This window comes from Grus americana, chromosome 12 (genome assembly GCF_028858705.1).
Source record: "Grus americana isolate bGruAme1 chromosome 12, bGruAme1.mat, whole genome shotgun sequence".
Taxonomy (NCBI): domain Eukaryota; kingdom Metazoa; phylum Chordata; class Aves; order Gruiformes; family Gruidae; genus Grus; species Grus americana.
The window spans coordinates 2,533,492-2,677,670 of NC_072863.1; the positions used below are offsets into that span (position 1 = coordinate 2,533,492).

The window sequence follows — 144,179 nt, forward strand, 5'->3', positions numbered from 1 at the left end:
GATCCTTCTTTCCTTTCGTTTTCAGTGGTGGGCTTTGGTTTGGGGTTTTTGAGGGGTGGGTGGTGATGGATTTCTTTCATTAGTCATCCAGGTGTATTTAAGGGGTGATAAAACATCAGATTTGCAACGTCTTTACAACGGATAGTTATGATCTACGACGGCTGCGTGTGCCTATGGCAAACACCCTGCCCAGATCTAGCTGGCGTATTAACCGGGGTGTTTTTCAGGATTTTGCAGTGCCCTCAGTGGCTGGCATACAAAGGAGCAGGTGAGTCACGATGTATGTTAAACACGCTGTCTCTGAGCTGTTACTCACGTATAATCTAACACGCAGCGTTTCGGCAGAGCCCTGTAACTTCCACCACCAAAGCACAGACTCTGTGACAGAAGGAGAGGAACTGCTGAGGATTTTTTTCGCAGTTTGGACAGCCTCTTAATGTGTTAAGAGAGACGTCTTGTCAAGGATATTTTCGGTTTTGTCGTTTTCTTTATTCCAAGCTACGGGGTTGGCACATTTCGGAGCCATCCTAATGAATTAGCAAAAATATGGCCTTGGCTGTTATCCTTAACTCTGCTGTAAACCTGGCACAGGACGGTCCCTTTCTCCTGCTGTAAGTTGTCCTCTGTAAAAGGTGGATTATATCACTTTGAGAGATCTTTCAAGACCTCCCGACCCAGGTATTATGGTCATTTATAGATACGGAGTTAACTAAAGGAAAGAGACTTCCCGGCAATGAGTGCCCAGAGATGTGTTTCTCGAGTTCAGTGAGTAAATCAAAGCCGTATCTTGTACACTCATGCTTGAAACAAAGTCGGAGCACATACTGCACATATTAGCGGACTTTAGTACCCTCTGACATTTCCCATGGTGGTTCCTTTCTGTACCAAGAGATATCTGAAGTACAGTCTTGAGTATTTTTTACTGTGGGTTTGCTACTCAAGAGGCTGGCTATACAAAGGGAAATAAACCAGGTAATCAATAAACTGGGACCTTGATATATTAACAGGCATCCCCAATCATTAGCAGAGAATTACCCATTATCAGATTAATAAGCAAAGAACAACTGGAAAAAAAAATGTTATTGCTTGTAAGTTGGTGCTTTTTTCCCCTACAGCTTCATTCAAAATAAGGCAGCCGAATTTCAACATAAACTTAGAGGTCATTTCTTACAGAAAGCTTCTGCCTTTCATTAAATCAGCAGAGAGTCTCAAGAACCACCGCTACCAGAACCGCTCCGTTGGGTAACTGCTACAATTGCCCAACCAGCCTCTCCGCCGCTGGGTGTCTGACCGTCCGGCAAAGGGGGCTCTACAGCCCTAGCACCCAAAATTGCCACTTCGGCAACTGAAATTGAAATAATTCAATTATTTAACTGAAATAACCATATTTCAGGCAGTTGCTTGCCTGTGCTCAATGCAGATTCCCTTCTCCAAACCCTGCAAGAAAGGCCAGACCCGATGCCGATACAAAAACCTGCAACAACCGCAGCGGGTGCCAGGTCTGGTTCCGCGAAAACAGGCACTTCGTAAAACCTATGTCAACGTTTTCTTTCTCTTTCTGACCCCCCTTTCCTTTATTTCTTTAGATTATATGCCATCGGTCAAGTCTACCTGCACGGTTTTAGCTTTCATCAACGCACTTATAATGAAGAAGCAATCCAGAAATATTTGGGGGGCTCAGAACCGGTACTACTGCCGCGTACCCTGAGCCTCAGCACACGTCCTTAACGAGCGCCCAGTACCAGCGTGAGCAGCCTCGCCAAATACAGTTTTTACGTGAATTTTTCCAAAACGTTCTCCCTATCGAAATAAACAGAAACTTAAAAGTGAATCTTTTCTGCCTTTATTCCCAGTCTCCACAACTCCGAAAGCCCAGGGAGCGGGAAGGAAACGTTTCTTTCAGTGAGATACTTGTGTTTCCCCTCGCCTTTGAATTCTTAAAAGAAGAATATTGTTTCATACTCTTCCAAATCTGCTCTCCCTTCCCCGACTCTCACCTTACCTTCTCTTCCTCTCTTTTCTTGATGACTATTTTCTTTCTTCCTCACTGTTTTTCTTTCTTCTCGTCTTCTCCTAGCTCTGCTCCTCTTGTTTCACCATCTGGTTCTGTTCTCCTTATCGGTCTCCTTCCCTCTGCCACAACCCTCATTTTCCCCCCTGCTTACACCTTCCCCGTCTTTGTTTCTCCTCGCCTTTCCACTCTCTCCTTTCCTGTCCTATTTCCCCCAAGGTTTTCAAAGCGAAACGTAGCTAAGACCAGTTTTCCCTCCCTGCCTGCGATTAATTGAGCAGTTCATGAATTCTCACTTCTGGTGGTGGCTTTGCAACTTTCTAGCTTGGTGTTAAACAAGACGAGGACAGCACCAGACAAATGCACAACTGAAAAGCCAAACAGCCTCAACCAGAAAATTATCCTAGAGAACGAAAGTCGCAGTTCCCACCGGATTTTTTATTATTATTTTAACGCTTGCTTTTTAAAATTTCTTTGCCATTTTCTGTGCTTCTTGAAGGTGCCAGTTGGACTTTAATATACAGTTTAAAAAAAAAAATCTTATCGTGAACCTTTATACATATTCAATGCTGAAGCAACAAGTAACTAAATTGGTAGCCTTTTTGTTTTCTTATCGTGCGAATCTATTCCTGAATGCTAACAAGCAGGTCTTTATATACTTCGTCCACTTGATAATAGACTAATAATCTTATCATGATGTTTTCTTGAACTTGAACTAGGTGTACAAAGTTAAGGCTGGAAATATGGGAAATTACTAAATTATATAACGTTGCAGAGATATTACAAGGAATTTCTTATATTTCGCAGCGAAATATTGCCAATTATTGTAGCTGTCAATTTAACAATAGGCTTATTCACTATGGTGTTTGATTAATGTGAAATTATTCAGTTGGCTACCTTGTAGTTGGCCTATTTTTGTGTCCAATTAGTATGCTAATAATGGTAATTATGTTCTATACTGCATGTCTCATCACCTAGAGGGTTTTTAAAATGATAAAATAATGAGAATAAACAAGCTGATGCTGACATTCACTGGGCCATTCTAATTACTTACTGAGAGCACACTAGGGAATCAACACTCAACCAAAGAATATGATTCTTGCTTACTTTGTTAAAACTACTCTTTTCAAAGAGCATTAATAGTTTGCTGCTGTTTTCTTTATTACAAGGGACTGCACTATTTTCCCTCTTATTTGCCCTGTTAATATACAGTACCAGGAAAAAGAAAAAAAAAAGGTAATCAAATTATGGTTGACTGAAGTGATAACTGTTTGCAGGGGGTGTCAGAAAAAACAAATAACTGTAATTGCTGAATTATACACCTTTGTAATGGCTACCATTTATTTCTCCGCTGCGTGATAAACATACCATCACCTTTCTCACCAAGAGAACGTGGCATTTTTTTATTTATTTATTTTCCCCCCCCTGTGCTGCCATTGCCGTGTGATGGAAAACTGCCAGCGATATACCCTAGGGTGGGCTTCCCTCGCCGGCACTGCCAGCATCCACACCCGCAGCCAGTCTGCGGCGCTGGGGCTGCTCTTTCCCCACTTACAGACCCCTCAGGGTTTTTTGGTGGGGGTTGGTTTTTTTTTGGAGTGTCCAGTATTTGTAAAGATTATGCCCTACAACGCCTATTTTCTGGTGAAAGCTTTTGTGACGCGTAAGGGGCATTATCGTAATCGATAAATAATAGCGCATACACCTGTTTATACCAGCAGCCAGTTTTAAAACAATGCCTGGCATCTGCACATAAACATGCAGACACCAGAAATATGTACACAGGGTTTAAAAAGCCACATATTTCTTAATCCTCCCTTATTCAGCAGTAACAGTATGTCTACTCACTGGCTGCTTCAGAAAAGTTTGCCGACGACAGGACTCAGACATCTGTTGCGCTAACACCGGAATAAAGAGTCAGGATTTTCCAGTTTCAGCACAAAGAAAAACAGAGTCGGGTACAGAGGGTAAAACTGAGCAGAGCACATGGGAAATTTGAATCCTTTATATATCAATTCAGGATTTATGCACAGCTTCAAAAAAATTTTAAAAAAATAGCTTATAATAGAAAAAAAAAACATTTTATTTTAAAAATTACTGTTGTGGGTAGAAGGGAAGTTGTACAAAAACTTAGGGCAGTCAGAGGAACACAAGGAAGCTGCAGACCCGAGGCAGAGACCCGTTTGTCAGGTACGCCAACCCTCCAACAAACTGATTGTGCAGAAGATGGATGCTGAAATACCTCCCAGGTTTGGGATCCAGGCTGCCTTGGGAAGCCTATCTAAAACTATGAGCTGTGATTTAAAAGGTTGTTTGAATGTAAATCCCCACGAAGACAATCTAAAGCAAAAATAACAAACAACATTGTATGTTTATATTGATGCTAATATTTTACTCCACATACTAGTAATCTTTAGGACAATCCATCATAAAGCCGAGCTGGGGCGACGGTTGTAAGCGCTGTTTGCCGACATGGAGCAGGGGCTGGTTTTAATAAAGGATGTAATACGTGACATGTTAACAGGGAGTCATTTGTGCACCATAGATTGGTTACTCCTTTCCTGTCATTTTGAATTATGTCTCAATATATCTTACTTGTTAAAATAACTAACTACTGGCAAACAAAAAGTTACCATGATCTGGGAAAAATAACAAAAAAATTATCGAGAGATAAGGTGTTCCAAAATACATTTTCTTAGCAAGGTACCAGCTATATGTTACACTTAGAAATCCAGTTGCAGTGCTAAACAGAAAAACCTTTGGATGTGCCTGCTCTCCCTCCCCACCTCCTCCCACCGCTGGCAGGAAAATTATACCCTTGTTTCACTGAATATAAGCTTAATTTTTTTTTTTTTTTTGGGGTGAATAATCTCAAATGTTTATTTTCCACCCCACTGTACTGGTGTTTATGCAGAAAGGCTGCGTGCAGCCCAAAGTGCGTTTAAAGAGTTGCAGGAACATTTCTGAATTGCTGTTTGAATTCTGCAGCGTTCCTACAGATACGGGAAATCTTCCCGACAGTTGCTAATTATTTTGGACATGATTTTTTATTTCAGAATGGCAAGCTAACGAAGAAAAGGGAAACTCTGCAAATTTCTTTGAAATCGGTGGTTATTTGTGCCTTTTGTCCATTAGGGAGATCAGCAGCAGTATTTATGCCACAACTGCTGAAGAATTATCACTTTAATCAATTCTTGAGACACAAATTCAGAGCGACAGCTTCACTCTGAGGTACGTCGAAAGCGTCTCGCGCAGAGTTTGAGAGAGTCACCGATGCCCAAAACAAATGCAGCAGCCTCGGTGGCAAATATATTCCATAATCTTAAACTCTTTTTAAAACCAAGACTGAAGGAGCAAGAAGGTAATTTTAGCTGGTAGCCCAGGAGCTAATAATTAACTGCTGTCCAAAGGTGATCTGGATCAACTCATCTGTAAATCCTGTAACTTTTAGTAACAGAAGAGTTGTTATAAATGACAAATTATGCCAAGCTGCCTATACCTTCTACTTGACAATAACCTCAGCAATTAACATCTCACAGTAAATTCTAGGATGATATCTTTGATTTAGCGTGCAATTGAACGCAACATACATCATTAGCTTTGTGAGCTTTTGCCAAATTAATTAGCCATGAGGAAGCACAAATAAGTACATTCAAGTAATAATAAATATAAATATGGGCATTTGTATATAGTGCTTATAGATATGTATTATTTATACAAACGTTCTTACAGTATGTACATCTTTGAGGAATGGGGGGGAAGATCACAAAAAAAAGGAAAATCTTTCTCCTAACTCGTTAAAATCTCAAGGTTTCACTGAAAATGGGAACTCTTATTGATTCATAGGTATACTGAATTATACTGTTCGATACGTCATCCAAAGCCACAATGCTAGAAGTCTGGTTGCTTTTATAGATACAGTTGGGTTGGACTCTGATAAAACCCTGCAGGAAAAAAGGGAACTTAATGGTTCTGGTACTTCAGATCTCAGCAACTACAAACCCGAAAATTGATTTGCAAACTCCAGATTGCTATCTTGGCATTGGCTGCTGCTGTAAATTAGGGGGTTTCTAATACTAGCTAGCAAAAGTAATTGATATTTCTCACAGCTGCATTTCCGATCACTATTTATTGAAATTTTGCAGAAGGAAGAGGAAAACTGATGTTTTTTCTTGTTCCATGAGAGACTTAGGAAAAAAAAAAAACCCAAAACATTTTTCTCTTGCTGTTTTCTGAGCAGCGCCTGATGAATTACCTAGGAGGCATGTTTTCCTTTTGTTACCCAAGGGTGAGGTTTTGAATATTTTCTTTTTATTACTTATTTAAATTTTCAATGCTATTATCTGTTGAACTTCTGAGTACTTTTGCAACTAAGATAAGCACCTACATATCTTCCTGCAAGTTTGCTCCCTGTTAACAATTTTCCCCTAAGTAAAAACTTTGCAGGTTCCAGAGGGAAAGGAAAGAAAAAAAAAAAGAAAGAGTTCGGAAAACTACATAAAATCCAGATAGACTTTTTTTAGCAAGTCAGTCAACCTCCAGTTTCTTTGTAGGTGACCCAGCAATGCTTGGGAGAGGAGAGTTCACCTACAGATCGATACTGCGAGGCGCTTCCCCAACAACCGATTGCCGCGTTAAACGATGAAATAATTTAACTAATGCTTTCCAGACTAAGATGTCCTGAAGGTCAGAGAAACCTGACTTACGCGAACAGCCACCTGAGCTATGCTGAGCTCTTCCATCACTTCCTTGGGAAAGTCCCACTATCATGCATCCAGAAGTCCGTTCTCTTTAGGAGGACTATTTTGGGTTGAATTAACCTTTTTTGCTGGTAGTGAGCATCTCTGTAGGAGACATAGGAAAACACCTGAATTTGACACCCTCTCGGCTTCCCTAACTCGAACAGAGGTGTTACAACAGAGAGGTGAGGTCTATATAGCAAGTAGGAGACAATATTTCTTCTGGGTCTTCTGCTCACCCCCTGCACATACAGAGTCTACAAATAAAATGTCTTTTTTTTTTTTAATTTAAATCAGAATTTGGATGGAGCAGGACAATGAAGTACAGAAGAAGTGACGTGACCCTCATGCCCTATAACCACTATCAGAAACTGCAAGCAGTCATTTATATTTTATGCCATTTTAAGTCTGGCCTCTCATGTATTTTTGCACTCTAACATCTGATTTCCCAGCACATGACATCAGCAAGAAGTGGAATAGATAAGTATCTTCCACCAAAACATAGTTCAGTGACCTAAATTACATATTCAGCAATGGGAACGTTGCAAGTCCTAAATCTCCCAACCATCTCTCCGGGATCAAAGGCTGTTTCTGCTACGGCAGCACTTTTGGGATGAGGAGTGATTCCTTCCTGAACTCAGCCTCTCTCCTCCGCTTCCCGAGATCAGCCATAGCAGTGTAATCGAAAAGGCAGTACAGAAACAAATAAATTACACAGAAGCCATTAATTAACGTACGTTAAAAGCCAGCTTTGGATGTTTCCTTGTGCAAGAGTAATGCAAACATCAGGACGTTGCGTTCCTTCTCTGGATTGCTGCTTTTAGGAATGTAATTAAATCATAAAATATACTTTTGTATATGTATAAATTCATTCCTGATTTGTCTGCACCTATACCGCTCACTTCGAAACGTGCAGCATATTATTAGAGTTAATCACTTCATTATTAGCTAGCGTTGGGGTTTTCTCCTTTCAAGTCTGAAGAGGTAATGCATTAAAAGTAACATTTTCAATGAACATGAAAGACCTAAGCTCCCAGCCTCCATTGACATCTCTTTGTTGTTAAGCTACCAAATTTATCCAACAGGATTCACTTTAAACAGCTTGGACGTGATCCTTAGCCACTTCTGCAACAACCCAGTGATCAGGAAGGTTTGGACCCGTTTGGAGCTGCCACCAACCGAGTCACGTTGGGGTTTCTCACCGCTGCAGCTCACCAGCAGGATGGAAGCAGGCTCGGAGTCGTGTTGTTTAATTCCCCCCTCCCTGGTGACGGGGGTGGTGGATGCCCCAGGAGACAGGGCTCCAGGCTGACCAAGTGGCTGGTTTCAAACCCGGGTCTGCAGCCTCCTTGGGCCACCAGGTCGGTAAAACAGACCAAGGGACTTTGGTGTCTCCCAGCCGGAGGCTGTAGACTGGAACCCTGTACTGAAGTACTAGGCACAGCACACGCATTTTTCCTTCTGCACAGGCATGACAGACAGTTGCAGACGGCCGTTCCATCCCACCTCAGACAGCTTCCCTGTCCTTTGCTTGACCAAACACCTTGTGTGCACATTTACAGCTGTGTAAAGTCACTTCAAAAGTGGTAAAAGTTAAATACTGGAAGATTGACCATGTAACAACAAATGATCTACCCACAAGACTCAGGGTAAAAGCCTTGACAAGGAAACTTTTGTACAATCTAGGTTTTATTTTTATTTTCTTGAAGATTTTTTTTTTTAGGATCCTTCTGCTTCCTTGCATTTTCCATCTTGGTTTTATTTTGCAGGGAAACGTTTGCTCGATTAGGAAGTCTCCCATACTCCCTGAAACCCAAATACTCTCCCCTCTCCCCCTGCAAATCTGCAGTAATTAATTACATAGTTAAAACACAACTGCCACTCCTTTGCTGGAAACAATCAGCGATTTCTGCTACCCAGCGCTACTCGTATGCATTACTTCAATGCCAAAAGCTCAAACCTATTCTTGGCTGGGAATCGGCTTGCCAGGGGAAGCGGTGGTCCCTGCGGCATACCGTGCCTCCCTGCCAAAGTAATTGGGGCCAGGCAGGGAGTACCCAGGCACTCGGAAGCCTGGGTCTGCACATACCACTGGAAATAGAAAATAAAATGTTGCAGCCATTAGTGAGTTGTCATTAATTGTTCTCCTGGTGAATGAATGAATTAATATCTTTGAGGGAAGAATTCCCATCTTCTCCCAGTAATAATTATTTCTGCCTGTCTGACAAGACATCTCAAACAGGGAAATTCACACAGAAGGAAACAAATCCCTGTTTTATTTTGAATGTTGTTTAGGCTTGTATGGCACTTGAAGTATGTGCCATGGAAGTGGGTTAAATGAGAACTGCCAGCAGTTTTATTCCCTGGCAATTATTTCTTGTGCACAGCCCTTCTAGCACATGATAAGCACTTGGATAAAGCCTTTTCTCCGTAACAAGAAAAACATTCACAGCACTGACAGCCCTCAGACCCCCCCAAACACTCCCTGTCCAATCTAAAGCAATTTTAAACTGAACACGAGATCATACGGCAACACAAAAAAAAATAATCCCATACAGAGCAGTTTAACCTTAACAATTTTAATGACCAACCACAATTTTCCCCCTTTGGTTTTACATGGAAGGTATTTGTGACCTCTTCTCCCAAAGATAGGGCATTATTTAATTGTAGTTTATTAAATGGGAAAGTTCAGACTTCAGGTAGCTTTCTTGGAAAATGTTAATTAACAGAACGATACCCGTGGCCCCAGCAGACCTTGCACGCTGGTTATCCATGGACTATATTAGCACAGCAAGAAGATCTACACATTGCACCCTAGCTGGCTTTTTCCTCCAACAAACAGAACACACCAATCGCTAATAAATGCCAGAAATATAAAAGCTCCATGAAATATTGGCAAAAGACCCTCTCCTAAATATTTTACCCTAAAAAAACCCCAAAATAGTAGGTGAAACTTTATGGCTCGGAAGCGCCAAGTCTCACCTGTGACCATCTGCTTTAATAAACCCTGGGCTGGGGAAACCAGAAAGAAGTTGTCATCCTTGCTGGGATGCCATAAGCTGGTATTTCAGTGAGCTGCTGGCCAGGCCACGCGCAACGAAGGGCGTCTAGCATATGTCTGAAGGACGTACGCTTACAGCTATATTGAATATTGATCTATGCATACTCCACTGGCAATAAACTCCATAATATGTAGTTGAAAATTCCAACTCATACATCCTTTCCGTGAAGGCTCAAGGACGGGGGGAGGCCTGATTGCCTCTGTATATCTGAAATTTCTTCATGTGCAGTTCGGAGTTAAACAGGGCACAATATATGATCTGCCCGGAGGAGGGAAAAGCAAAGAAAAATTCTACACGTCATTAAAAGCTATAGTAGCAATTATTGTGTGTTGTGCTATGTATCCCCAAAATTTGAAGTGGATGTGCAAATATTTTTTAAATTAATCATTTATTCTGAAAAATGTTTTAAGAATTACTTCAAGAAAAAGTATTTTTTAAAAAATCATATGAGAAGCTAGCAAAAAGAAAGAAATATCAAATGTTTTGACTTGCAAGTTTACGAAGAGACCACCACAGTTGTGTGTTGATGTACAGGAAGCCTAAAGGAAATCGGAGACTCTTTTATACCAGTTATGCTGCTATAGTTCAGAAGTTACTGTACCACTAACTCTCCCCAGCTGCCATTTCTTTGCCCTGTGAATCAGCTCCGATAAGTGACAAGAAAAGGACTGAACAACTTCCATCTCTTATCCAAGCATAATGGATGTGGTGCCTCAGGTGTCACTTCGATGCTATTTTTCATCAAAAATAGTAAGTTATGTAAAATCCTGTAAATGTGCTGCTTACTGCAGGGGGGGTTTATACATGAAAAGGTTGAAGATCCTGAAGTCTTGAGAGCCCTTGCAAGTAAATTGAGACATTTGTTTCCATACTGACAAACTCTAATCATAATTTACATATTTTTCCAGTAAAAGGAAGGGAAAAAAAGGTCTTTATTTTCTTTCTAGTCCCCCCTGCAGCATCCCTTGTACCTTAATACCAATTGCACATCTGCAAAAGCCCAAAGCAGGACCCCAGGAATGAAACTAGCTAGAAAAAAAACCCTTGACTTTTCTTGAATTGCTTCTTTTTTTCTCTGCAAGTCTTGCAGGAAACAACATAGAGCACACCAAAAATACACACACACGAAGGGGACCCCTGCTGACTGGCATTTCAAATTCATACACTACCAACATAACCTCATCACCACTGAATCATCATTTAGTTGTCACTAAATTAGTTAAAATTACAATTTCCCAAAACCACTACATCCAGCACCTTTTGATTAATATAGTAGACTACATGTCCCTTCCTCAAAAAAGTTCCTATTCCCACTCAGTGATAACTTACACCTATGACTACGTTGTTCCCTAATTCATGACCTGCCCAAATAATTCTGCTTTTATGCATGAACTCCATTAGCTTTACAATTAATAGCAGAACCACCCAAATCAGACATGCCTCCCCAAATCCCCTTTGGCTTCTGACCCTGCACATCCACTTCCCTGAAGTATCACCATCCTCCTATTCCTTCCCTGTAACTCCACCACGAAACATCTCCACCCAGGCCAAGGCCCACCATCAGCAGCCCCTTCCCTGGCTTTTGCAGTTCAACAGCAGAGGGGATGGCACCACTAGAAGAACTTGGACCTTTGCCTCATCTTCCAGCTCTTGCAAAGGCAGCAGCGAGAGAGGCAACAGCTTTTCTTGTTTTGACAAGCTTGAGTAGGTCTGCCTTTTCTCAGCCTTGGAGTACAAGGCTGGCTAGAGGCTGAGGAGCAAAGGAGCCCCTCTCGTGGCTGTACACAGATGGAAACTTTACACAACGTCCACTTTCTCATACCAGCAGAGACCAGCTGGCCATTGCCGAGAAACCATGCTTCTGGTCAGAGATAATTTCTCCAGGAGACCACAAACAGGTGAGAAGAAAAAAAGGTGGTCTACACAAAAAGCTCCCAGAGGCAGCAGACTTGCCTGGAGAAGACAGCACTGATCCTTCCATCATCTACATCTCTTCTTGCAATTCTGTCCCAACTTCAGAGATGACACTGCTTTTCTTTGCTCTCTCCTCTGACAGTGCCCTGTCCTCTTCCCAACTGAATCCAACCCCTTGCTCAGCTCTTACTCCCCCATGCTACTCCTCTTCCTCTCCTCAAAGCCTGACCAGGTATCTACAGCACAGAATCAAGAGCTGAATGACTTTCCCAAGCTAACCAGCCACGTTTAGCCCATCAGCGTGAGATGTACAACCTCCAAGTCATATTTCCAATACTTTAGGTGAAACACTGGCTTTTGCACAAGAAAGGGAAAGAGGGAGAAGCCAACATGAATTCTGATACATCCAAACCAGAGTGCAAGTGAAGCCTACAGACTAATTAAACATTTCCTCCAACACCTCCACTGAATGCTGGAGCTAAAACACTATTGGAAGATTGCTTCATCTTTCTTGATCACCTCCCAGAGCGTTTCCCCTTGACAGAAGTTGAAAACAGGCTCTGCAGCCTCGTTGGTCTATGGAGCAGGACCTGGATGCTCCCAGCATTGCTCCGTAGCTGCAGGATGGGTGCAGCAGGGATGCAGCATGTGGGGTCTGCTTAAGCCCGCTGGCACTTTGGCCTGTGGGATCTGAACAAACAGGACTTAACATGCAGGCTAACACCCAAAATCCACATGAACTATAGTCGAATATATCAAAGAAAATTAATACTGTGGCAAACTTAGTTTAACAATACTGCAGATTTTATTTTCCCCTTCCTATATTAGGCTCTTTAGAGCCAGTCATGCGACCTGACATCCACTTTCTGGGCATGACAGCTGTACCCTGAGAGTTTATTTACTCTGTTTAAACCTAGGAGCACAGTTCTCCAGAACTGAAAACAAGCATATTATCACTCTACAAGAATAAAGTTACAGAATTATTGCAATTAGGTATACTGAAATCAAAACATAACTTAAATAACCTTATAAAATGAACATGAGCAAAATATGCAGAGCAAGTCCAATAACGAGCTTTTAATCTCACCACATATCCAGAAAATAGAAACAAAATTGCTTCTATAAGACTTAACATTTCTCTGAAATTATCACCCTAAAAATATTCCATCACCACCGCTCTGCTTTCTGACACACGATGAACAGACGTATTGAAAATATGTATTATGTACATGAACTTAAACATATGAAGGAAAAGGAAAAAGGAGCAGAAAAAAAACCACAAATAAAACAGAAGAGACTCAAACACTTTGATGTTTCGCGTTCAGCTGCAGTGAGCGATGGGTGATAGAGCAGGAAACCAGACACCCAGTTCTGTTACGTTAATATTAAACTTTTCTCCTAGAAAAAACACGCAACATGAAAACCCTTCATTTTAATTAGCTTTTATGACATTGCAAAAGGTTTAAACTCCAACAACGCCTTGGCGGTTCATCGTTTGTGGTCCACATCCTACGAGTCACAGAAATAGTTCAGCAAAGCAGGAGCTGGGGACCCATGAACCACCCCAGCCACTCTGTTCTTATGTTTATGGACAGCTCTCTGACAAATGCAATAATCCCTGCCTTTCCCGATTGTTTTACTTGCACATTTCCTCACGGCTTTTAACAGAGTTCACAAACGCTTCTTGATGTTTTGACTTTTGGACAGTCGGAGGATGAGACATGCCATGAGCTTGGCACAGCCACAGCAAAGTTTGAAGTTGTTGAAGCAGAACGTCAAAAATATGACTTTACAGGGAACAGAAGAAGTTCCGGGGAGGATATAAGCAACTAACCACCAAGTCACATCCTCCTGCTTTTTCTGAGAAACTATGAAAAAAAAGAGGAGAAAACAAATGCTAGGAAAAGCACACAGAAAAACAGGATGCCTAATTCTTCCCTTAAACCACCGTGTTTAGGTTCAGGTCAGCCTCCAATGGCAGTACACGATGATGGAACAAGTTGACCTTCTCTGGCATAGACATGATTTCTCAAGCAAATTAACCTTTTTCTCACCTACAGACAGAACAACAAAAACAAAACAAACAACCCATAAATCAACCAGTAAACCTGTTATTTTAGAAAAGACAGAGTAGTGAAGTAAATTCTTCCAATATGCCCTTACATCATTCATACAGACAGAAAAACAATTACAAAGCAAATCAGATCCTTTCTTTAATTGATTGCACTCAGAAGTTCTTTCCTCAAGAAGAAAAGTTGCCAAAAAAAAAATCAACCAGTATTTCAACTCCAGGCATCAGTGAAAACATAACTGCCTCTGGATCATTGTTTTTCTTTCCAGCAGCCTCTGCACTACATAAAAAAAAAAAAAATCTTAAAACCATCTTTGTTAATCCCTTCCAAAACAAAGCTTATAGATATTGCTTTAGATTATTACACACACATAAGGGATCATTAAAAATGTAACATGTCATTTTGGAAGGTTTTGGGGTTTGTTTGTTTTTTTTTTTAAAAATGTGCTTTTTTAGCAGAAAGAGGAAGACGCATGCAACCTGCAGTACGCTTCTCCACGCCAAGCAACAAATCTAGAGCAGCAGCAGAGCTCAACAGTGCAGGTAGGAAACCCACTGTGGGATTTGGAGTGAAGAGCTAGAAGAAAGCGGCAGGTTAAAAATCAAAACCCTCCCGTCACCTCCATGATCAGCCTTGGCCATGCCCTAGTAAGTGACACTGAGCTTCAGCAGGAGCTGGAGAGGACATCCTACCCCATAGTGATGATAGCTCTGAAACGCAGGTGGACACAGGCCAACTGAAGCAAAACCTGATTAAAACCACGGGAAACCTAGTTTTTCCACATTTAGCACAAAAAGTAAAGTCAACCCATGCTGCTGATGACTGTTGCACTCGTTCTGTTCTAACTGAAAGCTTTTACCCTTAAACTTTAGTTTGGTGAGTTCAGGTCCACCTTTCAGCATAGTCTTCCCCACTAAACAGCTGTCAGTCACTGTCCCAGCATCTCAGTCCTAACAGAATGGAAAATATCCTCACACACACTGACAAAGGCGGCTTTGATACACACGTGAACGTACACAGCACTCCTCTCAGCTCCTTCCTGCAGGTTTTCCTGGAGGAAACCCTCGCCCCTTAATGCAAACTCAACCTGTCACACCACCAACACTCCCATGTGCTGGAATGGCATTAAGATTGATTGCCCCACGTCAGCGCACGTAACACAGCAGTGCCACCATTGCCACCTTGCAGGACTGCTGCGGCTCAGCAAGTGTAAGGAAATTGGGAAGGGGGACAACAGGTTGAAGTAAAATTTCTTCATCATTTGAAGTTATTTGGGCATAAAAGTTACAGCAAAGTTGTATCCCTAATTCAGAGTGCTTCTTTGGGAAAAGGGTTGGAAACCACCCCACTGTGCTTCAGAGGCTGGGGAGATACAGCTCTAGTCTCCAGAAAAGCAACTGCTGAGAAAAATCTTTCCTGGTGGCCCTTCGCTGTAATTCAAAACAATTTCTTACCATGATCTGTCAAGTCTCTTCCCATAATTTGCTCAAGAACTTGTTTTCATTTGTTACTTCATCTTTTTTCCAGGTACAGCTTCTGTCCCCTTGTCTTGCACGCAACCTCTCCAATTCTCTCAGACTCAGCCTTGAACTGCTTGTTCTTATCTTCTAATTAAAAAGTTGCAGTGATCTGGATTGAAATCCTGTTGAATTACCTGACACAAAGTGGTCTCGTGGAAAGTACAGCCAAACACAGAATATTTTTTACTGTGTCAAATACTTGATTTCAGATCACAGCATACTTTGGCTAAGTTGACCATTGAACTAATGACTAAACCAAAACCCAGGCAAAAGCCACCAGAAAGTGCTAATCCTTCTACTGGAGAAAGTTTATCACATTGAGGTTAGGTTACAGCCATGGCAGAGATACCGTATAAATTTTTTTAAATTATATTCGACTAAATGATTATCCATTAAGTGAAAGAGGTATCTTTTGCACTAAAAGCTTTAGTACTCAATATAACTAATGATAAATTAAAGCTGGCCATGTAAATAAGCAAGATGTGGGTTGATCCAATTTTGCACTTTACTGGAAAAAGTGACAGATTAATCAATTCAAATACACTGCAGAAATATTTATCCTGAGAACCTACATTTACAATTAGAGCTTTTTCCCCTCTCCAAACAAATACTTACTTGTGAAGAATACTTTTTCAATTTGAACTGAAAGCATGCATTTTGATTGCAAATTTTCACTTGAGATTAAATGCCAAAGGGAAAAAAAAAAAGGAGGTTTAAGTTGCTTTCATTTAACACAAGAAATCTTCATTTTTTTTTTTTGTCTGCTGCCTTTCTGGGGGAAAAAGGCAGTAGGAGAAAGATAGAAAAGAAAAAGCAATGAAGGTAAAGATATGTTTTCATGTTGCACTTTATAAAAGATTAAATACACTCAGATACATCACTTATTGTGCTTGAAAGTGTTTCTTGAAAGCACTTGGCATTTCAATTTTATTTTCCAAAATGTATGTACTCAGAAATTATGATAAACAAATGAATGTAATCATTCAGTAGAGAGGAAAAGGAACATTGCATGAAAAAAACAAAACTTAATAAGCCATGACACTGATGAGGTCATTTAAAGTCAATATTTTATTAGATGTTTTAATTACATATGATAACACAAGGACAAATACGAGGCAAATACATTCAGAAAGTTTCAACCAAATAATCAATATGAAATTATATCAGTGTTAAAGGACTACATTTAATGGAGATAGCCATTGGGAGTTTTCAGGAACTAGTTTTACATGTCTGGAAAAGTCCAGGGCTCATCTGGAGTCTGCTTCAAGCCCTTTGTGTTGACTAACATGTAGACTTTATGCTTATCAATCCAAGTTGGCTCTTTTTTACACAGAACTTATGGAAGGGTTGTGACCGCAGTTGACATGCCCATACTTGTGGTGAGACCCATGTCCCACCGCCTCTGGCATGTGCTACCTTCCCCCCATCATGATGATCCTCTGGGACACCCATCATGGGTTCCTGTTGTGTTGCTGCTCACCGACTCCAGGGTCAGCACCACAGACACGGCTGACCAGCAGTGACTAACCCTCCACAAGCCACTGTCCTTTCCTGCCAGCCCACAGATGTCTGGTCCTCAGAAAAATGTGATATTTCTGGTAATTACTGCTGCTGGGCCAGAGCTGTTTTCACATGTCACCTGAAGGCACCTCATCCATGGCTTTAATAAAAGTCCCAGAAATGGACTGCTTGGCCACCCACCAAAAGACTTTGGGTTCAAGGAAGTCATGCAGTAGCCAGTTTCCCTTCCTTCACCAGCTGCTGCTCCTGCTCCTTTTTTCCAGGTACAGCTACATCTTATGGACATAAAATCCTCTTCATTCCTTGCACCACCACCTATCTCCAGGCAGTTTGTTTCTACTCCTGGTGTGGCTTCCTCATGGATCCTGATGACACATTTTCCATCATTCTGTGCCTGCTGCAGCCCTGAGCACAATCTGATGCAGGCACATTTCACCAGATACTTGTTATGGACATTGCCATGGCCGGGCTGGCTCTCCTCCCTGCTCAGAGGTATTTTTTAGACTACAGATACCTGCTGAAATCACTCTGCAGGAGACTGTCCTACCAATAAATCTGAAGTCATATGCAAAAGGTTGTTTTCTCAGGTCTGTAGGATACTCGTTTCTTCCCCTCTCTGCATTGAAGAAAAGCTGGACACTACATTCATTCTGCAGAGCATCACCGACTGAACACCCTGACCAGCAATCAGATGTCCCTTCTCTTTAGTACAAGTCTCACTGGACCCATCAGACTGTCGCTGCGTTTGCCAAGCCACAATGCCGAGACAACGTCAAAGTGAAAGGCTAAAATTTGGAGAGGCGAAGCAATTTGAGAAACAATTGTGAATGTTGTGAAAAAAATTATTTCCTTACTGTACACAGTCCTACAGTGGGTCCTGCCTGCAGGTATTGTTTTCATCATCTGAAGTATGGAAAGATGATAGCTTTTTGTAAGGAATAATTCTTGAGTAAGGCTTCTGTAACAGCAATTATTACTGGTGATGCAGGGGGGAATCAGGACTTCAATCTTTAAGGATTTCACTAGGATTAATGTTCGACTAAAACTTAGAAAACAAGTAGATTAGATTTTAGCAGAGCAAAGTTGAGAGACTAAGTGTAGGGTGCAATTCAGCATGATAAAGCTGGGGAGAGAAAGGACACGGAGGAAATAGAAAGTGTTCAAAGATAAATTAATGTATGCCCAAGGGTTACGCGTACCACCTCGCAGTAATTGCACAGGGAATGTTCAAGTTGTTTTTTCCTATTTTATTTTTAAAGCCAGTGTGAAGGAACAGAGAAATGTAGAAGTAATCAACAGTGGGGAAAAAAGGCAGACACGAGTTATAAAACATCAAATACAGAGCAGGATTGGAACAATTGCATAATGAAGTTGAGAGCATAAAAAGCGATAAGAAAAGCAAAGGCAGTGAATGAAAGGAAACTTTACAGGGAGGTAAAATAAAATTAGAACAGTTTTCAGGTACAGTGCAGAAACAAGAGGCTGGAAAAGCAGTCCAGGTATCTGCCAGAGCAAGGGCAAGATCTTAGCCAAAGATATAACCATTTTAAAAGACTGAATTATTGCTTTATAACTTAGAAAGTAACTAAGACTTGAACCTTCTCACAGAAGAAGTCAGCCTGGAAGAAAAAAGTCCCAATGTTTTTTCTGTACTGCTGTTAATTAATGTCTTAATGAACCTTCCAGGCAACACAATGGCTGCTGGGCAAATATCTGCAATGAGCTGACCTGGTCCCGTGGACAAGGTGACAGGCAAACATGACCCTTTGCCAAGAGGTCTCCTAACCGCAGCGAGCTCGGGCAGCCGCAACCATCCAGCAGGCACATACAGACCTGCCAGAATCAAGACTTCCCACGGCAAGTCCTTTCCTCAGGAAGACCTAACATGAAACAGGCTACACAGCAATAGCTTTTAGAAAAGGCAGAAGAGATATTGATAACTTTCACTGAAAGAAGCTGCAATTAGACTGCCTTGCTAATTCACAACCCCAGCTGGAAGGAATGGAATTCACATTTCACTCTGAAGTCGTTAAGTTTCTCCCTGATGGAAGACTTCCAAATTCATGGACTAATGCACATGACCCTACAGGTCAGGTAGACATTTCCTGTGTCCCAGGGGACACCATGCACGTAATAAGGTGCGCTACAGACGCTGGCCATATTTGCTTCCTTGGGCCTTCCCGAGCCAGAGCTCTTCACTCCCAGAACCCAGGTGGAACTTACCAAGAAGGCAGGCAAGCTTCCACACATGCTACCCCCAACCCGGCAAGCGACACCTCTGCTACCATCCCACATAAGACAAAGGTAACCTCCACCACCTGGTCTACTATCAGCTGCACCCCAGCCACAGGGGGATTGGGGGTGTCTTATTTGTTTTCTTTTGAAAACAGCTCACATCCTTTAGTCGAACGGTACTTTCGGCACTGTAGAGCTTGAAGGACACATTCTCCCTGAATTTCAGATGCTTCAACCTTTCCTTTCATTCACATAATCTCTTCTATTGAAGTAACACTTTACCGAAATACTCACAAGAAGCAGTGACTGAGTCATGGGGACTCAAATGCTGACAACAGAGATTCAGAAGCCGACCAGAGATCAATTGTTTCAGTCAGCTTCCCTCCACAGATCAAACTTTCTGCACAAGTCTAAACCAAGCATCAGTGGGTTTATGCTCTTCTCAGGTAGTAAAGGCATCAACAGGAGACGGAAAGCAGAAACAGAGCAGAAGTGGTAGATTTGGTTCACTGTGCTTACTATTTGACTTATAGGTGGTGGTCAGGTTCTTCTGCCTAGAGAGACAGTATGTTTTGCCCTGTTCTGCACAAGGGGTAATTAAATGATTGAGAACCCATGGGTTTACATTTTACATGGCAAACTAGCACGGTAGACTGAAATGCCATTCAAACACTCACTAAGGCAATTCTCCAAAGATCATCCATCCCTCCCCCTCTGTAGGCTACCCAGCGCTAGGCGTTATTTGCAGGGACAGATGCTGAGCGAGCTCCGACAGTTACTCCCAAATACAGCGTCTGCTCCATGGTTCTCCCAACAGGCGAGAAGATGACACCAAACTCATTAGCATTTGTCTTTATCAAGTTGCCTCAGTTGTACTTTGAGCCTCAAGGTAATTTTTAAAAATTAGAGAAACATCCTTGCTTTGCTATCTTAGTTTTACAAGTATTTCAACGACAAAGGAGAACCATGAAGTTGCAGATATTTCGTGCCATGTGAATCTTTGAAGTTGTAAACAAGCAGCAGGTCTTTTGCCTCATATGCTTTTTCTAAAAAAGTGAAGCTACCTGGTCTGAGAGCTCTGTATCTTCCCTTCCGCTGCCACTAGAGGGAGAAACCTATTCCTGGGATCTCACGGCTTCTGGGCTATTTTTGGACTATCTAATAGAAACATTTCTGTTATACGGAAAAACATTCGTCCGTTTGCGATAGGCATGGATAACGCAAATGCAGAGCCTCTAAAACTAAAGTGGGATAAACATTCCCTCCTCCCCCCCACCAATAAACACCAATTACAATACTCAAACCTTGTGAATTTAAACACTGCTGCAATTGTTTTTCTTTGCTGGGAATACAAATCCTTCTACTGTGTTTACTCCCATTGCATCCAGGGCAGGGGAGGCCAAACAGGAAGAAAGGAGAATACTGGGTTTCTATCAATACAGGAACAAAGGATGTTTTCTAGTGGCTTAAACTAATTCTGATTGAAAAGCCATAAAATTTTCTATTAGCTCTAAGGAACACTGGAAATTCATTCTGGACTGAAAAAATCCTAAAGTAGCATTTAAATAAACTAAAAGTTCTAGAATTCTGGATTTGGACACCCCACCCCTTCCTTTTCTTATCCTAATTCAACTGAAAGACTCCTATTGATGAATACTTCTTGTGTCACTATAAACACTTGAACTAATAATGATTGCTTTTGATATGTATTTATAGCAGTCACAAGGTCATTCCACTGGCATGGAAAATGTCTTTGCAAAACATTTTCAAACATGGGCACAAAAAGCTTTACCCAATGAAACCCACTCTCTCTCCCCAAGTATAAAGTGTCTCAGCCCCAGACATGCCGAGTAACCATTGAAACATGTTTTCAGTGAAATATGGGCTGCTGCTGGCCAGCAATGAGCAACCAGATCTGGCTTCATGACACAGAACATGACAGTCTTAGAGGGGGGAAAAAAAGGCCATTTTCCCAGACAACGGGGCAGTTTGCAGATTCAAGGCTTGACCACATTCTTTCTGGGATACTCATTGTCCTTTTTCTCTACAAAAAGGAGCAGCAACACTGACCCTTAAGGTCAAGAAGAATGAATCTTTGCAAATCTTAGACTTTGAACTGCAGGTGCAAACAATACCACATTCCCAGAGAAAAAAAAAACTTACCCAAAATTATTCCTTCCTGTCCTTTAAAGGCAGTTGCAAAGGGGCTTTCTGTTAACTAATCATGGAACAATTTTGTTTGGAAGGGGTTTCTGAAGGCTCTCTGGTTGGACTCCTTGTTGAAAACAGGGCCAGCTTCAAAGGCAGAGCCTCTTCCATTTAAGCTTTGAGTATTTACTTCTTCACTGCAAGGACACACTGGTGGTTCACCAGCTTTTCCACCAGGACTTTGCCCACAAAGCTGCTCCTCAGCCAGTCTCCAGCCTGTACATAATTCCTGCATGGCGTTACTCCAAACCAGGTGCAGGACTTTGCATTGTCTGTGATGACCTTCATGAGGGTGGTCAGATCATTTCTCCAGCCTGCCAAGACTGCGTTGGAGGGCAGTCCTGTCCTTCAACTTCTTGGCAACTCCCCCCAGTTTGGTGTCATCCCCACAACCATCTCGTGTCCACAGAGCCATAGATCTCTTAGGTACAATGCGAGGGCCAGAAGACTGGCTAAACCCACACAAATAGGAAAAGCTTTGCCTGGTTTATCCACCCCAATCTCCTACTGCAGTGGCCAAGGTTAGCAACTAATCCCTCCTACGTCCACTCAGTTTCATCCTAAAGAAATGTAAGCATCTTGCCTACACATTTTTGACTGGAAGATTACCACTCACCATTTCTTCTGTTGTCAGACTGTCCTAGAGTTTAGGTGTTGTTAGCTCAGATGTTGTTCTCCATCATTACACTCAACCTAAGCTCTGCCTCTCCTCACCAGGCACTAAACTAGTAAAACCTTGTTATTCTAATTCTCAAACAGATAATTTAAAAAACCTCAGATGAGCAAATGAACTGAAGACTTCCACCTGCAGAGGCTGGCACTGAGGCATGGACAGGGGAAGCACGTCCTCCCCCATCGGCCGCACACCTGGGGAGCCAAAGCATCAAGGAAAACAAGCTTTTCTTTTCCTGCTGCTTTACTTGATGCTTTTTCAGACCAGCTGCAATACCTCCCTCATTGAATGTGAGGTCACTTTAGCACTGTTTCTGTAAAAAAAGCTGGAAACTAAAATTGGTGTTAAAAGTTCTAACTCATCACCCATCATGTCTATAGTACTTTGTTGTTGTCATAGTTGTGAGGATGATGGGGTTTGGGATTTAAAAAACGCAGCTATATTTGTTTGATTCAAGTGATTTTCTTCTGTGATGATTTTATATCAGAAAGGTTAAGACAACATTCCAGACTTTTTCCCCCTTTTGTGTGCCTGTGTCTGCGGACATGCATACATATATATAAAAAATAGAAAATATTCCACGGTAAATTTTCCTTTCTGAAGAGATTTCCACCAGCCTCACAGAGTAACAGCATATGTAGTATGTATGTCACTCAAACATTTCCTTTAACTGCAAAGTTTGTGTCAAAATCTGTTCTGAAATAACTCTACAATGTGTGCTTCATCTAACCCTGAATTACAGGTTAGGCTACATTTTAAGTATGAAGTATTAAGTGAGATCATAATAGTTAAATCACTCCATTGTCATCCCAACACTAACTCAGGTTGGCAGAGCTCATGCTCAATGATGTCACCATTTATACCTTGCTGCAGTTGCGAGCAGAGCCCAGTTCGCATAAATTAGTTTCGATCGATGAAAAGTATAACATTTTTTATTTTTACCTTGGAGCGCACTTTGAATTATCAGTTGCTTTTTAGTGTTTTAAAAATGCATATGGGTGAGTTAAGTGGCAGGTTAAAATATACTGCAGTGACATAGCGCAGAAGCACGGTCAGCATGCTGGAAGCCAGAGGGACTGGAGACAACAAACACCCCTCGCAATCAGCTGCACCTTGACAACGTCCAAGAAGCACCATCCAATTCGCAGGTTGGAAGGACTATCAAAGCCCAGCCCTGAAATAGCAAGGACAGCTGTAGGATGGATTTCAACATCCTTGTACACATTAAACACCGTCCCACTTTGCATCAGCTCCCACTGAAATAAATAACTCAAGAACTACACAACATAAATAACAGCAGAATGGTTAGGGGGAAAAAAATCATCTCTCCATCTTCTAAAAATAGCTTCCTTTTGGCTAAGTTACTCCTTTATGTCTTTCCTTGAGAAAGCAGCAATGAACAGAATACTGATCAGGAATCACTAGCAGAGGCTGCCGCAGGAGCGTCATTAAGAGGCACATTTCTCCCAGAACCTCTTGTTTTTCAGATGGAGGAGAGGATATTTTCATCTCCTTTTTCTCAAGGTTGGAGCAGTGACTGCCTGCTCCTCTTCATCCATTCAGCTCTCAAGGCTTTCTCCACCCAAGACATGCCTCTGCTCACACAGAAAGCTCTGCTCAGTGCCTCTCTGGGGCTGGGAGGCTGGCTGAGCTTCTGAGCTCCCACGGGAAATCCAGCGCGGCCCCAGCACTTGCTCTGGTCTTGCAGGGAACTGCCAACAGGACCTACAGACACACGTGGGAGGGAAGCTGCACCTAACCGGTCTTCAACAGTCCTTCACTGGGTCATCTCTTGACTCCATGCTGTTAATTCTGACATTCACAAATGGAATGGCTACATCCTGATCGGGGTTAAGCTGAGGAACACCCATCCTCACTTTGTGGACCAAGTGAAGCTCTCCTCACATCAGCACATTTCAAGTCAGACACAGCCACACTGAGTTCACACAAATAAGTTCTACTGCACTGCTTTAAGAGATTTCCATGGGGGTTTTTTTTTCCCCAAAGCAGAAGAGGCTTTAAAGTCAGTTTATATCTTAAAAAAAATACCAAAATGAAAATGATTTCAAAGGCGTTTGGAGGGGAACATCGCCATCCTCTCCACCCGTGGGCTGGAGCCACTGAGATTTGCAGTGCTGTTGGGACTTCACCCAGAGGCCGCGAGGGGATGGAAGGTTTGCTTTTCCATGCAACATCCTGACCTCCTCTGCAGGAAAAGCTTGGGCAACCAAAACGCCTTAGAGCCCCACATCGCACCGTTTTCCAAATTCCCTGAAACCTACCGAAATGGAGGAAAAATATCCGTGCTGGTGGTGCTTGAGCTATATAGGCTGTATGGGAAGGGAGAGACAGGAGTCAAATGCTGCGCTAAGCATACGCTTATAGCCAAATAAATGGACAAAAGGTCAAATCAAAGACTATCCACATTGGAGGTTTATTTCAGGACCCCTTCTTCTATCACTACTAGGGGAGCCACAGCCCTTTCAGAAACAAGCTGTTCCTGCTATTGCTGGCTTTGGACAAAAAGCATACTGCTGCTAACCTCTTACATAAAGTGAGCAGACAAACAGCTGAATTGCTGACCCCTAATGGCCTTTTCCCTAGGATTTGTGGGTTTGCACAAAGAAGCCAACATTTTACATGCAGCCCTCGATGGAGTTTGGAATTGTGCAGAAACGCTGTTTGGAGTGCACACTCTTAACCCAATTGTTTGTGTACAATGTTCCTCCACTCTGATGCCAAACACTGTAGGTCTCTGGGTTATTTTTTTATTTTTTTTTATTTTCTAAGCTGCTTGGCCATACACAACTTTGAAACTCTGTATATATCTCCACTGCCATTAACACTGCGATATAAGTACAAGCCTGCAGTCAGGGACCTTCCTCTTTGTTACAGTCCATCCTCTTTTTTCAGCTGAGCACTCACTTCTCGGTAGGTGTGAGCTCCACAATTATTAAACACTTCTTGGCTCCGAACGTGCCAGTTTTCTGTGACTGAACACAAGGAGCAGGCAGCAATATACATCAGGTTTATTTCATGAGTGGGTGATATCTAGCAAGAGCAGTAGACTCAGTCGTAGTTTTGACTAAACAATTCTCTTCATCCTTACTTGCAAATTGATTAACAGATTTTGATAGACTTCTGCCAACTGGCAGCAGATGCAAGACATCCGTAAGGAAGCACCATTTCCCTTTGAATGGAGAACACGGGCAAATGTCAGGCACGAGGTGCCAACCTGCAGTAAAGCAGCACCTTTCCCTTAAACCACCCGCTACGCTGGCTTACCCTGCCCCATCAGAGCATTAAAACTACGCAAAGACGACGCTAAAAACAAGCGCTGCAGCAGAGTACTTCAAGGACCACACGCTACCTGTTACCAACGCCCCGGATGGTTTCGAGCATCCCTAAGTAACCAAGTCTTGCACCTCAGAGGATGAGAAGGCGCAAGCGATCCAACAGCCCAACTGGTGTCTTTACACGAGCGAAGGATGAAAGCACGAAACACTACAATACTCGAATTCAACAATAACAAAACAGCATTCAGGCATAACAGCAGGCACAAAAGTCACCATTGTACGTTCGGTTTCCAATCATTGGAGCTCTGAGCTGCTAAAAACTGCGGTATATACGATCCCGTGCTCTTCAGCTATACGAAATCCTACCTTCGTATTTTTGTTTTAATTCAAAGACATACTAATTGTTGTGAACACACAAAGTATTACCTGGAAAAACACTTCAAATGCAAATTAAGGGCTCTGTAAAATTATTGTAACGCAAGAGTACCATGGTTTATTAACAGCAGATTTGCAAGGTTAATTTTCAATTATGTATTTCTTATTAGTTTCCTAGCTGTCTTGCTATTATTAAATTTAAAGAGGAAGATACTTTCAATGTGTCCAGCTTCTGTGTCATTATTACTGATAATTATTCCTATTTTCCAATTTGTGTTACTCTCATGTCTTGCAAAATTTGTAATTAATGAGCAAATAATTATAGCAGCACTTACTAGAGCTGCTTTAGTTAAAGCTGTGTCAGCTTTTGCATTAGGATCCCCATTTTTCAAGGGTTTATAACTCAAGCATAAAAATTCACTCTGGGCAGAGCCTTGTCATAAGAGCTGTCTGCTGAGCATGATTTTTTGTTTTTAAATGTTTCTAAGCAGCATTATTTGGTTCCTTTTTTAAGTTACGGACATTAAAAAAAAAATCTTAAGCTTCCAAGGGCGTTAAGTTTACAGCTCTCCATTTTTCTATGCTCCACTGTCTCTGAAATAAAGACATTTTATTTTAAGATGAAGGCATTCACCTTTAAAAAATATGAAATAAGATGCCTCAGCATCTCCAAAGACCAGAACCAGGTTTTTAATGCCTGGTGGTCATTAGCTTTACAAAATAGACACAGAAGAGAGCTTGACATTCAGGGATGTTTATGCTGATCCCAGCCGGTTAAGTATTCATGCACATACTCAATTAAGGCACATGAGTGGTCCTTAGGAGTCAACAGGCCCGTCCACCCTCTCAGAGATGCACACGCATTCACTGCCCCGATTCAGCAGAACAAAGCATTTCTTTTGACGCAAGTTTTAGGCTGTCCCTATTCACTGCAAACCGTTGTCCACACGCTTGGGAAAACTGAGCATCACAGGGTTCAGTCCTTCGGGATGCTGAGGACCCAGTGGTCCTTAAACCCACGGGGCTTAGAAGGCTCAGCACCTTCCTGGGGAGATGCGCAGCATCGTGCAGTGTCCTGCCTGGTGCCAGGATAAAGCTTATCACAAAACCATTTGGTTTTGGTTTTTTTTTTTAATCTGGAAGAGGAAACCTAAAGGAGAAAAGCAGCAGATTCCAAAACACAAGGTTTGCTACACATCACATACGCTTTGCCACAAAACACAATTTGAGAGCGACAGCTCTAGAGCTAACAGATTCTGCAAAGTTTAGGCACTACAGGAGAGCTCATCGCAGCTGCTTCCTCTAAACATCCTACGTGGTCGGTCAGCCACAAAACACTGAACGCACCCCTTCATCGCTGCCTGGTCTTCCGCGTGCCTCCTCCTGCAAAGAGCCCTGGAGCAGTCACCTAGCTCCTGGGAAGCCACTCTTGGAGCTGCTTGACCCAAATATTGAGTTTAACTAAAGCAAGACCACTGTAATTCAGCAAGCAGGAAATAGCAACAAGCCAGCAATGCTACATGTATCGCCTTTATTCCATTCTATTTAAACTTTAAAGAGCAGTGCGGAGTAAGACATTTCCAGCAGCAAAACCACGCACCAAAACCCCCAGTGTTACTGGGTAACATAGCCAGACGTGAGACAAAAACAGAGAATGGGGACACCTACCTGCACCAGCCACAGAAAGCAAAGCCCGTCATCTTGAAAATCCAGACAACTTATCCCCCAAGCCTCCTCACCAGAAGAGGGGTGGGTGGACTCAGTGCACCTTTTATTTATTTTCCTTTGACTACTGTCAGCTGAGGCTCTTCACACCCTCGTTTTGTGTAATTATCTCCTCTTCTTTGAGTTAATTTCTAATGAGTGGAACCCAGTTCTTTATTAGTCAATCCAGAGCCACAGCACAATGACTAAAGGGATGCAAATATACCTTCTCACCGGTGCCATCCTCATGACCAGGCTGTATTTTATAAGCCCATACTATCGTTAGCAACACCCCCCCAATAATTTGCAAACCTCGCCATGTTACAGGAATGCTGATATCTTTATTTCTGCAAAGCACATATGCAGAGCCTGGCCCAACTACAGCTGATGGTTTTAATCTATAATAAACCCTTGCCATATAAACCAGCCGTTCCTCCTCATTCTAGGTGCCTGTCTGTCTTTCAGGTAAATATTTTTTCTTGCTGACCTAGTGTCATGAGCTTCCCTAGTTAAGATTAGTCTGCTAAATCTAGTCAGACAAATCCATACATGCTGATATTCCCTAGTTGCTGATGGCCTCGCATTTTGACTGTAACCATGGTGCTGCTGGATTTATCATGGCTGCATGGCACAATGTGTATCTCATTATTCTTTCCTGGCAGCTTTGTATAGCTTTTATTTAGCTGTAAAAATAATTTACATTTTTTGAGCATCTGAATTAAAGATAAAATAGAACTATGACATCAAGAGCTGGAGATTTTATGCAAATTTATTTATAAATATAAATCACATTTAGAATGCAAAATTACACAAATGTCTTCTACAAATCGCCCGTCTCTTAAAGAAATAAATTCTTTACTTTTTTAAGAATAACGCCATAACATATTATCCACATAGTTGCAACATGAATGGAAACTCGGTAGAAAATCCTGAGTGAAAATTGGGTACCCTGGGTTGCCGATGAGATCGGTTATCTGACAAGGAATTTTTTCACTTCTACGTCACTGACTTGAAATGGCTCCAGGTCCCCAGCCCGTGGCACTCTCCATCAGCTGCCTCTGGCCTGGGATGAAGTTCTGGCTCCAATGAAGTCACTGGCAAACTCTTGGTTGGCTTTACTGGGGCCACGGTGTTGAGCTGTGCTGAGTGACGTACAAGAAACGCAGTGACATCACGAGTCCACCTCATAGTGCTCACGTACCCACATCACACACACAACCCAAAAGTTGTGTTATTCAAATATTCCAGAATAACATTTCTGGGAAAACCCAGCTACTTGCATCTAATTCCAATACACCCAAGCATCATAAACCCAGCTGATTTTTATTGTCTTTTCAGAAAGGTATAGAACATACTTTTTAAAGTGGGATACAAGCGATGGGTTTTTTCTGACTATAAAGCTACTTTGAGCAAATAATCTAACAGTAGTTAGATTAGTTTTGATTTCAAAATGACCACATATTGTGAATAAAAAAATGGCTTCGTAAAATTTCTTTAAAACTTTTGACAGTTTCTCTCTGCTCTAACCTCAGGCTTTTCCTTTTAGCCGCTTCTGGTGCTCAGTTATTTTAACATTGTCTCCTCTTACACAAGGTCTCTGCTTTATATTTGTGGGGGAAAAAATCAGTAGTTGTTTTCTTGACTTTCCAATAAAATAATCCATAAGAGGTCTCGGTTTTGATGAACAATTTTAGTATAACAACCCTTATACTTGGTGGAAGCAGCATCCAAACCATCTCAGAAATCTCCATCCTTCCCATCCTTCTGCCATGCTGAATTCTCCACTCTGCAGTCCTATTCCCATTGTACTTTATCAAAAAAAAAAAAAAAAAAAAAAAAAAAGTGGAGAATTGTTTCCTAAGGGAAAAAAAGCATAAAGATATTAACTGCCAATGCCCTGCTCTTAGTTTAGCATTGCTTCCACGTTGAGGCCAAAGAGAACCTTTGAATCAAAAGCAACGCATAAAATTTCTTATCCTTTGGTCAGAAAGCAGTTCTGCAGGGTTTCTGCTACGCTGAACCTGTGCAATCCACACCACCCAAATGTTGTCCACCTGCATTTTGCTATGCCTCGCAGATCTCTTGTAGACAAAGTCAGCTATCATCTCAGACACGATAAAATAGTTATTTAAGCATTTCGTACCAACTGACGTGCGATTTAACTGTGCCTCTTGCTTGCCACACAACGCTGCGTGGCTTTCTGTGCCTGCCAGCTTGGGGGGAACCCAGGCAGCGGCAGCCTGCCTATGGAGCCCTTTGAGTTTCAAAAATAATTTTTAATTATAGATTTGGGCATTCAGCAGCCAACAAGCTGATCCGGACACCCACACCTCTAAGGACTTGGTAAGACTGAAAAACTCAGGTTCCCCCCATGACTATTATCACACGTGCCACTGCTTCAGGGGCATCCCTAACTGCTTGTAGAAATGGTACCTCGATACCGCAGTCAGCGACAGAGTTGGGAGCACAAGGAACAAGCTCAGGTAAATTTTGCCTTTCAATTTGTAATAAATAACACATGGTTTAAATTTGGGTTTTTTGAACTTTGACTGCTGAGAAATCGCACAGGGAAGAAACTCCAAGATTACAATAGAAAATATTCATAATCATTTACATGGTTAGAAACTTTCTGTAGATGGTTTTAACCGTCCCACAAAATTCCTTAAAAGAAATGTAATTTTTGGTTAAGTCTCATGGAACAACCTAAAGCACAAGTAAAATGGATACTCTGGTGCATTAACACTGAGCGCATACTTCTAATTTTATACATTTAGTTTATCAGAAGTACAATACCTTTTCCAGTCAATTATTGCATCATCAGCATGCTCAGAAGGTGCCACGGTACCACATTAATCTCGATATTTGCAGGGCAGCAACGTTTACTGTGAAAAGCAGGAGAGGGAAGGTACGGATGTTCAGCATCACCTCCTGGCTGGTACTGGACCAAATGCATTCATCAGGGCATCCGAACGACAGAGAAGAAATGAAGACATGAAAAAGAAAAGAAAAAAAAAAGGAAAGGTGTATGAATGAGAAATGTCATAATTAAGAAAAGCCCAGTTAACTGGAGACAGGTTTAACGAATATAAAATGGTTTTACATCTCAGGAGGGAGCAATACTCTTACAACCTCAGACAGGGCCCGAGGCCCCAGTCAGCGAGGAGTTCGAGTGCTTCGGTCCCATCGCAGGCGATTGGATTTAAGCACATGTTTAAGTACGTGGCTGAGCGGGGATGGTTTGCGAGATCTCTATAAAAGCACAACCTTCCATTCTCCCAAACCATATGGGTTTGACTTCCCATATGGAGTGACAAAATAAAAATATATTCTAAAAATAGTTCTCAAAAAAATGCACTGGCTGAAGGCTGCTTCCTGTGCTACAATTTGATTAGCCTCGTGTTTTATTTCTTCAGCAGCGATTTCAATTTATCTCTGATTTGGAGCATGAAAAGCTGCTTTTATAGTTGTAAGCAGAGGAGAAAAAGGCATCCGGGAAGCAAATATAGAGAGCTCTTCTGGCTTTATAGGAGCTGCAGGAACAAGTAAAATGATTTTAGAGCAGCAGAAAACAAAGTGATGTTGGGAGATGATCTATCTTTGCAATCTGTATTTAAGCTCCCTGTCAGCCCCTCCGCGAGTGCAGAACATTACAAATTCTGCGCAGCTCCAAAGTAACCTAAAGGAGCCAAAAATTGTCAGTGCAGAAATCCCCTCTGTGGAAGGGATCTCTGCCAGCACGGCTCCCGCCCGGCTCGATGCGGCGGCCGCACGCGGCTCCCTGACAGCTCCTTCTGTCCACCGCGATGCAAGGAGCCGGAGGAGCCGCTCCCTTGGTGTCTCGACGTTGATGGATGGTATCAAATGCAAACATTCCCATTTGGGCTCTGCTCTAAGGTGCCTTCTTAAAAATCATAAACTTTTTTTTTTTTAAAGGAAAAAAAATACTGGGAATTTTAAATTCCTTCCCACTTCAGCTGGGTCAGGGAGCAAACCACCAACTGAGTGCCTGGGGAGCTGCTGGTGGCATCTAAGACCTGAAACCGCTGGCTTTGGAGGAGGGGAAGGAGGAAAGATCAGTCTTAGCGGGAGTCTCCTACCATCAAGTTCTTACTTGGAGACTCAAGAAGTAAGTCTCACAGCTGGGATTAACAGGAACTACGTTCCCCCTTGGCGTTGGAAGACAGCTGGGGAATAGCACCACAACACAAACACGAGACATCAAGTGAGCATCCCTCAACAGCAGCTGGATCTTGACCAGACGAAGGGCTGAGGAGCCCTACGCTGGCCATGAGGTGTTTCTGTGCTGGGTCTGAGACTGATTCAACAAGGTGTCTCAACACAGATCCTTCCTTTGGAATCTGCTAAGAAGCTCCTGCGACTCCAGAAGTTCCCCACGGATGCCCGGGCTTTGCTGCTCCCTGGTTTAGGTTGCTGTCTTAGGCTGAAAACCGGGATTTAACACCCAGCCCTGCTCCGGTGGCAATGCAAGCATGTCAAACTGTCATTTATTTTTCTGGGCTATCCACGTCTACCCAAACCGTACGCATCCCTGTCACCTCTGAGAACCCAAGGCGAGGTAACTGCTCCGGTTAGAGACGTACCTTTCTCATCATTTATGTCTTTTGTCCAAATCAGTAAACAGATAGATAGACAGATAGATAGATAGCAGATAGACAGATAAGTAAGAACATTCACATTCAACTTTCCAGGATGATGGAGTAAGTCATGTCTTGCTTTTCCAGCATTTCAGTTTTTCCACATCCGCAAGTTTGCTTCTTTTTATGCAAATAATAGCTGTGGATTTCCTGCCGGCTTCTGACACTGCTTCAATAACGCACACTCTGGGAGAGCTTTCTGTCCCATTTCTGGGTTAAAATTTGTTGCTGTGGTTGCAAAAGCGAACTAAAACCAAGAAAAATTGTGTTTGCAAGAAAACCGTGCCCCTCTCCTGGGCACGGGAGGGGATAGCGAGCACCAGTGCGGTGGGACAGAGCGGGCAGAGCAGCTCCCGGCTCCTGTCCAGCCCAGAAGGAATGAACCACCGGTGAGGGACCAACCCCTCCACCAGCCATTTGCACCAGCCGGGTATCTGGAGCAAGAAAAAACACCCAGACCGATGGCCAGGACCCCTGCTCCGGGCACCAGTCAGGCGCTCGCATGCTCGTCTCCACGCCACAGCCCCAGAATCTGTGGCAGTTCAAAATAAAGTTAATTTGGGGTTTTTTTTCCTCTCTCTCTCTCTTCAATCTATTAAAGCTTTAGGAATGACTTTTCCAATCTGAGCGAAAGCTCTAGATTTACCCTTAAAAGAGACTTATATAATATCTAAGACATATTAAAACCAAAAGAGGGAAAATAAAAGATATCTAGAGTGGGAAGAAGCTGAGCTGTAAAAGCTTTGGAAGAGAAAGGATTAGAAGCCAGCTTTTCTCTAAAGAATTTATATAGAGAAAATTAAAAAACCCCCACACTTTGGAAACAATTATTTACAAAGTTCAAAGTATTTGGCACCCTTTGCTTTGGTAAGATAAGGGGCGACAAATAACATCCATAGTCACAAGAAGTTAGCCCAATTACTTCTGTCAGCAAAACTAATTTTACAAAAAAAAAAATATATTTCTTCTAGGAAGAATGCTTCTCTTGCTTCAAATTCATTTGTACATTGCTAATCAGTCTCTTAGCAGTAGATTATAAGTGCCTCTTAAGCCAGGAACCGGCGGATCGCCCTGGGTGCAGCCAGCGGTCTCTTCTCCAGAAAAAACCACGATTGAAGCAGAGGAGAATTTTGCCTGAGGAGGTTCACTGCAGGTGGTTGGTCCCATGTCTGTAACCTGCACCGTTACAGGAACCGTTAATAGACGTGATACACCACCAGTCTTCAGAAAGGTGATCTAGGACTATTCTGAGCTTTTTACCTCGCCATACATCTAGAAACGAGACGGCGTTTCCAGGGCTACATGCCCAGAGAGTAGGGAAGAGTCCACCTGCCTGACAGGTCCTATAACGCCCATGAACCCCAAAAATTTGCTCCAAATGATCCGAAAACTCTCTGAAACATCCTAAACCTGCCACCTGCTTAAACCCGTTAAGGCAATGTAAATTCAGAAGAATTTAACTTCAGGAAAAGCCTGCTCTGCTGCGCTTTGCACGGAAAAGCGTCAGAAACAACACGCCTCGGGAAGCTGCCTGGGAAATAAAGGCAGCATTTAATTCACACACAGAAATGCTCACGTGTGCAAAGAAAATATTTAGATGATTAAGAAAGAAGATCAGCTTCCAGCTTTGGATATTCCGGGCAATTCTCTGATTGATTTGTGCATAGGGATTCCACTGAAGAACAGAGATTAGAGGCGTCTATGGCCAGTCCGGACATTATAAGAAAGCATCTGACAAAGCTAGAAATCTAAATCCTGCACCCAGAAAAGGGGCTAAATTCTTTAAGTCAAGTTATTCCATTTTAATTCCTCGCTTTCCCCAATTTTTTTGTTCCAGAGGCTTTGTGGCAATTCATGTCAAAGAGGTAAGTAAATGTTTTCTTGCACCGTGTGGAAGATGATGTCAGGCAGTGATGGAAGTGAAATACTGACTTTGTATAACTGTTTGTACCTCAGATGGAATTGACTCATTTTGTGAGATTATAGAAAATGCATTCTGTGATTATATATGCCCCTAGAGGCCTCGTGGAGGTGAGATTATGCGTCTCACAATGTTATTTTACCAGAAAAAAAAAAAATGGACTAAGTAAATAAAAAATCTGCAGGATGTGACTTCATCATGCACTGTTGACATCTGCTTATATGATTTAAAGGATGTTACTATGAATATCATAGTTGCTAATGTAAATGATGAAGAAATCATAGGTCAATCATATAATAATAAATATTAGCATAGGTTTCCCAAGGCCAGAAACGGCTGAAATGGTAATTGGAATTATGATTTTTCTCTTGAATTATGTGACACTGAAAACACTTTGGTCGCTGCTGCTTTCCTGGAACTGCTCCATTAAAGCCAAGCAGATACACTCTCCAATCTTTCTCATTCCAAGAAATAATGTCACTTTTTCATGAGGTTTATTTTTCTTTCAGGTAGGCACCCACCTCACCCCGTACGCTGTATTAAGGTGCTGTGCTAGAGGGGTGCGTTCAGTTGCACGTACGTGGTCGCTGCTGCTCTGGCGTCACCTGCCTCGGGGTCAGGTAGAAGAAGACGTGCACCTTTACAAAGCCTCGTGACTGTGCTGCGGGCACAAAGTCAGCATCTAACCACGTCCTCAGCCACCAGCCTCTTCCCTCTTAAACACCAGAATGAAGTGCTCTCAAAATGCGTTAATGCAATAGTCGACATGTGCAGTTTGATGAAAGACTGGCCCAAACAATATGGTTTAAATTGACAAAATACCTGAAACTCATAGCACTACTTACGACACTGCCGAATCACCCTGGACACGCGGAAGACACAAAAAAAAACGTGGCTGCAGCTTTAGCGTAATTCGTTTAGGAGTTATCTGGCAACACCTTGTGCAGAAAAAAAAAAACAAAACCCGGTGCTGCAGAGCAAACGGTTCCTTCCAAAGGGCGAGGGGACCGACAGTCACTCTTGAGCACTAAGTGTCCTTCTTCACCTGCCTTCCCCAGCTCTGTACATCACTCCCCGTGATGAAGGCTGCGTGAATTTGTCCCAGAGCGGTCTGAAAGTCAGGAGCTGCCACATGAAAATATTTTAAGTAACAGGAGTTGCTGGGTGATTACTATATTACCTGGGGATTCCTGCCAACCGCTGCGTGCGGTGAGCTTTGGAAATGCTGCTAAATCATATTTTTACAGGGGGGAAAAAAAAAAGCCATGATATAATCCTGTAATGCTATCTGAATCTTGTCGGGCGGTTTTCCTTTAATGCTTGTAACTCCTTACTGATGGGAAGCTCATAGCTGAGCAGTCATGTTCTAGCTGGTGTCTAACGCTGGAACGCTCCGTATGAAGAAATTCGGATACGCCACGAGTATTTTAGCGTGGTTACACAAAAGTCTAAAATTAGGTCATAAATTATATAATCTTGCAAGGAAACAACAAATTTAATGACTATGCCAAACCAGAGATAAAAGCTGAGGAAGGAAATAGCATCTTTCTCATTAAATATTAAGGATCAGTTCCTTCAAACATTTCCCAGTGATGAACTCTGTGGGAGTTTGGCATCTGTATTTGTGTGTATTCTATAGAATATGCTTATACATCATAAACAAGCGCTGAATGTGATTTATGGAGCGCACACACATAGTAAGTATATTTATAATGCATAAATATATTCCATCAAGAGCGGAGAAGGTGATTAGTGACAGTTTCCGAAGAGGTTTAATCAGATATTGTGATGGCTTATTTCCAGTGCTGCCCCAAAAAGGGTTTTTCATTATAGGGCACTGAGAAATAGCGGGTAGAGGCATCTCTTTTTCACACTTACAGCGGCAGCAGATATCACAGACGTAGAGATCAGCTCTGTGCATCCTCGGTGGGATTGAAGAACCCTGTAAAAGAAGAAAGATTACCGAGTTATAACAACGGATTTGAAAATTCCCCGCAACCTTTGAATCTCTCCCCTTACGCTACCGTGCCCTAGTCTTTCCTCTAACCTCACACAAGACAAATCTGATGTGATCTATTCGAAATAACGCAGGGCTGAGGTCTTGGGCGCATTCCCTTAAAAGTTTGACACGATTCCCCGGGGACCGATGGCCGGTGCTGATGTCCTGAGTATGTTAATGAGAGGGAAGGAGAATCTCTGATGGAATAAGCCAGATAGCGCTCCCGTCCTTGCTGTCCTCAAAGCCTCTCTGATAACCATGTCCCCTTTTTTTTTTTTTCCCCAAAGATTTGAGTCATTTGTGGATTGACTATATAATCCTTGTGCTGAAGCCTGGGAAAACTGCTGTTGATCCCCTTGGCAAATTCTTATCCTAAAAAAGCATGAAAAAGAGTACCAAGTAATTTCAATTCCATAAAATATATTAAATGCAGCACACAGGTATGTAAATGGGAAACTCCATAACTGTAATTTGCCCATTTAGAGCCTGATCTAAAGGCTGTAAAAGTTAATTTGAACTCTTTTCATTGATTTTAATGGCCTTTAGATCAGGCCTGCGTATCATGTTTGTTTCAGTGCAATAGTACATTTATCTAAACCATGAATTATGTGGATTATTACACATACAGATCCATTGCTTGTTGTCCAAAGGCAAAGCTTGTGAAATTTATTGACTCCAGCAACACAAGTAAAATCTAAATATCAAAAGAAAGTCCCAAATAATGATTACACTTTTAAAAAGTGATATAAAAAATGAGGAGGCCTTCTTTTCATTATATACTAATACAGTCTAAATGTATTTTAAGCATCATGAAATCCAAATGGAATTTCTCACAATTCCTCATTTCTGACTGCAGCAGTTCAACAAAAAATTAGATGTAAATGATTCAAAACCTCTTGAAGAAACAACATTTTTTTCTAATTCGAGGAGAATAAAAAAAAAAAACCAAAAACGTTTCAACCCAAGCTCAGCAAGGGATAACAGTATTACAGTCGCTGCACAGAGAATTTAGCCACTCATAATTCTAAATCCTTCTCAAACGCTTTATTGCTATAAGGTGGCTAATACCAGCCTCTACACAACAGGGCTCCCATAGCATTAACCATGAGAGATAGGCTTCCAGAAAGAAACTATAGCAAAGTAATTGTAAATCTCTAATGATGCATAAAACCAAGCTGAATTGGTCCTGAATTCTCAGCATAAAAGAAATGAACCATCAGAAGAACCAATTCTGGTGGCAGTATAACATACCCCGGTGTGGAAACTGTTTATGGTGTTTGCTGCAGTGGAAATATTCCTACTAATATGCAAGCAACACGAAGTCATTAAAAATGTCCGAATGCTGCAACTTCTCATGATACCATGTGTGACATGAAAAACAAATCATTAGCCAAAAGAAAACCTCATCTGTACCAAAACTATTCACCGCTTTTCTCAGTCGTAGCCGGTTGTCCGGACGATGAATTCAGCGGGTTCTGCATGTTTTTAAACCCATCTCGCAAGACTTTCAGGATGATGCTGTGCTCCGTGGCAGGTTCTGCCCCACCGGGCTGGGCTGTGTTGGAGCTCTGCACGTCCCCAGGTGCTCAGCTGAACTTGGACTGACTATGTGGGCAGGAGACCAGCCTGAAGCCTCCTCCCCCTCCCCTGCTTTGCTTGAGAGAAGACCTGTGCTGCACCTCCAGCAGCGGCCTTCAAGGGTACAAGAGCACGGCCATATACCGGCGGGACAGGGCTGTCCCTGCCGGTGTGCCAACGTAAACCCAAAACCTCCCATTTTCTTAGAAAGTTTAGTCAATTCCCACTGGATAAGCATCCAATAAAATATTTAAATCCATAGTTAATGATACCATTTAATTAATTAATGATGCAGTCCACACACTCTAACAAGGAACCCGGCTCATTCCAGAAACCTCAATGCACAAACCTGGACCTTCACCCATTAATCCATCACCGTCCAGAGGCAACTTGCTCCGGAAGCAGATTAGATTGATTATCTGAGAGACCAGAAATCACTTACTCATGCACAAACGAGGCACAGCAGGCGCAGAGGTTACGCTCGGTTCCCCACGCAGCCTTACCCAGAAGCTTCAGCGTGGACACGAACACGATTTCTTTTGAGATGAGAAGCCAGTCTTACTTTTGCGTCCAGAAGATCTCTGGCTTTTTTTAGACACTGTCAAGAGGTATCGCAAGGGATGATGCTTTTCTAGTGCCGGGGCATCTGTCCACCGAGAACTAGATTGACAAGGCTGGAACTGTTGGGTTTGTTTGTTTTATCATTTCACAACTCTAAGAGCCAGACATCTGAAAGCTCGGATACATCGTTGCACGGTGTCAAAATCAACGAAGGCACAGATTTGAAATCTGCATACGTGGACAAAAATAGGGCGTATCTGAAATTAATTAAAATTTCTAGGCACTACCTAGAGAACAATATTTATCCGTAATAAGCATGCATCAATGTATATCACATTTAGCGCATGGGGTTTAGTGAAGTTGCAGTTTTCAAGTCTTGTATGTAGGACTCTAAGGCTTAGCCATGACTTTTCATTTTTAAAAAAAAGTATTTTAAAAAATTCTTTTATAAAAAAACAAGATGCAAATGTCACTGATTTAAAGACAAAGTAAAATGAAATGAAATGCAAGCGACCCACTGGGGCTTTCTATGCTTGCAGCTGCAACTATCTGCATCACATGCTACATGTGCAGTATACAACATACCATAACTATGTATAGGTGCTACAGCCTTATCTATAATCCCCGTGGAAATTATGGGACGAAAAGGTAAACAATTTTGTGAGGGATTTAAAAAAGAAGCAAACACCACATTGATTGGACTCTGTCCCTATTGCGGTTAACGACGTTTTTAACACTGACAGCAGTAGAAAAAGTTAGGATAAGGATAAAAGGTGAAGAAATTAAGTTTCCCTATTAAATATCCTCCTTGTACATATATATAACAATAAGGGAATGGAGAAACCGATGAAAGAGGGGAAAATCACTGCAGGCATGAGAGAAAAATGAAGTAATTCACACTGCTACAAAATTCATTCACATCGGTGAGGTGCTGGCACTGTGAGAATCTTTTTTATTTACTTGTGAGCGAGGGGTCTTACCCTGTAAGCAATTTTTATGGCTGTTCATTTTGCAAAACAGTCCAAACTACTTGACCCACTGCCCTGAGGATCTCACGGCAGTAAGCGCTATCCAAGATACTCCATCTGACACCTCTATATTCAAAGGTACCTCCATTTTTTCCAATCAAATCAGAACAACTCTAATTAAATTTAAACGAGAAGCTAAAGTGAGATGAATGGTTTATAGGTGCTTCATGCTTCCCTACATTGATTAATAGATAAAGAATTCATACCTCCACCAAATTAGTTGACAAACCCTGCTGTAATTTATTCCTGGTACACGATGATCTGTAAGCACGGTGCGCTCTAGTAGGGACTGAGCTCCAGCTCCCTCTAAATATATTTTGTGCTGGTTGGCTGCACCCACCAGGTATTTACATTCCACAAATCTTGTCTTCGTATTCGAAGTTTCTCAATATGGTTTTCATTTTAAATGAAAGTAGCAGTGGTTATCCTTGCATAGAATGCCATTAGTTGTGAATCAGGTTTGCAGTGCGGGCAGTCGCATCAGACCGTGCTATTTCTTGGTGCCCAAAGAACTGCTCTGCTGAGTTTTATTTTTCCTTTTGTTTTCCCTGATGTTGTCCTGCATATTACTCCGCTCTGCAAGTGAGCAGCAAATGCAATTTTCTTTCACATACGGATGAAATTTTGCTAGAGCTGTGCATTTGCCACTTCAAAATCAGGCTCTTTAACCCCAAAGCCGATCCAGAAGATGCCTGCCTACTTCTAAAGCAGAGCATTACAAGAAGAAGGCATGCCAGGGGCTGCACCAGAGACTGCCTGTCTGCCCTGGCCAGCAGCGAGCCCCGGCCACCATGGACCAGGCTGGAGCCATCCAGAGATGGGCTCCAACTTCCGGACACGACACCGACTGAGCTTATTTTAAAGGAGTTTACTTTTTAGACTAATGCAGTTCAGGTTAGGGTATGAACCAGCAGCTGGCAAGAGATGTATACAGGATTTAATCTGATTCACCAATTATTTTGCAGTTCAGATTTTACAAGGGGCATCCAGCCCTTGAGATGTATATCCCTGTGTTGGAAAAACAGAAATCAATAAATCTATTCAGAAAAACATAATTTCATTTTGCTTATGAACCAGAAATTGAGATACACATATTTCTCCCTCCCCACTCCTCCCTGACTTAAATATATCCTGTGTTATATAAGTAATTGTTTTGAACCCACTCTAGGACACAGTCAGAGACATGACTCCAATAACACATTATCAGTAAAACAAAGCAAAACAGTTTCACGTCCCTGCTGGGTTTGTATATACACTCTTAAATGAGCAGATTCTCTCGTTATTCACCCTGATCTGGTCATTGTATGCTTAGTCACAGCTGTCACAACAGGTGCCCGAGCGTCCTCCCCCTTCATGGCACTGTGTTTTCTCGCTAGAGTTTGTTGTCAAGTTCCTCTGCTGCCTTTCTCTGGTGACTTTGCTGTTCCCTCTCCAGCACCTCCCAGATTCAACTTCATAATTACTCCTGAAATCATCCAGGGCTGGCTGACTCTGGATGCGACGACCCTTCATCTTCAGCACCGGTTCTTCTTTACAAGTTGATGTTCTTCATCCCATCACGTGAAACCAGTGTATCCATCAACTTGGGCCGTGCTTTTCTTGCCTGGACCTTTCTCCATCTTTCTTGATCCCTCCGGTGACCAATTCTCTCAACTGCAATGCACCACAATGTATTTCAGAATATACTTTGGGACTATGCGGCATTTAGAGGCTGATTCCTCCACCAGAACAGATTATCTCCCCCTATGCCGAACGACAGCAGGAGTCTCCAGTGAGTTGAGGATTTCCAGATGGGGTCTCGCCTGACATTATATTTAACATGAAAATTCATTGAAATTAACATTTATGCCCCAAGATATCATCTCTTCGCTTTTGATTCTCTCTAACGTGCTTCAGCGGTGGTTTGGGGTTCCCAAAACTGAGTGCAGAACTGCTCCCCTCCTGTTCCACCCCTCTTGCAGCAGATTTATGTACTGCATTTTCCCACTGAGCTTAGCACTCATTGGGGATCTTTTACTGCTGAAAATCCTGTGAGTTCTTAAATTGTCAGCACTGTGCTACTGTGCACTAACAAAGTTTATCTGATACAACAGCATATCAAACATTTTTAGTTCCGTAACAAATGTTTTCTTAGCTGGAAGCAAGTCTCCTCTAATATTAAAGTACCTCCAAATAAAGAGACAATTTTATATGATTTTTTTTGCTATTGTCTTCAAGGAATATAGTGTAGGTTGAGGGCAAAATATACACAATTCAACCTCTTTTATGTTTTGTAGACATCAGAATTTAGGGCCTGATTTCCGAAGTGCTATAATCCATCAGTCCCACTGAACTGTAAAGGCTGGTGAGGGAGAAACTAGCCTGAAAGTCAGCTATGCCACCTAAATCAATCCTCCGAAGCACTGAAAAGATTGGGCCAAAACATAAAGGCAAAAGCTTTCTACAATTTTACTTCAATAAAATTACACAGGAGCAAGGAAAATACCCAGCTTTTGACTCACAGAACAGATAGATTCAGTACAGTACTAACACCATTTAGTTTGTTTTCTCCCTAAAACCCCATAGTTAGGGGTTAAGACACACATTTATATCTCAGGTTGCATCCATTTGGGATTGAAATCTTTTTTTTCCCCAAACTTACTTTTACACTACCACCTTCCCTGTCCTACAGCACGGTACAACATCCCCACAGCAGTTACAACTGCTTGCAGTTGAGAACAAGGTATTGCAAAAATCTTTAATGCATTACTACCATTTTTAAGGCAATTTATTAGCTGACAACCAAAAGTAGAGGCAGTGTCACATATTCATACACATTTCTGTTGGTCACCTACACTTCTTTAAAGAATTCATCCTCTCTATTACTACACTTTACAGCTATTTGGACATATTAATTAACATACTGCGCTAAATTGACTTAAATTCTTGCTGCCTTAAAACTGAATAGAGAATTCATTTCTCTCTTTCTTATTGTGCCTCTTTTCCCAGATTACTTTAAAAGTAAAGTAATTATTGTTGGGGTGTGTGGCTTGACCCTTCCCTGGATGGGAAATCTCCCAGGCTTGCATTCGATCACTTGCTAAACTGGAATGGGAGCAGCTCATCTGCTCTGCTGTGGTGCAGGTCTGCCTGAATGCAGGTACTTACTGCTCTTAAAGAAAACATAAATCTGCAATAAATTCAAGGAAATTAATAGAGGTGAACAGTGATTCAAGGAGGAACAAACCAGAACTGAAAGCTGGCGTACCGCGAAACCAGCAGTGCAAAGGAAGTCGAGGAAATGAGCTTAGCCATAGCTTTTTTTTTTTTCTTTCCCCCAACCTTGTTCTAATTGCTTTAATTTATGGCTTTATTTAACTTACTTTCTCCAAAAATCATCGTGCAGAATAAAAGAAACCTCGAGTGCTGTCTGCCGAGCTGCAGCTGACCGGCAAGCATCACTTCAGCAAAGGTAACAGGACGGAATCACTCCCGTGGGGCAGAAAGCAGGAGTTTCACACCGACTCTCAGTTTTACACAACATTTCTGTAGCTGCAAAAGCTCCATGTTCCATATTATTAACCTCTTTCTATTCAAGGATCCAGAAAAGGTGGCTGTGTCACCTACCCAACCTGAAGTTCAAGACCTTTGCGGGTGAGGCGACATTTTAGAGCGTGATAACTACACAAAACCCTTATCAAAGATCGTCAGAGAGTTGGGATTACCAGTGGTTATCAGTCAATAATTGTTAGAGTAACTGACGGGTAAGCGGTAACCCTTCACATGCAATTCTTCTGTGGGAATGAGAAAAGCAGCTGGAAGGATTTCGTAACAAGAACCTCGCAGAGCTCAGAGAAATGTGATGTATAAACAGATTATTATTTCCTGTGGATATTGATGATAAATGAACTGGATTTGGTATGTCTAGGAAATATCACCGTGTTCTAAGCCATCTGAACTCCCCGTGGCTCAAGGTAAAAACCTCTCCTGTAACTTATGAGAACTCGGCATAAAGAAAGCACTAAACATCTGGGTCACTGGAAATACAAAAGTTGAACATTCCTCTTGTGCACTTTTCATTTAATTAATCTTTCCCACAGGTTTTCAGGGTAATGAGTCATTGATTATCGCAAGGAGTGCTTTATAAGGTAAATTAATTCATATAAGAGAAACAATAAGAAGCGCTAAGTAGCCAGATGAATAAATAACATGTGAAGCGTGTTGGTCATCTGGTTGCAAGCCAGCCCCAGGGGACACCCGTATCTGCAAATCAGCTACTCAGTGAGTACTACCAATACCTGCACTCCTCTTTCCCCATCCTTACCTATACCTACAGCTTTATAAAATATGAAAAGTCCCCATAGAAAAAGCGAAAATAATCAAAACTTTATTCCTCTGTTGGAAATTAAATAACCTGTAACAAGATGATAGCTGATTACATGAGACAACATAATGCAAAAAAAAAAGGCTTTTCCATTTAATTTAGAGAAAAATCCTAGTCAGTGCATGGTCACTCAGTTCGGTGTAATAAACAGCATTTCTAAAAAGAAAACAAAGCAGGAAGAGTGGAATACCTACATTTATGGTTAAAAAGAGAAAAAGCTGATATTTGGAGAAGTTGGTTGTACCCATGAAATTAATTTTAAAATACTTTTATGGGCATGGGCCAGGTCTAAAGATATTACCTGGCTCTCTACAGTGCTTCCAAAAAGATTAAATTCTAGTGAAAAATACAGTGGAACAAGAAACACGCTCAATGCAAAGACAAAAATGAAGCCACCTTCCTCCTTCGCACATGTCTGGTTCTTCTTTAGCTTAAGTCACATCAGGTATATATCAATATATTTACACAGAACGTGGTTTACCAAGCCAGTCAGCAAAGAGTACGTTTGCAGCTGCCCTTCAAGAATGACACACGGGGAAAACTACACTGAAGAAACGATGTCATTCCCCATGACCTTACCTTGAGACTAGTCACACTGCAAACTAGCTTGGATCACAAAAGATTTCGGACCACCAAAAATATTCAGGAGATGGCAGAGTTATAGTTTATGAAGATCCCAAACTCCCTGCAGTGTTAAACTGTATAAATCCAGAGTAAATGTTGCCTCGGATTTTGACCGTACATGGAGCATATACCTTGATGGTTTTCAACACTGAGAAGGCTTCCCATCATGCTGTGAGGATATTTATTTGCATCAGTCTCATTTTATCTCTGCGAGACGTGCCCTTTGCTGTCCACAGCCTTGGAAACTGAAGTTTAGATTTTTTGCCAGAAACATGCTGTGAACATCCAAGCAAGGAAAGGTAACAACCACCTCGGTTTGCAAATATATATTTCTCCCATTCATACCACTAGAGAAAAAGAAAGAAAAAAAAAAAAAAAAAAAACCCTTTATGCAGGAAAATATTCATAGAAATCACAATGTGAGCAGGGGGGAATGCTAAATTCAAGAAATAAATTAGTCATTTATAATATGCGCTCAGATCTAGCCCGACATGTGCTATTAACTCATTTTACACTGCAAACCTCTAGGGGCGAGAGCCACATCTTCCACTACGGGACTCGTACAGTCAAATTTGAAGCACATTAATGGTACTCACCAAGCACTAACACGATGAGACGGCCCTACTGAGCAAACTCTGAGCCCACGGCACTGACGTTGGGTAGAATAACTTCCATTCATGTAAGATCCTTCTTACAGTAATGAACTGTTATCAGGCTAATTAGAAACCCCAATTTGAAATACGGTGTTTAAAAAGTAGCAAGGATTCCTTTCCCTGCCTGGAGATCGCGGGGTTTTCCAAACAGACGGATGGATTATAACGAGCCATTGTGCATTATTTTCTGTTTGTCAGTGACCTAGTTCCCAGGCTGGCTGTGATACTGAAATGGGAAACTAAAGCTTGGGGGGTAGATCTTCAGCTGGAGAAATTCAGCCCTGCTCGCTGTGTCAGGACACAGCAGGCGGAGAGCATCACCCAGTCAACACACAAACCCCAGAAAGTTTCATTTCTTGGCTTGAATGGAAGGAGAAAGATGCCTTTCCAACATCAACACGCAGGTGAGTAGGAACATATTTACAAACCTGAATTTGGGGGTGACTTCTATGACAGAAATTTGCGTGCCTGTCTGAGACAAACAGTATAGATTTTAATTTTTGACCCGGGACTGATTGCACGATGAAGTTCAAATGGCTGTTGACATAGGGCTTTTCTCCAGGTTTGTTTGATTATTACAATTAATATAAGCATGCGGTGAGAATACTCACAAAAAGAGCTGCATTCTGCCTTATTATTATCTTGGTAAAATATTTTTTATTTTCTTAAAATTGCTTATGTTGCACGCTGATGATCCTTGCAATGCCTTACAAATAATGCATTTATACATCATTTAAATCATACGTTATAATTTATAGGTTAGTTATTTTATTTTGGTGTCAATCAAAATCAGAAGCTGTATGAAAGAGCTTAGATTAGGAGAAAGAGATTTTTTCACGGAAAGCTTTAATAAACTAATGATGATATTATAAGAGCTATCAGAAAAACCTGCCATCTGGTAATAAGCTTCTTCCTGTTTATTTAAATGGTCCACCTTGTCCTTGTTTGTAAAAAGTTAATAATTACAGCGTAGTTAAACTTCTGCAAATAGGTGAGTCTGCACTGGATAGAACCTCCGACACTGAGCTGCAGCCTTACCTAATCAGGGAAGAGCAGATACTGAGATTTCAGCCTTTTTTACTGCCGCCTACAACGTCCTTCTGAAGAGGTATTTGATGTTTTGCCCAAATAACTCATGTAAGATGGGCAGGGTGAAGACGACCACCCAAGCCCCATCCCAGCACAGCCACAGGGTGGTTGCGAATCGGTGCTGTCTTTGTGGACACTTCAGTACTGATGCTGCTGGGTCAGCACAGACAACGGCACGTACAGCAGCCGAGCGGGAAGGCAGAAAATCACTGTAAAGTAATTTCCTCCTAGCTGTGCCTTGCCCTTACTCCACCAGGCTGGAAGCTCCTGGACGGTGTCCCGTGGGTTCCAGCGGTCCCCAGAATACACACATGAGATAGTGGTGGCCCTGCTAGGCAACTACCATTCAAAACTTCTTTAATTAAACATTTTTATTTACATTTCCTTTCCTGTATTTGTCACTGAGATCTTACCAAACCCCACCAGGTGAGAAATGAGCCATCTGACAATGTCGCCATGAACGTGGCTGTATCATCAACAAGGTTCTCCTCACACGCATGGCTTGCAGCACACACTGGACAGAGCTAGCCAGGTGCTAGCTGGCATTAGGTTGCCTTTGAATTGCTGTCAAGCAGCTACTGTGTGTCCCCATAAAAAGGTTCTTCTTGAAGAACCAACTGTCCCACCAGCATCCTAAAATCCAAAATGTAGCCATGTGCTCCAACCCCAGGGGAGCACGGTCATCCTGACTGCTCCTCTCAAAAGCCTCCCAGCAGAAACCGGGACAAACACGTCCCTGAGTCCTGGAGATTGCACAAACACGACAGCTACTCGCTGCTTGCTGCACGTGCCACGGTGGTTAAATGCTGACACTACTTACTGCCTCCCTCGTACCTGGCAGACCTCTGGCAGCTGTTGATAAATGTGATTTCAGGATGGGCTGTGTTAGATCACAGATATTCGTACTTGTAAAGCCACCTACTGCTGTGACGCAGCCAACCACGGCCATATGGACCGGTGGGAGCACCGCTGGTTACACGTGCAGGTGGCCCGTTGGTCAGATTTGGCAGCAGCACTACCCAGCAGCCCTCTGCGCTGCGTAGGGTCACCTCCATAAATTACACGCTACCCCTCATCTCTTCAGCCATCTGGAGGCCGTCCAGCTGGACCACGAGCACAGATCATCCACCCCTTGGCATCGCGGTGGTAGGCAACGGTAGCAACACAGTTTGGGCAGCACAGGATGCCAAATGCTCTCCGTGGTAAAGGGATGCTCTCGGAGCAATGCAGGACACCAGCTCAAATCATCTCAAGACCTAAACGAGCCCTGGTCTTTCCACCACCCTTAGAGGAAGCGTAAGGGAACGAGTCCACCTCAACTGACATCAGCCCTTCTGCGTAGAGAAATCTAGGTGCTTGGGAAGCAAACTTTGCTCTTACAAAGAAGAAAACACCTCTCACACCCATCTCTCCCAGCATTTTTGCTGCCTAGAGCAAATTATTGTTGCCGTTGTTGCTTTCCTGCAGAAAGGAGCAGGTTAGCTTATATGATTTAGAAATATCATTTGCCGCCTTCCCCACAGATGGCAAACTCTTTGGTTTCCGCCACCACTAAACATACAAATAAATCCAGATATGATCTGCTAACATATTCAAAATTATGTTTGGCCTGAATATTTTTTTTTAGCTTCAAACATCAATTTCATTTCGTAATGAATACATGCTTCATCTCATAACATTCCATTTTTCATACATTTAGCAAAACTGCTTAACTGATATATTTTTTTTTCCAAAACAGCTTTATTCCTGCCCTAAAACCATGCAAATCAAAGACTCTCACACTTATATAATGTGCAGAATTCCCTACTGTTGGTTCAATCGCTAAATTATAAAACATTCATAATATCTACATTTTCTTACAAAATGAATTCGGTATTCCGACTTTTTTATGAAAAATCACATTAAGATACACAGACAAAATTTTACAGGCCTCTCCGTGCAGCTATTTCCATTTTCATTTGCTCCCCTCTCCGAAGGACAACCTCCCCAGCTCCCACCCATGCGCTCTGCACGCCGGCAGCCTTATCGGCGACAGCGGCGAGGCACATCCAGCCCTCACTTCCTAAGCTTAAAGCCCTTTGCAATTCTTGTCTGAGCGGTTGTTCGCTGAAGACAAGAAGACTTATTCCTATTCATCCCCTGCCTAATCCACCTTATGAGTTTACACCTCACCTACCCGCACATTCAAGGACCCAGAAATACGAAATATTTCCTACCGTGTTTTAAACCCACATCCTCCCGGATACAAGATAAGAGCTTAATAGCTTTGACACTGCGCTGTTTTCATATTCATGCATAAGTTATGGATACAGCAACAGATCAGCACTTCTTTGTGCTTCTCATTGGCTCTGGTTCGCTGCCTTAAACTGTCTGAGTCAAGGCCACGTTTTAATGCCATAGACGCTCTATTCAAATACCAGTATGACCACATTTTAAAAGCCACCCTGTACCACTTCATTGCCGCAGATGTCCTTTACATCTGGCAAGGGCCGTTTCTCTGCATGTCAACAGTAATTCAGTTTAACAGCTGTCTCTTTTGACAAGCTTAGTGTCAGACTCTAAAATGACAGGGTGACAGTTTTCCTTTTCTTTAACAGAACATAGTGCAAATTAACCGTTTGAATGCGGGATCACTGAACGCCTCCCGAATACAGTTTTCAGAGTCAACTGAATAGGATTTAGGAATTGTTGGTCTTAACAAGCAAAGCTGAAAACCTGTAGGGTCTGACAAATCAAGGCACTTCTGTACCTGAAATCTAAGTGCTTGACGCCCAGAAAACCTTGAATTGAGTGGAAATAAATGTCAGAGGTAAACACTGGGAATGTGAAAACTGGCATGATCGGTACTTTTCCTGTGTTGCATAAATACACAGGAGAATTTTCTGTATATTTAGTTACAGTGCTGGTTAGTACAGCAGCTAATGGTATCGTGTGTATCAGCTTTCAAATGGCATGCCGTACACACGCATGTTCCGCAAATGCCAGACGAGCAAAAGCGCTTCTCGGCGTAATTTCTCTAGGACTAAAACTATGCCTGAGATAATACTGTACGTATTAATGATTGAAACCTTTAGCATGAAAACCAGCTTGTGGACAGTAACAAAGTGCCACCGTGATTTATGAACAACCAGTAAATGCTACAAAGACATCGCTTTAATCTGGTGCAAGAGTGAGCTTTATGAGGCTGGCTGTATTAGGCTCACATAAAAGTGAATTAAAAAAAATATAAACATTACGCTACACGTATTTAAACCACATATTGATGTAAGTTGTACGGTGAGCCACTTTGTTATGTTTGTGTTATTATACCATGGCTGCCACAATGCGGAGGAAGGATGCCTCCCTGATCTGGTTCTTTTCTATTGAAACCAATGGCAGATCTCAAAGTAACTGCAGTGGGACTAGTCTCCAGCTCACACAATTTATGTTAAAGAACTATGAAAGCCTTTCTGCTATTTGTTCCTGGGCAAGCAGTTACATCTAAAGCACCACAAAAAAAAAAAAAAAAAAAAAAAAACCCAACAAAACAAAACACCCAACCTGGGTTGAAAGGATGATACAGAGAGCGTAACATTTAAATGCCTTTAGTAATTGCTTTTGTTTGCTTATTTATATGTCGCCGTAAGTATTCGTATGTGCTACCCATTGCCATAACATCTGGGCATCTCATAACATTTAGAAAGATTCACACTCAAATGCCTATTACTGTCTCTAAAAGGCATGCCCATTTATATGAGCTGAAATGGAGATTTCTCATTTCTCTCTCATAACATGGCCAAGTTTCTCCTCTTTTATTCAGCTCTTTCTAGCACGTAATTGGTGCTAGACCTGCAGACCTGCAAAATAAGTCACTTATTCTCAACCAGTCTACAGCCAGGTCTCTCATACAGTAAAACTTGCGTGTCCCTGCTCTGCAGGAGCTGGGACAGAGATGCTGATGGTGCTGACCTCCCCACTGACTCTTTTCTTACCGACGTACGCCGTCTGTTCGTTTCCATAGCCCGGGAATTCATACTTTCATAGCCAGAGGTGCGCCTCTGTAAAGGGAACCTATCGCTAGCATTTTATTAATACATCATGAAGCTAAGTCAGCTGCAAACACATATTTTTAGCGCAACATCAGCCCCACGGGAGCGTGCAGGTTGCTGGGTTTGGAGGGGTAGGTTGCTATTAGTATTGCTCCCTTAGAGCTCAGCTACACAAAGCATATATAATCATTTAAAATACTTAACCTCCTAAAACCCATCATACTCCTGAAACGCTAATAATTCTATAACTTAAGCTAAACAGAGTACTATTCAGCTGCAAATTTTATGGCTACTATCTCCACCTCTTATGAAGTGTGAAAAGAGGCTTCATATCTGTCAGTCTTTTCTCAGAAATGACTTTCGCTGATTACTTAAACTTTCGTTAAATAAGCTTTCCACAAGCTGTAAAAACAGAACACAGTAGGGAAAAAAATGGCTCTCTTTTAAAAGTGCTGTAAAGTCTCTTTTTGAATGAGTAATTAGAAATGTGTAAACTCTTTTATGGATATGTGAGAAGCACACACAAAAAATTTGACATTCCATGCAAGTATTTCTGTGTGCTATCAAATTTCATTGTATTTCGCAGAGACCAAAACTATACAGACCCAAAATACACATACATTAGTGGACATGGGTTATTTGCCAAGAAGGAATTTACATACAGTACAAGTAAAACATCCTAATTTAAATCTACGACAATGGATACTCACATTCTTAAAGAGAAATCAGAGTTGTTTGTCTTTCCGCTCATATTTATACAGATTGCAAAGCTGTTGACAGAGCACGATTTGAACTGGGCCTTTCCAACTGCTTACTGTTATTTTTATTGCCATTGTCAGCTATCTTTTCCGTATCGAGAATCGAGCTTAGATGAAGGCGTTCTGCTTTCCCGAACCCACACACGAACACAAAGAGACGCCGTGCGACCCAGCGGTCAGGCAGGGAGCGGGCAGTGGGGAAACCCAGGTCCCACTGCTGGCGCCATCCCCTTGAAAACTCCCCAAAATCCTTAGTAAAACCAATGCACATTCCTGTCTTCATTTCCCCCTGCGCACACAAGCCGTCCATCCCCAAACCAGACTCCGCAGATGCTCCGTGACCCCTTTGTACCTTCATTGCTTTGGGTCCCCTTCCCTCCCCTTAAAAGTCATGTTATTTGTACTGAAAACTTGCTTTGGCTTTGAACCTCACGATCAGCTCCACGGCAGGGGAGGGGGGCAAGTATCTTCATCTAAAAATAAGTGAAAGAAACGTATAGACACAGGGAGATGGGTGCTACCCCTGTGTAATTTCCCACCTCCCTGGGAGAGGGGACAGGGCATCTCGGGGACACCGAGATGGAAAACCTCCCCCCCTCCAAACTGGTAGGATGTTTGCTTGAAAAGCCGGTGGATGTCACGCTGTGTACACGTACTGTGCACTATAAATAGTAATGTCTTCTATGCTCCTCTCCATGGAAAAATCTGCAGGAGGGGAAATAGTCTCAAATCTGTGTAGTTTTCAAGCCAAAGAGAGCCAGCCTCATTCTCTCCTCGGTGGGGAAGCCCTAGGTAGGGGGTATGACCCTCCAACCCCCCCCGAGTCAGAGGAGCCAGAGGAAAAAGCAGGTCCCAGCTAACGAATCTAGGGGTGAAGACCTGCCCCCCACCCGCTCCCCAACCTCCCCGTCCCCGGCGGGTCCCACAGCCGTTTGCCTCCCCCCGCAATGAGCAAACTCAGCCCCTCTCCGAGGAAGGTGCATCGTTACACGGGTGGCATTAACTGCCTCACGCCTCCCGGCTCCCCAAAGCATCCCTGGTTGAGAGGAGCGCACCCCGAAGAGCGGCTGCTGCCAGACGCTGCTCCCCCTCCGAACCCCGCGGATTTCCAGCACGGAAACGGTGCTGAGCACTCCCGAGGAGAGCAAAGAGCAGAGCACTGTGCTCCCCCTTCTCGCAGTAAAGATATTAGCGCCGTTATTTTTTTTTTTTTTTTAAACCCCAAGAGAGTGGTTGAGACCCCACCTGCAAAGCTCAGTAACGCTGTTGAGGGCAGAGCAATGCCACCAGCCCCGCTCCCCACCACGCCGCCCCGAGCGAGTTCCCTGGCGAAGCCTTCACAGGCGCAATCCGGTGCCAAGTCTGTTATAAAACCGACCACGGCGCGAATGTGTTTGAGTAGAAGAACAAAAGTATGAGAAAGGGGAAAGCTTCACACATCTTTAGTGTGGAGAATGTATTTGGTGCTTCCAGAAGGTATTAGATGGGGTGATACAGGCAATTTATTGTTTTGTCAATACCTTTTATTTTGATTTAACAACTTACAAAACCCACCGTCTATCTGTAGCACAGCCTCAACTTTCTTTACACAACCCTGCTTAACTTGCAAACACTTTAACTTTCAGGTCAAATCTCTGTCATATTGATAAATGGGTCTATTTAAATTTTTATCACTGAAGAATTCTCTCTGGTGTCTTTTTCACTATCAGATTTCATGCACAAAATAACGGGATACTTATTATTTTCTGTGATCCACCACACACGCAAAAGAAAGAGTCGCTACAGAACGCACAGACGTCGTGGTGAAACACCCGCAATTTGTCCGCGGTAGTATCATTCCTACAGACATTACATATGAGAGAGGCACGATATATTCAGAAATAACGTGGAAAAACACAGGGCAGAAAAAAACCTGCTATAGGATATATACACTATCTGCAGATTAGCCCTGTGTTAACAAGTAAACGAGTCAAAGTATTTTACACTCGCCCTCACGAGGCATTACTATGCACGATATAGAGGCCCCGGGTGCAGTTTAATCTTATTTGGCTATCTGACTATTGCTTCATTAAGCAAACCAAGAAAAAAAACATCTGCAAAGTCAACAAATTTTTAGATATTCTTGTAAATAATCACCTGGTTTTCCTGCCAATAATCAGGACCGAAAATATAATCCTTGTAGCCCTAAGTACGCTATATATGTTTAACCTTTACTTTAAAATGGTATTAAATGCTGAACGCTGTGGCTACTGTAAAGATAGTAAAAACAGATACTGTAGGAATATAACAGGGTTTAATGACAAGTTACAAAGAGTTCCACTGAAAGAAAAGCAAGAGCCAGAAAGGTTAAATAAACAGAAACCACAGTGCCGCCCATCTTTCTTACATTAACTTTAACTATAAAGTAAAATTTCTGCTATATACGAGTTGATTTCCCAGATCTGTGCATTAAATATTTACTTCTAACTATAAACTTATGTGAGACCCAAACAAAAACTAATTTGCATTATTAATGATGCAAGAAATGTAATGCTCGGTCCCTTAAGATTTGTAATAAAGAAGAAAATGTTAGAGATTTACTTTCTTTTTCATTTTAAAAGGCAAGTTAAAACGATAAAACTTATTTAATTAACAGAGACTCTATTTATGAATTAGTTGTTTCTGCCAGCAAGAATGTTTTTTAAAAAAAAAAAAAACCTGTCTGAAATGAGGCTGAGACTACAAAGAGTCCATTTTCAGCTTGGGAGTCTCAAGGGAAAAATCAAAGGGTTTCTTTCTTTCAACAGTTTGGGTGAGATGATATTTTGAGATGTTGACAGCTGCCAAACTGCAGAACCAGTGAAGAACTACCAAACTGAAAATGTTTTTATCTTTTTTTGAATTTTTCTCAATATCCAGCTCAACTTCCATTTACAGCTCACGACTGAAATTTCTACTCGGTTACAAGGTTTTTCCCCTCCTTCAATGCTCGCCTCTACTGCTTTGGGCCAAAAATGAACTCTCTCTCTCCTAAAATTAACCATAAATAACAGAGAACCATTATTAGTACCTATTAGTAGTGTCTCTATTATAGTAATGTATTAATTGTCATCCTTTTCTTCCTTCTTATATGCTCAGTGTGGAACCAAATTTCAATGGTTAATCACCTTAACCATCTCTGTCATGCTGAATGTTTGCACTCTGTTTACTTTACAAGGTATTAGTAAAAGAGAACTAACCATCTTTGCTCTAATAAATGAAATTGAAGTAAAAGCCAACATTCGAAATTTGTTCTCTATTTTTCTGACAGAAGCTATTTATTAGATTCAAAACAAGCCAGCCTTTAGTAAATAATAATAATAATAATAATAGTAATGATAATGATAACAGCAGCAGCAGCAACAACGCTTTCAGTACAGTTCATACTATTCTTCATACTCCATTTTCTTGCTAAATGCTGCTAAAGCCATCCCTCCTTTTCTAACTCCTTCATAGCTGTTTGTGCCACGACCAACCTCGTGGTAACTTCTTCAGACATCTGCCCCACGCTTCCTCCTAAAGTCTCTTCCCCTGCAGACAATCAGCCCGTGAGTTTCTTTCTTCGTCACATATTCATTAACCAAATCAAAATCGAACACGCCCTTTCATCTCATTGTTCAAGCTGTCAACCTCAGCAACAGCCTCTGCTTCGGCTTCTTCCACTCGCTCCTACCTTCTTCCCAGCCTTCCCGCACGTCTTCCCTCTTGCTGTCACAGCTGTGTATTGAAGAAGACCTCTTTAATCTTCCCCCAAGCAACCATTTCTTTCTAAATTTGTCCTTTAAGAGTCTGTCCCAGGCATCCCTCTGCCCCGTCCTCTGCTGACCCCCTGGGCACCCTCCCTTGCCTGTACTCTGGTAGTACCCGTCTCCTTTTGGTTCGCTCCCACCAAAACCAGCTCACGCAACACCAGACCGAAGAAAATCAAGAGTCATCCTCCAGGAGGGCAAGGACAGAGCCCTGCGGGGGGGTCAGTCTCCAGCGCTGCTCTCGCAGATCTGATTTCTGATGTATTTTGCTGTCACTGCTCTGAGCATGAACGAGCATCTTCTGAGCTTGTGACCCTCACCACTGTGATGGACCTTCTGGATTCCTGTAACAAGGCAGCTCCCTGCTTGGCTTTGTGAGATATGATGCAAATATTATTTGAAAATAATGACCCCTACCATTCTGTGATTCTGTGAAAATGGCAAGACTGACTTCTGCTGGCACAAACTCCTCAGAATTTGGGTTAACTGTACTTTGGGGCACTTTTTTATAAAAAAAAAACAAAACAAAACAACAACTTTGTGTTTAATTAAAAAATAATTCAAGAACAGAGGTTCAAATATTGGCCACTGCAGACATTGAATATCTTTAAAAAATACATTTTCTTATGAATTAGCATGAGAGCTTAATGCCCAGCAAAGATAGTGATGTGAGAGAGAGGATAATATCCCCAGCTACACTCACAGACCTCTTCCAATCAGTGATCCAAGGACTAACTCACACTTATATGATGAATTATAATAGATTTATATAAAATTATTATATTTTTTTAAGTTTGTTAGCGCAGAAGGCAGTACATAACTGTTTCAGGAGAGTTCTTGTCAACACTGAAAGAAAAACATTCTGCCCTTTCACGGAGACCTTCCCACCCCGTTATGTTCCTAAACTAGCAAGATACAATACACAAAGTGTTCCTTAACTCTGAAAATAAGACAGATATATATACACAAAGATTACTAATGCAATACTTTTAGGATTAATACAACACATGAAGACTCTCAAAATGATGCCTCTGATTCAGCAAACTCAGACCTAACTGGGCAACCCACACAAGCGAAGGGGGTGCCCAGAGGCACACAGCCTTGCCCTCTCCACTCATTGATTAATATTTTTAATATCCTCAGAGGATGACCCTCCTGCTAGCACAGGCTTGATGCAAAGCACACTGCCTGCATCCTCTCCCCGGGGCCAGCAGAAGCATTGCCATGGCCAGCAGCAGGGCAGATCATGGCCATTGGGTCCCCCAGGACCAACACTCAACGTCAACAGGAGTCAAACAAGAGTTGTGTTTGTCTCCTGTTGTTCCTCTGCTCTAGCTCTAGACATTTACATTTGAAAATAGTATCTGTCACTCCCACTAACCAGGTATTTTTTCTTTTCTGTTTGAACCTGAATGATAAAAATCCAAATCCCGGGGTGTCTGACATCAAAGTGTGGTAGAAGGCAACTATTGGGGTGGTGTTCTGGCATTAACGTGGCACTAGAAAGGAAGAGCAAATGGGCAGCGAGGAAGCAAATCCTGTTGAAATATGATTAAGCGACACTGAAGATAAGGAAAACCATGAAAACTAAAGGGCAAGTAAGGGGATTTTAAGTGCAATATAAAAGGGGATTTGTGGCACATGTAATTCCTCCTTAAAATGTTGATTAAACATAGTTATTTTGCCTCTCGATTACAGTTACAGACCATTTTGTTTCTGTCTATGTTCTGCACAAGCATCAGTGAAAGCTGAAGGTGCTTAGCACTTTTGTATCTACTGTATGTTTATGTTTTATTCTCGCTCACTAAGTACGTTTACAACTAAAGATGAAAACAGGAGGCATAAAGAGAAGAACGTGCCATAAAATATCTCCAGCATTCTGAGGAAAAAAAGCTCATGATTTTCTGGAAGATGATCATTTCATTGCAACCACGCTCCAAATCAAGCTTTATCAATCGCCATTTATGACTAGGCAAGCCTGGCTGCTGGTCATGTTGTTCCTTACATGTCATTTGCCAAAGTAGAAAGTCTGCTGTAAGTATTATGGGATGGAGGAACTTCATTTTATTTTTTTTAATTCTTTGTGCTAATGCAATCGGTTACATATCTCAATAAATCACTAATTGTGAGTGAATCATCATTCTTAGCATTAACAGAAACAGGTTTTATTCTCCCATTTCTGTACATGCCCACCTCCATCAAACGCAGCCCTTGGTACGCCACTTTTCTTTGAAGCTCATCCACAGACCTAAGCAGACTAGAGCAAACAGCCCTCCCGTTTCCCAGTGGGACAACCTGCCTAAGAGGTGGCCCTTCAAAGTGTTTCATCCCATCATTTCTATTATTCTCTCTACCCGTCCAGAGAAAAGGATTTAATTCAGTCTTTAAAATCAACAGGATCCTTGGTGGAGGGGGAAGACAGAGAAGGAGCAAGGAATGGATGAAGAAAGGGAGGAAATACCTCGTGTCTCTTTTTGGGCTAGTCCCATGCATTTTACTGAACGTTTCTGCAATCGTAATTCCAAAGGGTTCCTCAAACCCCTCTCCAAGCTGTGCTGCTCACTCTGCTCCAGCACGAACTCGGGATGGAGGGGGAGAAGGAAAGGCAGGTGTGTGCAGACAGGGCTGTTTGCCCCAGCACTCCAGAAGAGAAGACCTCTGTAACAAGCCTGCAAAATTAACATCATATCAAGATAAATAGGTACCATTCTCTGAATATCAAATCTGCATTTTGATTTTTACTGTTTGTATGGGAAATCCTGACTCATGCCTGTGGCTGAGATTGGGCATGTGTGATGTGTGCTCATCTAGTATTGCTTGTGGCCAGTTAGAAAAATCATATAATCCACCACAAGTTTAAAATATAATTTAAACCTGCCAAGTCTCATAACTTCCAAGAAGGCAAATTTACCATAAAGAGAATGGTTTCCACTTACTAGATTTTATATTCAGATCTCTGGCACACAGGCTTGCCACCAAAGAAGTCTTTTATGCAAGCACATAATCAGTGGAAGCCTTCATTTTCACCGCGGTTAGATTTAATGTGATAATGAATATTCCAGTGTCAGCTCTGGGTAAACGGATGGAGTTTCACCTCAGATTCCCTCCTTTAAATATCTCACGCCAGCACACGCTTGCTGAGTGGTAAATAATTCAGCAGCACCAGCAGAAGGACACCTGAGATGTGTTCAAAATGCAGGCGTACCTGCATCGCTCGTGTACTGCCCTGTGTTCCTGCTCTTGTAACAGCACCAGTAGCACGGCAAAGAGTGTAAAGGCTTTATTACCTATTTGTATTAGCCTCTTGCAGTGGAGAGCAAAGGGAAAAAAATGCACAGCTGCTTGTGGACACCCCCACCCAGGGTGCACCATGGTCACCCATGAAGGTCCCATTGGGCTCACCACTGCTCGGCTGGTTCCAGGTCCCTTCTGGGCAGGGAAGCCCAGTGGTGTTGTCCCAAACCAACGCCGGAGCCAGGAGGAATGCACGTTCCCTAATTAGCAGCATTTTTTTTTTTATATAATTTTCAGAACTACAGATGATATTTCGCATTCATTTGAGAGTCTATCTGCAGTTTGCAAACATTTACCCACCCGTATGAGGCGAATTCTCTGATGCTCAGTTTACGGATGTGGAACACGCCTGAATTAACATTGCTGTGAAACCCTTTGCTGCCAGATTTCCCTGCCTGTGTCACCATATTTTACCCTCAGTACCTAACTCGGTCTGCCTGGAAGAGCAGCTTTCCAACATAATTGTTAGGGATCTGCTATTTCTTTGGGCTTTTCACCTATTTTGCAGCTATTGGCTGATGGTTTTTTCCTCTCCTTTTTCTTTTTACCAGTTTCAAGTTTCCACTCTGACACCAAATGCTTTCCTCTTTTTCTACCGCTGTTAACACTAGGCAGATCAAACAAGCACAAAAGTGTTTTCTCAAAAAATAATCATTAAGCATATCGTGTAGTTTAGTTCAAGTGACAGCTGAATATTTGTTTCATTAATAAGTAATTTGCAATTAATTCATGGAGTCATTTCTAAAAGAACATTGTGATGTTTCTATGGTTTTAAAGTGGCAAAACACTAGTCATTTTTTGACAAAATTTCAGTACAAATTGCTCATATGCATCCACTGGAAAAATCCAACTTCTGCTGAGGAGTGTCCCCACGCTGTGGGAACACGGCTCCCATGGCAAGGCACCTACATACAATATGCAAATAATGCAGCATTTAGGACTTGAATTTCAGGTGCATGGGTGCTCACACTGCTCCATTCAAATTATTAGCAACAAAATCACTAAAGTTAAGGGTTTTTTCCACTTAAGGCTCATAAACAACTCTTCTCCGTGTTGGAGGAATAACAAAATCTCCAACACAAATTGTTCAAATGATTGATTTTCAATCAAAAGGCTGGACAAACGAATGATTGGTATCCTGCCATCTGAAACCAAAGATGCTCCAGCCCACAAAGGCTCCTGAGGCTCTAAAATCATGCCAAGAGTTATGGGTTACCCTTCCACTGACTGAGCACCTCTCCTTGGAGGTCCAAGGGGCTCCATCCTCAAGCCTACGAAGGTCACCTTCTGCCTGGGATGGAATAGGCACCATCTGCACTGACGTTTTATTAAAAATTAAATAGCACTTTACCATCTTTCACAATATTCTTTCTAACATTATGCACTGGCATGATTTGGGAATAAATAACACAGGAAAGCGTCTTTAATCCTGGACACCATTTCCACTCTAAACCCCAGGACCTAATACCTGGCCAGCAAAGACTAAGGACATTTCTAAGCTACAGAAACAATTACAATTGTTGCCATATCACCTTCTCAATAACCTTCCCCCAAAATTATAGGTTAGAGAGTTGTCTGTAATCATTAACTGCCTGAAGGAGAGAGAGGCATTACCAAAGCAACAAACCTCTAATCAACAGAGTGGGAGCAGTGCAGAAGAGAAAAATAACTCCTTAACAAGCAAGTTGCAATAGTTTAAAAAAAAATAATAATAATAATCTGACTTGGCACATATAGTTAGCATCCCGCCGTTGCAAAATTAAAATGTTGGAAAAAGTGAGCATTGTATATGGTGCCTACTTGGGAACGTAATTTGCTGGGATTACACTTTTAGATGGAAGTGCTTACAGCTTTTCATATTCAGCAGCACGAGGACCAATTATATCAAGGAACTGACACAGCTCTGAAGTGACACAACAGAGAGCTGGTAAAAAAAAAAAAGTATCAAATGTTTCTTTTTCAACTAAAAATGAAGAAAAAAATTTTTATAACTGAAAAACTGCCCAATTTCAAGCTATCCTAATTGAGATTAATAGACAGCTAACTTGGTGTCTGGAAAGCAAAGTTCTAGACCCTTTCCTAAAAATCATTAACTGGAAGGGTTTTTAATTTGTCAGAAAGATCAGGTTAAAAATAATATTTAAAAAATTGTCGCAATGCCATAACTTATGAGCTCACAAGTAATAAAGTTGGATAAGAGAATCTATAAATTATCTGGCAAGAAAATCTGGAAACAGTCAGCTATTTTGTATCTTCCATCAATACACCGTGCTTTGCTACACAATGATTTCCATGATAAGATGCAACTTTGCCTTGAATGCAATTTGCAACCTATTAGCTTGATCCAGTTTCCACCGAAGTAAATGAAAAGATTACCATTGACTTCAATGAAAGCTGGATTAGACTCTGTTTGCATTCACAGTGGAAAAAAAAAAGGAAAAAAAAAATCTTAATGATTATTTATGCCAGAAATTCCAGTGCAAAAAGCAAAATTGGTGCAAATGTGTTGAAGAATTTGAAGAGAAAAATGAGTACAGTGGATATAAAATATGATTCCACTAAAAATTATAAGATTACTAATTACTCTGAATAAGCTTATAGAAATGCTATAGATGTAATTAAATGGCACAAATATACTTCCAAATCCAATTATAGCAATGAAGCAATGATTATACAGTTGCATTAAGAGTTAAAATAAAACATGATACCAGATAAATGGGTATATTAGAAAGGCATTATTAGATTTTCTTGCATTTATCCACTACCAAGCGCCACCAACCCTTGAAGCTAAGGACAAATAGAAGAAAACAGAAGAGAAAGATTGAGCTCGCTTGCTAAATATAGCCAGTAACAACTGAGGTATTTCTGCTAGAAAAGATAAAAGGAGAGGTACCAGCTCCCAATACATGACTTGCACAACGAATCAAAACACTGAGATTTATTCAAAGTCCTACAGCTCCACCAGAATTAGAGACTTTTGAAAGGACTAGACCATAAAAGAAGTAAAACTTGAAAAGGATTTACTGCAGAAAGTTGAAACATCCCAGAGAAAACACAATATACCAATAAAGAGCCAATTATTGCAACCATCAATATTCGGCAGTGGATTATCCGAGGAAAAGATATGCAGATTCAATTAGGAAAAAATACAGTCATGTCTATCATTTGGCAGAAGAGCATTACTTACAGATAGGAAAAGGGACACTCGCTTTATTTGTATGTTTCAATAATAATTTGGTACTTTACCCATTATTGTCAAGAAATGAACATTTAGATTAGAGGAAACAAATATATGCACTGTGTCTCAGTGAGTCCCTTTCTGATTTAAAACTAAAATAAGTCACCCTTTGCTTCGCTCTCTCTTGTCCTTGAAATTCATATTGACTTTAAAAAAAAAAATATATATATCTATATAATGTATTGGGTTTGCCAACTTTTGAAACCCAAGGGAAATATTCACCAGTTGCCAGAAACTTGTAGGTCATGCTTAAATTGCTTACAACTTTACCTGTTTTTAAAATTCAAACATAAACCGACTTGCATGGGTTTTTTGTGAGAATTCCTCTCCGGTGGATTGGTAAATGCTTCTTTGGGAGGTTTCCCATTAATAAACACCTGCAGTTTATCCCTATTTTGCAGTCACAGGGAGAGGGCTAGTAAAGAGTTCAGTTTATAATGTCACACAGACTGCATCTGCCCCCCAGGTGCACGCTGGGCCATTAGCAGAATAAAAAGAAGGGGGGGGAAAAGAAGAAAAAAAACAACCCTAAAAATAGTATTTTATTCTGCTTTTGCTATAATACGATAAATACAAACAGAAACATCTACATGCTCGGCTATGCCTTGGCTAAGCAAATCTCATAAATGTCTGAATTTCCCATTATGGCCATGATTTCTAGAGGGAGATGAAATCTTTACCTCTCTCTAAATTGATGGGAGTCTCCCTCCTCCCTTCAGATGCCAGAATATAGAAGTAGAAGACTATCCCTCTGAAGGCTGTATTTTATAATACTCTGATGAGATGCCTTTTGATTTAGGGTTTGCATGAAGGAAGAAAAAAAAAATCCATGTAGTCTGCCAGCTCATCTAACCCAACTTTAATCACTTACTGTGTAGACAGCTATATCTGAGCTAGTCATCTAAAATCCCTTTAAAGTCAATGGTGAGAAATAGATGTTTTTAGGATGCAATTAATTGATTGGAAGGAAGAGAGATCTATCATATATCGAAAGGAATTGTGGCCCAGAGGATTCTGCTTTTCTCCATTTACTTTACAGGGGGTTCACATGTCTGCATTGTAGTAGTCATTCAAAATAGGTGAGAAGAATATCACCAATCTCTATTAACCAATCTCTCTCCCTTTTTTTAAATCTCTTTTACTGTTCCTCTTCCCTTCTGTTTCTACACCTAGTCTCTCCTGGGGCATCAATTCAATTTTTTACATTTTAAGCCCATTAACCCCTCAAGGAAATGGGTTCATTCATCTGATGGTAATGAAAACTTTTGGATCATACATGACCACTCACCTGGACCAGAAGAACTGATCCATTAGGTTTGAAAAAACACATTAATGGGATAGTTTCATGTCAATTGTCACAGAAATATTCAGAATTGCACAGATAAGAGAAAACTGCCTACCGTTTTACCACTCTCCCAAGGACCCATGGGCCCTTCAGTTCCCAGGACTCTTGGTCACATCCAAAATTACGATGGTTATACATAGCCTAAGGAGCTGGGCTGTGACGATTTTCGTGGAGACAGAGACAAATATTCCCCCTCAAGAGCACATGGCATATCTGTGGACTTGAAAATACAGCAAACTTCAGGAGAAAGAAAATATTAATAAATTTGTCTTCATCAAGTGAGATCCAATGAAGTCAACTTGAAATAAGTTTTGCCAGACTTGAACGTTGCGGAGACCACCAAATGCCTTTCTTTTGCCTGATCTACCACCCAATGGATAGCCCTGTGCAATTTTGTTCTGCTTTTACAAGCTGGCGAACCAGCCTATTTCCTCTCACCCACCAAAGAGCCACCATTGTACTGAAGATCTTTGAGAAATCTGCCGCACACTCTGACATAAGGGAGTAAGTTTTGTTTCATGTTTTCCTTATGCTAGGGCATTCATCTTCAAAGTGCCTTGCATGCAACCAGGGAGCCTTAGAAGCGTATCAGGGGCAATTCAAAGAGCTTTGCATGGAGCACGAGGGGGTTCCTGTTCAAAGCTGCAGCCTTGCATCTGCCAGAGAAGAGCAGATTCAAAACCGAAGAGGTCACTTCACCTACCTGTAGTGGGATCTCATATTCAGAAGACTCCGACTAAAAATAAGGGATATTTAGCAGTGTGATAACTGCAACCCTCTAGTCAATGCTCTTTCTCTCTCTCCCTCACACACAGACACATACAGAGCAACGTCTCCTTTAGAAAAAACCCCAAAACTGTAGGAGACGTAATGGCCTCCAGAAAACTTACTCACAGATTAGTTCCATCTATAGCATCCTCCTGGTTTGAGCACAGAAGTTTCCAATGAGACAGACCACCACAGACCTCTGTTCAAACCACCTGAAACAAGGAAACTAGAATAAGAAGTTGTTTAATACATGATAGAGTGGTAAAACCACTGATTTCCTTCAATTACCCAATTTAATGCCATATAGAGGAAATATTCTGCTTGGTTGAGAAAATACAATTACCTGTTTGGTGGATGGACCTGGAAGCCCCTGGATAACATAAGGGCTCTGCTACGATGGGCACTGTCTAAACACAGAGTAATACAGAGCTGCTTTCCCCAGAATTTATCATTTACATGGGAAATATAGAAAAATATGGAAGAAACTATTGTTCTCATTTTATACATGGAGAACTGAGACAAGGAGAGATGCAGGTCTATCCCTGATCCCACTGCCATCACACAGCTGGCGCTAGCCACCTCTCTTCGAACATTCACTGCTGCAGGTACAAACCCCATCTCTGCGTAGAGTTTCTACCAACCGTAATAGTTCTTCAGTACCTGATGTCTGCAAGGACTTCTTTTTTCTTTTTCTAAATATCTGGTTAAAATGCCCAGTATCCTACTTTCCAGCCTCTGTCCTCCTTTCTCAGACTCCTCTGATTTATGTTGTGGGCTCATTAAAATCTGTAAAGCCTTTGAGACTTTATCTGAATGGCACTTCACATATATAGTTACATTATTACCCATATCAGATTTATTATTTTTTTATTAGAAATACCTGGCTTTCTTTTCCTTTTAAACTGATTTTAAACATTGCCTCCGTTGCCACATGTGTCATTTTGCTGCAGTGCTGACTGCGGTATTTCAGATTCAGCGTGCTTACTCCAAGTTCGGTTTATAAACAGCAGGCCACGATCGATCATAAACTTTATGTCTGATTCCTCTTCTTATGTAACATTTGTGTGGGTTTGTTTTAAATTTTCCTACTTAACAAAAGTATTATTCCTTTAAAGCACCTGATCAAATATACTGGGATCTGGGAGATAATTCTAAAATGTAGTTTAGTTGTAAAAATATGCACTTACTACATATACTCACGTATAGCATAATTTGCTACGAGGCATCTCTCAAGAAGAGCTAACCATTTGGAGACCCTTTTATACCATAAGGCTGCTAGAACACACCCTATGCTGTACAACCTGCTTTCAGACAGTTTCAAAGCCTGTATTTGCAATGTGTTTCCTTTTTCCCTTATTTTATTCTCGCTTTCCTCGTTCTTGCAGTGACCTCACCTGGAGCAACGAGGCTGCAAGCCCTCCATAGGTCATCACAGAAAGACCAATTGGCTTATGCCCCATACGTTTCCCAGGTTGTAAAACAGCATAAAAGTATAAATGAAGAGCCTCATACTATTTTTCTTCCTGCTGTGTGCAATCAAGGCAGAAAGTATCCCTTACTCAGAAGGAACCTGCAAATTACCTCGGCGTCCCTGACCCACCAGCAGTAATACAACATTAGGACTATTTTTCCCCACTCACTCGCATCGTCATTGCGGCGCTGGCTCTTCTCCCGCTGAGCTCCTCGAGCAGGTCTGTAACGCTGCTGGTCTCCACAATGCCTGTTTTGAAAGAAAAATCCTGAACGTGAATGAAGCGCAAACCTTTGCCACCAAAATATATGAACTATTTCTAAAGAACTTTACATCACTTCACGTATTGCAGAATTGACCCCATATATCTGGGAAGTCTGAGACTGAAATAGATTTAGTTCAGCTAAGAAATAAAGCATTTTGGATTCAGCCAAGTATGAAGTAAGGCAGTCTATTTTCTTCAAAGCAAGCTGAGGCTACCTCTCATTACATTCAACTACATCAATTATACAGAGCTTTAATGGAAAAGGATTAAAAAGTACAAAGGTAAAACAAACAGCATTACTGCAATGTCCAGTAGGATGAAACGACTTCCTTCTGTGGTAGGTACAATTACAGAATTACTAAAAAAAGGAAGAAAGGAGGAATGGAAGGAGGGATTTCATGTACTTTGATCAGACTTGCTGCAACAGTGACATAAACCCGGGACACTGCAGCACATACAATTTGGAAATTAGCCCCCATGTCCCCATGCTGAACCTCACTGCCAGAGCTCAGAGCTGAACTCTCTATTTCTGTAGTTCCTCTTTGCTTCTAGCCAAAAAAGTGCATTATTTCATAAATGCAAAGTTTTAGATAACGTTCCCTTTTTTAAGTCTCTTCCAATCGTGCTTGTACTACCCCAGATCATTGCAAACTATTAAACTTCCCTCTCCTTTTATCCACATTTTCATTGGCAGGATACGTGCCATTCAGCTCTATATTCCTTAAAAGTTTGATATCAAGTTCTTCGTATGCCTAATTTGGGCTTAATTCGAGGTTGGGGTAAATCGTTACAACTCAGATGAAGTCAATAGGAGCACAGCGACTTACATCAGCTTTGTGTCAGTAAATACTGACAAGATTGATCTCAAACTTTTCAGAACAAAAGATTTTTGAAGATGGATTAAACAACATAAATGCTGATCTGTTTTGCTAGACTGGAAAAGGCATAACACATGCTTTGTGTGACATCTCTGAATTATCCCTTCGTGGTAATGTTGACATTACATGGTATTGACTCATGGAAGAAGCTTAAATACCCTTTTAAGTTTTCAAGACTCTTTGACAAAGCACTATTTCATTAACAAAATGTTAATGGAATCTAGGAAGCTTGAATATACAGTATAGCCTGCTGGTTTCAAGAAGCTCTGTTCACTGCCCGAGAGATGTGACTGCAGCAGAGCAATGTAATTCTTATTTTTAGGCCAACAGAAAAGGAAGCATCTCAAGCAGGATGCTCATTGGTTGGGAAAGGAGGACCCAAGGCTACTTCCACAATGCTCCACTAAAGGGCTACCACACCTTCTGCTGGAGAAGGTCAAAATAGCACAAACAAGAGAAAATACATCATGGAAGGTAAACTAGGAGAGACAGCAGGGCTGACATTGGCTTGGAGCTCAGCCTTCTTGCTTGTGTAAAAGAGGAAGACCCAGAGAGCACCAATATGAAGATTACATGGTCTGGGGTCATGTTTGGGAGAAGGGTAATTATGTGCCTACGGCTAAAATTGTTGGCTCTAAGTGTCCTGCTAATGACACAAATGGCTCTCAAATAAGTACAGGGGTTTATATTTGATGGGCTTACTGCTAGGAGCAGATCATGGTTTTCAGAGTCCTGATCCGACCCAGAGCAGGGACTTGATGGTGAGATTGGGGCAGTGCAGGCGGAGGAGGTGGCCTCACTAGATGTCTCGTGTCATTCACAAGGATGATGGGGGAGGACAATGACGCGGTGAGGCAGTGGCACATGAGGGATTGGTTTTCATCCCAGCCAGAAGCTTTCACCTGTGAAGAGCAGAGAGCAGGTCCCCTCCCGATGACGGGTGCTCACTGCCTGCTAGGAGGGATTTTCATCATGGCACAGAGCCCACAGCTGAGCAGGGAAGACCTGGTCACTGCTGAGCAACATCCTGCCACTGCAGATGAAATACAGTGTTGAATGCTGGAAAAGCAGACACCTTTTTATTAATCATGTGTTTTCTGAGGTCCAGTAGAGAAACAGGCTGTTTATGACCAACCAGCCACAACTGGGTTTATCAATAAACTTATAACTATTAATAATGCACGCTGCTCATGACTGTGACATGCTCCCAACACCTATCCAACACTGAACCCTGTGTAGATATCATTTGTAAGCTGAACCTTTGCATGAAAGGTAACAGAGCTTTTCAAAGGCAAAGTTTACTCACACACTGAAAAGTCAGCTTTTTAAAGCTAGACTTTTCTGCTGGTTTTCTAGACCTGCAATTGCTTTAAGTAATAAGGAGAGTTATTATTAACAGAAGAGATTGGCGGGGAAATACAAAATCTACGTCCGTTTACTTGCTTTCTACTTTTGATGGTACCTTGGGTACCACCAGCTTCCACATTTCCTCCTCCAGAGTCCATTTCATCTTTTATATGGACTCACATAAAGTAACAAGGGGAAGAAAGTAATATAAAAACAAAATGAGAAAATCGGTGCATAAATGCAAAACTTGACTGAGGCATTCAAGGGCCACCTTGCTGCCTAAAACTGCTCCTTTTCTTTTTTAATTGATTGTATTTCAAGTTGATAAAATCCACAGTAGTAAAGATAACTTTGCCTGACTGCCCAGTAGAAGGCATGGCAAGAAGTTGTTGGGGAAGGAGGGAAGGTCTCTGAGATACTTTTCTATGCATCCATGCAATATATTAAAAAAAAAAAAAAAAAATTAGAAGGACAGCAGTACAGCTGCAAACACAAACAACAGAACCAATCAAACATGGCAAAGCAGTGAAACACGTCCGCGCTCGGGTACCGATGACTGGATTAAAGGGTGAAGCAATCCAGGTGTTAATGAGACAGAGGTCAGGGAGCCTCGCAGGACCACGCTCCACGCCTGCCTTCACCGACACCATCGGCAGTTTTGCCTCCAGTGTTGATGGGATCAGGACTGAGGATTGTAAAGGAAGAGCGAGATTCTCAGCTGACACGTTTGACTGATGGACAAAGGGCTTTTTCACTGGCTGAAGAGAGGCATTTTTGTGCAATAGAAAAGCTTCATACGCATCTACCCAATTCCTACGTAGCCAAGTGTGAGGTGATGCTGATGGTCACTACTGTTGCCAGGTTAATGCTCTCCTTAACAGCATCTTACCCTCTTGGTTCTGTTTTTTTAATTCAAGTCAAATTACCTTGCCTCAAGAGGTGTACAACAACCACAGTATTAATTACAGTCCAATGCTGCAAAGAGAAGAAAAATCCTCCTGTAGAAAGGGTGGAGGATGAAAGATTTTGTGCCAGGCTGAAGGCAAAGTGCAGATAATTCATCTTTCCAAATACCTTGCTTGCTCTCAGAAGGAGCGGAGGAAAGCTGCATCGCCTGAAGAGTGCTTGGCTGCACTGCACCGATGCAAAGGAGCCCCGCAAATCCTCTGCTCAGGGGATTCCTTCCAGCACGAGGCAATTCCACCTTTCGATTCGCCACCAAAACACAAGAGAAATGCCCAGGGCGCAGTCGTGGCGGGCAAAGCAGCCTCCCCACTCTGTCCTCCAGACATGGCTGTTAGAGGGCACTCCGTCAGCTAAGAGAGTTTCCTCAAAATCTTCATGTAACTTAATTAAAAATAAAAGACTGAGGCTCTTCAAGAATAAGCAAATAAAGTCCTGAACGGTTGCTACAGCAATAATGGCCGTACCGGAATCAGCGGAGTTTAACCTCTGCGCACGATGAACATGGTCTGTGAGCAGAGGATCCAGGTGAGCTCTCAGGGCTCAGTATTCCTACTCCTATGGAAATGCAGTAACCTAACAAAAGAGAGAGGAAGAACGCAAGGAACGTTCCTCAAAGGTTTCATGGAGAATATCGTAGGTTTTGGTATAAAACAACTTAAAGGAATTACGGAACAATCGAGATGCAGGGGAATTAAAGGAAGAAAGACGTTTCAGTCTTGACTGCAAAGTATTGCACTCAGTCAAGGACACTGAACTTTATGATCTCGTTGCGGGTCGCGCATTTTCCACATGAATTAACAGACACCCATTGAGCTGCAGTGACCAAGCAGGATTTTCATCCTGGCTGAAGATCTGCCCCAGGATGTTCACATCCCATTGCCAGGAAAGCATCTCCAGATAGCATTGGTCAAAGCCCTCTGTGAATAACCACTTTATAATGTGAGATAGAAACTACGCAGTGGGTCACTGGTAGCAGGGTTGAAAAAGGGACATTCAGCTCTCAAATCACAAGCCTCTACAGTCAACACTGAAAAAATTTGCTCTGTCTCAAAGGCTCTTATAGACCCAGGAGGATCGACACGTTCAAAGAGCGATTGCTGCAGTGTGTTAGAAAAGGTTAGGGAAAGCCAAAAACCTTAAGGTCTTGCAAATCAATCTGTGTATTGCACAAAAGTTTCTCCTCTTCCAAACCCGAGACAAATGCAGATTGTATTTGTCATACTTTTAGAAAAACCTTTAATCAAAATCTCTCGCTCTCTTTTGAACAAGATTACAACACTCCAGAGATACAAAGACAACTGGAAGGCAGAAGTTCTGCAGAACGGGCATTTTACTTCTAAAACTCCACTTCCTCTCCCTTGCGATTACACAGATTTCTAATACCCTGTCAACTCAGTGTAGTTATACCCGTATTTTTCTTCAGCTGCCACATTTAGCCACAAGTGCTGTCACCATAAATTAAAAAACTTTTTTTTTTTTCTCAAATTTCCTCAACCACATCTGCAATTGCATTAACATAAAACTCACTAGATGCAACTGGCACAACATGGTAGGATTTTTCTTTCGCGTTCATAGGAAGGAGTTGAGTTGAGCTGAGCTTAGCTGAGCTGAACTGTAGCCCACCCTCCTGCCTGCCACTCAGACACCTCTCTCACCAACTGTTCCTCAAGGAGGGCATTCATTACTCCAGAAAAACACCTGTGTAGTATCAGACACTGCTGATTTTCTTGAGGTAAGGGGGTATTTACTATCTCTGTAGTACAAATATAGGAATCAGCCTCTTTTTTTTTCTTTTCCCTTATCTTTGGAAAGGTCTTTAAGTCAAAAGATTAAAGAACTGAGAAAAGGTATACAAAAACTGATAATCCCAACACAGAGACCTTCCAATCGTAAATACTTGTCAGTCTTAGCATAATATGCAACCTTCAATATACTGTTCTCTTTCAGGCACATTTAAGTACCCTATAGAAATTACTTTATGCTGCTGAAGAACTTCAGATGAGTTTGGATCCATCATCATTCATCATGTCAGCCACTCTACGGATAGTTACACACACTTTGTCTGCTCAGTTTTATCAAATAGCTAGCCCTAGGTTTTATTAATTTTCACTGGTTTGCAGAAATTACAGAGCTCCTATGCTTATTTATAAATTATATCCTAACTTCTATCCATTTTCCATGAAAACCACGCAGTGCTTTAGAGATACATTAGGTCTTCCGGTGCTGGTACTTCCGTAAGAAGAACTGCCCAAATCTTACCTTGGTGCTTGTAGCTTAAATTTCACTGTTGTTTCTGTTTGCTGGGATTTAAACTTGAGGAGAAGCATTTTGTTATTGTTGTTGTTGCTGATAACTGCATTCCCAAGGGCAAAAAATTGATTTGTATGGTGGGTCTTTCTCTTTTTGGATGTTCAGCAGCCTGAGTTGACTTCAAACCTTTTACTCTTCAAACAGTTTTACATCTGTGGGATTAGTAAGCACCCCTACATAAACAAAGATAGAGAAAAATCTGAACTTCCTTTGTCACGAGAGAGGAGGAGAGAAAACCAGTATTGCTATCACCATCCAGCGTGGGGTTTTGCTCCCTTTTCCATAAATCACATCATTTTTGGAAGAGCCAACAGAACTGGCTGTTACGGAAAGCAGCACGCTAAGCAAATCCGCTCAGCAGCCGCCTACCCAAACCCAGGCTGGAGGGTTGTTGGCGAGCAGAAAACACGATGCTCAGAGGAATTTCATTCCAAAACTTTTCCTGATGTGAGGTAGAGAAAATTACAGTATTTTAACAGGGCATCGTGGCAGCTCAACAAAGGTTTCACTGTCAACACGGACTGGATAGCTTTGTGCAGGCAAACTGGTATGCCGTAGGAAGGGCAGTGAAGGTCTCAGCAGACACATTAGAGCTCACGCACACGAGGCTTCTGAGAAGAACGGGCTAAAATTTTAGAGGGAGGAAGGAGCCGTGGGACATTTGATGTCAGCAAGACACTTCCCGACAGGAGTCGGCAAGCACGCCCCAACATGCATGTGGATGTGCATGCGGCGTAGCTTAAAACAGAGCAAGGATCCCCAAAATGGCAGCAGACATATTCCTCTTCTCAACCAGGGAGAAGTGCTTTTATCAGGGATATAATGGGGCTCTCCTGAGGGCATGTAACAACCTCCTAGCATCATCAAGACAATAGGCAGCACTAATTAACTGCTATCCACAACAGCTTTCCAAAATGCTCTCCCCTCCCATGAATTACGTTGTGTACTATTTATATACTTATATATTTATATGAAGGTATACAAAATATCCACTTATATATCTTATACATAAATCAAATTTTAAATATACACGTGCAAGTGCATCTATATGCTAATGTGATTTTAGGTTTTGTACTTTCAGTGGAAATCCCCCCACATTATGGTCAAAGCCACAATTGTTAATTGAACAGTTCTACTGCAAATAAAGAAAATGAGAACAAATACTTAGCGCATATATATACACACTCAAAATATCGTGTATGTTTCCTCTAGAATGTTACTTTATCAGATTATATATAGCACTTCTTTCTTCCTCACTGACTGTTTGCCCTGTAAAAGCAGTGTTAGAGGCACAGCGTAAATCAGAGCAAGCGCTGGTGCAGGGAGGAAAGGCTCCCGTCGCAGCCGGAGCCCTGGCCACACAGCACAGCCACCCCGAGGCCACGCAAGCCCCGCGTGACACCCACAGCGTCAGTCCCGCAAGCCCACGCTTCAAAGAAACAGCAAGATGGGGAAGCACCTGCTCAGGATGGGGACCTGCTCGGGATGGGGACCCCACTGGGGCGGGCTGGGGTCTGCAGCTTCTGCGAGCCTCCTGGCCACACGGCCACCCCTTGGCCCACCTTGGGCGTCCCTGGAGCTGGAGCTCCCCTCCGCCCCAGCAGCTTCATGGGTACGGGGAGTCCTGGAGGTGGTTCCATCTTCTAGCACTTCCCTACGGAGCACTTCAGCCACCTGTTCAGCGCAGTAAAATATCCAATCCGCTTAATGAGGCTTCCGGTAAAATAATTCCTTTGAAGTCCCTCAGACCATGACAGCAATTAACTCAAGACCTAGCTTCACTTCTGTTGTTTTACCTACTCTTATTCAAGATCAACAACATCACTGATGGTGCAAATTATTTCCCCGCATAAGCAGTAAGAGAATGTGTATCGCATCCAGCGGTTACAGTCAGCTGGCAAAGTGACCTGATTGCAATTACAGCCCCAACGTGCAGCTTCATCAACGTCCCTGGGCTCATCCTGATTTTTCCTAACAACAGCCTCCATTTTGCAGACGTTAAGACCATGAGGCAATTCTTTGCGCTTACTATGGGCAGCGTTTAGATGTGTAACCTACGGCACCTATAGACGAGGCAGGCAAGGATGGCGTCAGAGGAGAACGTTATACAGAAATCGGATCGGGAACTGTGGCTCCTCTTAATAAAACTGTTCCCAAGCACATCCCACTTTGGTATTACATATACATGCGTGTATTCAAAAACTTTTACCCAAATGTATGAAATGTGTATTATTTGCATTGCAAATTATTTGTAACAATGCACATAGAAAAGCAAATAGGGCATCAATGGAGTATAAATAAATATAATTTTTAAAAAGCCAAAAATTCTATGAAATATGAGTTTCTCCACACTAGAAAATGGGAAAAATAAGAAATGAGGGAGACAGCAAGCAATAGACACACAACCACAGATCGTTAGTCTAAAACTGCCCTTGGAAGAAACTTTTTCAAGGTTTTCTGTTTGTTTTATTTCTGTTCCTGTTTTTTTATTTGTTTTGGGTTTTGTTTTTAAAGTGAGCAAGAACGAGGATAAAAGGAAACGAATTCCCCACCAAAGGGCCTCCTACGGACCAAGCGGGACGGCCTGCTGACTCCAGCCACAAGGCTGTAACCTCTGCGAGGGGGACGGCATGTGAGCGCACACATCCCCTTGAACGCGGTTCAAGACAGCGATTCTCATGGGTGGCGATACCGACGTCACAGGGAAAACAAAAGAATACCCGAATCCTTCTCCTTGCATACGTCTGACGACGTCACCTGCACCCTATACGTTAATCGGTTGGCCAGGATTGCGTCTCCAGACCCCTGCGGACGCAACGACGCACCGCTCCAAAGTAAAAACAGAGAGGACAAATAGTCGCAACCTGGAATTTCTATTCTGTGAGGAATTCCAATATTTTCTCACGAGCGCGGGAGGGAAATGAAATCTTAAAAGATTCCGGCAAAATTGAAATTACGAAAACGTTTCATGCAAATGTTACATTTTAATAATACGCAGTTTTTGTCTGAAAATGTTAAAAGTATCCAAATGTAACAAAATATAAAACAGAGCATATAACAAACCTGAGAACTGCACTATAAATAAAAAAAAACCCACAAAACAAAACAACCCAGAAACCTGAACAAAGTAAAACATTCCAGCATCATCAAAATGAACCACTTCAACATTATACCAACAGAGATGAAAGTCGAATGATGCACTGGAACGCGTTTTCTCTCAAAACCGATTATAATCAATAAAATTCCTGTGGAAAATTTCATTTTTATTCAAACTGGATTTTGGATTCAAAGCCGTTCGAACGTGTTTTGACTACCTACACCCAAGAAAATTGCTGCCACCCTGACCTCCGCAGCAAAGGCGATGCAGGCGAATGGAAGAGTGTTACTCATTCGCACCAAAGGAAAGCCTAAGACCTATGTTTTCTATAAAATTGGTGCTCTCGGCTTATTTCTCAGCAAAAATGCTTTAAGGAGAGGGAAAGCAAAGCTATTGTTACTAAGACTTTCTTACTGTAAGAAACCATACTACAGTGCATTTACTGGTATGCTATGAAATACCATAAATCATTCTGACAACATGATACTTGTCAAAATAAAGGCATAAAATACATCTTGGAATAAAATATCCTCAATCTTATTTATTTGTTTGCTCACTCATGCCATTTGGCTTTTCTCTGTGGGTTTCCCAATCGTTAGGGTGAATTAGTGAGATTCTGCTGTAAAAACATAACCATGTGCATATTCACAGGCTTATGCACACTGAATATCTGCATATAGCACTGTACAGTCATTCAAGAGAACTAAAAATAAAGCTTTCAAAGGGCACTTCAGTTTTCCTGCAATATTTTTTTTCTCTTTTCCAGCATTTTTCTCCCTCCTCCTTCCCCCCCCCTCCGCCCTCCGCCAAATATTTCACTAATGCTCAACGGTGGCATGGTTTAAGGGAGTCCTGCATGGAAAGCTCCTTCAGCTGCTTAGCCCAACAGCATAAATTTGATCTCGTAATTAGTATTCAGCTCAGCATCTTGGATAGAAACCAATGTTACAGCCAAGAGGTGGTTTAAATCACATAAATCATAGATCAATGACAGAACTCTAAGCACTGGATAGATTACAAAAGTAAGCTTTAGTTAAAAATAGATTAACCATTTCCCTGCAGGAATTCCTTCCAAAAAGCCCTGAATATAAAACAAATAAAATTAAATCAGATAATTTTTTTTTTCTAATGTATGCCTATACTAGATGAATTGTTCTTTCCCTTGACAGTTACACACTGATTAAAGAAATGTGTTAACATGCTATTTCAATGGAAAATATTGTAAATTGTGGAGACTTTAATTTTTTTAATGAGCCTTTAATAGCCAGAAAGAACGTACCAGCAATGTTGTGTACGGCTAGGTCTATAGCAAATGTCACAGCAACTAACAGATATTTCTTTAGTTCCTGTTTTTATAAAAAGGGTAAAAATCCTTCCCAAGCCAAGAAAAACATTTCTGAGAAGTCTTTTTAAAGTATTTTGTGGTTTAAATTTTAGCTAATGGAGCGCCCAGTTTTAAGAAGCATCACAAGCCATCTGCTATCCTGATTTAAGCGCCCATGGGGGCACTCAGCATCATGAAGGATTGTGCCCAAGATCACCAAATTGTTAAAAGTTCGGTGGAAGAGGAAATACGGGGCTGAATCTCTTCCCCTTGACTAAGGAAGGAAGGAAGGAGACTTTGGCTCCTGCAATCAAATTCTCCGCCGGTGCAAACCAGCATTACACCAAATGGGGGTGTACCGATGGGTGCAGATCGTGTCAACCGGGAATCTGCCCTGCAAACTGAGAATGGCAGAATAAAAATTAAAAGTATGTGCTTGCTCCTGTATATTTTACTGTGTTTTCCTCCCGTGAGGTCAGACATTGTTCAAAAGAAAAAAGAAAAAAAATTAAAAAAACCACCACAACTTTTCAGCATCTGAAGGACAATTTGCATGTCTCTCTTCTCAGCTGCAGAATTGAAAGCGAGAAATGCCTTAGCAGCACCTCAGCCCTTCCTCAGGCTGCAGAATCACACAGTTCCAAACCATCGCGGCTGGAATAATGCACTCAAATTCCTCCCGTTGACTGGCAGGAGGAAGAAAGCCTTTTAAACACACACACAGTCCGAGGCAGTTCAGGCAACATCAAACAGATGAAAAGCATCGGGCACCCAGTCCTGCCACCTCGCACGCCCTTTTCAGACTCTCTAAATGCAGCTTAAAATTAGTGAGAAAACGATCAAACTGCGAGAAACCCAAAATTTCCTATCCCTGGACTAACAAATTTTCATCAGATGGAGAACTGAAAATACTGGAATTCACCCCAATAAAAAGTGGCACAATTCTTGAACTGGAAAATACCTGTTATAGCCACGACATAATGAACCCAAACTTCCTGCACACCAATACCCGGTTGTATATTTAACTTCCCATAGACCACAAAAAAGTTATTATAACTGTTGTTATCATATCTAGAATTTTAAAAATAAATAATACCGCTTTTATAGGCCTTTACATTTGTTTTCAAATACTCCAGCTCCATCAGGAAAAACATTTTTAAACTTTCAGTGCTTTATGGAAATTGCTGCTTTCAATTTCCAAGGACTTGTTTCACCACAAGAAGAAATAAAAAAAGCAAGCTGCTCGATAGCTACTTGAGGAACAACATTCAGATTTCAAAACTGGCACCCCGTGTGATAGAAGACCGCAATATATGCAATCAAGAGATAGATTCAAACAATAACAACTAGCACAGGCTCCAGGGCATAGCAGAATGTGTCATTTACTTCAGATCCGATTCTTTAAACATCCTACGAGTAGTTCAGCGGAAAATAGATGGGACTGCTCGTGTAAGTATAGACTACTCATACAAGGAAGTTTTCAAAGGCTCTACGTTGTCTAAGATGCTGAAACATGCATATCAAGTTTAGTAAAACTAAAAAAAAAAAAAAAATCTCCTGTAATAAGCCAAATTGTCAGAGAGATGTCAGGGTTAATTTTTAAAGGCACATTTCCCTCCAGCAACAATTCTCTTTAATTATTTCAATGTGAAACACATTATCAGACATGTTCGTTCCCTGTTCTCTGCTCGCAGCAGCTGACACAAGATAGATACAAGATGTTAAGACTTCTGCGCTGATGCTCACACACATCGGTGCTGGGCGCCCGGTGCTTGCCGGCTCGGGGTGGGAGGAGCGGGTGGGCAGCACCTGCGGCACCTACAGCCTCCAGCTCCCTGTGCCGAACTTCTGGGGCCACCACCTCTTAGTCACGACACCTAAACGGGGTTGGGAAAAAGCTGCAGGATTTCAGAGGATGGCCCCTGAACACCTAAACAGGCACCGAGCACAGCACCGAGCCCGCGGTCACGCTGGTTTAAGGGTTATCAGGTACCATAACACACACAGCAGCCTTCCAGCGTATTTGCACCGGAATTTCTCCAGATACAGATATTTTTTATATTTTTTGTATTTTTTTTACTTTGAGCTTTAATAGTCAGGTGGAATAGATAGCACAAATCGGGCAAAGTCCAGTGAGAAGCTGCTGGTACACTGCAGCACACGGAGCTGCTGCAGGACGCGGTCGCGTAGGATGCTTCTTCAGGAGTTTGAGAGAAACACTTTATTTTCCTCCCGAGTAGCGGGGGACACTCTTCAGAGACCCAAAATAAAACATCAGCTCAAAAATATGGCTGGCAGCGGCTTCAAATTTCACAATTGAGAAGAAACTTTGACCTAACAAATCAGTTCAGCGTCACAGAAAGCAGTACACGTGACCAAGTGTATCAGATGGGTTCTCTATTTTCTAACGTAATTTCAAACTTGAGAGACATGTATTTAAAGTTCTTAAATATGCCAGAACTCACACCGATCTATTCAATCCTAATTCTGGTGCAAGGAAAGTCTAATCCTTTTCCTGAGAAGGAAGGCTGGAAGGGAAGCGGCTTTGGACCAACTGTACCAGATCGGCTGCAATCTAATGGTCTTTTTTATACCACCTACAGTAAAACTCACTATATAGCTAGTCGTAAGATTAAAAGCTTTTCAAGTTGCTATCTTGGGAAATTTCTTTCAAGGAAATTACTACAAAGCCTTGTTTTAGTGCGTTCCCCTACTGTGCGTCCTACTGTGTTTTTTTAATAAGGAAAGCCATCCATCCAGAGAGGTGTATCCTGTTCTCCATGCTTGAGTGTCTAACAGCAGGCACATACAGTAGACGCTCTGATGTTTTGCCTCTTTAATTTTCACTCCATAATGTTGGTGCCTGGTTTTCCTGACTGCACCTTGAGAGCGGTTTAATTTTGGGCGTGCACAGAATTTTGCGAGGGGATTTTCAGCAACAAAATTCTGATGTTGTGAACAAGTTCAATAAATAAAGATATTCCGAATTACTTTTTTTACTGTAAAATACAATCCTGCTATGCAGTTATCACAGGATAGAAAGTGCGATAACATCACCAAGAGAAAAAAATACAAATACTTCATGACTAAAACAGAAAAGGGTATAGAGATGCTTCATTTAGTCTTTAAAAGATGCTTCATATAGATACAGAGATGTTTCATATAGATACAGAGATGCTTCATACATATATAGAGATGCTTCATTTTAGTCTTTAAAAAAGATGACTGTATGCTAAATATGAAAGCATGGCAGATACATCACCATGCTTTCAGGCAAACGGCACACACAGTCATAGCTTCTACACTCAAACTCCCAACCAAATGAAAACAGCTCATGGCACTGAATTTATTAGCCCAAGGATTTTACCACCGATTTTGATGAAATTTTTTAAATCACGTCAAGCAGCTCCCCGATAAAAGGTTACCGTACCACTCAAATATCGGACCTGAAACATTTTTTTCATAATAACGGGCCAGGTACCGGGTTATAAATGAGCACTGCTCCATTGACTTCAGACAGGGTATGAAAATTGATTCAATGGAGCACCATCAGCTCTCACCAGCTGAGTATCTGTCCCTCTAATCACAACTAAAAAGATTTTCTTAGTCAATTAAAGGCTTGAAGCCTTTACTCACTCACACAAAATCCCCGTTGAAGTCGGTGCTAACAATGCATTCATTTAAATCTTAACAAACTGCAGTGCATGCACTGCCTGGTGGCACAGTTAGTGTTATATATTGAAATACGCGCTCCCTCCATCCTAAGGCACTGACGGAGCAATACGTACGCTTCCATACTGTCTCACGTGGCCCAGAATAATACCTGACTACCCTCTGATTCTGACACGTTTCTTTAGTAGCTGACAAAAAAATTAGCACATTCATTATTTTTGCTAACAGGAGTATGAGCTATACGAAGAAAACATGTACCTATGCTGACAGAATGGGAGTACTTTAATTTCCAAATTACATACATAAATAAATCAAGCCATATAACCTGATAAATGAAAGATTATGAAAATAGTAATATCCTGCAAAATCTTGAAAGGCATCATAATTCCTCAAACAATTATCTTCTGTCATATTTGTGAGTAGCCCATGTAGTTCAAGAACAGAAAATACAAATGTGCTCCTTTAAAATTCATGAAACCACTCATTCTGTCATAAAAGCAGGCATCTTTCATGGCTACTTATTTCACACAGTCTCATAACTAATACTGACAGATACTTGGAATGCAAAAAAAAAAAAAAAATGAGCACTGGACAAAGAACACGAGCTGCTCAATTCTTACATTTTAATGCTTAAAACAGAAAATAAAATCATATATTATATACCCTTACAGAATTTCTGGTATAATTAAATTAAAATTTGTAGATAAAAATGAGATTGTACAAAGACTGGTGGTATACTGCTACCAGGATTGGGCTGTGCTGCATCCATGACAACAGGATGGAAGGTTGCTTTTAATACTATTATCTTACATACCCACAGCTGAATGCTAATGCAGCTATACTGAGGAAATCAAGTTTCAGATCTGTATCCACTGAACTTACATCCACTAGGCAGGGAGTTTAAAAGCCAGGCTAGCATACAAAGACTAATATTATAGCTCTGTCAACTCCCCAAAGGTCAGATATTTCAAAAGGTATACACAAATATTAATTGTCAGGTAGTTCTGTACTGAAGACCAGAACTGAGGCAAAAATCAGGTTTTGTGACCATAATTTTCTTCCAATTCTATTTTATAAAATGGAGGTGCAGAAGAAAACAAAGATTAAGTCAGATCGGTTTATGTTCTGAACACTGACACGTGATGACGATGCTCCTTATGAACATTGCCTCAGAAAAGATTTTACCTGTTTTCCTCAATGAAGGAAACGGAAAACGTGTGGGAAAGCAGCTGGGCAGCCTTGTTTTCCAGCGGATACCAACAGTTCAGTCGACCTGTCCTCATCCCGGCTGGGGGACGCAGCTCCAGATCCCAGCCTGCCCTTTGCCTGCACAAGGAACCTCTGCTCCATCCAGAGGAACGCCAAGCTCTCCCTCGGGTACCTCCGTATCTGCCCAGTCCCTTCTGCAGACATCATCTCCAACTTCTCAATTTATCTTGTTCTGGATTTAAAAATACATTTTGCTATAAAATCATTAAAAATAAACACCAAAAAAACCCCCCAAGTTACTATTTTGGGGGGCAATTAGCTTGGTATTTCCCAAATAAAAGAATTCTGAGCTGTCTTGTAAAATCAATGCATCTCTTCCTCGTTGGTGCCAACAACATCAAACCGGTTCACTAAGTCCCCAGGTGAAGGAGCCCTCTAAAGCCTTGTTCTCCCAGAAGTGATATCGTGTGCCTTGCAGCACTGACCCATCTTCCCAAAGGTGAAAACAGCCTCACAAACACTTTAGACTCTCCTTATGCACAGATAATTTTCAGACATCTTACGCTATCTATTTTTTCTTCTCCAACCCACTACACTTCCAGATGGAGAAGTATTGGAGCTGCTGACCACCTTCCTACAATAGGCTGTAACCCGTTGGTACCCAAATCCAACTCATTTATAAAACATTGGCTCATATGCTGTCATACCCTGAACAATTCATTTTTATGAGCAGTATAAGGTCGCTGCTGGAAACTCTTCCTCTGTCGTGCTCTGTCTCCTGTCGCAGTCAAGCGTGTGGGCATTCTGACAGGTAAAAATGCCCATTTTTTTGTAGAATGCATTCTCAGAGTTACTATACATTAAATAAATGCAAAATACAATAAATAAATAATATAAAAATAAATATAACAACACATATACAATAAAATAACCTGAGCCAACTGAACTAAAATAATGAGAAGAGGCACTTCTGGTGACAGCTTCTCAAGTCCATAAGGTGTACTTGCAGGAGACCAAGCCAGCTATCATGGAAGTGAGGGTTAACTAACAAAGGTGGTTTGTTGGGTTTTTTTCCCCCCTGTGCAGAGTACCCTTTCTCTTCAAAACCACGGCCTCAGTGGGGCAGCAAAAAGGTGCTTCATTTAAGGAAAAGTAAAAGGTGGCAACAACGGTCACAACGATGAAAGGGTTGGCCTCTAAGTGGTGGAATGACAAAAAGTTGTAGCGTTTTATGATATTGTAATTGAAAAAAGTATTAAGTTGTTAGTGGAAGTGTATTTAAGAAAAGCCCCACACGTGGATATAATGGAAAATTAATCCTCAGAGCCCAGCAAGTCCCTGAGGATGTAGAATCCATCATGAAGTTACCTCCTGTCCCAGATTTTCTTGTTGCTTGCCTCTGCTGACAACAGTTGTCTTTTCATTAGAGTATTTGATATCAATTTACGCAGACACCAGGGGCAAAAAAGGATTTCACTTCCTTCATCTGAAAGACACTGATCCACAGAATTAGTACTTTGAACAGATGCCAGGATAAAATAGTGACACATTTTCTAAACTAATAACCACAGGTGGCCACGGCAAATTGTCCAAAGCCTCTCAGGGCTGCCCAGGCAGCCACGACTCTCCTGAATTCCTCAGGATTCCGGTACAGACAACACCCCTGATTGCAAAGGTAGCTCCTCCCAACCAGCTCTTGCTGCGGTTCCTGTTTCTAAACTAACCCCATAAAGAAATGTCACCATTTTTAATACCCGTCCTTCTGCAGCAGAGAATGCGAGGGAGTAACGGCTCTAAGTGCATTTTCAGATTAAAATCTCTCAAAAGAGGTTAGCCTCCATTCTGGCATGTATTAAGCATTAAATTAACTTCACGTGCTACAACAAATAACCTCAGGAAGGGCGTCTACCTCACCTAACTTGACAAAAGAGTTGCCTACCTTCTGCTTCTGACTGTTTCTAGTGTTGCAAGAACCGACGGTGCAAAACGCCTGGAGAAGCCTCCATCTGCCCAGCAATGACCCCGGTTATCACACGGCTTATTCCCAGCTGGCTTGGCATCTGGTGAAACCTGTGGTTCACCCCAAAGACAGTGTAAAACTTTGCCCACTTAGAAATGTTTTCATGGACTTTTGGCTCATTTCTTTTTCAAACCTGATTTAGGTGCTCAGGTTAGAGACCAGCGTCCTGGTAGGAACTCTGGCAGGGAAAGAGCCTCAGCTGAGATGTCGCAGAGCTGCGCTCCTCGCTGTGCTTTCTGCGTACCCAGACTTAGTCTTGAGCAAGAACGTGACTCCGCAACCAAAGAAATGCTTCTGGACTTGCAGCAAGCAGAGCTTGTGCTTCGCTACAGCCAGAAGCAACCTCAATTGGATGTCTAAAATTAGACAGCATGATTTTCCTCCTAAACATCTCCGCATCTTGGTGGAAGAGTGGAAAATGAAGGTGGAAACCTGAGAGGACCAGAAACAACCTCCCCTGGTTATCAGCAGGACACCTACACCACAGGCACGCGAGCCTCTGGACTCAGTACCTCACCGACCCACGATGATCCCTCACACGCAGCAAAGGTCTGTCAGGGCTTGGACTCGACGAGGCTTCTAATGAGGTACAAAAAAATGTTATTTTTATCAGAAGACGTGGGGACCAAACTGAGGCAAGCAATTTATTCCAACAGAAACCGACATCAGCTGAGAATACTTGCACAGACAGTTTCTCTCCAAAAACAGAGCGTGAAAGGAAACGCCAAAACATCGGTTATTGCTGTTCCTCCATAATTTTTTTTAATCACGTTACTTTGATGCTCAAACGAGCTTCCTCGCTCTGAAACCCCCCTCTCAGGGCAGGTGCGCCGCTAATCTGGTACAAGATGTGAAAACCAGCCTGCAAAACCGCGAAACACCAAGCAGAGCTTCCCCTCTGATCTTCAGCTACTTCATCGCCTTCACTGCAGCGTCAGCAAAGATTGAACGCAAAACCCCACTTCATGCCCACAGGGGAAACCATAAATGCTCATATTTCATCCCGTAGTGATTTTACAACATGGACAACACCCAAAAACATTAATCCAGCTTCATTCAGGTGAAAAGCTCTCGTCCTCACAAGCAGCCCTGATCTGGGATGGGATGCATGGGCAGGAGAGGGAGCGATGATCCCAGTAGTCCTCCCACCCCACGGGCACGGGGTGCTCCCTGGGATGCTCAAACCAGAGGTACGGGGCTGAATCCATTCCCAGCCCCCATCGTTTTTACCGCCAGCCCAGGCGGGAAAAATGCGCAGCAATTAAATGTGTTCCGACACAGCATTTGGGAGATGGCATTTCAGCCTCAGTTTCTTCCACTGAACATTAAACTTGCTACTTTTTCCAGTCAACTCTGCTTTTTTGGAGGGAAAAAAAAGAAAGAAAGACTAAAGATATTCAGACACTTTTAAAAAGAAACCTTTAAAGAAAGTTACTAATTATGTTTTGGAAGCTGGTCTGAATGGTTGGAATAAAAATGCACAAACCAACTTCATACTTCCTGTATTTGAATAATTTGGGTACACAGGCATATAATGGTCTGAATATTTTTATTGGATGCTTTAAAAATAGATAAATGATTTGGCTACGATTCTTTAGCATTTACTTCAGAAAAATTCTGAGGTCATATTGTTGTTTATTTAAAAACAAGTCATATTCTCTCAGTCCAATAGCTTTCCAGTTGTCAGCAGATAATGCTGTCTTCAACTCAGGTATTCAGTTTTCATTTAAAATGATCTCGCTCACATTTTACTCTTCTTTTCCTTAAACAGATATTGCTGTTTTGTCAAAGACACACCAAAAATTATTTGTATTTCTACTCCTAATACAGAAGTTTTACAAGACAGGGGAGTTACGGGTGAGATAGTCAGCTGCTCGAGCTGCTGCTGAGCACCTTTGAAAAATGCCTTCCATAAACATAACATTGACATTGTTACAGCATCATAAAATCACGGAGTCAAATCCTGTAAACGTGAAAATACTCAAGTTACTCATCCATCTGTGTCTGCAAAGTCAGGCACTTGTTGCTGCGCAGTACTACCCTCCAGCCACCGGCGCTCAGCCTTCCCAGCCGCCTTTGGCTTCCCTTCCCCGAGGAGCCTTGGGGTTTGAGAGGTAAACTCAGCTCAACCTCCACCCAATGACTTCAGACACGTTTTTCCCATTTTTGACCAATTCTCTATTTTCGCCGATAATTGCCTGGCAGGCTTTTTCTCGGCGGCGTTTGCAGGGTGGAGCAGGGCTTTCCCTCCTCCTCTGCCTCGCTGGCGACCAGCCCATCTGGCATCCACGTGACAGCGTTTGCTACGTGGGATCTGGCAGAAAAGTGCCACATTACCAGTAGCAATCACGGCCATAAACAGCGCAACGACGCACAAAGAAATGACTTCCAGATCATTATTTTTTTTTCCTGACATGTGGAGAAAGCACATGTATAAAACATCGCTTTTTGTTGGGTTTTTTTGGTTTTTTTTTTAATGCAACTCGCAGTGGTGATAATATAGCACGGGTCTGCAGTAATATGTTTTCTTTAAGCCACCCACCCGTTCCTTTCCAAAGGCTTAACTCCGCAAGGTCTCGCCTAAGCTCAGCTCCCAGCTGCATCGCTGAAGGTACTCGATGCATAACGCTTGATCTAAAGAGCAAGGAGAATACATTTGCTATAGCCAAGTTACCCCAGCTGAGAGCTGTTTGGGTTTAATATATACCCTTTAGGATTCTCTGCATCACGGCGGGGGGGGGGGGGGGAGGGACCTATATAAACAGACTTGGGGAAAAAAAAAATAAAATGCATTGCTCACATTTTTTAAAAGTTGCCTCAGGCAGTTATAAGTTACATAAAGTTGCTCCTGTTCCTGCCGTGGTTATGCCAAAGTTATCTAAGGTGACTAGCATAAAGTGACAACTCCAAACTTGGAAAATAAAGGTTCTTAAGTGGGGCGTTTTCACATACACAAAATCAGAATATAACCAACAGCCCCCAAACTAAGACACGACTTCAAAATTTCATTGTAATCATGACGATTATTCTAAGATTTTTTTTTTTTTTTAAAAGATGCACAAAACATCTATATTAGAACCAGAGTAATTACTTGTAGATTAGCAGAGTCTGAAAGAAACTATTCTTGTTTCCGGTAGCTGCATTCGCGGACTTCATTTAGCCTGGCTCTTGTGTAATAATGTGAATATTTAGCTTTTCTGAGTATTTCTTCCCTACACCCATGACTTCTAGAAATCCTTCAAAATCTATCACATTAGAAGGAGAAGATAAAATGAGTGATATTCTGGGGAAAATTACTCCCTTTTCTTAACATTCTTCTTCCCCCCCCACACACACATTTTTGATTTCCCACGCACATTTTTAAGGCACTGCAATGCAAGTTTTCAGGAGCTAAATCTATGAGAAATATAAAATAAAGGATATTTTAAAATAATCGAGACAAAAATAAAAATCATCCCTAACTAAATACAGCGGTAAAAACTTGCACATCTTTTGTGCCTTTTATGAGAGAGAGAGGAATGATTAAAAATGTACCGAGAGCCATGAATGCCATTTTACTGTCATTTCCTTTGATTAACCTTCACCTGACCTCAATCCCTAAGGCAATTTCAGTTTCTTTTTGTTCTTCCATTTAAATTCTTCAGTACACCAGGTGAGTACATCTCCGTCACTACAGAACATTCACGCAGAGCAGATTGGTTCTGGGGAGGATTTCACAGAAAACGTTTGCTCTGGAAAAATCATTTGCAAAAAACTTAACACGGATAATAACAGGTCACATTTACTCTAAAACTGGGATTTTTACAATCCCTGTGGAATTATATCATGACTTTTTTCTAGGTATTAGCTAAAACATAATTGAGCAAACCACACCAGTTTACACCAGACCAGGACCTCAGTGCTACTGGTTGGTACAGACTCACCAACCCCATCACCAACATCTCCTCCCCGCATCCGTAAGGATGTCTGCTTCCACACACTGGAATAGGAAAAAAGCCAGTATGAATAAAAGCTTAAAAAATAGATTATAAACTCTTTGCAGAAGGAATGGATCCAGCGTTCAACATTTTCACAGAAATCTTATAGTGCAATTATTTCTTGTTTTAAAACTCACTGTTTTTCAATGAGTCTCATGAGCTTGGGGGTTGAGTAGAAATCATGAAATGTCGCATACTTAGACTCTGTTCTTCAAACTTTCAACTGTATAATAAAAAAGGAAAAAGTGGGAAAGGACAAAAAAATATCTGCAAACAACATATAAGGTCTGTAAAGCATGCCTGATGATGAAATGTTAAGGAAGTCTGAGCTATTTACTTCACCAGAGACTGACTTAAGGGATGAGTCAATCCTCATCCGTAAGAACTGATACGATGCTGAGGCTTCTGATTGATAGCACATTTTTAATCCATCAGGAAAAGATATGAGATTCAACAGTCAAATTAAGCCTAGAATCAAGGTGTGTAGTTTTAGCTCTTAGGAACCACCATGAGCCACTGTATCAGCTTACTTTGGGATGAAGAGATACTTCATCACACACGGCCTTTATTATCATTCCAAAAAATATTCTATTACGTAAGCAGAAGCTATGGATTCAATGCAGGCTTTGCTGCTCATTGCTGTCAGCCAAATGTGTGATTTGACTGGATTCATAATATCTCAGCTCCATATTATTCACGTTAGATTAATTTTGAGGATTTAAAATAGATAAATAAATAAATAAATTGTCCCAAGCTGTGACACAAAGCATCAACATTGCTGCTAAACTGCCATCCAAAAAAGTTCAGTTTGGATCGGCTGGAATTTATAAGCATGAATCATTTTGAAATGTTTTCTTTCTTCTGGCCTTTTTAATTTTCATTTTCTTGCTATCTGTAGATTAAAAAAATGGGATTAAACACACACCCATTGGGTTTCTAAATGCTAAAATCGACTACCGTGGCAATTTCCAAACTCTGCCGTTGTAAAGGAGGTGATTCATTAACTCTGATCCTCTCCTGTTAGCAATTTTATCCTCCACAAACTGGCACTTCCTGACAACATGAAGAAGTCGCAACAGAAAAGTCCTGTTGATCTCAGTCGTGGTTCTTTTTTTTTGATCTTAAATATTTAATAATATTCATAAAACAATTAACATACACTCTTGAAATTCAGCTACCTTCAATTGTTTCTATGCAAGCTCTGCTTCCTTTTCATTTCTAAAGGATACATCCAGCGAGCGATACCAGCTCCGCACGTTAGACTGGGTTGTCTCATCTGTGACAGATTCTGCACAGTTTTCCATCACAACGTCTCCACCGAGTTCTCTAGCAAAACGGCCAGCTCTCGAATGACAGATGTACTCACCTGATAGGGTGCAATACTTAAATGGAGGAAAAAAAGGATCTGAAACTGCCTTAGGGAGGGAGGTCAGGTGAAGGTTAATCAAAGGAAATGACAGTTAGATGGTATGCACAGCCCTTGAGATTACATACGTGTATTTTGTTGGGAAATATTTAACTGTTTTACCTCTATTTAGGAAGAAACCAAAATAAAGTGCATAGATGAAAAAAATGCAGAAGACTCCGTAGATGCCCCTTAGCCCAGTAGAACTTGCATTGGTGTGGTTCAAACTTGCCAGCTGAGGGGCAAAGAAAGCCGAAAGAGGACAACTCTGCATGTGGTTTCACTGTTATAAAAGGTTTCGCTGTCATAAAATACAACACAGCAGCTGGGGAGTTGGGGAAATTCAATAAAGCTCTCCTGTACCTTGCTCCCATATTTACTCCCAATGCCTAGTGGTCTTCTCTCAAAATGGGTGCTGGAGCCAAGGAGGGAAAACTCCAGCTGGAAAATACTGTAGAAGCCTACAGAAGCTCATTTCTGTCTTGTAACGAACTTGGTTTGGCCATATTCCGGCCTCATTTGCATTTCCTTTCCAACAATTTTCATACACGTGGATTTTTACTTTCAATAGTACTTTCAAACACTGGTTTTAAGCTTGCGTGCATGGTGAAAGGGATTTTTAAACACATACTCCTCAAACATTTAATCATGAAATGTACTCGCATATTTGCCCTCAGCTAATTGGGGAATTAAACCAATACCACATGACTTATCAATCGCAAATAAGTAGCACACCCTGAATTCTGCTTTCTAGTTTTGATTAAAAAAACCCAACTAGTCAATAGAACTCATAAAAAATTTTGACAACTATTTTTTTCATTCTTCCCACAGAATAAAAGGCAACATTCACTGAATGAATTATTAATTATGAGTTATTCATCCAGCTCTACTAAAAACTAATCTGTTTCTTTTTTTAAGCATCAAAAAGGTCTTTCAAATATAAGTTGCAATAATGAAATATGGCAGCAGATCTTGAAATGTGCCCTTACCCAGTCTGCAGATACGTAAAAGGTTACGGTACCAGAGTTATTAATCCCCCATCACTCTGACAATTGATTTTGAACGCAGTCTGTTGCAGTCTTTATAATGCAAGATCATAAATGTTCAAAACTAATTTATTGCTCTTTGTTCCACCTGGCAAAAATATACTGTCAAATTGAGTTGTGTTGACGCAAAGATGCAGATGAGTATTTAAGTCTTATTTTTATTCTCATTTGTAAATTTGTTTGCAATACCTGCGTGCGGTTAGAAACATTCACAAAGGAGCAGAAAGAAAAAGATATTATCTTGTCTTTAAACAACAGGAAATATTTGCACAAATAGCAATAGGTATTTATTTTGTAATTAGTGGGGAAGAGTCATTATTTTAATTTGTCAGATTTTATACTTTTGGTTTGTGCTCTGTTCTCTGGTATCTGTCAGATTTTCAAATATACGCATGTAAAAGCGCTTGCTCCATCTGCATATCGGCATCCGTACCAGGCGAGGATTCCCCACGCACCGATGAGGGATATGCACAACCTTTCATCCTACATCTCGGGTTTTACGAGTTAGTAATTTGGAAGCCCAAACCAATTCCATTCATACTGAAAATTCCTCAACTTGCCTTTTCTGCGTGCGGCAGTTGCCACCGCTCCTGCCCATGCCAGGGAAGTACAGACCTCCAAAGAGGGACAAACCAGCGAAGGAGGGGAGGAGGAGGGCAAAAAAAAAAAAAAAAAAAAAGGGAAGAAGAAGATCTACTTTACACTGACCTAACACATTCATTTGTAAAGATGAAGGGGTTTTTAAGGGTCAAAAAGAATATATGACAAGGAAGTTTATTTCAAGAATAAAATCCTGTCGCACGGACCAAGCATTCCATAATGAATGGGTTACAAGTTTTCTAAAGCCTACTACTGAAGCAGGGAACTGAAACGCGAAAACTAGAGACAGAGAAGAAAAACAGAAGAGCGTTCCAACATCAAAAATATGCCTATCCAGAAGTCTCAATTTCTCATGGTCCCTAAAGTATTTTTTCTCAGTAGGAGGATGAACCAGTAAAACTAGTGTTCTTCACGTAATACTTCTTTAATAACACTTTTCAATCATACATATTTTACAGTCCAATATTATGAACTTCGTCTTTCCGTTATCTGGGGGCAGAATCATTTAATTGTCCTGGCAAGTTTACTCCTTTCGAATTATTATTTTTACCACGATTATGGAGTAGGAGAGCTATCTGACTGCATGCTACAACTGCTGCATTCATGACTTGTAGACATCTGTATCATATTGAAATTAATTTCCAGTATAAAACAGTTAACAGAATAACCCTAGATAAAGGCAAGTACGATATTAATTTCATTCTTTTTGTTGGCAATGTTGTAAAGTCCATTGCTCAAGCAAGAGCACTTTTCTGAGCCAGATACAAATTAATTTTACCATTCTTCTTCAAATACGAATTTTAAAAGTCAACTAAAGGCTACAACAGCTTTGAAACATTTCAGTGATTGTTTTAATTACCTATCATACAGCTGTGAGACACTGCAAAAGGGAGGGCTGGAGAGAGAAGGGAGAACACCACCTGGTGTATTAGCAATTGTTTTTCTGACATAAAGGAGAAAAAATAGTTGCCAAGCACTCAGACCAACAAAAAGCTCAGCAAAGTCAACATAGATTTATTTGGGTTTTTGTCACTACATTAACGTGGTATTTTTATTCTGGACTACATGTTTTTATTCTGTCAATAACTACTTTCACTGTTAAATAAAACCACCAAATCTCCAAACATTAAATATATGAATTCCGACAGCTTTAAAACCTTGCTTTTCAACCCAAAGTTGATGCACGAGCTACAATAAGTTGCTAAAGGCACACACGGGGGCTTCTTTCTAGGGTCTCATTCTCTAGCAAAAAAGCTCCCGCACTTTTACACGCAACTACACAAAAAGGCTTATTTTTTGTCATTCCGACCCTTCGTAGAACTGGGATCTAGAGGCTGTTAGGACTTCTGCTGGCCTTTGACACCCTGGCTTCCAGCACCTCAGCAATCAGTCAGTGCTGGGGTAACAAAAGACCGCTCAAACGTACAGTTGTCATCCCCACGCTACATCTGTTGGCCACGCTGTTAGGAAGCGTTGACCCCATCATTTCACCGTAAGCGCTGCCGACAACAAAAACAGAAATGAAAAAAGGAAGCCGGATGTCAAAAGTCAGGTCAGCACGTTTTATTTGCACATGTGTCAGTAAAGATAGAAGGAATCACTGAATTAAATTAAATCAAAGCAAACCTGCTAATTAAAACAGCTAAAATTATGTTTGTGAAGATGTGTGACTGGTTTCCTGCTTATCTGCAAATAAGCCTCCCCATAATATAAACATGTTTCTATCTCCACTTCATTTATAATAAGTCTTCAGGCAGATTGTAATTAGTATTTTGAGTTTCTAATAGAAGATCTACTGTGTTACTGGAGAAATATTTTTCCTGACCATCAGAATACTTATTATTTCAGCTTCACTCCCAAGGGTTCTCACCTGTTCTTCTCATGCTGGTCAAAGCCTTGTAGCCAATTTGTCTGAATCAAACTGTTTGGGTATGTGGCTGAATACCATCATCTTCACCATGTATCGCTTGTAATTAACCGCAAATGCGGGCGTTGTATTCAAACTCCACCTACAAGCCAAACCAGAAACTATTACCAGTTTTACTTGGATTTGTTCTGTAGTTTGTTTTTCATTCAACGTTGAAAGAACGATCAAAATGATCGTGCTAGGGAGTAGACGAATGGGGTCAAGACAAAATGTTTTGCACAAAAATTATACTATTTTTTATTAAAAAATCCACTTTTTGTTTCTGTTTTACTTATTCCCAAGTTCACAATGCATAATTTTATACAAAACCAATTACATAGCTCAGTGATTTACTGGCAAAGCCGGCCAGAAGAAATTATCTGGCTTTAGCTAATGTGTATGCCTGTTTACAATCAAACCAAATCCATAGAAAATTGCAAAATGGCCACAAAGAAAAAAAAATCAAGTCAGAAAACAGTATGCAAGCCGAAAAAAGTTCACCTTGTATTGTGTTTTCACTGGATAACCGATAAACCATGGTTACGAGTACGGATTCAGCTTTTCAAGATCATGCACTATTTATTTATTCCAGCGTTTAACCACGCGCGGAGTTTCATCGGCTTGGAAAGCACGGCGTTTTCTTTTTTGCCCTGTTCGTAATTTTTTTTTTTTTTTTTTTTTTAAGGATTAGTTTGCACGGTTAACGGATGCACGGACTGACTTCAACAGAATGACTCAGATGTTTACAGTTACCCGTGGGTTCGAGCAGGTTTGAGATTCAGGGCTAGGAGGCATCAGGCCACGGAGCTGCATGGGCATCACATTAACAAATGGCTACGCAAATGGAGTGCGATCTGATACCGGTATCTGGAACGTGAAAATTGTAACCAGTAACACTGCAATAATGTCTGTGTATTACTTATGCTGACAAATATCTTTTTTGTTGCTGTCGTTAAAATATTTCTGAAATAATAAAGAATGCCTTGGGAGGAGCATAGGCGCTTTTTTATATAGTTTGTATAAACTGAACTTTCTAAGCCAAGAATATAAATGAAACATTTATGATTTTTTAATTGCACAACAAATAATTTCAGATTATTGTATATATTTTCCCTGAAATGACCACTGGGCACAAGTCTCAGTCAGAGATTTTGTTGGACACGGCCCAGAGTTCATTTACTCACTTACCTCAAAGCGACTGCCTCCTAAAAATACATCAAATTGCAAATATGCTAAACCCAAAATTTTGCCGTAATTGCATGTGCCAACACTAAGTCCTACATCAATAAGAAACCCCACTGATGTCAGCATGACTTGTGACAACACAAGATTTCCCTCCCCTCAGTACAGCTATAAAACTGGATCCTTGGTGAGTATATTTGAATTATGTGGATTATATATGATTAAAGAGATTTGGATTAAATCACAGCAATGGGCTGTCTTATCAAGAACATACTGTTGGGACCACGCTGATGTACAGTGATCAAGGTGACCTTACAGACTTATTACAACTCCGATCAACTTCAGTGGGTGAGGATTTTTCTAGCCTGCAAAGATCAGGCTGCAAGATGTAAGGAGTTAAAATGCTGCTTTCCTGATGAATAGTTTTCATGCCTTAAAATTATGATTCAGGCAACAAAGAGCAATTTTTCTTGCAGGGGAAGCCAATCTCAGCTAAACTCCTTGAGCTCTGTTTCATTCATCAGGATGGAAAATATGGCTAGCTCTGCCTTGTCCTAGCACGCAGGAAAATCTGAATAAAGGAGAACAACATCTGAATAAAGAAATCCACCACAATCCCACCCAATCCAAGTTTGCCCAGCATTATACCACTGCATCGTTTTGCCTAATTTTGAAAATATGCTCTGAATATTGCTACAAAACCTTACTTTTTGTTACTGCGGCTAGTCTCCGTTTAACCAACAAATCCTCGTACGGAAGTACAGTAGGATTAACCAGAAACGACAGAAACTAATTTCTTCCCTTGGCGGAGTAGCAAGGATACAGCTGAGAAAAGAATTTGGTGACACGATTCTACAATAACTTGCAGCTAACCAGAGCTAAACTGTTAAGTCCAAAAGCTGGAGACAATTTCAGGCCGCTGCTCCAGTAGAAGGGTTTTAACAGCTCAGGAGCGTGTGCCTCGAGGATGCTGATACACATCCTCATATTTAATACGGGTAACATTTGGCAACCATCACTGCAGAGGTCATTGCGAGGGTAGGGAGGAAAAAGACCTAACGGATATAAAAACGAGAAAAAAGACCCGGGCTGCCAAAGTCTGGGGGTTTGGCAAAGTAACAGAGATAAACTAATCGGCAGCGTAGCTTTCCTGCACCGAGGCTTTCAGATTTCCGCACAGAACCCTCTGCCTCTCTCCGCTGGATTAAGGAGCCCAGAAGTTCCTGATCCATAACTTTGAAGAGAAAAAGGCGGGGGGGGGAAGAAAGGAATGGTAGCAGGACTACTTCCCTGAAGTTTACTGAAAGGTGTACAGCAGCTTAAAGAGATTTTTAGCTCGAGATACCATGTAAAAATTTCAAAAGGCTTGCTGGGGGTGGAAAGCCGTTATATAATGCATTAACACTCTGTGCTGCGCTGTATGTCGTACGGACACGCGTAGGGAAGATTGTGCTCTGAACCTCTGGATTCACATCTGCACTGAAGGCCCTGTGTTACGCAGTCAAGCTGTGGTGAAGCCACAGGTCTGGAATCTTCCTCCCTTTTAACATCTATTCTCTAAACAAGTCCCCCCACCCCGTCCTCTCCTCCACCAAGGACATTTTTAGTAAGATTGCTGTGCAGCTAATTACATTACCATGGCATCCAAGTACCACACAGTCATGAGACCTACTTCTTTTAACAGCCCTTGGGTTTGTCGAGAGGAGTTAACAGGGAAAAACATCCTTATGTTTGGAGAGCCGAGGCACAAGGTCAAGTTGTTTGTCCCACATCACCACAGAAGATGCACTGGGCAGGAAATTGCTCGCTGCGGAGTAGCTGCCAGAATGGACGAGGTGCCAAAGCAGCTGCATGGCCACCTACTTAACCAGCCCCCGCGTCCTCAGAGCCGCCCTCAGGAGACAGTGCTGGGACTCCAGGAGGAAACCTTGCGAAAACAGAGCGAAGTACCTGCTCGCCACCTGCACTCTGCAGCCTCCAGCTACCCCATAGGCCCTCACAGTAGCACCAGGCTGAACTGATGGCCCCAGGGCCTTGCCCGCTTCCCAGAGACCTTCCTTGTGGAATCCTGGTGCCTTCTTCTGCAAAGGCAAAGGAGATGTTTGGGCAGCCTGTCCCCAGGCAGAGCTCGCCCCACAGACGGGAGCAGTGCAGATGCCCACGCCGAGCATCACAGACGGTGTGACCGTGCTCTGCAACAAACAAATTTCTGTGGCAAAGGTCAGGGAACCTGGATTTTTAACAGGGCCAACTTCACCGGTCCTCTTGGCCAGTCTTGGGGCTGGCATTGCACTGTGTGTTACCCAGATGATACTCCCTGACTATGAGCTTCCTGTAGACGATGGTCTGAAGTGAGCTACCACTTGCAGGGATTTCCCAAGTGTCCTAACTCCTTTGACCTAGCCTGAAACTTGACTTGTCCGAGACACATACTCTGCTCCCTTACAGCTCTTCCGGAGCAGAGCACTAACTTGACGGGCTATTTTCTCCATGCCATTCCTCCGCACAGAATTACTCTTTACTTGTAATTACTCTCACTGAGTTCTCTCATCTATTTCCATTTGCTCCCTCTAACAGACTCTTTAGTCACATCTGTGCTACTGGAAGAGTTTGGTCCTGATTTACTGCAACCTGGTTTTTATTTGCCTATTCCTGCTATTCAGTCAGTTTAAACCTTGAAGAGTTGTGCGTTATCTTTGGTGTTGCCGTCTCTCACTGCTCTGATGCTAAAATGTCTCTTCCTCTATACCCGCACAGCATTTTCACCAGACAATTATTGAAAAGCAACCACAACAAAAGCAGACCCTGCCCAGACCCACCTCCGACCACACCACCAGCACAACGAGCTTTATGATGGGAACAGGCTCAACCACAGCAGTTTGACAAGCTCGTAACTTACTCAATTAACATAAACTCACAGTACTGCTTCCTGAACCTGTCAGCCGGCTGAACTAAGACAACCAGCTGAATACTAAGATATATTCTACTACTGAACTATCTTACTGTATAGACCTGAGGTCTGGTAAAATTGAGAGTGGACTTCAAATAGCCAGGAGCGAAGGACTTTGGCCAAAGGTGTCACCCACTAGAGAGCTCACTTCTGAGATAAAACTTGTTCAAACCTTTGCCATAAACCACAGGTATCATGTTGTTGGTCTGCTGTAGGTTAGTCAACATGCAATACTTACGGTAGCAGACAGATTAATTAATGTAGGTAACAGAAACAGTGGCATATAATCATAAAAGAGAGCTGAAATCGCAAAGGACTGCAGTTTCCCTATGGCACGGCGGTATTTTTTTTTTTTTTTGAGTGTCCAGTCCCTTTTCAACAGTATTTTTAGAGGAATAGCAGTCAGCCAGATACAGCCATGGATAGCCAGTGGCAGAGAGAGAGAGAGAGTGCGCAAAGAAAACCCTACTCCTGACAATCAGCATCTGCACTTGAAGCTGCAGAAGAAACGGCTGCCTAGCTGTTCCTTAGAGAAGGGATTTGCCGAACACACTCCCTGGTGCTGTTATGCAAGGTAGCACTATGTGTATTCCCTCCTTCCACAGGGACGTAGTCTCAAAGCATTCGTATTTAGCTCTCCCATCCCCCTAAATCTTCTCCACAAAGGACACTGTCACCACCAAAGCTCTGCAACAAGGATCGTTTATATATCTGACAACCTTTAAACCCCAAAGAAACGGAAGGGGAAGCAGTAAAGCTCTCTGAAGAGCTCTTTGGTGGAACAAGCAGAATTATGAGCAGCAGGAGAAATATGAGTAATTAAGACAACAGTATATCTATATCTTACAGCTGACAGAGTGAAGCTGCAAGTTAGCTCTGGGCAAGGTGTTAGCAGAGGAAAGAACTGAGCAGACTGTTTCTAATGTTCCTGTTGAAAAGCCAGCCCAGGAAAAAGGCTAAAGGGACAATTTCATTAAAAAGAAGGAAGTAGGTTGGCTTAAGAGAGCAGTTAGATGCCGACTTGTAACATTAAAGGAACAGGTCAACAGCTATCTGTAACAAGACAAGCAATCATTTGGGGAGTCAGCCAACATGGCACTCTTGCTGTTCTTAAAAGAAAATGCTCTTAAATTATCTATCGGTGGGTTGGGCAGAAAATTAAAGCTACAGAATTGCACCGCGGCACAAAACAAAGCATTAGGGTGGATCGAGGCTGCAGGAGAGCAAGCCATGACTGTTCCCAACAAGCAGCCCAAACCAGCGGCTGGTTTTAGGCAGTCCCCGCTCATCCAGAGCCGGCGCGGTGGCCAGGACGCAGCGTCCTCTCCTGCCCGCCATCTGACCAGCACCAGGTACAAGGACCCGAGCTGCCGGGGCTGTAACCGCTGCACGGAGGGGCCGGATCCGCTCCCACGCCACAGCTCCTCCGACAAGTGCATAAACTCGATTTCACTCCTTCCTCCGGCACACGGCATGCTCCAGCGATTCCCCAGCTGGCAGGACGGCCCTTTGTGGCTACAGCAGCATAGTTTATAGCAGCCCCGAGGCTGTGTTTTCCATCTAGTATATATAAGTGAATTAGTGGAAAATTTGAGCTTACACAAATCACAGAGCCAGCGCACAGTTTGTCATGGCCAGGCAGCCTTTTCTCAGGGCTGGAGCAGCAGTAGTGGAAAGAAAAGGAAAGAAACTGCAGGTTGCATCCGTGGTTCCTGCGTTACAGCTGGGTTTAGAGCAGGGAAAGGAAGTGCTGTTAGTTGAGAGGGAAAAAAAAAAAAAGACCAACAGCAGCTCCCATATCTACAGAGATCGAATGTATGGCTGGCGCAATCACCTGGGGCTTGCAGCCGAAAGATCGATGCGCGGGTATTCGGAAGGAGCAGCCTTCCTCCCTCACCTCCCAGGCTCCATCTGTGTCAAGGAGGAGATGGGAATTACACAGAGTGCAATATTTGCGCTGGAGAAATGGCAGAGGGGTTGCTCCAAATTTACATTATCGTAAACAAGAGCAGCATTTGTCCAAATGATAAGAGCGGTAGCAAAGGCAGAGCCAGAGGGCACCAAATGAGGGTCACCAGCTGCAACTGCTGCTGCCACCCAAGAAGAGGAGCTACACGTCTGCAGCAGGATGGGGGACAGGGGAGGTTGGGAGGTGCCAAAAAATCTCTCACTGCAGTTTTCAGCTGACTGCCCCCGTATGCCTCCCACAGCACCTCGTCCAGCCGAGTTTCCAGCCACGCTCTGGCTGAGTGCCCTAGCAGCTACTCCTTCCTGCTATGCCTTTCTTCATTCGCACCTACAAGTCCCAGCCCTTCTCAAGCATTTGTGTGGCCCTATCGACAGCGACAGCACTAATTTGCCTAAAAAATACACCTGGAATACGTGCTTTACGTTGAAGCACAGCACAGGTATTCCCTGACTCTTTTTCCTTTCCTACCTCCTCAGCCAGGGCCGCAGCGAGCGATGGATCGTGCCATTCCTGACCGCTCCATCGCTTATTTGGTGTAGAGAGGCTGCAGCGAAGGATTTTCCTCTTGCAGACTGTTCTCTGCCATTTTCCCTACTGTAAAGAAGCACGTGTGGCTGTGCAAGGAGCCTGCGTCGCCCTTTCCTATGCAAGGCTGAGGGGAAGCCTGCTCTCTGCATATTTCAAATCACAAACTCTAACGGCTCCTTAAAACACACACTTATATTCAGCCCATAAATCAAAATAGATAGTCAAATCCCGCTTATAGATCTAAATCCTGCTTACACTCTCATGTAGCTCCATTATGTACCTACGGTGTCACACTCCCTATATATTTCTGCCTCCGGCTTCAGCCACATCCTAGCACTGATTGAGAGCACCAGAGTGTGTAGCCCTTAAAAACTCAAAAATTTCTCACTTTCCTGAGCACTAAAATACATCTAAAATTAGGAAAAATCACCTCCTGTCATTTTGTTGACTTGCCAATGAGTTTATTTACTCACACATCCCGCAGAGCAATTGTTTCATGGAAATGCAAAAATGTTTAATATCCCACCGCAACGCCAGGCAGAGCTACCTGAGTCTCGCCCCCGCGCCAAGCAAAGACAATCGCACGGCGGAAGCTGCTCATCGGCTGCTTTTCGTATAAAGGTGAGCATCTTTACAACTCTGTGGGATGTATATTGTTAGAAAGTGAGCTCAGAATTTCATAATATTATCATATTATAGACGGCATTCCTTTGATAAAGGGTCAAAGATCAGGAAGACAAGAAAAATAAGGAAATAAAGCCCAGAAACGGTCAGATCTTTCGCTGGCATAATTGGACGCCGAAGTCCACGGAATTCTGTCCATTAGCAGGAGTGGGTGATCTGACCCATATGCTTACCACTTTCAAGTCTAAAGATTAAAACAACATGCCTAACAGCAGAAATGGGTTATATTACATTTCAGAGAGGCTTGGGTCGCCTAAAATTCTGGAGAAATTTTCAGCCTGCCATCATAAAGACTTCAAGGCTGTTTACCCAAACTTCTCGATAGCTCCTTCTAAAAAAGGATGATGAGCAACCATGTTCAGTAACACAGATTTTTAATGTAATCTGTTTATAGTTATAGAAGAATTTCCAGAATAGAACATTTTTTAAATGTCCTGAGCCTTTAGCATTCTCACTTTGATCATCTCCCATCACGTTATGGTTCAGAACAGAACGTGATGGAGCCAAGCTAACGAATCTGCCAGAAATGACATCGGAAAGCCAAGTGACCTGAAAAAAAAAAAAAATGCTGTACTTAAGCACCACGCTCTTCTTGAACATTTTCCTTTTTTTTTTCCTTTATACATTTTAATTAATGTTTTACTTTCACTGGATTTATTTTGCTTGCATGAAAGCTCGGAGCTTGTTCTTAGAAAAAACTCCTATTGAAAACAAAAGGAGCCTTATTTGACCAAGGGAAGACTGTAGGAGGTCCTCAGATAACAATAGCTAACAATTCTTTTTGGGGTTGAGCAGTTTAAATAACGAACACTTTCTTAGGAGGTTAACTCTAAATAATAATTGTGGATTTTGCAGCCTGTGGAAGGGGGAGATTGGTCTTTGACAGAGTTTATATTACTAACCTGATGCAAGCAGACAGCTGCAAAAATGAAGTGATAGCAGCGATAAAAATATTCTTTCTACGTTTAGGCAGGAGGAATTGCATAGTAGCAAAGGGCAAATCCTGCTGGCCTCCGTGCGTGCAAACAGTCCTTACACGCGAAGACAGGGACTGACTGACATGGCACTACTGATCAGTGCACGTACTCATGTGGTATGTATTTCTTTTAAATATTTTTTAACACTTCACAATGAATTTCACATATATAGCGTGCATTCCTTTTAAAAACTTTACCTACACAATCGCATTTATTGCCCTTTTAATTCAAGCCATGTTAGAACTGGCAAATAACTTGGTTAAAAAATGTTGTAATGATAGCACCCCCTCCCCTTCTATCTGACGTAGAAATAGATAATTTCTGGTACTAAAAGTGATTAAATTTGGTGCATTTCCAACTTGTATTTTAACAATGCATTACCTCCTGAATTGCTGCATAAATATTAATAGACAGCCTGATATGGAACTTTTGCCCGTAATGCCCTTGGAGAACCATAATCATGGTGAGTGGAGCAAAAGAGATGAGAGAGTGCACTGAAGATGTTGGCTCTGTCCCCCAGCTTCTCAGAGCTACCCTAGGTCAGGCACTTTCCATGCAGTAGCACAGATGAGCAATAGCTCAAAGCCTAGACTTTGTCTAGGAGGAGATGAAAATCCTATAGACATTAATCTGTCTGATACTCCTCTGAAATACAACCAAAAAATTTCCATTGATACTACAAAGAGCTACACTGATTTTTCTCCAAATTAGCCAGACTTAATTTTTGACATAGCGTACTTCTTTTAAATTTCATCTGCAGATGTTTGCTATTCTCATCACCTCCAAAATGATTATACAGCATTTATCTACCTAAATTTCATCCCTGTGATACAGACTCATTAAAAGTCACAATCACTCTGGCTACCATTTCATAGAATCCCAGAATGGTTTGGGTTGGAAGGGACCTCACAGCCCATCTAGTTCCACCCCCCTGCCATGGGCAGGGGCACCCTCCACCAGACCAGGCTGCCCAAAGCCCCATCCAACCTGGCCTTGAACACTGCCAGGGATGGGGCAGCCACAGCTTCTCGGGGCAACCTGTGCCAGGGCCTCATCACCCTCACAGGGAAGAATTTCTGCCTCAGACCTCATCTCCATCTCCCCTCCTTCAGCTTAAGGCCATTCCTCCTTGTCCTGTCACTCCCTGCCCTTGTCACCAGTCCCCCTCCAGCTTTCCTGTAGCCCCTTTAGGAACTGGAAGGCTGCTGTAAGGTCTCCCCAGAGCCTTCTCTTCTCCAGGCTGAACAACCCCAACTCTCTCAGCCTGTCTCCGTAGCAGAGGTTCTCCAGCCCTCTGAGCATCTTCATGGCCTCCTCTGGACTTCCTCCAACAGGTCCATGTCTGTCTTGTGCTGGGGACCCCAGAGCTGGACACAGTACTCCAGGTGGAATCCCCTCCTTCGACCTGCTGGTCATGCTGCTAGTGATGCAGCCCAGGACATGGTTGGCCTTCTGGGCTGCAAGCGCACATTGCCAGCTCATGTTGAGCTTCTCATCAACCAACACCCCCAAGTCCTTCTCCTGAGGGCTGCTCTCAATCCGTTCTCCACCCAGCCTGTAGTCGTGCTTGGGATTGCACTGACCCACATGCAGGACCTTGCACTTGGCCTTGTTGAACTTCATGTGGTTCGCACGGGCCCACCTCTCCAGCCTGTCAAGGTCCCTCTGGACGGCATCCCTTCCCTCCAGCGTGTGGACCTACCACACAGCTTGGTGTCATCCGCAAACTTGCTGAGGTTGCACTTGACCCCACTGTCCATGTTGCTGACAAAGAGGCCAAGTGCCTAGAGAACCCCCAAAGTCATCCTCAGCCTTCTTGAAAATTGGCCAATTATTTAGATCCCAAAATATAGGCTTTCAGGACTGAAATTCAGAATACCCTTTTGGAAAACCTTCTTGGACCGCCTTTCTGGTCTGCCATAAATCACGTTTCTGCTTTCCGAGAAGACGACACTATTGATTTCTGTCACTCTAATGCAAGAGCCTTACTCAAATGGCAGCAAAAAGTGCAAGGAGAAAAGATTTTTGTCTGCAAACACCTATTGCACAGCTGTATTTTGGACACTGGTAGACTATGCTAAGGGTTAAGTTAATTTAACTTTCACCAAGTTAGAAAGCTATGAAAGTTTAATCACAAAGGAACTCCAGTGGGCAGCTTGGTAGCTCACAGACAAATGTTCTCATTTTTATTCTTTATAGGCAGTGCTCAAATCATCATAAACCATATTTAAGGAGGGAGAAATTTCATGAGGGGAGGGAGCTGGTTTATATGATAGAATAAGAGAAAAAGGCAACTTACTGTTTTAAAATTTAAATCCAACAAAATTACCAGAAATGCTGCTGGAAACAGAACGCTGAGAATTCATTATTTTGTTTCAAAGTTAGTTTATCATAAATCTGCCCTCTGACACGTAATAACTAGTAACGTTTCGAAGGTTATTTGATAGTAAGTTCAACAGTGTAGGTGACTGAACATGTGAGCTGCATGATAATGAGTCCCAGGGGAAATCAGGCTTTAGGATGCAGGGTGAAGCATCCCTAGGCTTGTATTCAAATGGAAAAAACATATTCAAAAGTTTATTGTTTATCTCCTAAGAACATCAAATAATACACAGTCCTTCAAATCAAATGTATAAAGCACGCTAGAGAACTATTTGCTGGGGGAAAAATGCCTGATTTGATCCAAATTCAAAAAAAAAAAAAAACCACCAAACCAAACCTAATAGCTTGTACACTGAAATGCATAGAGTGATTTTGATATAAAAAGTAGAGGGGAGTATTTCGGTTTGTTCTTTTACGGAACTAAAAGGCACAGCAAGTCAATTTGCTCTTGCATCAGACTCTAGAAAGAGGAGCTAGAGAGCATTAAAACTAGTTGTTTTCAAATCCTCTGCGTTTCAGTACAATGGAGTTCTTTAAGTGTGACAAATACAAATTGCGCTACTCATCCTGAATTTCATTTCCAAAGTACCTTGGCTGTAATTGATTAATTCGTAGTGTACAAACTAATTTAAAGCCAATAATGAGAGCAAAAGATTTTATTTTTCAGGAAGGAGGTGTGGTACATACACCCCACTCCAGCAGGATAATGGAGCCCCACCTCTCAGCTCGTTAAGCTCTTCAATAGCGAGTCTGATGCTGCCCTCACCCAAGTCAATGGTAGTTTTGTTATTAGCTGCAAGACATGAACTTTTTTCTTTTTTCTTTTTTTTCTTTCTTCTTTTTTTCCTCTTTTTTTTTTTTTTAATATATATAAAACCTCTGTATCGCAAATGCCAAGGGCAGCGGCATTCCAAGCCCGTAACTACCCGGCCGCTGGCATCCTGCCACCCCACCGCGGAGCGGGGATGGAGGGGACGGGAGCTGGGTCACCCACCTGCTCCTGCCTTCCCCATCTGCAAACTGCAGCTCTGCTGCTCATCCCCAGCCTACGTGGAGTTCGGTACCTGGAGAAGTTTGCGGAGGAGGCGTTGCGTTTAAAGATTTGTTGTTGAGTTTGGATGCGTGGTGGAGAACTCCACTGCCAAATTTCCGTCTTAAGAGAAACATCTCAGCTATTAAAAGTGATTGAACGTGACTCCTGCTGTTTAGGTGTACAATCATACCTGTCAAGCTCACTAGTTGCCTCCTTTTAACATAGTTACGTAGTCCTCTCTGTATCAAGAGGCTGTTATTTCATAATGCATTTTGGACATTGAGAACAAAATTAGACTTTACTTTCAAGGTATCTTTCAATAACCAAAATCCATTTTCTGCACATCTTTTTAAATTGTTCTCCTTTTCTAATTCTTACTTAAATTGTTACATACCCTATACTTAAGCAGTGAAAAGTTACGCAGCATATATCTTACTTAACATCACTCTATCAGTCCTAACTCTTAATATTATGATGGCTTTTTTCAGAAATTTAACTGGCAGAGGTTTATTGACACACCACAAATCCTAATTATCATTAAAACTCTAAATTCTATACTGACAAAAATCAGAGGTTGAAACGCTCTTATCTTGACAAGCTCTAAAATATCCAATGAAAGTTTGTTTATTCACTTACTGTACTAGCATATATTTCCAACACGGCCATTTTCTATACCTTAACTTTGGGAAAACAACAGCATTTAAGTATGCACCAAAGGCAAAGATAAATAAAAAGGAGCAAAGAGGCATTAATGCTGTCTAAAATGCTTTTTACCGTACTGAATAAGGAATTAGCACATAAAAGATGGTTGAACCCAAAAACTAGCACAATCTGAAGGTTACAAAGAAAATACATTTAGAAGAGATGGCGAACTTTCCAGATTCATTCCTTTAAATATTACATTACCCACTGCTCGACTTTTTTTTAATGTTTACGCACACGAGACGTACTGAGAAAATTAGAGCTACGTTAAAACACGAAAGACATGAAAAATGGCCACGGAGCTATCAATACAAATATATTAAACGAGAACGGTCTGAAACAGATCCGTCTTGAACTTTTGTGATTATTCCAGAAGAAGAGAGTTAAAAACGCACGTTACGAGGTGAAGTTAGTTCTGCCCGGTGCCATGACATTAAAATGTGCATAAATCAGTGCGCTCATTTTCCTATCAAGCATAAAGCTCCCGGCTGCCGGTTATCGGAGGTATTCGCAGATCCACACCGAGCGACTCGACTCGGGGTCCTTCCTCTGTGTGGTCTTTCAGAACTGTCGTTATCAGCTTTCTGTTTATTATTGTGCTCAGTTTAAAGGGAATTTGCCAAGTGATCCCTGGACTCCAATCTTTAGGCCTGTTGTCAGGACAAATTAATTTCTGTGGAAACCCACTGTGCCTCAGATACCATCTAGGAAATGTAGGATTAATGGAGTCCCTGTACAACAAGCTTTGTAGTGCAGCTGCTGGGGGAGGGGAGCGGCTCTTGGAAGGAAGGAATAACAAAAATAAAGCCCCTGCACTTGGGGGTAGTTTGGGGGCACTTGACAATTTTTTTTTTTTTTATTACATCAACTAACATCAATAATATTTCAAATACAGTGTAGTAACTGAATCCGAACAGGCTACTTTTTAACAAAAAGAACAGTATTACCAAAGATGAGCGACCTGAGGTCTAATTATCAATATTTTGTATTTTACACGCTCAAGCCAATCTCTTCAGTAGGTAAAAACAGGATATTAAAAGAAACAGTCTCCTGTGAATCTTCGTAGAAAATAATGAAACTCAATACGTGATCTTTTGGAAAAGGGGTATTAAAGCTGGATTTCCTACAGGGCCGGGTCATTACTTTCTTACCTGACATTTAAGGTTCTTTTTTCAAAATGCATATTATTTCACTGTTAAAAATGTTCCACTGCCACTGTTCTTGCAATAAGCATACTTTAAAAAGAGACTTTTCTGCCTAGAAAAAAGAAGGGATTGTATTTCTTAGTGATGCTAAATTAGGTCTAAATTTAGAGCTGTAATGGGTAAAGCAATGTTTTCCCCTCATGTTTTTCCAGAGAGAAGAGAGAAGAGAGAAGAGAGAAGAGAGAAGAGAGAAGAGAGAAGAGAGAAGAGAGAAGAGAGAAGAGAGAAGAGAGAAGAGAGAAGAGAGAAGAGAGAAGAGAGAAGAGAGAAGAGAGAAGAGAGAAGAGAGAAGAGAGAAGAGAGAAGAGAGAAGAGAGTTCCAATATGGTTTTATTGATCCTTTTCTCATTTTCAGGAGGATGACTCTGCCCATGGTTAGATATACAGGTTTAATATCTTACAAATTGGGAATTCTTGCCCTTGTTCTTTTCTCTTAAAAAATAAATCAGTTGATAATATATAGGACGAAGATAGTGGACACACAGGTCCACATTCTGTATTGTATTACAGCTTGTGACTCCCCTGTGGCATCGGTGAGTTGTAAATCAGCCCTGAAGTTAGCCTAAAGTGGCACTAAAACACCTCATGGATTTAAAAAAAAAATAAAAAAAATAAAAAAATAGACGACTCCTTCAAGGTCAAATGCTATAAGCAAAATCTGACTTTCGAACATGGTGTTGTAATGATATTAAACTGTTAACAGCAGTGCTGATTTTGCCACAGCGCATTTCCAGTGCACTTCTCGTACCTCCTGAGCCTGGCAGATGCAGATGCTGAAGCTGCAGCAGAAGGCTGCTTTCACGTCTCTCCAGTTTGCAAGTGCGTCAGCATACGCTGCTTTTCCTTCAGAGGGTAAAAACAGGAGCATCGCAAGAATTCGTGGTTCTCACGTGACGCCACATTTTGTTTGCAACAGCATGTATGGAGAAGATTAATTTGGAGAGATTATTTTATTAATCTTAAGCTCACCTGCGTATGAGAACTACTTTCTTTTTATTAAATATTCCAAATGAGTGCATTCTTCCCTAACTAAAACATTTAATCTTGAGAGACTTTTTATATGGCAGTTTTTACTATTACAGAAATTCAATTAACTCCATAATTATGAATACAATTACCACGGAGCGTTACATGCGATTTGGTGGTAGCAGCTACATGGCACGCACATACACTCTGGTTTACGATTTTAAACTTATAGTAATCACAATAATAGGCAAAAATTCCCAAAGATCATTCTTATTCTTTGGGTTGCATGCACCGGCTTATGTATACAAACAATTTTTAAATACGCCCTTCACATTTTGGCAATGAAGTGTTTAACTGCAGTAAGCGTGTTATTTGCAACCAGTGGGCTGGATTCCCAGCTGACAGAAAGTCACCCAAACTGTGACAATTTACCTTAAGTGTCAGCCTGGCCCCATTAACTCTTTCCATGACAAACTCAAACCCACAGCAAAGGCAGTAAATGAAGCCCCAGGGAGGGGAAAAAATAAAATTTAAAAAAAAAAAAAGAAGGCAAAAGAAAAGGAAAAAAGGAAAAGCTATATGGTGGAGGAAGGGAAACTCTGTAATGAAGTCTTTTAAAACTTTACAAGCAGGCACGCCAAGAAAAGAGCCTCCAGGCAGGGGAAGGCTGGGGAGGATTGCCCCAGCGCTGCCCTGAAAGCCCTCAGCACCAGGCACGACGGCCCGGAGTTTCGGGGTGGAGGTGGCGGGTCAAGAGGCAGGATGGATAGGTGCGTACCCCGGCACTGCCTGGCAGGAACCGTCGCACAAACCCGGCTGCAGGTTGCTCTCATGGCAAGCAGGGGGGCTGCGGGCTGGACCACTGCCAGGCTGAGCCCCAGAGCACTTCGCCGCTTCCTTAGGAAGAGTTAAAGCGCGCTGGATTTCACGCCGTGCCGTGAAGCGCCAGGCTGGGGTCAGCGAAGGGGGCTAAGGGTGTTACGTTTGGGGGTTTTGGGGACTGAGACGGCGAAAAGCAAAATTTAGGACTACAGTCGTGATCTGGCCTTACAGAGAGCTCGAGGTGGAATTCAGCGCGCTCAGTACACGTACGCCTTTCTCCGGCACTGACCTCAGGTAACGGTCGCCACGCAAAAGTCACCGCTCCCTCGCTGTCGTCACACAGTCCGAATATCTGTGACATCTCCTGCGTCACAGGCGTTTGCTGGCTCCTCACTGATAATCTCCGTTCGTGCCCTCGTCGCATTAGGTACGCTACACCCTCTGCGCATCGGAGGTCAGGTTGCATCGTTACGCTGCACCGTAAAGCGGGCAAACTCTCTTAGATGGGTTTAGGTCATTTCGGCCATTATGCAAAATAATCCTGATACCACTCACTCCATCTTTTGCTTAGACTAAGCACATCTCCAGTTCAGGTAACTCAGCCTAGCTCCCCCAACGCCAGTACTACCATACCAACTTCTGTCAGCTGAAGATCTGGCCCCACATACACTTCTTAATCTAATGAGATCCCGTTTCTGCTGACACAGCAAGATCTACAGCCATCTCCACCTTCACCTGCTCTTCTTTGTATCACAGGTTTTTCCACCTACAAGCGCACGAGCGGGTAAGACTCCTTCAACACAGCAACCAGGGCTTTATCAAGAGATGTCCATGGACTTTAAACACACAAGAAATCAACCGTGTTTTACTATAATCACTCTTCGAGTAATTTAAAATCAGAATTACCCATGTGGCTTCTCTAAATAAAAAGTGCTCTGCTACCTACGAATCTGAATTCAAAACATGTCCGTGTGAAACGTTCAAAATACGAAATGCGGTTACAGCTCAGTCCTTGGTGGATGTTAGTCACCACTGCAAAATTATTGCACGCGTTATTTTAAAAGAAAAAAAGTGAAGGGTATAATAAGAACAGGGGTCAAAGCATTTCCAGACTTGCCAAGGGTTAGGTCTTGCCAACGGAGTGAAATATTTAAGCTTTAATGGAAAACTATAAATGTAAATATATATAAAATGAACCATAAAATGGGCTTCTTATGGAAATTCATGTCTCATAACAAGAACGGTACAAATATTTCATAACACGTCAAGCCCACGGTATATGTACATTCACGCTTTCCTCGCTCCTGGCACTATAACCACAAAAAAGGTAACTTAACAGCACTGGTAAGGGGAATTTTGCCATCCCGGGCTACAGAATCTCTACCTCAAGAACCTGGTTAAACCTGCAATCCCAGTCCATGAATGAGAACAACAGGAAAGTCGGGAAGACGGCATCAGAGAGCTCAGACCAGGAGGATCCCAAGCCAGAAGCCCTTAGTCTCAGCCATCCTTTCAAAACACGCCGGATAGATCACTGCACATCAAACTGCCATGTGATTTGGTTTCTAAAACAACATCTCACTCTGCTGTGGAAGAAATTTAGTCCTTATTCCTCTTTAATATTCATAAGGTATGGAGCTACATTAACAGCTAAGTTTTAATTTCAGAAACATTCTGACATTTACAGAGAACAGAGTCCAGCCCTGGTTTCACACTGGGGTTTTGGGTTTTTTTTTTTTCCATTATCGCTGTTATTACTGGTATTAGTATCACTGTAGAAGTGATTAAAAGGTCCTGCACATCGTATTAAAACAGTCTAGATCCACTCCCCTCTTCAGCATCAGGATACATTCTGCTGGTTTATAAACAAGAATAATCTTTCTGGAAATGAAATCTGAAGTATTGCCTCTTCCCCTCTTCCTTCTGAAATAGGAGGACCTTTGTGTGAAAATTGTCTGTGAGAATTATTCTGAATTAGTTGGACCAGAGGCAAAAATATTTACTATTTCATGCCGAACGCTCCCCAGATCCGCTCAGAAAATGTGAAAATAATAAAAGAGCAGTAACAAGCCAAATCTTCAAAATTCTCAGGGAAGCCAAGGAGAGAGATCCCTCATGGAAGTCAACAGCATTAGTCCCCACATCTATTTTCAGGTGATCATTTGCTGCGGCGCAGGCACACAAGGCTTATGATTTTACAGAAAGGGCTGTTTTAGCTGCAATTTTGGAAAAATGTGTTTTTGTTTACTGAGATAGCCTGGCAGTTTAACTACGTATGTTTGTGCATCAGACCTCTTTTCCATATTCTTCACCAAATAGAAATTCAAAAGAGTCTTAGGCTTAGATTAAATGCTTTCAAAAATCAATTCTAGGCTGGCATAGAAGTTAACCAGTCTGACCTTGTGATTACAGACTAAACACTTCCTTTAGGAAACAAAGTGGAAGAATATTTTATGTTTCAATGATTGTTTGAGATAGTACCACCACATATAAAAATGAGAAACCATGGCAATATTTAAGGAAGTTTATCTACAGATAATTGCATGAGGCATTAAAATAGAACTCATGCAGGGGGCTGGGACATCATAGTATTAAAATACATTAACAAAAGGCAGTATCCAGTCTACAACTCATCCAAACTGTAACAATCACTTTGAATTTCATGTAGCATTGCAAAAAAGAGAATCATATAACCTAGTTCCTACCTGATTACTCCGATTTTTTTACCTCTGGAACCTTAATATTAAGATACACGATGGCCAAGAAAGCAGTAGTAAGATATGTACTTATCCTAATGGCTACAGAGCATCTTCCAAACTACCTTGGGAATGATGCAAACCAGTTGCCAAAAATACTTCTTCGGTTCCATATTCCTGAGGATGGAGTGCATATTTAATGCCCAAGTCCTAATGCGCCTTGCAACAGCGTTTTATTTTTTTTTTTCATTCTTACTAGTGTCAATAGCAGTGTAACACCAGAGCCTTCAAATAAACGTTTGCATTAGCTTGATCATGTAAGTATGCTACCTGGTAATTAAATCCAGTTTGTATTTTTAAAGCGGTATTCTGCATAGAGCCAAACCGTATTGTATTTGCATCCACCATCTCTCAGTTCTGGGAAATCCATAAATTCATTTGTCAAAGGTAAAAATACTTACGCAAAATTCCTTCTAAATCTTTTGAAACGGTTTGTTCAAACTCTTGACATAGCGTTTTGCTCTAAACAAATTTCTAGACAACCCTGTGATTTTCCATCTCTGAAAATATACTGTTTCCCCTCTGTGAAACTAGAACAGAGGGTCTGAGAGAAAGGAAATTATTAAGCATTCTAGTGGGTTTTTTCCAACAAAAACTAAGATAGAGGTCAATGAATAAGTATGTGCAGGCTGGAACTTAAATCCTCTGGGGTGACTGTAGGCTAATTAATAATTAATGCCAGAGACATGGTGTTTGAAATGCAGATGTGATAACTGGAGGCCTGGCAAAGCTGTTCAGAGGAAGCAGATTTGGATGCTATAGGGAATAGGCACTCCCTTGCCGGCTGGCTCTGAAAGCAGACCTGGGTGCAAAGCAGGGCCTATGGTTTAGATTATATTCCCCTCAGCTGTTAATTACCTGAACCTACTTTGAAGTTTTTCTCTTTTTATCCTCTGCATGAAAAGAGATTGGTTCAGCCAAGGGACTTGAAAAAATGATCAAATACACGGAGTAGAGGAGGGGAATAGAACTTCAGATATAAAAAAGATAAGGAAGAAAAACACTCAGGGAAACATACAGGAACGCATTAGGAAGTGCATGAGTGTGGCTCCGTGTTTAAAGCGAGTTGTGCCGCTCTAAGTTATTTCAGCCATTAAGCAAACCCCCGCGCGTTTTACGAACAGATTTGTTAAAAGGAATCTCTCACTGTATGTATAGAGTTTACATTAATTATTTGATGAAAGTACCATAGGTGATTTCCTATGCTATTTTTAATTCAATAAAGTCATTTAAACCTCCTTATGTTTGGGGCTATTTAATGAGGTGCACAACATTAACAGAATCACCAATGAGCTGTTACTGCAAGTATTAAGATTTTTGCAAAACCCACTCATTTTCGCGAAGGGGAGAGACAGGCACAGCTTGGGTTCCTCACTGCCACCGAAAGGAAGGGGGGGGGGGGCAGGTGCCTCTCAGCTTCCGTGGGGGGACCCGAGGGCCAATGAACCATTTTCACAGCAAGTGGGGAGCGAGGTGACACGCCGGGCCCCGGTGCAGGCAGGGATGGGGCGGCAGGGCTGATGGGGATGAAGGCAGGGGGGGATGCCGCCCGCACCCCCGGGGACGGGAAGCGTTTGGGGACCGCACAAACACCCTCCCAGCGCAGGGAAACACCCCATTTCCAAAAAGCGAGGGGGGAGGGGGGAATACCTCTTGCAATATCGCCATCAGAGCGAAAGGCAGCCCCAGGGTTAGCGGGGACGGCCGGGGCCGGTCCCCCCCGGAGCGCCCCGGGGACGGTGCGGGCTCCCCGGGGATGGCGGGCGGCAGCCGGCCCCGCTCAACCGGAGCCGGCCGGGTCCCTGCGGCAGGAGGGGGCTCCCAAATCGCCTCACCCGTTTTCGCTTTGCAGTGACAGATCGTTCCCTTTTCAAAGCGTCTCCAGAGTCTCTTTTTTTGACGCTCTTCCCCACTCGTTAGAGCCTGTCCGTTCAAAGGCTTCCCCGGCTAAACTTCCCAGCAACTTCACTAAAGCCCTTTGAAACATGGGGGGGGGGGGGGGGGGATTTTTTTTTTTTTTTGGCTCTTCCCTTTTTTTTTTTTTTCTCTCCTCTGGAGTACAGCAAGGTGAAGCAATCTCTCGTGAACTCAGGGCTGGCTGTGTTTAAAAATTAATTTGAAATGTCTGTCTTCAAGGCGCAGGCGTCTCACATTTAAGCCTATCACCTTGGCATCTCGGCACAGCTGCTCTTCCTGCTGATGCGGAAAACCTCTGCATCCCTCCTCGTCCGAAACCAAATATATATATATATATATTTTTTTTTTTTTCCTTCCCCAATTTCTCTTTCCAAGCACCATCTTTCACCGTGACGTAAGGGAAACACGCAGCTGTATGACAGCCTAACGCATAGCTATACACCTGCAGGATGTTCTCGCTCCTTTGTGGGGGTAATTCGCAATGTCGCCCGGTTATCCAGTCGTGTGTTGTTTACCTACAGCTAAACAAAGCTGCCAGGTGAAGATGAGGACTCCGTCCCGGGGCGGGGACCGCCTTGATCTTCCCCAAAACGGGCGTGGGAAGCGCATCGGTGTTCGCGTCACGGGCGTGGGGTGCCCCAGGGAGAGCCACGCCTGGGAGGGAGAGTGGCTTTTAATGAAATCATAACATTCAAACAGTTTTCTATTAAATCCTGCTAATTTTCTAGGTGAAGGCTGTGAAGTGAATGTGAGGAAGCATTAAAAGGGAATTGAATTTGCATTCCTTATGCTACAGGCACATGTTTACATGACCTTTAAAACAGAATTAAAGCTGTATCATCAGCAGCTGTAGGCAATTCACATTACTAAGGCAATCAAATCAGAAGGCTAAACTAACTATAAAACATAAATTAAACTGATAGAGAATCATCCTAATTCACTAGGTTTACTTGCAATTTACTTATCCGCTACTAGTAATTTCTAAACAGTTTGGAGAAGAAGCAAATAGAAAATACTTGAACGTGGCACTTAAAAAAAAAAAAAAAAAGTGGTGTCCGAGGGGAGAGCCGGCTCTCCCGGGGGCTCTTCATTAGCGAGAGCGGGACTAACGGCCCGGGCACGGTCCCGTCCCCCCCCCCCCCCCGGCCGCCCCGGCGGGGGAGCGTTCCCGGGGGTCCGCGAAGGGCCTACAAGCCGGTACCTGCAACGGCTGCATCGCTTAAACCCCCAGCTTTGCTGGGTTGGCTCAAAGCTCCCGGAGTCCCCTCGCTCTCCAGAGGAGCCTCATGGACGCCGTTTATTTTCTAAAATATGAAATAACTCCATGTCCAATAGAGTCCGCGTCGCGCCGTTCCCTTCTGCCCTCCTCTGCCACCCCCAAGAGGGACACTTTCCAATGTCTGAAGCATGATTAAATAAAAAAAAAAAAATGGATACTGCCGGTGATTTCATTAAAAGTTTGCAGAGTGCATTTCCCGGGCGGAGCAGGGACGGCGGCCGGCACCGGGCAGCCCCTGCCCTGCTGCCCCAGCAAGGCCCGGCCGCAGCCGCCTCCCTCCCCCCGAGCATCCCCGACTTTGATTTATTCCTATTTATTTCTTGCAGGCGGCGCAGCCGAGGGGCTGCCTCTCCCCCTTTGACGGCGACTCTCCCGTGTGCGCTTCCATTTGTCCTGGGGATCGCGCTGATTTATTGCCCGCCCGCCTTTCCATGAACTTCTCCCCCGCTCCCCACGCAGCCCCCGCGGTACTCGGGACTCCCCGCGGCTCCTCTGCCCCGGGGAAAGCAAAGAGTGGAAGGTCCGGGGAAGGGGGGGTGCAGCCTCCAGCGGCTTTAACCGGTGGGACGCGGGGGAGGGAGGGGAGAAGAGGTGCCAGGAGATGCCAGGGGCCTTCGCACGCTGAGGGAGAAGCGGCTGGAGACGGTTCAGCCCCAGCAGCTTCTTCCTGCGGGGGCCGGGGTTACTGCTGCGGGGAGTGGGGGGACGGTGCAACCGAGGCAGATCCAAGTGCAGGGAGGGGAGTACCGACCGGGGGGGTCCCCCGCTCCGGCATCACCTGGAGGCCCGTCCCGGCTCGGTGGATGGAGGGGGGGTGGTGGCGGGAGGCATCCCCAGCCTGCGGGGCAGGGGGCTCGGGCTTCCCGGGGGGGCTGGGGGCCGAGCTCACGCGTGGGCAAAGCTTTTGTCTGCTGCGCGGACCCCGCCGAGACGCCCTGCGCGCAGCCAGGCGCAAGTTCTGACACTCGCGGACCCACGCGAGAGCCCAGCGGCGAGGAAACGGGGCTGTCGCAAAGCATCCACCTGCACAGGCACGGTCCCGTGTGACTAAGCGAAACCTAAACTGCCTCGTGTCCCTTCGCGCTTTCTTGCATCGCCCACGCGCGATTCACGAAGGAAACATCTTTTAGTAACACAGCCTGGCCTGAAAGTTCAGCTTTTATAACAGCTTCGATTGGCGCGACCTGAATGAAACGAGGAGTAAACTTTCCACCAAGCCGTAAACATTTCGCCTGTGAGAAAACAAAGGATTAGCAGCACCATCTACGTATTTATAAATGTAAATCTAGGAATGACGAGGCGCTTCAAAGCGCAAGAGAGGTTTAGATCCCTCTGCGGAATCAGGAGCATCACTGGATGCTTTGCACGCTGAATGACAAAGCTGGAAAAAAGGTATAGTTTAAATAAAAAATAACAAAAAAATCACATTGAAATTGTTCAGTAAGCTAACAAACAACAATGTAGGTATTTGTCATCCAAGGAACAGAGCTATTTGTCTTCAATGTCTCATTAGTCAACAGAGGTTAAATAGCATGCCATTTAGTGCGTTTTCAAATCCAACCCACTTTCCTTTAAATACGTCTGAGCAGAAATCTGTCCGTTCGGGACTGTATTTGAATTATTTCTAAAACACAGGCAGGATGGCCTCTGATTTGGAATGGGAGCTGGATCCCGTCCCCCCAGCACACAGGGGCTGCCGTTGTCCATCGCTAACCGCATCGCCCCTGTTTGCTGGGCGTGAACACACTTGGCAAAAAACCCCACCAAAAACAAAACCAAAAAACCCAAACCAAAAACACCCCCCAAAAAACCCAAACCAACACGGGATTTCGGTGCGGGATGAAACAAGCGCCTTGTTGTCATCACGCCTGTTTGAATGGCACGGTGAGGAAAGTGCCTACGTAAAAGGGAAGTGATCCGCATTGTTGTGCAGATCTATTAACTCCTAACGTGACCTTAAAAACTGGCATGCACTTCAGTCACCGCCCGAGAAAGGGACCGGCCGCCTGCGAGGACCCTGTGCCGGAGCCCCCCTCGCCCGGGCTCCCTCTCGCCATCCATATTTCTCCATTAAGCACAACAAGACCCAACGTTTCAATACGTGGATTTAATAAACGGCAAGACCAATCCCACGGTAAAAATGTGCACTTTGGAAAGACTTCCCGGAATATTTTCTTTTTTTTTTTTTTCTTCCTGCTCTCGACTGCAAATCAACCAAATGTTCGAGACAATACCTGCTACAAACCAACCCAGCTAAAAAAAAATAACAGTGACCTGAACATGACGTGGTAGTCCACAAATGAACGACATTTTTTTTTCCCCCAGCAAGTACATTTTTCAAATATTAACAACGTGGAAAAAAAAAATATAATAATCACAATAATAGGCGATTCGAGCAGAGGAGCGAGGAGTCGCCCAAAACGCTTTGGAAACCGCAGCAGTTAGAATACAAATGCTATTTACCTTGTGATTTTCTCTGCCCGGGACTGGCTTTATTGTCCCTCCCTAGCCTTTCTCCGGGCGCAGGACCAGCCCAGCCGCAGCAACGCTCCCTCCGTGCCGGGCTTATCACTAACGGGCTGGTGCTCGGAGAGATTTGGGGGGGGCTGCATTCATTCTTACATTAGGACTATTTTAATTTGCAATCTGTCAGTCCATCTCCTGGCTGTGGCTCTGAGATGGCAGTGTGGCTGTGGCTCTCCCTCCTCTCTCTCCCTGCACAGCGTTTACTCACGTTCAAGAGCAGCCAACAGAGACCAAAAAAAAAAAAAAAAAAAAAAAAAAGGAACTAATTGAGCTTGTGTCGGTATTGGCTAATTTCTGCTAATACTCTGTAAATTCCTCTTTTCCTCCTAACCTTCCCCCATGCAGGTTAGGCTTTCACAAAGCATCTCCGCAGATCCAGGAGCCAGTTTCTCAGCCCTGCTCGCTGAGCTGATGGGTGGCTGGGCTTCAGTGTTAGCACCAGAGAGCCTCGATGTACACAATGAAAACCTTAACTCCTGGCTTCAGAAACGGTTAAATTGCCCTTTCCCAACCCCCACCCCCGTTATGATTGACTCTGTTTTTAAATTTGCACTTGTTCCCACCAAGCGCAATCTAACTCGTCCTGTCTCTAAAGTGAACTTGTGTTGAAGGTGAAGTTTTCAATATAGAGGTCATGACACCGAGCCACAGCTTACCGCTCCGAGCTTCATGCTGTATTAAACACAATCAAAACGAACCCCTTTTAGACCTTTTTTTTTTTTCTCCCCCTCCCGCAGATGAACAATGAGGGGGAAAAAAAAAAAAGTCTCTAAAAATATAATAAAATCAGCTCTGCCACGATGATAAACCCATTCCTCCCGCTTCTGGGCTCGCTCTCTCCGAAGTCCCTAGCCATAGAGAGGCGCCTATAGAACCGCTTAGAAACACAAACACGCACGCACAGACGCACCCCGCGTTTTAGTTATAGCTCTTAAAGGGGAATCTGTGGGTTTGGTGCCGGGGAGAGCCATCCCTGCCCCGCCGCAGATGCGCCCGCCGCCGGGGAGCAGCGCTGCCACCGCCCCGCGGGCTCCACTCGTGGGTACCGCTGCCGCTGCTGCCGCCTGCCCGCTGCCCACGAAGGGGATGGGACGTCTGAGCCACGCACCCGGGTGACCCCCAGAAACTCTCGGTCCCGCCTGTGCCTCCGCCGGGCGAGGGGGACTCGACACAATTACAGCTCCTTCACTTCAAAGCGGGGTTTTTCTCTATAGCGACTTCTAGCTGCCCCAAGACGGTAGGCTGCCTTCAGCTATTGTGCGATCTTTTTCGTGCCAAAGATTTAGCAGGAAAGGGGAAAAAAAAAAAAAAAGAAAAAAAAAAAAGATGTTAAAGCGAGTTATTTGTTGGGGAAAAGCGGGTCCCTCGAGTGCGGAGGCACCCGGAGCCAGAGGGCTGGAGCGCACGGTCCAAACCCAGAAACTTTTTTTTTTAAACTTTAATGGATTTCAGTCTATGAAAAATAAGTTACAAATTCTTGCAACAGTAGCTTTGCATGTACTTATTTTTCTCCCATGTCCAGACGGGGTCGTCTATTGAATAAGGCTCTTTTATTCTGCATGGGGCAGGGGATTTGTGGCCATGGTCCCCCTTTTATTCCTCTCTCTATGGAAACCCAGATCATGGGGAGAAATATGCGAGGCTGAATAAAGAAAAGCAGCAGAAAGGACCGCTTGAGAGCGGCATCTGTTACACTTGGGAAGTTAGACTGACAGGAAAGAGCTAAAGAAACCCTCTCCAGCAGATTAGTTAGAACAGCAAGAAGATTTAACTATATGCAGATAAAAACACTTTAAAATACACCATACTCTCCTATAGGCGAGATGAGAGTCTCCTCCGTCAGGAGCGGAGTGCCGCGGAGCCGGGCTCTGCCTTAGATACATTTGCAACAAATAGTAAAATAGGACGTTCGGGGGTTTATTTCCCTGCTAGAGACTCTGCCTTAATTAAACGGCGGATCTGAACATCTATTTTCACGGGCAATGGGATTTGAAAAATAGTTTCGGAAGTTAAAGTGCAAATTAATTTTAAATAATTTAGTTACGTTTTTATACAGTGCGGATTTTTTTTTTTTATTCCGCGGGCTCCGGTGATATGTATTTCGAGAAGCTTGTGAAGGCGGAGAGAGGGGGAAAAAAAAAGGAAAGAAAGGGGAAGAAAAAAAAAAAAAAGAGAGAGCTGCTAATATAACTCTTTCTCTGCCCTCCCCGCCTTCCCCCGCGCCTCCGGCGGGCTCGGCCGCGGTGCTGAACGCCGCTGCTCCGCTCGCAGACCTCGCCGGCAGAAACGGAGCTCTCGCCGAGACATTTTTCATCTCCTGACCTCCCCGCTGACCCCCCCCCCCCGCTCCCCACCGCCTCTCGCACACACACCGCCCCCCCCCCCCCCCCCACTACCTGCAAACTTTATTTATTTTATTTTATTTTATTTTTTAATTTTCCAAGTTGCCCCCGGGGCTGCGGCAGGCGCGGAGCGGGCGCGGGTGCGCAGCGCAGCGGCCGCCCGCCGGGAACGCGCCCCGGGGACCCGCAGCCTCCCCGATATATCGCGATCTGCCTCCAGCCACGCACCCCGCTCTGCTCTCTGACGGGCAGCCCTGCCTTTGCCCCCTCTCCCACGCTGCGCCCTGCCCGAGCCCCGGCGAGAAATTATTGTGATTATTATTATTATAATGAGGAAAGCGATGCTACCCGGCTATAAAGGAATCAGAGGAGCGCTCTCACCTTATTTATATCTATTTTCTCATTTTCTTGAATTTTCTTCAGATCTGTCTTCTCAGAGAAACTAATGCCTTAATGACTTTCTGGTAGCTGCAAGCCTTCTTTTATTTCTGCTAAATATATGAAAATGTATGCAAATTTAAATCAAGCTTAACCTAGGAGCTCTTGCAATATATTTAATGGAATTTCAAACCAATAAGGGAACTCTGATGCAGTCTTCTGTAAGTGCAAATATAATTACGCAGCTAGGTTACCTCCAAAATTATGCAGGGAAAGGTCATTTTTTAACTCGGGAGCGGTTCGGAGGTACGAGGGGTTTGGCTCTCCCCGCCGGAGCCCCGCCACCGCCGCCGAGGGGCCCCGCTCCAGCCCCGCCGGGGCTGCGCGGGTGCGGGCGGCAGAGGGGCTCTGCCCGCCGGGCCCGAGCGAGCCGGGGGGCACAGCGCTCACCCCCCCCCCAACAACACCCACACCCCCCACCCCACCCCCCCGGTGGGGCCTGGGGGCCGCACGCGCCTTTTTCCCCTCGATTTTTCCCTTTTCCCCCGGATTTTTGTCCTGCAGCCCGCACGCCAGGCGCGCACCGGCGGCGCAGCGCGGCCGTGCATTTCGTGTTGCAAACTTTTGAGGAGGCACCACCGGATTTATTGACGGGGAGGCCGGAAAGACCCTTTTGGGGCTTTTTTATTATTAATATTATTATTATTTGGGAGGGGGGGATTTGTTTGTTTTTTTCTTGGCTGCTCGGAGCGCACCGCGGGGGCGCACGGTCCGGGGCGGGCGGGAGACGCGCGGTTCGGGGCAGCAGAGCAGCGGCAGCCACCGGCGCAGAGGAGCGGAGCGGGTACCGCGCACCGAGCGGAGGAGCCCGCCCGGACCGGAGGGCTGAGGGCGGCGAGGGCCCCGGGGGCGCGTCGGGGGCCGGGCCGGGCCGGGCCGGGCTGCGCCGGGGTGGTCCCGCAGGGCTGCCGCCGGGGCGCCGCCGTTTAACCTCTGCCGCGCGCTGCCCCGGCGCTAATCGCTCCCCATTTAAGCCGTGCCCCGCGCCCCCCCCCCCGTCCCATCCCTCCCCGCCCGGTGCGGAGCGCGGCGCGGAATGAGTTAAGCGGCGGGTCCGCCTCGCGCCCGGCCCCCGGTGCCGGCGGAGTGATTCACTTCCTGCCTCGGGCCCGCGCGGAGCCCGGAGCCCTCGCCCCGCCCCCGTCGCCGCGGCCGGCCTCCCCGTCCCTCCCATTGGTCCGCACGGCGCGGCCCCGCCGGCGGCGCGCCCCCATTGGGCGGCGCGGCTGCCAGTCGGCGGTCGGCCGCTGCCCGGGCCGCCGTGCCGGTGGATGTCAAAGGCTGAAGCGGCGGCGCCGCCACAGTATAACTCGTGGGGGCTGCGCGGCGGCCATGGCCACAGCCGCCTCCAACCCCTACAGCCTCCTCGGCTCCGGCTCGCTCGCCCATGCGGACGGCGCGGGCATGCAGCAGGGGAGCCCCTTCCGCAACCCGCAGAAGCTGCTGCAGAGCGAGTACCTGCAGGGCGTCCCCGGCAATGGGCACCCGCTGGGGCACCACTGGGTGACCAGCCTGAGCGACGGCGGGCCCTGGCCCTCGGCGCTGGCCGGTGGCCCGCTGGAGCAGCCCGACGTCAAGCCGGGCCGCGAGGACCTGCAGCTGGGCGCCATCATCCACCACCGCTCGCCCCACGTCTCCCACCACTCGCCCCACGCCAACCACCCCAGCGCCTGGGGGGCCAGCCCGGCCCACAGCGCCTCGCTGGCCCCCCCCGCCGCCGCCGCCGGGCAGCCCCTCAACGTCTACTCGCAGGCCGGTTTCGCGGTGGGCGGCATGCTGGAGCACGGCGGGCTGACCCCGCCGCCCGCCGCCGCCGCCGCCGCGCAGGGCTTGCACCCGGGGCTGCGGGGCGAGGGCGGCGGGGAGCACGGCGAGCTGGGCGGGCATCACTGCCAGGACCACTCGGACGAGGAGACGCCGACCTCGGATGAGCTGGAGCAGTTCGCCAAGCAGTTCAAGCAGCGGCGCATCAAGCTGGGCTTCACCCAGGCCGACGTGGGCTTGGCCCTGGGGACCCTCTACGGCAACGTCTTCTCGCAGACCACCATCTGCCGCTTCGAGGCCCTGCAGCTCAGCTTCAAGAACATGTGCAAGCTGAAGCCGTTGCTGAACAAGTGGCTGGAGGAGGCCGACTCCTCCACCGGCAGCCCCACCAGCATCGACAAGATCGCGGCGCAGGGGAGGAAGAGGAAGAAGCGGACCTCCATCGAGGTGAGTGTCAAGGGCGTGCTGGAAACGCACTTTCTCAAGTGTCCCAAGCCGGCCGCCCAGGAGATCTCCTCGCTGGCAGACAGCCTGCAGCTGGAGAAGGAGGTGGTGCGGGTCTGGTTCTGCAACCGGCGGCAGAAGGAGAAGCGAATGACCCCGCCGGGGGAGCAGCCGCAGCACGAGGTGTACTCCCACGGCGTGAAAACGGACACGGCCTGCCACGACCTCTGACCGGGGGCTGTTCGGGCAGGCAGGACTGCGGGCTGCGCGGATTTTCCGCCGGGGCTTTAACTTATGGTTTCCGAGAGGCGGGAGACGTGGAGCGGGGGCTCCCCACTCGCCGCCTGGGCAATATTTTTTTTTTTTTCTCTCTCTCCGACCTTTCCGCTGATCAGTACACGGTGTTTACTCGCAGACAAGGTTTGTTTTCGGTCTCCACTAGGACGAAGGGAAAAAAAAAAGAAAAAAAAAGGAAAAAAAAAGAAAACCCACGGGAAAAAGGAAAAAAAAAAGAAAAAAACGACAGAAAAGGAAAGACAGATGTGTGCCTATGAATAACCTTCCAGCGCCTTGGTTATATCAGCTGTATTTCAGGTGAATCTGTTTTACAATAGACTAGTTTTGCATTTTTAAAGACTTATATAGCGTTTTTAAATGTCTGAGGTGTTTTACTACAAACTGTACACAATATTTGTGACCTAATTTGTATCGAATTGATCAGTCAAAACGTTTCTCCCTTCCCCACGCACCGGCAATGTCACCCAGCAGGGACGGGGCAGGGTGGCCGCGGCCCTTCCTTCCCCCCCCAAATCCCCCCCCCTCCCCCGGGGAGACGGGGTTCCCCTCCGCGCCCGCGGAGCCCCGCGCACCCGACTGCCGCACGCACGGTTGTGAAGAACAGGCTTATTTGTTGCAGCTTTTCTCTGCCTTTTCAAGAACTTCCCAACACCGTAAAACGGTCGGGTTACCATCCTGACCTTCCCCCCTCTTCTCCCAAGGAAAAAAAAAAATCAAAATAATTATTTCTAAAGAGATTTATCCGAAATTAAGCATCACAAACAAAACCGTGGCATTGGCCAGTCCTTTTACTTTCCGAAGATGAGTTGGGCTTTTTGATCAGCGCCAGACTGAGAGGTCTGTAGTAAAACACCTTTATACTTCTGCGCTTTGGCTTCGGAAATCAGTTTCTCTGTATTTTGTTTCGATAGTGAAGAGGAATGAGGTGTCTCATGAATTAAAGGGGGGGGGGGGGGAGGGAGGGAGGGGGACAGAAAACGCCCGCATTTGGTTCACGCTGAGCTTATTTCCGCGTCACAGGGAGATGCTGGATTTGTGGAAAAGCTTTTATATATATAAAAAAAAAAACAAAAACAAAAAACACACCACACACAACAAAACGAACAGGGAGAAAAACAAAACAAACAAAGAAAAAGTCACTAAAACGCTAAAACCATAACCATTTTTTCGGCACAGGGAAGTGCTGAGCTGTAACCGCCCCCTCTCCTCCGCCCGTCCGTGGATGTGTTGTACACAAGGACGGGGGTGTGCAACGCCCACGCACCCACGCAGCAGCTCACGGAGGGGAATTGCTGCGTGTGTGCGTGTGTATTTGTGTGCACGGCCAAGTTCACTCGCTGCACCCGCACCCTCCCCGCGGCCGGGCTGGCTCGGGGCCGCCGGGCAGGACCGGGCCGGCCAGGACCGGGCTCCCCCCGCACCCAGGGGCTCCCCCCGGGCCGGGCTCGGTGCGGTCCCGCTCCGCGGCTGCACCCCGCTCCGCGGTTCCCCGCACAGCCCCCTCTCTCTCCCTCCCCGGCGTTCAGATTTTTTCCTTTCGACATTTATATTTTTCAAGTATTTTTCAGTAAGCGCTAAAAAAAAAAAAAAAAAGACAAAAAAAATTAAACTCGACACTGAGGACCTGCCTATTTCTGCCAACTTTATAACTGTACAGTTTTGTATATTAAACGTTTTTTGGAAGTTATTAATTTAAAGAAAGATCATTTAGTTTATTCATTTAGTAACTGATGTATAATAAACGCTATTTTCATTAAAGGTTGCTTTTTTCAACTATTTTATCCAAAATTGCCTATTGCAGTTGCCAACAATTATTTATTTTCAATAAATTCCGCATTATGTTTAAAAAAAAAAGAAAAAAACGTTTCAGAAAGAAAAAAAAGAAGCCTAAATGGGTGTCGGAAAAAAAAAAATAACGAAACACACGAGTCGCTGTAACGTTTGGTTGTCGACCAGTTTTAGTCAAGGGGTTTATATTGACGCAATATTTTATTGTTGTAAAAGGAAAAAATTAAAAAAAAAAGGTTTAAATAAACATTTTTACAAAAAAAAAAACCAACAACAAAAAGAAAAATATTTAAAATTACGTTGCGTTGTTTGTGCGCTGGCCGAGCCGGGGGTGCGGGCAGCAGGGGCTCCTCGGCGAGGGGGCGGCGGGGACCCCCCTGGCCTCGCATCCCCCCCCCTCCCCGGGAAGGACCGGGACCCTCCCCGGGAAGGGGGCTCGGGGACGGGGGGGACGACACACGACGAGGCCGGCAGCGCCGTGCGGGCCGGGTTACACCTGCCGCGGCGCCGCGGAAAATGCACTTTTGGGGTGGAAAAGGGGCTCCGCGGCTTTTTCAGGGGTGGCGGGGCCGTGGGAGCGGGCAGCGCTGGGCAGGACGCGCCGCTGCGTGTAGATAAATATTTGTGTGTGTGTGTGTATATATGTGTATAGATTATATAATGTACGTCAGTGTATGGGGGCCCGCAGCAGCAGCGCTGCCTCCTCGCCTCGCCTCCAGCGCACCGCGGCTCTGCGCACCCGCGGCTCTGCGCACCCGCGCTGCGGCCGCCTCCCTCCCCGCTGCTGCCTCCCGGATTCCCCGCAGCCGATGGGGACCCGGCCGGGGTTTTCCCCCCTCTCCGAGCAGCAGGAATCGGGCACGAAGGAAGTTTCTTTTGTTCCGTCCTTCCCTCCGCCCCACCCTCTCCGGGCCGCCGCCACCGGGAGCGGAGGGGCCGCGGGGGCCGGGCCGGGGGCTCCTGCGCCCCGACCCCCCCCCAGCCCCCCTCATCCTACGCCCCGGGCAGCCCCCCGCTCCCCCTGGGCGGGAAGTGGCGTGTTCGGGAGGAACAATAACAGTTAATCACATCTAATGGGGTGAAACGGGGAAGCTCCATCCTCGGCGGCCGGGCGAAGGGAGGAGGGTGGGTGCTGGGGGGGGAGGCAGGAAAGCAGCAAACTTCACGGCAGCACCAGCGAAACGGCCTTTGATTTTTTTTCTTTCCCCTCTTCTGAAGCCGAACGTTGGAGGAAACAATAACCAACCCTTCTGCAAACAGTTTAGGGGAGGGGAAAATTACCTTTAGGAGTCCTGAGAAGTGACCCGAGCGAGGAGTGAGCTCTCTGGTCTTTAATAACCCAGCAGGAGCACGAGTGGACAGGCACCTTCCCACGCTGGTCACAACAAACGTACAGTCCTCTACCTGTTAACAAGAGAGATTTGGGACGTAAACAGTGGGCGATGCTTTGTTTCTTAACCATAAAACTGATTTATTTTCTGTAAATCTTTGCAAGCTGCAGCACCGCAGCCTTGGGGCGAGGGGCCTGCGCCTGCCCCTGCGCTGGGGCAGCAAAGCCTGCTGCCTCCGCAGCGAGACGACAACCTGCAACTGGTTCAGAAAGGATTACAACAGAAGAAGAAAGAAATACACCTCCCAAAATCACATTTCTCAGCCTACTCCATAAACAAAACGAATGTGCACAAAGTAGCGCGGGTACCAAACCAGGAGTAAACGGCCGCAGTTGTAAACATCCCCAACTAAGGACACGGAGGAAAAGCTTCGCGTTAAAATATGCCCTATGTGGTCATGCTGGCTCTTAACATCCAGCGTCCTGAGAGGTAAAGCTCTTAAAGGCAGCATTAGTTTGGAGGAAAGACAAGAAGGCGTTTCACTGAAATCTGCCTGGTTTAGAGCCCTTTGGCTCTTCTGTAAATACAGCTACAGCGAGGGCTGGGTAATGTGTTATTTTAAAAACAAATTATGTTAAGAGACAAAAGAGATGCAATGACAGTCAAAATCAAATAAGTTTATAAACAGAAGTACTTCAAAGACTACTTGAAAGCTGGAAAAAACAGGGAAGGAGAATTTCATTTAAAGAAAAGAAAATCTCTGCTCGCTATTGCCCATATATTTCAGTATTCCTGTGAGCAAAAGGAAACTCTTTTGTGCCACCTAATGTTAAGTACGGATCACTGTTGTCTTTGCTGCCCATCATACATCGTGTGCACGGCGAGGCCTCGGGGTGCTGGGCACATCCGGGCGGAGCAGGGCGGCTGGGGATGCTCAGCATCCAAAAGTCCCACCGAACCAAGGGCAGGAAAAGAAACTTCAGCTTTACAGTCATGGATCAGGTTATCTTCTGAATTTAGGAAATTATTAAAAAAAGAACTCAAGAGGGGGTGGAAAGAAGCACGGGGGATAGTCATAAGAACGAGAGACTCCAAATTTGGTCTTTGTTATAATAAAAGTAAATCCAGAACGAGCGTATCCAGGCATTATATAAGCTGCCCACCATCAAGCATCTATCTCAGCAGCCTCTGCAAACCTCTGGGCTCACAGCAGCTTCTCCCTCAGCTCTCCTTCGAGGACCAAAGTGGCCTTGCCTCTGCACACACGTGTCTCCCAGTACGAAGAATTTATGGTGTGGACTTAGCGGCCATTCACACTAATGTAAGATACTAATTTAGTACTGCAATATCTCACGCAGCCCTTTAAAGAAGAAAGGGTTGAAAGAAAGCGTTTCTCTGATAACAATGAATTACTCCACTTTTGTGATTTTAATGGAGAGTGTTAAACATCTTTAACAATTTTAGAGGCTGAATCTCCTTTGCTTTTTATGTTATATGAAACCTGAGGCTTCCTTCGGATTTAAATTTCAAATATTCTCAAGCTGTGCTCTCCTCCCCTCTAGAGAGAGCTGGGACCATAGCAGGGGGTTCACTTGAAAGCAAAAATTATTACAAGTAAGCAGAGATGCTATCCCACTTCATAGTGGTCTTTATGGATCATTCAGAATATGGACCAGTCAATCCGTACCTAGACTACATTTGACCAAGATGCTTTTAAAATCCCTCAAAATACTTAATTTTGAGGGTTTTTTTTTTCCTTTGTTTTTAAGTAGAAATTCCATATGTTCAGGCAGAGCAGACTAGAGGACCTGGTCCTATTCGGCCTGCATCAACATACCAAAATTGCCCCTGATTTTTAGGGCAGATCCACGTGTAGATGGAGACACATTTAAAACATAAACCTTTCCCCCAGAAGCTGGGGAGCACGCAGGGCTGGGGGGCTGCCCTTCAGCCAAGGGTCCGATCCCAAACCCCAGACACAATTCAACATTTTACTCACCAAGGCAGCTTCTATTTAATTCAGCGAGCTCCTCCATGCACGAGACATTTTTTCATTTATGTCCCTGCACAATCTCACTCGAGGCTCCATCCTAGAAGAAATGTGTATGTAAGATTTTAGGCAGGTGACCAGTCCCGCTGAGCATCCCCAAAAATACTCACAGAGATCAGGGCCTCCATTTGTACTCGCTTTCCCCTTTTTCTAGCGTCCTGTAACCAATAGACTGGAAAGGCTCCACAGCAATTACATATTTAGGATATGTGATAGCTGCAGTTAAGATCTTTATGACTGATTGCAGGATAAAATTTACTTCAAATGTGCAAGAGCCCATTTTTAAACCCCAGTCTTTCAGCTGCTTTCCATTATCTATATTCTGAAGAATCAAAAGCAATTAGAGCGTATGAAGTCTAAATGGTAAATAATTTCCAAATCAAAACCTTTATTAAAGCAATAAGCATCTATTTTTGTTAACACCGTGAGATATGGAAAGGGCCAAACTAAATAACTTTTGTTTTAATGTAATGAAAAGAAAGCCAGACTTCTACACGCTGAGGACCGGTACGTGAAATCTCGCCCCAAATAGATTTTTGGTTGAGTTTTTAAGATTCAGGAAAGCAGGGTAAGCAAGAGGACTTAAAACTACCATTTTACATGGCGGTGACGTGAACGGTGCCGTAGTTTACACACTCTTGTGAAGGGATTTGTACGCGGATCCGTGGCTTGCTGATTCACAGCGAGCGCTACGCCGGCTTGTAAATATTTGTAGGATCACGTCCTTAATTAAAACGCTAAAACAGTATTAAATCTCGGAAGGGGCTAGAAAGAGGGGAGCAAGGAAGAGCTGTCATCGGTGAGAGCCTGTCAACAAGAAGTTAAAAAGCTAGCGGTAAATGTCATTTCTGCCGGCTCCGGTGGTGCGGGGCTGCCGAGCGCTGGGTCTCCGCTCCGCGGCTCCCTGCGGCTCCCAAGCAACGTTCTGCCGGCACGGAGCAGCGCTCAGATGACACCAAGGAGTTTGCTGCTGCAAAAGTATTTTTTTTATCACGCAGATATTTCAAGCGGTGACTGTGAGAAGCCGGGCAGCAGCCCTTCTCACCCCTGGTTCTGTTAAGAAACCGAAAATGCTGCTTCATTATTCTGCCGCTGGATTTTCTCTTATTTTTTAAAGGATGCCAGTCCTTGACTTCTGCACCTCAAGTACAAATAATATTTACCCAGTGTAGAAATGCCATTTCTGAACCGAAGTTATTTTCCTTTTTGGCCAAAGCATGAAGTTTTGTTTCGCATATTTTTCTTCAGATTTTGGGAAGGAAAATATAAAATAGAATATAAATTAAAATAAAAATAAAATAAAATAAAAATAAAAATTAAAAATTAAAAAAATTTTAAAAATAAAATAAAACCTAAAACAAAACAAAAAACTCACAGATCTTTCTCACCAGAAAGTGGCTCAGGGCAGGGGGAACGACTACGTCTGAACTCCTCCTGCCATGTCGGCTGGAGTTCAAATGGAGGTAACACGAGCTGCTCCCCGTTCGGGGCTTGTACTTCTGTCTAGATTACGGGATTAGTCTCTGTTACATCTATCTACAGCTAGGAACTCGTGATCCAGTTAAAGCAGTTTGAAAGGCACCCAGCAGGTGCTGGGGGTCTGACTCCGCAGCACAAATTCTGGGCAGTTTCTGGGGAAAAGCAGGGGCTGGTGTTGCGTGGGGCTTTCCAAGGCTCCATACTGGGGGGGGGGGGGGGGGGGGGAAATCAAAGTCCTGCCAGGAAACACTTGCAGGCAGGGAAAATTAGCCACAGACTGGGTTTTTTTTTCCCCTAGATCCTGAAAATGGAGTTGCTAACGCATAAATACAAACGCTGTCAAACACGAGTGCGTGATACTGCGCTGCTCCTCGCTCCGTACACGCCGTATGGGCGTAGTGGGTCTCTTAGACCTAAGAAAAGTTAATTTAGTGCTGGAATTTTGAGTTTGCAGAAACTGTCCTGTAAATGTCACAGGGGGATTACTAGATCTACAGGAAGATTACAGCTCTGCATATGTTTAGACTATTGACTTAAAACTTTATTACCTTTGATACAGCTTCTTCACGAAGGAAACAAGTCAGCAGTGGGAATTCTGCCCACGACAAGCTTTCGCAGGGTCGAATCCTTCTGTACAATCCTGCTTTTCAACAGAGCAGACAAATCTCCCTGTAGGTGAAGGTACAGAAGGTGCAGGAATGACGCAGCACCTTAGGAACACGAAATCCTGCCTTGCTCAGCCAAAACTTCTCATAACCGCAGCACAGAGAGAATGCAACCCACCCGAAATTATACAGCCCTGATAACTTTTTAATGGAAAAAGAAATAGTGTAGGTTTTACTATCGTGTATTCTTCATACTATAGCAAAGCTGTAGTACAGCCTAAGAAAATCTGCTTTTGTAACAAGATCTATACAGAAATGAATACATGGTAATGTGACTGGCAATGGTTTTCTCAGAAAAATATGCAGGATTAGATTTCAAGTACAAAGCTGAAGTTCAAAGATTTTTTCAGGCCGTTATACAAGAAAATGACAAACTGGGATTTTTGAGCTGTCAGTTCCCCACGGTGGAGAATCTTTGTGACTAAACATCACTTGGGCCTGCTCAGCTGAACCTGTTCTGCTGCCACCGGCCCGAGATGGGATTCAGAGGAGTACGACACCCAAGTTGGGCAAGGTCCTGGGTTCCCCTCCCTGCGATCTGCACCCTCCCGCGGCTGGCACCGCGGAGCTGGTCCTTCGAGGCACAGCAATCTGCACATCCGGTACTTGGTGTTGGTCCTCAACCCTTTGTGTAGGGGCTTTTGCCTTCCTAGGAACAAGCACTGTTGAATCGCTCCAAACGCCATTCCTTGGACAAAAATAGCGTGTGGAGCAATTTAAACCCAATTCATTACAAGAGAACACCTGTACAGTACCTTCATCATAAATTCAGATTAAAGAAAGTAAAGTCTGCGTTGTCTGATATGTTTTACTGTGCTGCACACCAATTTCAGATCATCTCCAACTCCACCACATCTGAAGCTTCAAACTCACGGCGTACATTTCCTGCTCTGTAACATTCTTCATCCTTGACTATCAAACACTTTTTGCCGTTTCATTCGAAATGGAGCACATCGAATGAAAGATTACCGACCAACTATTTTAGCCGAAAAGTCGAGGGGGAGTTTCCTAATCTCCTAAAGAAAACACATGCACAATTTGTTCTGAGTTGCTGCTACCTCTTGTGCACGTTGAGGGTAGGAGAAGCCAGGAGGCATGGCCGTAGGGGAGTTAAAAGGGGTGAGTTCAGCGGGGGCTTGTTTCCATCCCCATTACGACGACTGTCTTCGCAAGAGATTTATGCCCTGTCATTTCTTCCTCTTGCCCCAACCTAAGCCACAAAAATGTGGTATTGGAATTGTAACGCCTCATATATTCTAAGGAAGATAATAGTAAACTGCGCTGCTCTGACCTTTTCGGGATCTCTGCCGTTTGATTCACTCACCGCGGCCATCCCTCGTGTTCGCAGCAGTAACCTGTGGGGATGCAGTGCAGAGGGGGCCAATCCAGCTACAGAATATTGAAAAGGTTAAAGTCTGTGTTTATGAGTCTATTAAATGTTTATAGTCTTTCACAGGCTATACTGGGCATTAAAATTATGATATCTCATTCTCATAACAAACACCGTAACGAGAACAGAAAATGGCAAAGCATGAATCCATTCTGAAGACAACGTTTGTAATGAGAGTACGAACCCAGCACAACGTTAATTTGCTCGTTGGAAATGGTCAAAAGGAAGAGATGACGTCACGAACTAAAACCACGCATAGCATGACTTAGCAACAGATAGCCCAACCAGAAGGTACCAGCCACCCATCTCACCCAGCTTCCCATCTCCAACGCTGACCAGCAGTGGATGCTGCAGTGGAAATTAGGAAACCTAAACAGAGACTATATGTTTCCTTCAGTCCTCAGACTTTTTAAGTTAAAGTGCAAAAAGTACAATTTTTTGGAGACAACTGGCACAGAGCCGTGCTGCTGGGGCCACCACTCCTGTTCCCACAAGCTCCTCGAAGCCTGCTCAGGCCACTGTCAGCTTTGTTTTACACATAACAATTGGGTTTATAGTCCAATTAAACACTGTGCATGTTTTTTCTTTTTATCTATTCTAAATATATCGCATCTAAATTTCACTGCGTGTCATAAGCCAGCTACAGTACGTTAACAAGCACCCATGAATGTGGACAATTCAGACCTTCTTCAGCCAGACTCCAAACACACCGCGCATCTCCCGTCTCTGGCTGCATTATTAATCCCATAGGTAGATCCAGCCCTATGAGTACGCGGGAAGACCCTACCATGAACAGAGTTTTGGTAACCCAGAAAGGAGATGGTGCACCGGGGCTTCATTATTCCTGAGCAATTCTACATGAGAGGTGACCAGGCATGACTTATTTATGAGCTCTCCAGTCCCACAGCCTACAGTCTCGGCCAGGGCGATGCAATAGGCACCAGCCGTCCCATCGCAGCAGCTCAGTCCCCAGCGATGTGCCTCAGGCATCAGAAGGGAGAAATTTAAAGAGAAATTGGAAGACCGCTGCTGCTAGTGATGAGGAGTTTCTCCCCAGTATGAGGGGCAACGTAGGAGAAAGTAATGGAGAACCAAGTTTCTTTAAGCTACGATGGATGGTGATACCAAATCGTAAATAGGCAGACAAGCACACGTAAACACACAGAGGATCAAAGGAGCCAGGCTAAGTGCAGGCAGTGAGCTCGCAGCTGGGAAAGGCTTGGAGGCCATCCAGCTGGCACTCAACGGTGGTTTGAAAGGTCCATCTAAAAGTGGGATACCAGCAGGCTTCAGTTTAATGCACCCGCAAGTTACAAGGTTTTGGCCAGGGAGTAGCCAGAAATCTCAATGGAAAAAAAAAAATAAAATCTTTCCACTCTGTTAGCAGGGTCTGTGCTTCAATGTTTCTCTCAGTAGAAGAAAGGTGAGAAGGGCTACTGAGAAATAGCAGCGGGTATTATTGTGGAGTCCCCCAAGTCAGTGAAAGCCACAAACTTTGTGGCTCCTGGGGCTGCAGTGGACAGCTCGTTCTTCCCAAAAAGCTCTGTATTGTGGTATGACCAGCTACGCACACAAAGAGCAAGTTCTCCAATACCTTTGTAATTTGTGGCTGCCCCTGGATCCCTGGCAGTGTTCAAGGCCAGGTTGGATGGGGCTTTGGGCAGCCTGGTCTGGTGGAGGGTGTCCCTGCCCATGGCAGGGGGGTGGAACTAGATGGGCTGGGAGGTCCCTTCCAACCTAAACCATTCTATGATCCTATGATTATAACACCTCCAATGTCTTTCACCACCACTTATTTGGGGAACTATTCTGATTTTGCATACAAAGCCATCTACAAAATGAATCTGTTCTGATGACTTGGGGTTCCCTGCTACTGCCAACTTGCATTGTAAAACAAATGCAAGAGCAGGGTTAAACCACAGACAGGAGAAGCCAGCACACACTAGCTTTACCTGGAAGACCCTGATATTTGCACGGTTGATGTTACACCAAGAAATAAGTGCGCTGGGTGATTGCAGACCTCCTGATGATTGCTGGGACCAGGAAAGGTAATGGAAACCAGGCAAAAAGGGAACAAGGGGGGGTATTGCAAAATGAAAAAAACGATTTGCCAATAAGTTACGAGAAAACATCTTTAGGATGGGCCCAGAAAGGAATATTAGCAGTCTTCTGCTAACGTATCCCTTCATAAGCAGCAGGGTATGCCTGGTGACTGAGAAAAAGATTAAAACCCCTGCCGTCATGCTGCATCCAGATAAACTCACAGACGTTGAACATGTTACAGAACAAACAGTAACAACCCCAGTGGCACCCTGAGCCAACATATGGGATGGAGGGGAAAGGATTTGTTCACCAACTCACGTGTCTTGCAGAACTCCAGTATTTTTAATTAAGGAAAGCATCAGTATGACCCAAATCCCACCAGCTCAGACCAGCGCACCGCTCAGCCTCATCTCCAGGAGTTGCCAGTGCCACCTTTTTTGAAAGATGCAAGAAAATTAAAGTCATCGTGGAATAACTTCTCTGAGGATGCATCATCTTCATCCCTCAAAGACTGAGCTTAAAGTAACCTCTGTTTAAAGAGAGCTGTGAAAATAAAATATTCAAAATCAAAGTATGTATTTTTTCCTCAAACAAATTACTTGAGAAAATTACACTATTTTTTCATTTTAAAATCACTTCTGATCTGATAGTTGGTAATGAAAATAATAGGTCATTAAAGTGGCAGTTATTACAAGTAGATGAAAAGTAAAACCAAGACATTAAATATAATGATGTCATTGATATTTATTTTACTTTCTGCTATATCACTAACATGTTTTTTTATTTGTTTTGTAATAGAGTATTAAAAAACTATATACATGAAATATTATACGCTGCAAAGGATTAAAAACTTAGTGTAGGCACCAAACCAGGACTAGTGTTACTTAAATAGAAATACAGGATTTAAAGTTAACTAATTTGTGGTACCCAGGAGGGACTGGAGTACCTCGACACATGGGAAGAGGACGGGAGGAACTGGGCTGTTAGGTAAGGAAAGGCACGTGGATAAATCAGCCATCGCAAACCTTACATCCTGAATGCTTTATGAAAAACAGATGTTTTTTAAAAAAATAAATAAAAAAAGAAAGTCCCACAAGATTTCACAGCCATTTAAACACAGTCACAGGAATTCAACGTTCTTTCTTGGACTGTGGCCGTCATTTACCTCTCGTGTTGAAATATCGTGAAATTCCCAATTAGCCCAGGTTTCCCCAGGGCGGCTGCCCCACGCGAGGCAGCTCCGTGTGCGGCATCCCAGCCCCGCGATGACAAGCCCTGACTGCCCTCCCGGGCAGGGAACGTTCCTCCTGCTCTGCAAAACCAAGGCAGGAGGAAGAGGGGGACCGAGAGGGATGGAAACGGGAGAGCCCAAAAGGTTGTCTACCGGGAGATGGGAAGGTTTCGTCCATCCCCCGTGCCCAGCTGGGCGTGCTTCTGCGCAGCTCCTTCTGTGGGAGGAAAATAAAAAAAAAAAAAAAAAAAAGAAATCAGAAAACCTTCAATTGGGGTCTTTGCACCCCAGAACCACCCATGCAGTAAAACCATCATCGTTGAATGTACTTTAAGGAGTAATTATTCTTGTATTACAGAAAAACAGCCTTTACAAATTCAATTTGTTTTAAAAAATACAATAAAATCCCAAAGTAGGAGGGTTTTTTCCCCAAAAAAACTACCACTTCTTCCCATATGCAAAGCAGAATATTTGGTCTCAGTTCTAGAGCATAAATATTTTTTCCTATAACTTTTTTGGGTGGTCTCTCTCCGAGCTTTTCCACGGAGGCACGGAGAAGTGCAACCTGACCATTAATTTTTGCCATCCTGCTTGAACGTGGAAGTATTTGTGTAAGGTGTTCCCACAGCAAACACGCTGGTGTGAATTAAGGCGATGAAGAGAATGCAGCGGGGTACTGAACACACGGAGTTGTTGAGTTGAGCAGGCAAGCTCACGATTAGACAAAAATTGTACTTTCTTAACAGTGCTTCACATCTACGTGATGGATCCGAGCAATATATTGTGCAAACATCTGGTGCTCCAGTGGTGAGACGGGTCACGTGGATGGATGATCAAATACAGCGAGGCTCATCGCTCTTCCGTCGGAGACACATGGTCACGCAGCGAAGGCGCATCTTCCTACTTGCTCTGGCTGCTGATCTATTGATTTTGAACGGCTCTGATTCCCCCAGTGTCTGGCTGTAGATGCAGAGGAGATGAAGCCACTGGGAAATCAGCAAAGCAGCAAGCTGAGCAGTACAAATTGGTAAAAATTATTTAATACTGGGAAGCTGATCCAGTCACCCCCTGGTAATACTGTCAATTAAGTGTATGAAATTAATATTAATTATCGACAATGAATTGTTTGCAAGTGTAATAATGAATAGAGAAAATAAGAAGAAACACAGCACATTTATGATGCAAAAATGTTGGCTGTCTCTGAATATTTCCTCTGAAATCTGTTTTGGTTCCATTAAGAAGTACATTCATAAATATATTTTCTTAGTATTTGAGTTGCAAATCAGCCTAGACAGATTAGAAAGTGCCATGAAGCAAATGTCTACACTGAAATTCTGTCTGATCCAAGAAGTTATATTCATTTAAAAAAAAAAAAAAATTAGAAAAAACCCACAGAGATGCTCAGCAAGAGCAGTCATCTTTGAAAAAGAGGAAACTAGCAGCATTTGGAAATATTTTAACAAGAAGCACACACTGGAATATCACTCCCAGCCCGAGCTGACGTGCTGATGCCTATCAACAGATTGCAATAACTTTCTTCTCATGTTGGGGCCGGGGGGGGGGGGAGCCAAAAGGAAATGGTAAACCTATTCTATAAGCAAAGAAATCTTCATCTCTGATGGGTAATTTATAATTAGTTTTAACTAATAATTTTAATCCATTTCTGGATTAAAAGCGCACCTTGCTCTGCACCTGAAGGAAGATATGCCAGGGGAAAAAGCTGTTGGAAAAAGAAAGGCACGGCCCGGGGCGTGAGGGGCCACTGAGCTCCCCGAACCCAAGGGAGGACAAACTGGTGGCAAACCCTGCAACTCCTCTGCCTCCCCTCTCCTGCACGCTGCCTCTTCTTCCATTCTAGTAATTAACGCTGGTTTGCGCTCTAACTTCACATTTAAAAGGATCGAAACCTTCAAATACAGGAAAAACATTTTCTGCTGCTTCTAGATGGCAATTTTTGTGTGTGTCTATCATTCTGGGGGAAACCCTTTCCCCCCAGCATGGCATCTCCTGGGCGAATGTTCTCCTTTGCCATTAAGGCTAGATGTGCTCTCAGAGATGCAGGAGAGGCGTTGATTATAACACCGCTAACAAGGACATCAGATTATGTAGTGTATCACAGTGAGATCTGATCAAAATAAATCTTTAGAGAAATATTTTCATCTAGAACTACCTTCCTCCACCCCCAAAAGTTTTCAAAATACTCCCACCTGACATATGGTGCACGCATAGTCAAGTCCAAAGGCACAATAATTGTTCATCACCAATCCTGCTGGGTTTTTTAAAAACTTGTTTATAAGACCAGAAACTAAATTTTCCCTACTTGGGATCATTTTCCACTGCTTACTTCTCTGAATTGAAAGGTGACGCTAGTTTATAGGTTAGGAAAACGTTTGGTGTGGGAATTCTAGCTAACTTGTATGGGTTTCCCAAGGCTGGGCTCCAGGAGAACCAGATCCAGCACAAGGGGGTAGGAGGGTACAGCTGTGGGACAGTATGGGACAGAGGGATGCAAGCAGTTGGTCCTCCCACTTGGCCGGGTTTTCAAACCTACATGCAATAAGTGAAGAACAATGAAAATTGGTGAAAGCACCACTTGTCCCATGGTGTTTGCCACCAGCTAGGAGATGCTGAAAGGTTTGATGAGGCTTTGGGCAACCTGGTCTAGTGGGGGGTGTCCCTGCCCATGGCAGGGGGGTGGAACTAGAAGATCTTTGAAGTCCCTTCCAACCCAAATCATTCTATGATTTCTACTGGAGTAAGAGCATGCTCTGTCGGCACGGCAAGTCCCTGGGCATGGGGCTGCAATGGGCAGCCATTGGAAGTCAGGGAATAAAACAGCTCATGACTCTAAATCAATACATCAGACAGTTAACGCTCAGTCCCCCATTCCAGAATCTACACTTAGAGTGAGGAAAAATTAAGCTACAAATGTTCATTTAGCTAATGTCCTACCAAACATCTCCGTTTGCTTTCCCCACAGGGCTCCTGTGGACACGAGGCTGGGCTGTGCAGCGTGCCCAAGAACACCATCACCTCAGGCCGGTGCCACAGGAGATGTTTTGGTGCCACGGCTGGGGCAGAGCTCAGGAACAGCTGGATGAGGTGAGAAAAAGCCGCTGCATATCACGAAAACTGAGCTGTACGTGCACCAGTCTGCTAATACGAGTGTCTGCGCAAACACGCCTACGCTTTCTTGAAGGACCTGCACACTAACCGAAGAGCTGATAAACTTCAGAAACCCGTAGTATCGTAAGCAGTATTAATCCTTTTTTACAGCCGTGTATAAAATGATGGATCAGTTATGCTGCTTGAGGGGCATAAATATCACTTATTAAGACGATCATGGTTAGTTCTTCATAATTTTTTTTTTTTTAAATAGAAAGCATGAATCTCAGTTAAAGCCGGATTTATGCTCACCCTTGCCTAACCCAGACTCAGGATCTTTGATCCCAAATTATTTAGGAAGTGGAAAACTCTCTCCCACACAGGGCATTTCTGCTTGAAATGTGCGATAAGCAGCAAAAAGAGCAAGGTCTCCGGGGGTTAAGTGTTTCAGCATCCTCGGTGCACATCACGGACTTAGTTGAGCCACGAAGTTACACTTTATAGTTGGTACTATCTGGAGGAAGCTCCTATACCCAAAACAAAGCAGTTGTTGACAAGGGGAAAAAAAATTCTAACTCAAAAAAATGAAAAGGGTGTAAAGAGAGAAATCGAGTCTTTAGCTTTATAATGCTGTTATACTAATCTAAGTAACTATTATTATGAGCCGAACTGAGGCATTTCTGCCCTTCTTCCAGTCTGTCACGAGACATTCGGCATTACTTATTTAGCCAAAAAAAAAAAAGAAAGAAAAAAGAAAGAAAAGAAAATAGTATAGCCGAGATGAGGGGTTCGTTCCTGCAAACCGCTCCTCTGCTGTTGCTTAAGGAAAGCAGCAACGCAAACTGAATTCTGCCAAACTCATACAATACGTACAGTAAAGAAATAAATGCAAATTAATTACCCAGATTCTTCCCAAAGGCCTTGCATTTCTTTTGCATAAAATAATCCCTTACTGAAATGCATTTGTAGGTGCAACATACAATTATTTCAAAAGTGCTCAGCAAAATGACTTAAAATTTTACAGCAGAAACTGAATAAAAATGTTGTTTCCAGTTTGAACGCTGAGAGAAACTGGGACAGTGACAACGTCTCATTGGGATTTCAAGAGGAGGACTTGGCAACCAGCGCTTCCGATGGGGAAACACCCACTAACACCTTTCGTAATGAGCAATAATGAGAGCCCTGAACCTCTCCCAGAGCCAGAAACAGATCCCTGGGAAAAGTTCCCACCAACAAATTGCTGCAGGCAGCCATCCCCATCGTCTCCGTCCTGCCAGCCCTCTCCTTGCTCCGACTTCTCCCCTTCCCAGCGGATGGAGGGGCTCCCCAGGCTGACACCCCTCTACGTGTTGCAGACACCAAGGGTTTTACAAGAGCCTGGGGGAGTTATTGTGGTGTTTTTCCCTCTTTTTTTAATTTTTTTTTTTTTAATTTTTGCAGTAATTTCTGTCCCTCCTCCCCATCCTGCCTTGCAGCATCACAAGAGATCCCACTTGGTTCTCTTCTAATTAGAAATAAATTTCTAAGTGAAGCTTGTCAAAACGTGCTCCAGCCACGTGGGTGCGGGGTGTGGGAAAGGCCGTGACTGGCCGGACACGGGGCTTTGGTCAGCCAGCCCACGGCCCCACCACCCTTCCCAGCCTCTTTTGCATTCAAACAGCTCATATTTTTAACAAAAATCTGATGTATTCTTTTAATGAGACTCAGAGCGTCAAAAGGCAAGTGACTATTAAAACTGGAGTTCATCGGAAAAGCTTTAAGAACTATTTGGGATACAGCTTCCCTCCGAGCGACGTACGTGAATCTGCTGCAGGAACCAGAAATCGCTCTGCCCATTAAAAGCGGTTGAAATCCTTTAAAATTTACGGGAGACCGAGAGAAAATTATTCTGAATAATACAGGTCCTTTGACATTAACTTTAAATTATTTTTTTAGATAGATTGATTGTAGTTTTATTTATAAGCCCAAGCCTTCTGCAGCTCACGGCAGAAAGACGACCTTCAGCTGGTGTAAACTGTCAGAGCTGGGATTTAACGGAATCGGGACCGTTTATGTTCAGGGAAGGTCTGCTCCGGAGTACGGCTCAGGATCGTACGAATCCCTTCTCTTTCAGGAGAAAGGCTGTCTGAACGTCACTCACATCGCCCTTTATTTTTATCCATTAGACAAACAAAATGAATGATCACATTTATGCCGCGGACAGAAAGCAGACCCCACAGGCTATATGTTGTGAAAAGAACTCTTTCTACCCAGCAAGATAATGCTTGAAAAAGGTGAATGAAAAGATTTGAGTAAAGAGGAAAATGTCCCTGTAGGACCCTTCCTAATTCTGAGCTCTTCAGTAACGTCAGCCTCGCTAATCCATACCTAGCTGTGAGTTCAAATGAAAAATTCATTAACTTTGTGTCCTTTAATTTATTAGGTGTAGCAACACTCCTCATCAGGGGAAGGGCTGAAAGGAAGGGACAATCAGGGCGCTTTCATTCTTTTTGCAAATCTACAGGCTCACAAAGGGAGAGGACCGGTTTGTGAGAAATTACCCTCGCCTAATTAGAAGAGCCGCTGTTTGCTCTCGCAGGCACGCCGAAGCCGACCAAAGGGGGGGAAAAAAAAAATGTCAAATCTGCCATCAAAGACCTGAAATGGCCACGGCTAAAACCACGCCAGGACCAGACAACAGCGGAGGCACCTCGCTGACCATTTCATCCCACAGTGGTACATAAAAAGGGAACGCATTAGGAACAAGAATAACAGAGTCTTTTATATAGCGAATTAAAACTGAAATCTGGACTGCCTACGTCGCAGCAAGACTAGATGCTGCTTTACATCTACTACACCAACTGCCAGATGCCTCTCATGCCCGTGTTATGGCGCGTTGCGGAGTTTTTCCCAGCAGACAGCCGAGGAAAGCTGAGTTTGGGGGTGGGAACCAGGAGTAAGGAATATAAAGGATTTTTTTTTCTCTGCAGGCTGTCTCACTCCAGGGGCTCAGGGATCATCACAACCCCTCTCTGCTCAGCTGGACCTGGGGATAACAAACCACTCCCGTCTTGTTCATTGGGCTGAGAGAAAGATTCAGTTTTATTCACCGTAACACAATATTTTGTCCTTACGTGACCCTCCCCGGTGTCCCTTCCCTCCCTCTTTGGAAAGGAATAAATAATTATCCTTATTTTCTGCCAGGAAACACAGATAGCGAGTGGGGTGAAATGGACTGCAGCCAGGGCAGAGCCAGCAGCAGAGCTGTGTCTCCAGCCTGCCAGTCCCAGGACCTATTAACATTAATGCTTAATTAGTGTTTACATTTTCCGAGCAAAATGTAAACACGTATCTGCACCAGCCAATACCAGCTGTGATGGGAGAGTGATGTTATCCAAAAGCAATTTCCTCTCCTTTCAAAGGGGCATCTCCACTAGGTAGGACCATACAGCGGCATCTGAATCGCGACACCTCGTATTGCGCATTTGCAAAGCACAGCAGCAGGGTCATATCACCAGAGGTAAGACCAACGACTATTTAGACTGACAAGAAAGGCTAAGTAAAGTAATAGGAAAACAAACAAACAAAATTCAAAAAAACCCCACCAAAAAACCCCAGCCCCTTGAGGATCCTGCAGCAGTCATATATGATTTCAATTATGGAAATACAAACTGTCTTGATAGCCATATGGATATACTCTTTGATGAAGCAAATTATTGATACCAAAATTAATTGTTCTTCAGAACAGCAGAAAACTCTGAACAGCTGTAAAAAATGTTCACAACGAAACCTGAGTCTAGTAGAGGTTAATCTGGGTTTAAGTTTCTTTACAGATATTAAAATGAAGTTCAGCTCAGCCAGAAGTTCATAAAATCAGCTTGTTTCTCATGCCCGTGTGCCGTTCGCAAAAGCGATACAGATGCTCTATTGGGGGCCCTCAACCCCCCAAAACCGATGCTCTATTTACCCAAACACGTGGCGTGTCCCTCTGTCACCAGCGGTACCTTCCCCAGGCTGGCTGGCCAAACATCTCCTTCCTCGTGCTCCAAGTTCTGCCACTCCAGGGATCATGTAGACAAACAGCTGGAGGAGAAAGTCACACGCGTGAGGATTTTCTGCTGCGATTGCTGGAAGAATAAATCCGCAAATATTCTCTGTCACTGATATTTCTAAAACCTCTGTCACAGGGGCGTTAGGATAGCGGTTGGTCACGGTTTCACGGGGGATGGACATGATGGGGAAAGAATAGCCTATGTTTATCTATCATCAAGCGCTTTTTTCAAATATTGGAATTTAGGAAAGTGCTACCTCGCCTCCCGTACACCCTAAAAATCAAAGAAAAAGCCAGTTGGTCTGACCTTCACTGTAGGACACTCCTGGAAGGAAGCCTTAGGGGTAGAAGGTGAGCAAGTTTCTTGAGCAGTGGAGCCAAAGCAAGGCAATTTCTCTGGAGAGGGGGTGCAAAGTCACCTATTTCTCACTAAACAACATGCCATGCTGAAAAATCAAATGGAAAAGTTGATTTTGCAGCCAGAAACTGAGTCTCTCTGGCATGGTGGAAGACTATCATTGAGAACAACCAGAGCTGATACAGGGGAAAAAAAAAATACTAACTGTTAACTGTATATAAATGGCCATCAGTGCTTACATACATCATCTATACCAAGGACAGGTGAGATGTATAAGGTGCTAATGCAGCTCCTTAAAGGAGGCAGACCTAAAAAACATGTATGACATGGAATCATCTCCGAGGTTGAAGACAACTATCCCATAGTGTTACCTAAACGATGCATATCCTAAACCCGTAAGAACTAACCTGGTTACCTGGCAAGAACAAGAAATCATTAAGGCGCAAGTGAGCAGCACAGGGACAAATCTGGCAAGATATTACAAGCTATACTAAGTAAGAATAGCAACTAACACAGTAATATCTTTATTCCGTCTTATCTTACGGTAGAGTTCAAGTTTTGGTACCGTGACAAACATCTGACAGCAAAGGGCACCTGGGAATATGGACATTGTCACCGTGGCTTAGATTACCAGTTGTAGTGACTTTTCTTCAAATAGAGCCATATATACTTACTGTGGAGGAATTCCTCATGCAATTAAGTACATATTCCCGGCTCCAGGGTCCCCAAACCAGCTCGCAATCCCCAAAAGTGGGACACGTGAGAGACTGAAGGTGCAGGACCGTCCCCGCAGCAAGCGGGGTCAACATTATCGCAGACTCGTATGCAGGTACACCCCATGGTTCTCGGTGAAGAATAAATCAGAGGAATTACTGTGCGAGCATAAGATGTATGATTTTTTAAGCTGCATTTGTGGTGTTCTTTAAAAGCTTAAATTGGAATTAAGTTTTGTGATTGCCCTCCCTGCAAGGAGGACTTTAGCACAGAGCGGGGTGTAATCTCTCACTGAGGTACGAAAATAACAGGATTAAACAAAAACCACAGAGAAAATTCACAGAGACCGCCTTGGTGAAACACGAAAAAGGTAACTTAACCTAGGAGAACAAAACAACGTGCAAATGCCGGCATCGCATACCTGCTGAAAACATGCATGACCATAGCGACGCTTTTTTGGGGGTTTATTGCTGTTTGCAGATCTCACCAGTCTTGCTCGCCTAGAGACTTTTCATCTCCTGCCTGACTTTCTCAAATATAATTTATTTTGCGGTGCCTCACAGCCCTGAAGTCAGGCGATAAGCGCACGTCACAAAGTAGGTCTCACCTAGAGAAGTTGTACTCCACACTGTTTGGAGACGACACCCACCGAAGCAGCTTGGTAACCTGGGTATCGTCACTCCCACAAACTCTTAATCCTTTGGAAATAACAGCTTCAGGCCACAGCAGGGTGGTACAACGCGCGGCATCTCTTTGCATGCCGCATCAGGCTAGAGAGGTAGATCGTGTGTATGTGAGGGCACTAAGGTTGAAAATTATTTATTATGAAACATAACTTTGCAAAGGCTCAGCTAGACACCTTTGATGTTTCTGAAGAGCACCATCTGAGCTCATTTTTGGAATAAAGTAGCTAGCTCAGTGATATCTTCATTTCTTGAAGACAGTTGTTCAGTCTCTTTTCTATACTGTATGTTCCACATTAAGTCATTATCTATGCTGTTCACTCCATTAATTCTGCTAGTTTTATTAGCAAAGTTCTGCTGCCTGGTCCTGTAGCAGTGACAAGCATTTCTAAAAGCTAATCTGACAGATAATGACTCCATTAAGTGTTGAATACTAATTGGTTTACATCAGGGGCCTGAAATTAATTGATGTAAATAAATTAGCACCTGAGCATGCATCACCCCAGCTTTGGATTTTCCTAAATACCAATGATTTTTAAAGCTTGTATCTTCAGCAAAACGCAACGGAATATAAACAGACAGGATGAGTAATTAAAATGTGGCAACAAAATAAGACTATCAAGATGAGCTTAACAAAGCTTGTTTACCTATTGATGGAAAGGGTAGTGCCTGCCTGTACGGTCTGTTTACACTGCTCTGACTCCTACAAAAGACACTTTTCTGACAGCTTCCCAAAGATATAATTATCATTACTATTAATAACAGTGACACTGACCCCCACACCATTACTAAGATTTAGTAAAGTTATGTGATACGCAGGGAACGCGTGCTATTAATCACAACAACTCCCCCCACCCCCCCACCCCCAAAGTCAAACCTTCAATTATTAATTCAAGGAATTAATAAAAGTTATTTTGTTTTAAAAGGATAAAACCTCATTATAGTGGAGATTTGTCATTGGAATGACACAAATAATGGCTAATTTCTGAAGCTTGGGAGAGTAAAAGTGTATGTGTGTGTAGTTTCAGCATGCCAAGAGCAGTCAATAGCGTAGCAGACACCAACAAATATAGCCTATTTTTACATACAGATTTACTACATTCACTTTCACCTTTATAAGGAAAATAAAATCTAATATAAAGCAATAAAAACCTGAGAAGAATCCATATGTCTTGGGAAAGCAGATATCATTTGGAGCGGTAAAGCAGATTCAGGCTAGGACAATATATGGACAGTACAAGGCAATCTATGGACGCACAGCTCCATCACCTCCAGAGAGCTCACGCGTATCGGGGTGAACGTGGTGGGAAGCTTTGGGAAAGCCACCGAGGCTGATCGAAAGACACCCATTAACTTTGGTCCGCTTTGGATCAACTTTCTAATTACTCCCTTTGATTTCACATCGGATACACGGATTATTTTTTATAGGCACCAAAGAACACTTTGTTTTGACAGAGTTAACGCCACTGTGAAAACATTAAATGACTTAAAGTTATCCTGTAAAGGACGTGAACAAGATTTCTGAAGACTGACATCATCTTCCTGAGGGAATTAGGAAACATGAGATTATCAGGAGGAAATTTGTTGAGAAAATTTGTAAGGAACCTGCTGTGAAATCTCTTGAGAAATATAAAAGTCTCTTTCATAAAAAAAATAATTCTGAGTGTGAATTGCATTTTAGTGAATATTCTATAAGTTTCTGTGAGCCCCCAATCAGGATAATTTCCATGAGATGCTATCATTTTCCAGTATTTGACTGACAACACTACTGTGCGTACGTGCATATATACATATATGACACGTGCAAAGCCAATGAGGGGTGGAAGAACGTTAGATGCTGTTATGGTCCCAGGGAGAGGCAGGGTCCTCCTCTGCCCTCCCACCTGGACACCTGTACCTCGCAAAGGTCCCAACCTCCAGCACCGGTGCCGAAGCAGGAACTCAGCGCTCGATGCTTGCGTGCTTGAAACGCTCCTCCGCGACAGCCGTTTTTATCTTTCCTGCTGTGCTCCTTTAATAATCCTCTTTGATCTAATGCCAAAGTGGCAAGTCATCGCAAACAAGCGGCCGAAGCTCCGCGCTGCGGTCGTAAATAACAACGCAAATGCTCCTCGTCTCACCCCTCGCTCCTTTTGGGGCCGGGATCGCGAGGGATGGTTCATCCCACATTTCAGAGAAGTTGTATCTCCTGGACGGTGCCTTTACCACCACCCCAACTCCGCTTTTGAGTTTATCAGCTGCTTTTCAAGTCCCTGAACCACCAGCGATTTACCTCAATCGGCGTGGATCCCAATTCCCGCACGGAGGGACCTCTGCCCCATCCCTGAGCCCAGGTCCTCTCCTACCCCAGCGAACCATTTCTGGCAGGTTCATCATCAAGACGACATGAGCTGGGGATTTCACTGGGGCTGGCATCCCCCACAGAGCAGCTGACTGACAAAAGCCTCCTATACGTTCCTCACGCACGACCAAAGCTGAACTGCGAGGAACAGAGGAAAAACATCCCCTGGGACGTAGCTGTAATGGAACCAGCCATTTCTTGACTCTAACATCCCAAGATATTCCTCATTTCAGAGCTATCAGCCATTTTTAGTAATAAAGGTAAAAAAATGAAAGTATGATTATTCATACTTGAATGAAGAGACATAGGAATGAGTAACCCCTTTGCTTCTTACAATAATGCAACTAAAATATAGCTCTGAGCGATTAAGCAGCTTTAAAACGTTGCCTTAAGGTAGATAATGCTGGAAGCATTTTGTAATATCATGTTTTCTGACAGAGGCTTCCTTCAAAAGCCTTCACTCGAGAGTGGTAGAAAGCAGAGCAAAGTGTAAGTATTACCTCTTGGATAACAGTAGACAACTTCCATCATCATTCAGATACTGGGCCAAAACCAGTTGACACCATTTCAATGGATGATAAGTTTTTCCCCTTACGACAAAGCAGCAGAGCCCCTCGTGTCTAAAGCAACATCCATGAGGTAGGGAGAAGGCAGTCGCTGCGTGGGTGCAGGGAGGTTTCCTTGAGGTCCATCCTCTTCTCCATCTTCAAAACATTTTTAGAGCAGCTTCTCTAACCTCATCGGTGCCGTGATTTTGATCCAGCCACCACCAGTACAATGCTAGAAAGTCGTCGGGAGTTAAACAGTGAAAATTAATTACAGGAATAAAACTTCCACGAGTTTCTCTTATCGTCAGTATTTAAGTATAACGGATATTTATTAGTCAGTGTAATGGACAACAGAGCTTAAAGGGTACAGTTTTCTGGTAGTCACTGTACATATGCTTAATGAGAATTCAAAAGACATAATGAATTAGGATTCCCCTGTCGGGCACTGAGTATTTCTTCATTAAATTCTAATGAACTGGGAAGAGTATCACGTTTGCTCACGCAATGTATTTTCCCCCTTTTTTATGGTTATGTTTAGATGCACTTAGTTAATCCTCATCATCCTTATGACAAAGTAGCATTGAAAAAACCTCATTGTTAAGGATGGAATATAAATATGTAAAGACAGAAAAATCAGCAGCACAAATTATGTGAAATAAAAGCCAAAGAATTTTTGCTGTTCCATAGAGAACTTGTATCGCCCCAAACAGCTATTTGTTTTTCTCTTCAGAAATTACAGCACTAAGGTTACGGCAAACGACGATGTGA

General features: G+C 43.3%; 1 protein-coding gene and 1 long non-coding RNA gene across 13 annotated transcripts; one reads left to right on the forward strand and one right to left on the reverse strand.

The window, feature by feature from the left end:
• Positions 1 to 28,087: 28,087 nt before the first annotated feature.
• Positions 28,088 to 117,167, reverse strand: LOC129211956 (uncharacterized). Of its 12 annotated transcripts, none has more exons than XR_008579027.1 (11): positions 80,907 to 81,031; positions 79,515 to 79,770; positions 70,186 to 70,409; positions 64,640 to 64,719; positions 63,126 to 63,211; positions 62,287 to 62,451; positions 39,279 to 40,725; positions 37,987 to 38,272; positions 35,785 to 35,848; positions 30,124 to 35,031; positions 28,088 to 28,472 (listed from the first exon to the last, which is right to left on the reverse strand). It is a non-coding gene; the product is annotated as an uncharacterized LOC129211956 (long non-coding RNA). The 12 variants fall into 12 exon arrangements; XR_008579029.1 differs by having other exon boundaries at positions 30,124 to 30,268; positions 37,926 to 38,272; XR_008579024.1 differs by having other exon boundaries at positions 37,926 to 38,272.
• A 1,275-nt stretch (positions 117,168 to 118,442) lies between these two features.
• POU3F4 (POU class 3 homeobox 4) lies at positions 118,443 to 121,647 on the forward strand. The gene has a single exon (XM_054839380.1). The coding sequence runs from the start codon at positions 118,483 to 118,485 to the stop codon at positions 119,587 to 119,589; it is 1,107 nt and encodes a 368-aa protein (XP_054695355.1). The 5' UTR covers positions 118,443 to 118,482; the 3' UTR covers positions 119,590 to 121,647.
• Positions 121,648 to 144,179: the final 22,532 nt, after the last annotated feature.

What these genes read in the sequence shown, in the direction of transcription:
- POU3F4 (XM_054839380.1), top strand. Translation starts at nt 118,483, where the DNA reads ATGGCCACAGCCGCCTCCAACCCCTACAGCCTCCTCGGCTCCGGCTCG.